Source organism: Trichomycterus rosablanca, chromosome 20 (assembly GCF_030014385.1).
Source record: "Trichomycterus rosablanca isolate fTriRos1 chromosome 20, fTriRos1.hap1, whole genome shotgun sequence".
NCBI lineage: Eukaryota > Metazoa > Chordata > Actinopteri > Siluriformes > Trichomycteridae > Trichomycterus > Trichomycterus rosablanca.
Window position 1 is genome coordinate 17,559,887 of NC_086007.1, and position 144,179 is coordinate 17,704,065.

Consider the following 144,179-nt stretch of genomic DNA (forward strand, 5'->3'; position numbering starts at 1 on the left):
ACTGTGTATTAAACGTTTAACAGAGCTTAACTGCTGCTTTTCTGAGTTTGACTGATGATGACAAAAGCATTGTAAATTTCATCATCATTAAAGTCATTGGAAAGTACAAAAACTATTAACCTGTCCAGAACTGTGCATGAATCGCTTTTTTGAGGTTGTCTGATTCTGAAAATGCATGTTGTAATGTTTTATTGAACAAAGTAATAAAATTAAACAAAGACACTAAAACCACTCAGGAACTGTGCTAAACACACTTTTTTGGGCTTGGCTGACGCTATTCAATGTCACTATCAACAAATTATAAGAAATGTTCATAAACACTGAAACATTCCAGCACTGTGCCAATCGGTTTGTCTGACGCTGAAACTGCTCTTTTTAATGTCACTATCATCAATGTAAAAGAAATAATTAAGGAAACAGTGAAAAACTACAGAACTAAATTTTATAAGCTTGTGCCATACTGAAATGCATTTAATTACAACATCATCAACGTAATAGGAAGGGGAACAGATTCTGAAACACTACAGAACTGGGCAAATCGAAATTTGTTGAGCTTTTTGTGAAGTCACTTTTAACAAAGTATTAGACATGTAGAACAACCACTAACTCCGAAACGTTGTTTTCAAGCACTTGTTTGAGCTTGTCTGATACTGAAATGCATTTTGATATATCCCAATGAACGACAAACTCAAAATGTTCAAAAACAGTAAAACACACCAGAACCATGCTAAACGGCTTTTCTGAGCTTGTCTGATGATGGTAAAAAGCATTGTAATAGTCATCATATCAGTAAAGTCATTGGAAAGTACAAAAACTATTAACCTGTCCAGAACTGTGCATGAAACGCTTTTTTGAGGTTGTCTGATTCTGAAAATGCATGTTGTAATGTTTCATTGAACAAAGTAATAAAAATATACAAAAACACTAAACCACAACAGAACTGTGCAATAAACGGTATTTAAAGCTTGTTTCATGCTTTTCTGAATTTGTCTGATGATGAAAAAAGCATTGTAAATGACATTTTTAATAATTGTACAAAAGCAATTAAAACTCTCCAGAACTGTGCTTGAAACGCTTTTTTGAGGTGGTATGATTTTGAAAATGAACGTTGTAATGTTACAATGAACAAAGTAATAAAATTAAACAAAAACACTGAAACCACTCAGGAACTGTGTATTAAACTTTTAAAGAGCTTGTTTGATGATATTCTGAGTTTGTCTAATAATGAAAAAAGCATTGTAAATGACATTTTTATTAATTGAAATGGATTGTACATAAACAATTAAAACTCTCCAGAACTGTGCATGAAACGCTTTTTTGAGGTTGTATGCTTCTGAAAATGAACGTTGTAATGTTTCAGTGAACAAAGTAATACAATTATACAAAAACACTTATACCACTCAGGAATTGTGTATTAAACGTTTTAAAGAACTTGTCTACTGCTTTTCTGAGTTTGACTGATGATGAAAAAAGCCATGGTAATTTCATCATCAGTAAAGTTATTGGAATGTACTTTTTGTATTAACCTCTCCAGAAACGTGCTTGAATCGCGATTTTGAGGATGTCTGACTCTTAAAATGCATGTTGTAATGTTTCAATGGACAAAGTAATAAAAATATACAAATACACTAAACCACGACAGAACTGTGCAATAAACAGTATTTAAAGCTTGTTTCATGCTTTTCTGAATTTGTCTGATGATGAAAAAAGCATTGTAAATGACATTTTTAATAATTGAAATGGATTGTACAAAAACAATTAAAACTCTCCAGAACTGTGCATGAAACGCTTTATTCAGGTGGTATGATTCTAAAAAAAGAACGTTGTAATGTTACAATGAACAAAGTAATAAAAACATACAAATACACTAAACCTAGACAGAACTGTGTATTAAACGTTTAAAAGCGCTTAACTGCTTCTTTTCTAAATTTGACTGATGCTGACAAAAGCATTGTAGATTTCATCATATCAGTAAAGTCATTGGAAAGTACAAAAACTATTAACCTGTCCAAAACTGTGCATGAAACGCTTTTTTGAGGTTGTCTGATTCTGAAAATGCATGTTGTAATGTTTCATTGAACAAAGTAATAAAAATATACAAAAACACTAAACCACGTCAGAACTGTGCATTAAACGCTATTTAAAGCTTGTCTGATGCTTTTCTGAGTTTGTCTAATGATGAAAAAAGCATTGTAAATGACATTTTTAATAATTGAAATGGATTGGACAAGAACAATTAAAACTCTCCAGAACTGTGCATGAAACGCTTTTTTGAGGTTGTCTGATTCTGAAAATGAACGTTGTAATGTTACAATGAACAAAGTAAAAAAAGGTTGTCTGATTCTTAAAATGCATGTTGTAATTTTTCAATGAACAAAGTAATAAAAATATACAAATACACAAAACCTGGACAGAACTGTGTATTAAACGTTTAACAGAGCTTAACTGCTGCTTTTCTGAGTTTGACTGATGATGACAAAAGCATTGTAAATTTCATCACCATTAAAGTCATTGGAAAGTACAAAAACTATTAACATGTCCAGAACTGTGCATGAATCGATTTTTTGAGGTTGTCTGATTCTGAAAATGCATGTTGTAATGTTTTATTGAACAAAGTAATAAAATTAAACAAAGACACTAAAACCACTCAGGAACTGTGCTAAACACACTTTTTTGGGCTTGGCTGACGCTATTCAATGTCACTATCAACAAATTATAAGAAATGTTCATAAACACTGAAGCATTCCAGCACTGTGCCAATCGGTTTGTCTGACGCTGAAACTGCTCTTTTTAATGTCACTATCATCAAAGTAAAAGGAATAATTAAGGAAACAGTGAAATACCACAGAACTAAATTTTATAAACTTGTGTGATACTGAAACGCATTCAGTTACAATATCATCAACGTAATAGGAATAGATTCTGAAACACTACAGAACTGGGCTAAACGAGATTCGTTGAGCTTTTTGTGAAGTCACTTTTAACAAAGTATTAGACATGTAGAACAACCACTAACTCCAAAACTTTGTTTTCAAGCACTTCTTTGAGCTTGTCTGATACTGAAATGAATTTTGATATGTCCCAATGAACGACAAACTCAGAATGTTCAAAAACAGTAAAACACACCAGAACCATGCTGAAACGGCTTTTCTGAGCTTGTCTGATGATGAAAAAAGCATTGTAATAGTCATCATCAGTAAAGTCATTGGAAAGTACATAAACTATTAACCTGTCCAGAACTGTGCATGAAACGCTTTTTTGAGGTTGTCTGATTCTGAAAATGCATGTTGTAATGTTTCATTGAACAAAGTAATAAAAATATACAAAAACACTAAACCACAACAGTGCAATAAACGGTATTTAAAGCTTGTTTCATGCTTTTCTGAATTTGTCTGATGATGAAAAAAGCATTGTAAATGACATTTTTAATAATTGAAATGGATTGTACAAAAACAATTAAAACTCTCCAGAACTGTGCATGAAACGCTTTATTTAGGTGGTATGATTCTAAAAAAAGAACGTTGTAATGTTACAATGAACAAAGTAATAAAAACATACAAATACACTAAACCACGACAGAACTTTTAAACGTTTAAAAGAGCTTAACTGCTGCTTTTCTGAGTTTGACTGATGATGACAAAAGCATTGTAGATTTCATCAACAGTAAAGTCATTGGAAAGTACAAAAACAATTAACCTCTCCAGAACTGTGCGTAAAACGCATTTTTGAGGTTGTCTGATTCTGAAAATGCACGTTGTAATGTTTCAATGAACAAAGTGATAAAATTAAACCAAGACACTAAAACCACTCAGGAACTGTGCTAAACACACTGATTTGGGCTTGGCTTACGCTATTCAATGTCACTATCAACAAATTATAAGAAATGTTCATAAACACTGAAACATTCCAGCACTGTGCCAATCGGTTTGTCTGACGCTGAAACTGCTCTTTTTAATGTCACTATCATCAATGTAAAAGAAATATTTAAGGAAACAGTGAAAAACTACAGAACTAAATTTTATAAGCTTGTGCCATACTGAAATGCATTTAATTACAACATCATCAACGTAATAGGAAGGGGAACAGATTCTGAAACACTACAGAACTGGGCAAATCGAAATTTGTTGAGCTTTTTGTGAAGTCACTTTTAACAAAGTATTAGACATGTAGAACAACCACTAACTCCGAAACGTTGTTTTCAAGCACTTGTTTGAGCTTGTCTGATACTGAAATGCATTTTGATATATCCCAATGAACGACAAACTCAAAATTTTCAAAAACAGTAAAACACACCAGAACCATGCTAAACGGCTTTTCTGAGCTTGTCTGATGATGGTAAAAAGCATTGTAATAGTCATCATATCAGTAAAGTCATTGGAAAGTACAAAAACTATTAACCTGTCCAGAACTGTGCATGAAACGCTTTTTTGAGGTTGTCTGATTCTGAAAATGCATGTTGTAATGTTTCATTGAACAAAGTAATAAAAATATACAAAAACACTAAACCACAATAGAACTGTGCAATAAACGGTATTTAAAGCTTGTTTCATGCTTTTCTGAATTTGTCTTATGATGAAAAAAGCATTGTAAATGACATTTTTAATAATTGTACAAAAGCAATTAAAACTCTCCAGAACTGTGCTTGAAACGCTTTTTTGAGGTGGTATGATTTTGAAAATGAACGTTGTAATGTTACAATGAACAAAGTAATAAAATTAAACAAAAACACTGAAACCACTCAGGAACTGTGTATTAAACGTTTTAAAGAGCTTGTTTGATGATATTCTGAGTTTGTCTAATAATGAAAAAAGCATTGTAAATGACATTTTTATTAATTGAAATGGATTGTACATAAACAATTAAAACTCTCCAGAAATGTGCATGAAACGCTTTTTTGAGGTTGTATGCTTCTGAAAATGAACGTTGTAATGTTTCAGTGAACAAAGTAATACAATTATACAAAAACACTTATACCACTCAGGAATTGTGTATTAAACGTTTTAAAGAACTTGTCTACTGCTTTTCTGAGTTTGACTGATGATGAAAAAAGCCATGGTAATTTCATCATCAGTAAAGTTATTGGAATGTACTTTTTGTATTAACCTCTCCAGAAACGTGCTTGAATCGCGATTTTGAGGATGTCTGACTCTTAAAATGCATGTTGTAATGTTTCAATGGACAAAGTAATAAAAATATACAAATACACTAAACCACGACAGAACTGTGCATTAAACAGTATTTAAAGCTTGTTTCATGCTTTTCTGAATTTGTCTGATGATGAAAAAAGCATTGTAAATGACATTTTTAATAATTGAAATGGATTGTACAAAAACAATTAAAACTCTCCAGAACTGTGTATGAAACGCTTTATTCAGGTGGTATGATTCTAAAAAAAGAACGTTGTAATGTTACAATGAACAAAGTAATAAAAACATACAAATACACTAAACCTAGACAGAACTGTGTATTAAACGTTTAAAAGCGCTTAACTGCTTCTGTTCTAAATTTGACTGATGATGACAAAAGCATTGTAGATTTCATCATCAGTAAAGTCCTTGGAAAGTACAAAAACTATTAACCTGTCCAGAACTGTGCATGAAACGCTTTTTTGAGGTTGTCTGATTCTGAAAATGCATGTTGTAATGTTTCATTGAACAAAGTAATAAAAATATACAAAAACACTAAACCACGTCAGAACTGTGCATTAAACGCTATTTAAAGCTTGTCTGATGCTTTTCTGAGTTTGTCTAATGATGAAAAAAGCATTGTAAATGACATTTTTAATAATTGAAATGGATTGGACAAGAACAATTAAAACTCTCCAGAACTGTGCATGAAACGCTTTTTTGAGGTGGTAAGATTCTAAAAAAATGAACGTTGTAATGTTACAATGAACAATGTAAAAAAAGGTTGTCTGATTCTTAAAATGCATGTTGTAATGTTTCAATGAACAAAGTAATACAAATAAACAAATACACTAAACCACGACAGAACTGTGAATTAAACGTTTAAAAGAACTTAACTGCTCCTTTTCTGAGTTTGACTAATGATGACAAAAGCATTGTAGATTTCATCATCGGTAAAGTCATTGGAAAGTACAAAAACAATTACCCTCTCCAGAAACTGTGCGTAAAACGCATTTTTGAGGTTGTCTGATTCTGAAAATGCACGTTGTAATGTTTCAATGAACAAAGTAATAAAATTAAACCAAGACACTAAAACCACTCAGGAACTGTGCTAAACACACTGATTTGGGCTTGGCTTACGCTATTCAATGTCACTATCAACAAATTATAAGAAATGTTCATAAACACTGAAAGATTCCAGCACTGTGCCAATCGGTTTGTCTGACGCTGAAACTGCTCTTTTTAATGTCACTATCATCAATGTAAAAGGAATAATTAAGGAAACAGTGAAAAACTACAGAACTAATTTTTATAAGCTTGTGCCATACTGAAATGCATTCAATTACAATATCATCAACGTAATAGGAAGGGGAACAGATTCTGAAACACTACAGAACTGGGCAAATCGAAATTTGTTGAGCTTTTTGTGAAGTCACTTTTAACAAAGTATTAGACATGTAGAACAACCACTAACTCCGAAACGTTGTTTTCAAGCACTTGTTTGAGCTTGTCTGATACTGAAATGCATTTTGATATATCCCAATGAACGACAAACTCAAAATTTTCAAAAACAGTAAAACACACCAGAACCATGCTAAACGGCTTTTCTGAGCTTGTCTGATGATGGTAAAAAGCATTGTAATAGTCATCATATCAGTAAAGTCATTGGAAAGTACAAAAACTATTAATCTGTCCAGAACTGTGCATGAAACGCTTTTTTGAGGTTGTCTGATTCTGAAAATGCATGTTGTAATGTTTCATTGAACAAAGTAATAAAAATATACAAAAACACTAAACCACAACAGAACTGTGCAATAAACGGTATTTAAAGCTTGTTTCATGCTTTTCTGAATTTGTCTGATGATGAAAAAAGCATTGTAAATGACATTTTTAATAATTGAAATGGATTGTACAAAAAGAATTAAAACTCTCCAAAACTGTGCATGAAACGCTTTATTCAGGTGGTATGATTCTAAAAAAAGAACGTTGTAATGTTACAATGAACAAAGTAATAAAATTAAACAAAAACACTTAAATCACTCCGGAACTGTTTATTAAACGTTTTAAAAAGCTTGTCTACTGCTTTTCTGAGTCTGACTGATGGTGAATAAAGCATTGTTAATTTCATCATCAGTAAAGTCATTGGAAAGTACAAAAACTATTAATCTCTCCAGAACTGTGCATGAAACGCTTTTTTGAGGTTGTCTGATTCTGAAAATGCATGTTGTAATGTTTCATTGAACAAAGTAATAAAAATATACAATAACACTAAACCACGTCAGAACTGTGCATTAAACGGTATTTAAAGCTTGTTTCATGCTTTTCTGAATTTGTCTGATGATGAAAAAAGCATTGTAAATGACATTTTTAATAATTGTACAAAAGCAATTAAAACTCTCCAGAACTGTGCTTGAAACGCTTTTTTGAGGTGGTATGATTTTGAAAATGAACGTTGTAATGTTACAATGAACAAAGTAATAAAATTAAACAAAAACACTTAAACCACTCAGGAACTGTGTATTAAACGTTTTAAAGAGCTTGTTTGATGCTATTCTGAGTTTGTCTAATAATGAAAAAAGCATTGTAAATGACATTTTTATTAATTGAAATGGATTGTACATAAACAATTAAAACTCTCCAGAACTGTGCATGAAACGCTTTTTTGAGGTTGTATGCTTCTGAAAATGAACGTTGTAATGTTTCAGTGAACAAAGTAATACAATTATACAAAAACACTTATACCACTCAGGAATTGTGTATTAAACGTTTTAAAGAACTTGTCTACTGCTTTTCTGAGTTTGACTGATGATGAAAAAAGCCATGGTAATTTCATCATCAGTAAAGTTATTGGAATGTACTTTTTGTATTAACCTCTCCAGAAACGTGCATGAATCGCGTTTTTGAGGATGTCTGACTCTTAAAATGCATGTTGTAATGTTCCAATGGACAAAGTAATAAAAATATACAAATACACTAAACCACGACAGAACTGTGCATTAAACGGTATTTAAAGCTTGTTTCATGCTTTTCTGAATTTGATGATGAAAAAAGCATTGTAAATGTCATCATCAGTAAAATCATTGGAAAGTACAAAAACTATTAACCTGTCCAGAACTGTGCATGAAACGCTTTTTTGAGGTTGTCTGATTCTGAAAATGCATGTTGTAATGTTTCAGTGAACAAAGTAATAAAAATACACAAAAACACTAAACGACGTCAGAACTGTGCATTAAACGCTATTTAAAGCTTGTCTGATGCTTTTCTAAGTTTGTCTAATGATGAAAAAACCATTGTAAATGACATTTTTAATAATTGAAATGGATTGGACAAAAACAATTAAAACGCTCCAGAACTGTGCATGAAACGCTTTTTTGAGGTGGTATGATTCTGAAAATGAACGTTGTAATGTTACAATAAACAAAGTAATAAAATTAAACAAAGACACTAAAACCACTCAGGAACTGTGCTAAACACTTGGCTGGCTAACTTATTTGGGCTTGGCTGACGCTATTCAATGTCACTATCAACAAATTATAAGAAATGTTCATAAACACTGAAACATTCCAGCACTGTGCCAATCGGTTTGTCTGACGCTTAAACTGCTCTTTTTAATGTCACTATCATCAAAGTAAAAGGAATAACTAAGGAAACAGTGAAATACCACAGATTTAAATTGTATAAACTTGTGTGATACTGAAACGCATTCAATTACAATATCATCAACGTAATAGGACGGGGAATAGATTCTGAAACACTACAGAACTGAGCTAAAGGAGATTCGTTAAGCTTTTTGTGAAGTCACTTTTAACAAAGTATTAGACATGTAGAACAAACACTAACTCCAAAACTTTGTTTTCAAGCACTTCTTTGAGCTTGTCTGATACTGAAATGCATTTTGATATGTCCCAATGAACGACAAACTCAGAATGTTCAAAAACAGTAAAACACACCAGAACCATGCTGAAACGGCTTTTCTAAGACAACTATTATATGTTGTCTGATGATGAAAAAAGCATTGTAATAGTCATCATCAGTAAAGTCATTGGAAAGTACAAAAACTATTAACCTGTCCAGAACTGTGCCTGAAACGCTTTTTTGAGGTTGTCTGATTCTGAAAATGCATGTTGTAATGTTTCATTGAACAAAGTAATAAAAATATACAAAAACACTAAACCACAACAGAACTGTGCAATAAACGGTATTTAAAGCTTGTTTCATGCTTTTCTGAATTTGTCTGATGATGAAAAAAGCATTGTAAATGACATTTTTAATAATTGAAATGGATTGTACAAAAACAATTAAAACTCTCCAAAACTGTGCATGAAACGCTTTATTCAGGTGGTATGATTCTAAAAAAAGAACGTTGTAATGTTACAATGAACAAAGTAATAAAATTAAACAAAAACACTTAAATCACTCCGGAACTGTTTATTAAACGTTTTAAAAAGCTTGTCTACTGCTTTTCTGAGTTTGACTGATGGTGAAAAAAGCATTGTTAATTTCATCATCAGTAAAGTCATTGGAATGTACAAAAAGTATTAACCTCTCCAGAACCGTGCATAAAGCGCTTTAATTGAGGATGTCTGATTCTTAAAAAGCATGTTGTAATGTTTCAATGAACAAAGTAATAAAAATATACAATAACACTAAACCACGTCAGAACTGTGCATTAAACGGTATTTAAAGCTTGTTTCATGCTTTTCTGAATTTGTCTGATGATGAAAAAAGCATTGTAAATGACATTTTTAATAATTGTACAAAAGCAATTAAAACTCTCCAGAACTGTGCTTGAAACGCTTTTTTGAGGTGGTATGATTTTGAAAATGAACGATGTAATGTTACAATGAACAAAGTAATAAAATTAAACAAAAACACTTAAACCACTCAGGAACTGTGTATTAAACGTTTTAAAGAGCTTGTTTGATGCTATTCTGAGTTTGTCTAATAATGAAAAAAGCATTGTAAATGACATTTTTATTAATTGAAATGGATTGTACATAAACAATTAAAACTCTCCAGAACTGTGCATGAAACGCTTTTTTGAGGTTGTATGCTTCTGAAAATGAACGTTGTAATGTTTCAGTGAACAAAGTAATACAATTATACAAAAACACTAAACCACAACAGAACTGTGCAATAAACGGTATTTAAAGCTTGTTTCATGCTTTTCTGAGTTTGACTAATGATGAAAAAAGCCATGGTAATTTCATCATCAGTAAGGTTATTGGAATGTACTTTTTGTATTAACCTCTCCAGAAACGTGCATGAATCGCGTTTTTGAGGATGTCTGACTCTTAAAATGCATGTTGTAATGTTCCAATGGACCAAGTAATAAAAATATACAAATACACTAAACCACGACAGAACTGTGCATTAAACGGTATTTAAAGCTTGTTTCATGCTTTTCTGAATTTGATGATGAAAAAAGCATTGTAAATGTCATCATCAGTAAAATCATTGGAAAGTACAAAAACTATTAACCTGTCCAGAACTGTGCATGAAACGCTTTTTTGAGGTTGTCTGATTCTGAAAATGCATGTTGTAATGTTTCAGTGAACAAAGTAATAAAAATACACAAAAACACTAAACGACGTCAGAACTGTGCATTAAACGCTATTTAAAGCTTGTCTGATGCTTTTCTAAGTTTGTCTAATGATGAAAAAACCATTGTAAATGACATTTTTAATAATTGAAATGGATTGGACAAAAACAATTAAAACGCTCCAGAACTGTGCATGAAACGCTTTTTTGAGGTGGTATGATTCTGAAAATGAACGTTGTAATGTTACAATAAACAAAGTAATAAAATTAAACAAAGACACTAAAACCACTCAGGAACTGTGCTAAACACTTGGCTGGCTAACTTATTTGGGCTTGGCTGACGCTATTCAATGTCACTATCAACAAATTATAAGAAATGTTCATAAACACTGAAACATTCCAGCACTGTGCCAATCGGTTTGTCTGACGCTTAAACTGCTCTTTTTAATGTCACTATCATCAAAGTAAAAGGAATAACTAAGGAAACAGTGAAATACCACAGATTTAAATTGTATAAACTTGTGTGATACTGAAACGCATTCAATTACAATATCATCAACGTAATAGGACGGGGAATAGATTCTGAAACACTACAGAACTGAGCTAAAGGAGATTCGTTAAGCTTTTTGTGAAGTCACTTTTAAAAAAGTATTAGACATGTAGAACAAACACTAACTCCAAAACTTTGTTTTCAAGCACTTCTTTGAGCTTGTCTGATACTGAAATGCATTTTGATATGTCCCAATGAACGACAAACTCAGAATGTTCAAAAACAGTAAAACACACCAGAACCATGCTGAAACGGCTTTTCTAAGCTTGTCTGATGATGAAAAAAGCATTGTAATAGTCATCATCAGTAAAGTCATTGGAAAGTACATAAACTATTAACCTGTCCAGAACTGTGCATGAAACGCTTTTTTGAGGTTGTCTGATTCTGAAAATGCATGTTGTAATGTTTCATTGAACAAAGTAATAAAAATATACAAAAACACTAAACCACAACAGAACTGTGCAATAAACGGTATTTAAAGCTTGTTTCATGCTTTTCTGAATTTGTCTGATGATGGAAAAAAGCATTGTAAATGACATTTTTAATAATTTAAATGGATTGTACAAAAACAATTAAAACTCTCCAGAACTGTGCATGAAACGCTTTATTCAGGTGGTATGATTCTAAAAAAAGAACGTTGTAATGTTACAATGAACAAAGTAATAAAAACATACAAATACACTAAACCTAGACAGAACTGTGTATTAAACGTTTAAAAGCGCTTAACTGCTTCTTTTCTAAATTTGACTGATGCTGGCAAAAGCATTGTAGATTTCATCATCAGTAAAGTCCTTGGAAAGTACAAAAACTATTAACCTGTCCAGAACTGTGCATGAAACGCTTTTTTGAGGTTGTCTGATTCTGAAAATGCATGTTGTAATGTTTCATTGAACAAAGTAATAAAAATATACAAAAACACTAAACCACGTCAGAACTGTGCATTAAACGGTATTTAAAGCTTGTCTGATGCTTTTCTGAGTTTGTCTAATGATGAAAAAAGCATTGTAAATGACATTTTTAATAATTGAAATGGATTGGACAAGAACAATTAAAACTCTCCAGAACTGTGCATGAAACGCTTTTTTGAGGTTGTCTGATTCTGAAAATGCATGTTGTAATGTTTCAGTGAACAAAGTAATAAAAATACACAAAAACACTAAACGACGTCAGAACTGTGCATTAAACGCTATTTAAAGCTTGTCTGATGCTTTTCTAAGTTTGTCTAATGATGAAAAAACCATTGTAAATGACATTTTTAATAATTGAAATGGATTGGACAAAAACAATTAAAACGCTCCAGAACTGTGCATGAAACGCTTTTTTGAGGTGGTATGATTCTGAAAATGAACGTTGTAATGTTACAATAAACAAAGTAATAAAATTAAACAAAGACACTAAAACCACTCAGGAACTGTGCTAAACACTTGGCTGGCTAACTTATTTGGGCTTGGCTGACGCTATTCAATGTCACTATCAACAAATTATAAGAAATGTTCATAAACACTGAAACATTCCAGCACTGTGCCAATCGGTTTGTCTGACGCTTAAACTGCTCTTTTTAATGTCACTATCATCAAAGTAAAAGGAATAACTAAGGAAACAGTGAAATACCACAGATTTAAATTGTATAAACTTGTGTGATACTGAAACGCATTCAATTACAATATCATCAACGTAATAGGACGGGGAATAGATTCTGAAACACTACAGAACTGAGCTAAAGGAGATTCGTTAAGCTTTTTGTGAAGTCACTTTTAACAAAGTATTAGACATGTAGAACAAACACTAACTCCAAAACTTTGTTTTCAAGCACTTCTTTGAGCTTGTCTGATACTGAAATGCATTTTGATATGTCCCAATGAACGACAAACTCAGAATGTTCAAAAACAGTAAAACACACCAGAACCATGCTGAAACGGCTTTTCTAAGACAACTATTATATGTTGTCTGATGATGAAAAAAGCATTGTAATAGTCATCATCAGTAAAGTCATTGGAAAGTACAAAAACTATTAACCTGTCCAGAACTGTGCCTGAAACGCTTTTTTGAGGTTGTCTGATTCTGAAAATGCATGTTGTAATGTTTCATTGAACAAAGTAATAAAAATATACAAAAACACTAAACCACAACAGAACTGTGCAATAAACGGTATTTAAAGCTTGTTTCATGCTTTTCTGAATTTGTCTGATGATGAAAAAAGCATTGTAAATGACATTTTTAATAATTGAAATGGATTGTACAAAAACAATTAAAACTCTCCAAAGCTGTGCATGAAACGCTTTATTCAGGTGGTATGATTCTAAAAAAAGAACGTTGTAATGTTACAATGAACAAAGTAATAAAATTAAACAAAAACACTTAAATCACTCCGGAACTGTTTATTAAACGTTTTAAAAAGCTTGTCTACTGCTTTTCTGAGTTTGACTGATGGTGAAAAAAGCATTGTTAATTTCATCATCAGTAAAGTCATTGGAATGTACAAAAAGTATTAACCTCTCCAGAACCGTGCATAAAGCGCTTTAATTGAGGATGTCTGATTCTTAAAAAGCATGTTGTAATGTTTCAATGAACAAAGTAATAAAAATATACAATAACACTAAACCACGTCAGAACTGTGCATTAAACGGTATTTAAAGCTTGTTTCATGCTTTTCTGAATTTGTCTGATGATGAAAAAAGCATTGTAAATGACATTTTTAATAATTGTACAAAAGCAATTAAAACTCTCCAGAACTGTGCTTGAAACGCTTTTTTGAGGTGGTATGATTTTGAAAATGAACGATGTAATGTTACAATGAACAAAGTAATAAAATTAAACAAAAACACTTAAACCACTCAGGAACTGTGTATTAAACGTTTTAAAGAGCTTGTTTGATGCTATTCTGAGTTTGTCTAATAATGAAAAAAGCATTGTAAATGACATTTTTATTAATTGAAATGGATTGTACATAAACAATTAAAACTCTCCAGAACTGTGCATGAAACGCTTTTTTGAGGTTGTATGCTTCTGAAAATGAACGTTGTAATGTTTCAGTGAACAAAGTAATACAATTATACAAAAACACTAAACCACAACAGAACTGTGCAATAAACGGTATTTAAAGCTTGTTTCATGCTTTTCTGAGTTTGACTAATGATGAAAAAAGCCATGGTAATTTCATCATCAGTAAGGTTATTGGAATGTACTTTTTGTATTAACCTCTCCAGAAACGTGCATGAATCGCGTTTTTGAGGATGTCTGACTCTTAAAATGCATGTTGTAATGTTCCAATGGACCAAGTAATAAAAATATACAAATACACTAAACCACGACAGAACTGTGCATTAAACGGTATTTAAAGCTTGTTTCATGCTTTTCTGAATTTGATGATGAAAAAAGCATTGTAAATGTCATCATCAGTAAAATCATTGGAAAGTACAAAAACTATTAACCTGTCCAGAACTGTGCATGAAACGCTTTTTTGAGGTTGTCTGATTCTGAAAATGCATGTTGTAATGTTTCAGTGAACAAAGTAATAAAAATACACAAAAACACTAAACGACGTCAGAACTGTGCATTAAACGCTATTTAAAGCTTGTCTGATGCTTTTCTAAGTTTGTCTAATGATGAAAAAACCATTGTAAATGACATTTTTAATAATTGAAATGGATTGGACAAAAACAATTAAAACGCTCCAGAACTGTGCATGAAACGCTTTTTTGAGGTGGTATGATTCTGAAAATGAACGTTGTAATGTTACAATAAACAAAGTAATAAAATTAAACAAAGACACTAAAACCACTCAGGAACTGTGCTAAACACTTGGCTGGCTAACTTATTTGGGCTTGGCTGACGCTATTCAATGTCACTATCAACAAATTATAAGAAATGTTCATAAACACTGAAACATTCCAGCACTGTGCCAATCGGTTTGTCTGACGCTTAAACTGCTCTTTTTAATGTCACTATCATCAAAGTAAAAGGAATAACTAAGGAAACAGTGAAATACCACAGATTTAAATTGTATAAACTTGTGTGATACTGAAACGCATTCAATTACAATATCATCAACGTAATAGGACGGGGAATAGATTCTGAAACACTACAGAACTGAGCTAAAGGAGATTCGTTAAGCTTTTTGTGAAGTCACTTTTAAAAAAGTATTAGACATGTAGAACAAACACTAACTCCAAAACTTTGTTTTCAAGCACTTCTTTGAGCTTGTCTGATACTGAAATGCATTTTGATATGTCCCAATGAACGACAAACTCAGAATGTTCAAAAACAGTAAAACACACCAGAACCATGCTGAAACGGCTTTTCTAAGCTTGTCTGATGATGAAAAAAGCATTGTAATAGTCATCATCAGTAAAGTCATTGGAAAGTACATAAACTATTAACCTGTCCAGAACTGTGCATGAAACGCTTTTTTGAGGTTGTCTGATTCTGAAAATGCATGTTGTAATGTTTCATTGAACAAAGTAATAAAAATATACAAAAACACTAAACCACAACAGAACTGTGCAATAAACGGTATTTAAAGCTTGTTTCATGCTTTTCTGAATTTGTCTGATGATGGAAAAAAGCATTGTAAATGACATTTTTAATAATTTAAATGGATTGTACAAAAACAATTAAAACTCTCCAGAACTGTGCATGAAACGCTTTATTCAGGTGGTATGATTCTAAAAAAAGAACGTTGTAATGTTACAATGAACAAAGTAATAAAAACATACAAATACACTAAACCTAGACAGAACTGTGTATTAAACGTTTAAAAGCGCTTAACTGCTTCTTTTCTAAATTTGACTGATGCTGACAAAAGCATTGTAGATTTCATCATCAGTAAAGTCCTTGGAAAGTACAAAAACTATTAACCTGTCCAGAACTGTGCATGAAACGCTTTTTTGAGGTTGTCTGATTCTGAAAATGCATGTTGTAATGTTTCATTGAACAAAGTAATAAAAATATACAAAAACACTAAACCACGTCAGAACTGTGCATTAAACGGTATTTAAAGCTTGTCTGATGCTTTTCTGAGTTTGTCTAATGATGAAAAAAGCATTGTAAATGACATTTTTAATAATTGAAATGGATTGGACAAGAACAATTAAAACTCTCCAGAACTGTGCATGAAACGCTTTTTTGAGGTTGTCTGATTCTGAAAATGCATGTTGTAATGTTTCAGTGAACAAAGTAATAAAAATACACAAAAACACTAAACGACGTCAGAACTGTGCATTAAACGCTATTTAAAGCTTGTCTGATGCTTTTCTAAGTTTGTCTAATGATGAAAAAACCATTGTAAATGACATTTTTAATAATTGAAATGGATTGGACAAAAACAATTAAAACGCTCCAGAACTGTGCATGAAACGCTTTTTTGAGGTGGTATGATTCTGAAAATGAACGTTGTAATGTTACAATAAACAAAGTAATAAAATTAAACAAAGACACTAAAACCACTCAGGAACTGTGCTAAACACTTGGCTGGCTAACTTATTTGGGCTTGGCTGACGCTATTCAATGTCACTATCAACAAATTATAAGAAATGTTCATAAACACTGAAACATTCCAGCACTGTGCCAATCGGTTTGTCTGACGCTTAAACTGCTCTTTTTAATGTCACTATCATCAAAGTAAAAGGAATAACTAAGGAAACAGTGAAATACCACAGATTTAAATTGTATAAACTTGTGTGATACTGAAACGCATTCAATTACAATATCATCAACGTAATAGGACGGGGAATAGATTCTGAAACACTACAGAACTGAGCTAAAGGAGATTCGTTAAGCTTTTTGTGAAGTCACTTTTAACAAAGTATTAGACATGTAGAACAAACACTAACTCCAAAACTTTGTTTTCAAGCACTTCTTTGAGCTTGTCTGATACTGAAATGCATTTTGATATGTCCCAATGAACGACAAACTCAGAATGTTCAAAAACAGTAAAACACACCAGAACCATGCTGAAACGGCTTTTCTAAGCTTGTCTGATGATGAAAAAAGCATTGTAATAGTCATCATCAGTAAAGTCATTGGAAAGTACAAAAACTATTAACCTGTCCAGAACTGTGCATGAAACGCTTTTTTGAGGTTGTCTGATTCTGAAAATGCATGTTGTAATGTTTCATTGAACAAAGTAATAAAAATATACAAAAACACTAAACCACAACAGAACTGTGCAATAAACGGTATTTAAAGCTTGTTTCATGCTTTTCTGAATTTGTCTGATGATGAAAAAAGCATTGTAAATGACATTTTTAATAATTGAAATGGATTGTATAAAAAGAATTAAAACTCTCCAAAACTGTGCATGAAACGCTTTATTCAGGTGGTATGATTCTAAAAAAAGAACGTTGTAATGTTACAATGAACAAAGTAATAAAATTAAACAAAAACACTTAAATCACTCCGGAACTGTTTATTAAACGTTTTAAAAAGCTTGTCTACTGCTTTTCTGAGTTTGACTGATGGTGAAAAAAGCATTGTTAATTTCATCATCAGTAAAGTCATTGGAATGTACAAAAAGTATTAACCTCTCCAGAACCGTGCATAAAGCGCTTTAATTGAGGATGTCTGATTCTTAAAAAGCATGTTGTAATGTTTCAATGAACAAAGTAATAAAAATATACAATAACACTAAACCACGTCAGAACTGTGCATTAAACGGTATTTAAAGCTTGTTTCATGCTTTTCTGAATTTGTCTGATGATGAAAAAAGCATTGTAAATGACATTTTTAATAATTGTACAAAAGCAATTAAAACTCTCCAGAACTGTGCTTGAAACGCTTTTTTGAGGTGGTATGATTTTGAAAATGAACGTTGTAATGTTACAATGAACAAAGTAATAAAATTAAACAAAAACACTTAAACCACTCAGGAACTGTGTATTAAACGTTTTAAAGAGCTTGTTTGATGCTATTCTGAGTTTGTCTAATAATGAAAAAAGCATTGTAAATGACATTTTTATTAATTGAAATGGATTGGACAAGAACAATTAAAACTCTCCAGAACTGTGCATGAAACGCTTTTTTGAGGTTGTCTGATTCTGAAAATGAACGTTGTAATGTTTCAGTGAACAAAGTAATACAATTATACAAAAACACTTATACCACTCAGGAATTGTGTATTAAACGTTTTAAAGAACTTGTCTACTGCTTTTCTGAGTTTGACTAATGATGAAAAAAGCCATGGTAATTTCATCATCAGTAAAGTTATTGGAATGTACTTTTTGTATTAACCTCTCCAGAAACGTGCATGAATCGCGTTTTTGAGGATGTCTGACTCTTAAAATGCATGTTGTAATGTTCCAATGGACCAAGTAATAAAAATATACAAATACACTAAACCACGACAGAACTGTGCATTAAACGGTATTTAAAGCTTGTTTCATGCTTTTCTGAATTTGTCTGATGATGAAAAAAGCATTGTAAATGTCATCATCAGTAAAATCATTGGAAAGTACAAAAACTATTAACCTGTCCAGAACTGTGCATGAAACGCTTTTTTGAGGTTGTCTGATTCTGAAAATGCATGTTGTAATGTTTCATTAAACAAAGTAATAAAAATATACAAAAGCACTAAACCACAACAGAACTGTGCAATAAACGGTATTTAAAGCTTGTTTCATGCTTTTCTGAATTTGTCTGATGATGAAAAAAGCATTGTAAATGACATTTTTAATAATTGAAATGGATTGTACAAAAACAATTAAAACTCTCCAAAACTGTGCATGAAACGCTTTATTCAGGTGGTATGATTCTAAAAAAAGAACGTTGTAATGTTACAATGAACAAAGTAATAAAATTAAACAAAAACACTTAAATCACTCCGGAACTGTTTATTAAACGTTTTAAAAAGCTTGTCTACTGCTTTTCTGAGTCTGACTGATGGTGAATAAAGCATTGTTAATTTCATCATCAGTAAAGTCATTGAAATGTACAAAAAGTATTAACCTCTCCAGAACCGTGCATAAAGCGCTTTTTTGAGGATGTCTGATTCTTAAAAAGCATGTTGTAATGTTTCAATGAACAAAGTATTAAAAATATACAATAACACTAAACCACGTCAGAACTGTGCATTAAACGGTATTTAAAGCTTGTTTCATGCTTTTCTGAATTTGTCTGATGATGAAAAAAGCATTGTAAATGACATTTTTAATAATTGTACAAAAGCAATTAAAACTCTCCAGAACTGTGCTTGAAACGCTTTTTTGAGGTGGTATGATTTTGAAAATGAACGTTGTAATGTTACAATGAACAAAGTAATAAAATTAAACAAAAACACTTAAACCACTGTGTATTAAACGTTTTAAAGAGCTTGTTTGATGCTATTCTGAGTTTGTCTAATAATGAAAAAAGCATTGTAAATGACATTTTTATTAATTGAAATGGATTGTACATAAACAATTAAAACTCTCCAGAACTGTGCATGAAACGCTTTTTTGAGGTTGTATGCTTCTGAAAATGAACGTTGTAATGTTTCAGTGAACAAAGTAATACAATTATACAAAAACACTTATACCACTCAGGAATTGTGTATTAAACGTTTTAAAGAACTTGTCTACTGCTTTTCTGAGTTTGACTGATGATGAAAAAAGCCATGGTAATTTCATCATCAGTAAAGTTATTGGAATGTACTTTTTGTATTAACCTCTCCAGAAACGTGCATGAATCGCGTTTTTGAGGATGTCTGACTCTTAAAATGCATGTTGTAATGTTCCAATGGACCAAGTAATAAAAATATACAAATACACTAAACCACGACAGAACTGTGCATTAAACGGTATTTAAAGCTTGTTTCATGCTTTTCTGAATTTGATGATGAAAAAAGCATTGTAAATGTCATCATCAGTAAAATCATTGGAAAGTACAAAAACTATTAACCTGTCCAGAACTGTGCATGAAACGCTTTTTTGAGGTTGTCTGATTCTGAAAATGCATGTTGTAATGTTTCAGTGAACAAAGTAATAAAAATACACAAAAACACTAAACGACGTCAGAACTGTGCATTAAACGCTATTTAAAGCTTGTCTGATGCTTTTCTAAGTTTGTCTAATGATGAAAAAACCATTGTAAATGACATTTTTAATAATTGAAATGGATTGGACAAAAACAATTAAAACGCTCCAGAACTGTGCATGAAACGCTTTTTTGAGGTGGTATGATTCTGAAAATGAACGTTGTAATGTTACAATAAACAAAGTAATAAAATTAAACAAAGACACTAAAACCACTCAGGAACTGTGCTAAACACTTGGCTGGCTAACTTATTTGGGCTTGGCTGACGCTATTCAATGTCACTATCAACAAATTATAAGAAATGTTCATAAACACTGAAACATTCCAGCACTGTGCCAATCGGTTTGTCTGACGCTTAAACTGCTCTTTTTAATGTCACTATCATCAAAGTAAAAGGAATAACTAAGGAAACAGTGAAATACCACAGATTTAAATTGTATAAACTTGTGTGATACTGAAACGCATTCAATTACAATATCATCAACGTAATAGGACGGGGAATAGATTCTGAAACACTACAGAACTGAGCTAAAGGAGATTCGTTAAGCTTTTTGTGAAGTCACTTTTAACAAAGTATTAGACATGTAGAACAAACACTAACTCCAAAACTTTGTTTTCAAGCACTTCTTTGAGCTTGTCTGATACTGAAATGCATTTTGATATGTCCCAATGAACGACAAACTCAGAATGTTCAAAAACAGTAAAACACACCAGAACCATGCTGAAACGGCTTTTCTAAGACAACTATTATATGTTGTCTGATGATGAAAAAAGCATTGTAATAGTCATCATCAGTAAAGTCATTGGAAAGTACAAAAACTATTAACCTGTCCAGAACTGTGCCTGAAACGCTTTTTTGAGGTTGTCTGATTCTGAAAATGCATGTTGTAATGTTTCATTGAACAAAGTAATAAAAATATACAAAAACACTAAACCACAACAGAACTGTGCAATAAACGGTATTTAAAGCTTGTTTCATGCTTTTCTGAATTTGTCTGATGATGAAAAAAGCATTGTAAATGACATTTTTAATAATTGAAATGGATTGTACAAAAACAATTAAAACTCTCCAAAACTGTGCATGAAACGCTTTATTCAGGTGGTATGATTCTAAAAAAAGAACGTTGTAATGTTACAATGAACAAAGTAATAAAATTAAACAAAAACACTTAAATCACTCCGGAACTGTTTATTAAACGTTTTAAAAAGCTTGTCTACTGCTTTTCTGAGTTTGACTGATGGTGAAAAAAGCATTGTTAATTTCATCATCAGTAAAGTCATTGGAATGTACAAAAAGTATTAACCTCTCCAGAACCGTGCATAAAGCGCTTTAATTGAGGATGTCTGATTCTTAAAAAGCATGTTGTAATGTTTCAATGAACAAAGTAATAAAAATATACAATAACACTAAACCACGTCAGAACTGTGCATTAAACGGTATTTAAAGCTTGTTTCATGCTTTTCTGAATTTGTCTGATGATGAAAAAAGCATTGTAAATGACATTTTTAATAATTGTACAAAAGCAATTAAAACTCTCCAGAACTGTGCTTGAAACGCTTTTTTGAGGTGGTATGATTTTGAAAATGAACGATGTAATGTTACAATGAACAAAGTAATAAAATTAAACAAAAACACTTAAACCACTCAGGAACTGTGTATTAAACGTTTTAAAGAGCTTGTTTGATGCTATTCTGAGTTTGTCTAATAATGAAAAAAGCATTGTAAATGACATTTTTATTAATTGAAATGGATTGTACATAAACAATTAAAACTCTCCAGAACTGTGCATGAAACGCTTTTTTGAGGTTGTATGCTTCTGAAAATGAACGTTGTAATGTTTCAGTGAACAAAGTAATACAATTATACAAAAACACTAAACCACAACAGAACTGTGCAATAAACGGTATTTAAAGCTTGTTTCATGCTTTTCTGAGTTTGACTAATGATGAAAAAAGCCATGGTAATTTCATCATCAGTAAGGTTATTGGAATGTACTTTTTGTATTAACCTCTCCAGAAACGTGCATGAATCGCGTTTTTGAGGATGTCTGACTCTTAAAATGCATGTTGTAATGTTCCAATGGACCAAGTAATAAAAATATACAAATACACTAAACCACGACAGAACTGTGCATTAAACGGTATTTAAAGCTTGTTTCATGCTTTTCTGAATTTGATGATGAAAAAAGCATTGTAAATGTCATCATCAGTAAAATCATTGGAAAGTACAAAAACTATTAACCTGTCCAGAACTGTGCATGAAACGCTTTTTTGAGGTTGTCTGATTCTGAAAATGCATGTTGTAATGTTTCAGTGAACAAAGTAATAAAAATACACAAAAACACTAAACGACGTCAGAACTGTGCATTAAACGCTATTTAAAGCTTGTCTGATGCTTTTCTAAGTTTGTCTAATGATGAAAAAACCATTGTAAATGACATTTTTAATAATTGAAATGGATTGGACAAGAACAATTAAAACTCTCCAGAACTGTGCATGAAACGCTTTTTTGAGGTTGTCTGATTCTGAAAATGAACGTTGTAATGTTACAATGAACAAAGTAAAAAAAGGTTGTCTGATTCTTAAAATGCATGTTGTAATGTTTCAATGAACAAAGTAATAAAAATATACAAATACACAAAACCTGGACAGAACTGTGTATTAAACGTTTAACAGAGCTTAACTGCAGCTTTTCTGAGTTTGACTGATGATGACAAAAGCATTGTAAATTTCATCATCATTAAAGTCATTGGAAAGTACAAAAACTATTAACCTGTCCAGAACTGTGCATAAATCGCTTTTTTGAGGTTGTCTGATTCTGAAAATGCATGTTGTAATGTTTTATTGAACAAAGTAATAAAATTAAACAAAGACACTAAAACCACTCAGGAACTGTGCTAAACACACTTTTTTGGGCTTGGCTGACGCTATTCAATGTCACTATCAACAAATTATAAGAAATGTTCATAAACACTGAAGCATTCCAGCACTGTGCCAATCGGTTTGTCTGACGCTGAAACTGCTCTTTTTAATGTCACTATCATCAAAGTAAAAGGAATAATTAAGGAAACAGTGAAATACCACAGAACTAAATTTTATAAACTTGTGTGATACTGAAACGCATTCAGTTACAATATCATCAACGTAATAGGAATAGATTCTGAAACACTACAGAACTGGGCTAAACGAGATTCGTTGAGCTTTTTGTGAAGTCACTTTTAACAAAGTATTAGACATGTAGAACAACCACTAACTCCAAAACTTTGTTTTCAAGCACTTCTTTGAGCTTGTCTGATACTGAAATGAATTTTGATATGTCCCAATGAACGACAAACTCAGAATGTTCAAAAACAGTAAAACACACCAGAACCATGCTAAACGGCTTTTCTGAGCTTGTCTGATGATGGTAAAAAGCATTGTAATAGTCATCATATCAGTAAAGTCATTGGAAAGTACATAAACTATTAACCTGTCCAGAACTGTGCATGAAACGCTTTTTTGAGGTTGTCTGATTCTGAAAATGCATGTTGTAATGTTTCATTGAACAAAGTAATAAAAATATACAAAAACACTAAACCACAACAGAACTGTGCAATAAACGGTATTTAAAGCTTGTTTCATGCTTTTCTGAATTTGTCTTATGATGAAAAAAGCATTGTAAATGACATTTTTAATAATTGTACAAAAGCAATTAAAACTCTCCAGAACTGTGCTTGAAACGCTTTTTTGAGGTGGTATGATTTTGAAAATGAACGTTGTAATGTTACAATGAACAAAGTAATAAAATTAAACAAAAACACTTAAACCACTCAGGAACTGTGTATTAAACGTTTTAAAGAGCTTGTTTGATGCTATTCTGAGTTTGTCTAATAATGAAAAAAGCATTGTAAATGACATTTTTATTAATTGAAATGGATTGTACATAAACAATTAAAACTCTCCAGAACTGTGCATGAAACGCTTTTTTGAGGTTGTATGCTTCTGAAAATGAACGTTGTAATGTTTCAGTGAACAAAGTAATACAATTATACAAAAACACTTATACCACTCAGGAATTGTGTATTAAACGTTTTAAAGAACTTGTCCACTGCTTTTCTGAGTTTGACTGATGAAAAAAGCATTGTAAATGACATTTTTAATAATTGAAATGGATTGTACAAAAACAATTAAAACTCTCCAGAACTGTGCATGAAACGCTTTATTCAGGTGGTATGATTCTAAAAAAAGAACGTTGTAATGTTACAATGAACAAAGTAATAAAAACATACAAATACACTAAACCTAGACAGAACTGTGTATTAAACGTTTAAAAGCGCTTAACTGCTTCTTTGCTAAATTTGACTGATGCTGACAAAAGCATTGTAGATTTCATCATCAGTAAAGTCCTTGGAAAGTACAAAAACTATTAACCTGTCCAGAACTGTGCATGAAACGCTTTTTTGAGGTTGTCTGATTCTGAAAATGCATGTTGTAATGTTTCATTGAACAAAGTAATAAAAATATACAAAAACACTAAACCACGTCAGAACTGTGCATTAAACGGTATTTAAAGCTTGTCTGATGCTTTTCTGAGTTTGTCTAATGATGAAAAAAACATTGTAAATGACATTTTTAATATTTGAAATGGATTGGACAAGAACAATTAAAACTCTCCAGAACTGTGCATGAAACGCTTTTTTGAGGTTGTCTGATTCTGAAAATGAACGTTGTAATGTTACAATGAACAAAGTAAAAAAAGGTTGTCTGATTCTTAAAATGCATGTTGTAATGTTTCAATGAACAAAGTAATAAAAATTTACAAATACACAAAACCTGGACAGAACTGTGTATTAAACGTTTAACAGAGCTTAACTGCTGCTTTTCTGAGTTTGACTGATGATGACAAAAGCATTGTAAATTTCATCATCATTAAAGTCATTGGAAAGTACAAAAACTATTAACCTGTCCAGAACTGTGCATGAATCGCTTTTTTGAGGTTGTCTGATTCTGAAAATGCATGTTGTAATGTTTTATTGAACAAAGTAATAAAATTAAACAAAGACACTAAAACCACTCAGGAACTGTGCTAAACACACTTTTTTGGGCTTGGCTGACGCTATTCAATGTCACTATCAACAAATTATAAGAAATGTTCATAAACACTGAAACATTCCAGCACTGTGCCAATCGGTTTGTCTGACGCTGAAACTGCTCTTTTTAATGTCACTATCATCAATGTAAAAGAAATAATTAAGGAAACAGTGAAAAACTACAGAACTAAATTTTATAAGCTTGTGCCATACTGAAATGCATTTAATTACAACATCATCAACGTAATAGGAAGGGGAACAGATTCTGAAACACTACAGAACTGGGCAAATCGAAATTTGTTGAGCTTTTTGTGAAGTCACTTTTAACAAAGTATTAGACATGTAGAACAACCACTAACTCCGAAACGTTGTTTTCAAGCACTTGTTTGAGCTTGTCTGATACTGAAATGCATTTTGATATATCCCAATGAACGACAAACTCAAAATGTTCAAAAACAGTAAAACACACCAGAACCATGCTAAACGGCTTTTCTGAGCTTGTCTGATGATGGTAAAAAGCATTGTAATAGTCATCATATCAGTAAAGTCATTGGAAAGTACAAAAACTATTAACCTGTCCAGAACTGTGCATGAAACGCTTTTTTGAGGTTGTCTGATTCTGAAAATGCATGTTGTAATGTTTCATTGAACAAAGTAATAAAAATATACAAAAACACTAAACCACAACAGAACTGTGCAATAAACGGTATTTAAAGCTTGTTTCATGCTTTTCTGAATTTGTCTGATGATGAAAAAAGCATTGTAAATGACATTTTTAATAATTGTACAAAAGCAATTAAAACTCTCCAGAACTGTGCTTGAAACGCTTTTTTGAGGTGGTATGATTTTGAAAATGAACGTTGTAATGTTACAATGAACAAAGTAATAAAATTAAACAAAAACACTGAAACCACTCAGGAACTGTGTATTAAACTTTTAAAGAGCTTGTTTGATGATATTCTGAGTTTGTCTAATAATGAAAAAAGCATTGTAAATGACATTTTTATTAATTGAAATGGATTGTACATAAACAATTAAAACTCTCCAGAACTGTGCATGAAACGCTTTTTTGAGGTTGTATGCTTCTGAAAATGAACGTTGTAATGTTTCAGTGAACAAAGTAATACAATTATACAAAAACACTTATACCACTCAGGAATTGTGTATTAAACGTTTTAAAGAACTTGTCTACTGCTTTTCTGAGTTTGACTGATGATGAAAAAAGCCATGGTAATTTCATCATCAGTAAAGTTATTGGAATGTACTTTTTGTATTAACCTCTCCAGAAACGTGCATGAATCGCGTTTTTGAGGATGTCTGACTCTTAAAATGCATGTTGTAATGTTCCAATGGACCAAGTAATAAAAATATACAAATACACTAAACCACGACAGAACTGTGCATTAAACGGTATTTAAAGCTTGTTTCATGCTTTTCTGAATTTGATGATGAAAAAAGCATTGTAATAGTCATCATCAGTAAAGTCATTGGAAAGTACAAAAACTATTAACCTGTCCAGAACTGTGCCTGAAACGCTTTTTTGAGGTTGTCTGATTCTGAAAATGCATGTTGTAATGTTTCATTGAACAAAGTAATAAAAATATACAAAAACACTAAACCACAACAGAACTGTGCAATAAACGGTATTTAAAGCTTGTTTCATGCTTTTCTGAATTTGTCTGATGATGAAAAAAGCATTGTAAATGACATTTTTAATAATTGAAATGGATTGAACAAAAAAAATTAAAACTCTCCAAAACTGTGCATGAAACGCTTTATTCAGGTGGTATGATTCTAAAAAAAGAACGTTGTAATGTTACAATGAACAAAGTAATAAAATTAAACAAAAACACTTAAATCACTCCGGAACTGTTTATTAAACGTTTTAAAAAGCTTGTCTACTGCTTTTCTGAGTTTGACTGATGGTGAAAAAAGCATTGTTAATTTCATCATCAGTAAAGTCATTGGAATGTACAAAAAGTATTAACCTCTCCAGAACCGTGCATAAAGCGCTTTAATTGAGGATGTCTGATTCTTAAAAAGCATGTTGTAATGTTTCAATGAACAAAGTAATAAAAATATACAATAACACTAAACCACGTCAGAACTGTGCATTAAACGGTATTTAAAGCTTGTTTCATGCTTTTCTGAATTTGTCTGATGATGAAAAAAGCATTGTAAATGACATTTTTAATAATTGTACAAAAGCAATTAAAACTCTCCAGAACTGTGCTTGAAACGCTTTTTTGAGGTGGTATGATTTTGAAAATGAACGATGTAATGTTACAATGAACAAAGTAATAAAATTAAACAAAAACACTTAAACCACTCAGGAACTGTGTATTAAACGTTTTAAAGAGCTTGTTTGATGCTATTCTGAGTTTGTCTAATAATGAAAAAAGCATTGTAAATGACATTTTTATTAATTGAAATGGATTGTACATAAACAATTAAAACTCTCCAGAACTGTGCATGAAACGCTTTTTTGAGGTTGTATGCTTCTGAAAATGAACGTTGTAATGTTTCAGTGAACAAAGTAATACAATTATACAAAAACACTAAACCACAACAGAACTGTGCAATAAACGGTATTTAAAGCTTGTTTCATGCTTTTCTGAGTTTGACTAATGATGAAAAAAGCCATGGTAATTTCATCATCAGTAAGGTTATTGGAATGTACTTTTTGTATTAACCTCTCCAGAAACGTGCATGAATCGCGTTTTTGAGGATGTCTGACTCTTAAAATGCATGTTGTAATGTTCCAATGGACCAAGTAATAAAAATATACAAATACACTAAACCACGACAGAACTGTGCATTAAACGGTATTTAAAGCTTGTTTCATGCTTTTCTGAATTTGATGATGAAAAAAGCATTGTAAATGTCATCATCAGTAAAATCATTGGAAAGTACAAAAACTATTAACCTGTCCAGAACTGTGCATGAAACGCTTTTTTGAGGTTGTCTGATTCTGAAAATGCATGTTGTAATGTTTCAGTGAACAAAGTAATAAAAATACACAAAAACACTAAACGACGTCAGAACTGTGCATTAAACGCTATTTAAAGCTTGTCTGATGCTTTTCTAAGTTTGTCTAATGATGAAAAAACCATTGTAAATGACATTTTTAATAATTGAAATGGATTGGACAAGAACAATTAAAACTCTCCAGAACTGTGCATGAAACGCTTTTTTGAGGTTGTCTGATTCTGAAAATGAACGTTGTAATGTTACAATGAACAAAGTAAAAAAAGGTTGTCTGATTCTTAAAATGCATGTTGTAATGTTTCAATGAACAAAGTAATAAAAATATACAAATACACAAAACCTGGACAGAACTGTGTATTAAACGTTTAACAGAGCTTAACTGCAGCTTTTCTGAGTTTGACTGATGATGACAAAAGCATTGTAAATTTCATCATCATTAAAGTCATTGGAAAGTACAAAAACTATTAACCTGTCCAGAACTGTGCATAAATCGCTTTTTTGAGGTTGTCTGATTCTGAAAATGCATGTTGTAATGTTTTATTGAACAAAGTAATAAAATTAAACAAAGACACTAAAACCACTCAGGAACTGTGCTAAACACACTTTTTTGGGCTTGGCTGACGCTATTCAATGTCACTATCAACAAATTATAAGAAATGTTCATAAACACTGAAGCATTCCAGCACTGTGCCAATCGGTTTGTCTGACGCTGAAACTGCTCTTTTTAATGTCACTATCATCAAAGTAAAAGGAATAATTAAGGAAACAGTGAAATACCACAGAACTAAATTTTATAAACTTGTGTGATACTGAAACGCATTCAGTTACAATATCATCAACGTAATAGGAATAGATTCTGAAACACTACAGAACTGGGCTAAACGAGATTCGTTGAGCTTTTTGTGAAGTCACTTTTAACAAAGTATTAGACATGTAGAACAACCACTAACTCCAAAACTTTGTTTTCAAGCACTTCTTTGAGCTTGTCTGATACTGAAATGAATTTTGATATGTCCCAATGAACGACAAACTCAGAATGTTCAAAAACAGTAAAACACACCAGAACCATGCTAAACGGCTTTTCTGAGCTTGTCTGATGATGGTAAAAAGCATTGTAATAGTCATCATATCAGTAAAGTCATTGGAAAGTACATAAACTATTAACCTGTCCAGAACTGTGCATGAAACGCTTTTTTGAGGTTGTCTGATTCTGAAAATGCATGTTGTAATGTTTCATTGAACAAAGTAATAAAAATATACAAAAACACTAAACCACAACAGAACTGTGCAATAAACGGTATTTAAAGCTTGTTTCATGCTTTTCTGAATTTGTCTTATGATGAAAAAAGCATTGTAAATGACATTTTTAATAATTGTACAAAAGCAATTAAAACTCTCCAGAACTGTGCTTGAAACGCTTTTTTGAGGTGGTATGATTTTGAAAATGAACGTTGTAATGTTACAATGAACAAAGTAATAAAATTAAACAAAAACACTTAAACCACTCAGGAACTGTGTATTAAACGTTTTAAAGAGCTTGTTTGATGCTATTCTGAGTTTGTCTAATAATGAAAAAAGCATTGTAAATGACATTTTTATTAATTGAAATGGATTGTACATAAACAATTAAAACTCTCCAGAACTGTGCATGAAACGCTTTTTTGAGGTTGTATGCTTCTGAAAATGAACGTTGTAATGTTTCAGTGAACAAAGTAATACAATTATACAAAAACACTTATACCACTCAGGAATTGTGTATTAAACGTTTTAAAGAACTTGTCCACTGCTTTTCTGAGTTTGACTGATGAAAAAAGCATTGTAAATGACATTTTTAATAATTGAAATGGATTGTACAAAAACAATTAAAACTCTCCAGAACTGTGCATGAAACGCTTTATTCAGGTGGTATGATTCTAAAAAAAGAACGTTGTAATGTTACAATGAACAAAGTAATAAAAACATACAAATACACTAAACCTAGACAGAACTGTGTATTAAACGTTTAAAAGCGCTTAACTGCTTCTTTGCTAAATTTGACTGATGCTGACAAAAGCATTGTAGATTTCATCATCAGTAAAGTCCTTGGAAAGTACAAAAACTATTAACCTGTCCAGAACTGTGCATGAAACGCTTTTTTGAGGTTGTCTGATTCTGAAAATGCATGTTGTAATGTTTCATTGAACAAAGTAATAAAAATATACAAAAACACTAAACCACGTCAGAACTGTGCATTAAACGGTATTTAAAGCTTGTCTGATGCTTTTCTGAGTTTGTCTAATGATGAAAAAAACATTGTAAATGACATTTTTAATATTTGAAATGGATTGGACAAGAACAATTAAAACTCTCCAGAACTGTGCATGAAACGCTTTTTTGAGGTTGTCTGATTCTGAAAATGAACGTTGTAATGTTACAATGAACAAAGTAAAAAAAGGTTGTCTGATTCTTAAAATGCATGTTGTAATGTTTCAATGAACAAAGTAATAAAAATTTACAAATACACAAAACCTGGACAGAACTGTGTATTAAACGTTTAACAGAGCTTAACTGCTGCTTTTCTGAGTTTGACTGATGATGACAAAAGCATTGTAAATTTCATCATCATTAAAGTCATTGGAAAGTACAAAAACTATTAACCTGTCCAGAACTGTGCATGAATCGCTTTTTTGAGGTTGTCTGATTCTGAAAATGCATGTTGTAATGTTTTATTGAACAAAGTAATAAAATTAAACAAAGACACTAAAACCACTCAGGAACTGTGCTAAACACACTTTTTTGGGCTTGGCTGACGCTATTCAATGTCACTATCAACAAATTATAAGAAATGTTCATAAACACTGAAGCATTCCAGCACTGTGCCAATCGGTTTGTCTGACGCTGAAACTGCTCTTTTTAATGTCATTATCATCAAAGTAAAAGGAATAATTAAGGAAACAGTGAAATACCACAGAACTAAATTTTATAAACTTGTGTGATACTGAAACGCATTCAGTTACAATATCATCAACGTAATAGGAATAGATTCTGAAACACTACAGAACTGGGCTAAACGAGATTCGTTGAGCTTTTTGTGAAGTCACTTTTAACAAAGTATTAGACATGTAGAACAACCACTAACTCCAAAACTTTGTTTTCAAGCACTTCTTTGAGCTTGTCTGATACTGAAATGAATTTTGATATGTCCCAATGAACGACAAACTCAGAATGTTCAAAAACAGTAAAACACACCAGAACCATGCTAAACGGCTTTTCTGAGCTTGTCTGATGATGGTAAAAAGCATTGTAATAGTCATCATATCAGTAAAGTCATTGGAAAGTACATAAACTATTAACCTGTCCAGAACTGTGCATGAAACGCTTTTTTGAGGTTGTCTGATTCTGAAAATGCATGTTGTAATGTTTCATTGAACAAAGTAATAAAAATATACAAAAACACTAAACCACAACAGAACTGTGCAATAAACGGTATTTAAAGCTTGTTTCATGCTTTTCTGAATTTGTCTGATGATGAAAAAAGCATTGTAAATGACATTTTTAATAATTGTACAAAAGCAATTAAAACTCTCCAGAACTGTGCTTGAAACGCTTTTTTGAGGTGGTATGATTTTGAAAATGAACGTTGTAATGTTACAATGAACAAAGTAATAAAATTAAACAAAAACACTGAAACCACTCAGGAACTGTGTATTAAACTTTTAAAGAGCTTGTTTGATGATATTCTGAGTTTGTCTAATAATGAAAAAAGCATTGTAAATGACATTTTTATTAATTGAAATGGATTGTACATAAACAATTAAAACTCTCCAGAACTGTGCATGAAACGCTTTTTTGAGGTTGTATGCTTCTGAAAATGAACGTTGTAATGTTTCAGTGAACAAAGTAATACAATTATACAAAAACACTTATACCACTCAGGAATTGTGTATTAAACGTTTTAAAGAACTTGTCTACTGCTTTTCTGAGTTTGACTGATGATGAAAAAAGCCATGGTAATTTCATCATCAGTAAAGTTATTGGAATGTACTTTTTGTATTAACCTCTCCAGAAACGTGCTTGAATCGCGATTTTGAGGATGTCTGATTCTGAAAATGCATGTTGTAATGTTTCATTGAACAAAGTAATAAAAATATACAAAAACACTAAACCACAACAGAACTGTGCAATAAACGGTATTTAAAGCTTGTTTCATGCTTTTCTGAATTTGTCTGATGATGAAAAAAGCATTGTAAATGACATTTTTAATAATTGAAATGGATTGTACAAAAAGAATTAAAACTCTCCAAAACTGTGCATGAAACGCTTTATTCAGGTGGTATGATTCTAAAAAAAGAACGTTGTAATGTTACAATGAACAAAGTAATAAAATTAAACAAAAACACTTAAATCACTCCGGAACTGTTTATTAAACGTTTTAAAAAGCTTGTCTACTGCTTTTCTGAGTCTGACTGATGGTGAATAAAGCATTGTTAATTTCATCATCAGTAAAGTCATTGAAATGTACAAAAAGTATTAACCTCTCCAGAACCGTGCATAAAGCGCTTTTTTGAGGATGTCTGATTCTTAAAAAGCATGTTGTAATGTTTCAATGAACAAAGTATTAAAAATATACAATAACACTAAACCACGTCAGAACTGTGCATTAAACGGTATTTAAAGCTTGTTTCATGCTTTTCTGAATTTGTCTGATGATGAAAAAAGCATTGTAAATGACATTTTTAATAATTGAAATGGATTGGACAAAAACAATTAAAACGCTCCAGAACTGTGCATGAAACGCTTTTTTGAGGTGGTATGATTCTGAAAATGAACGTTGTAATGTTACAATAAACAAAGTAATAAAATTAAACAAAGACACTAAAACCACTCAGGAACTGTGCTAAACACTTGGCTGGCTAACTTATTTGGGCTTGGCTGACGCTATTCAATGTCACTATCAACAAATTATAAGAAATGTTCATAAACACTGAAACATTCCAGCACTGTGCCAATCGGTTTGTCTGACGCTTAAACTGCTCTTTTTAATGTCACTATCATCAAAGTAAAAGGAATAACTAAGGAAACAGTGAAATACCACAGATTTAAATTGTATAAACTTGTGTGATACTGAAACGCATTCAATTACAATATCATCAACGTAATAGGACGGGGAATAGATTCTGAAACACTACAGAACTGAGCTAAAGGAGATTCGTTAAGCTTTTTGTGAAGTCACTTTTAACAAAGTATTAGACATGTAGAACAAACACTAACTCCAAAACTTTGTTTTCAAGCACTTCTTTGAGCTTGTCTGATACTGAAATGCATTTTGATATGTCCCAATGAACGACAAACTCAGAATGTTCAAAAACAGTAAAACACACCAGAACCATGCTGAAACGGCTTTTCTGAGCTTGTCTGATGATGAAAAAAGCATTGTAATAGTCATCATCAGTAAAGTCATTGGAAAGTACAAAAACTATTAACCTGTCCAGAACTGTGCATGAAACGCTTTTTTGAGGTTGTCTGATTCTGAAAATGCATGTTGTAATGTTTCATTGAACAAAGTAATAAAAATATACAAAAACACTAAACCACAACAGAACTGTGCAATAAACGGTATTTAAAGCTTGTTTCATGCTTTTCTGAATTTGTCTGATGATGAAAAAAGCATTGTAAATGACATTTTTAATAATTGAAATGGATTGTACAAAAACAATTAAAACTCTCCAAAACTGTGCATGAAACGCTTTATTCAGGTGGTATGATTCTAAAAAAAGAACGTTGTAATGTTACAATGAACAAAGTAATAAAATTAAACAAAAACACTTAAATCACTCCGGAACTGTTTATTAAACGTTTTAAAAAGCTTGTCTACTGCTTTTCTGAGTTTGACTGATGGTGAAAAAAGCATTGTTAATTTCATCATCAGTAAAGTCATTGGAATGTACAAAAAGTATTAACCTCTCCAGAACCGTGCATAAAGCGCTTTAATTGAGGATGTCTGATTCTTAAAAAGCATGTTGTAATGTTTCAATGAACAAAGTAATAAAAATATACAATAACACTAAACCACGTCAGAACTGTGCATTAAACGGTATTTAAAGCTTGTTTCATGCTTTTCTGAATTTGTCTGATGATGAAAAAAGCATTGTAAATGACATTTTTAATAATTGTACAAAAGCAATTAAAACTCTCCAGAACTGTGCTTGAAACGCTTTTTTGAGGTGGTATGATTTTGAAAATGAACGTTGTAATGTTACAATGAACAAAGTAATAAAATTAAACAAAAACACTTAAACCACTCAGGAACTGTGTATTAAACGTTTTAAAGAGCTTGTTTGATGCTATTCTGAGTTTGTCTAATAATGAAAAAAGCATTGTAAATGACATTTTTATTAATTGAAATGGATTGTACATAAACAATTAAAACTCTCCAGAACTGTGCATGAAACGCTTTTTTGAGGTTGTATGCTTCTGAAAATGAACGTTGTAATGTTTCAGTGAACAAAGTAATACAATTATACAAAAACACTAAACCACAACAGAACTGTGCAATAAACGGTATTTAAAGCTTGTTTCATGCTTTTCTGAGTTTGACTAATGATGAAAAAAGCCATGGTAATTTCATCATCAGTAAGGTTATTGGAATGTACAAAAACTATTAACCTCTCCAGAAACGTGCATGAATCGCGTTTTTGAGGATGTCTGACTCTTAAAATGCATGTTGTAATGTTCCAATGGACCAAGTAATAAAAATATACAAATACACTAAACCACGACAGAACTGTGCATTAAACGGTATTTAAAGCTTGTTTCATGCTTTTCTGAATTTGATGATGAAAAAAGCATTGTAAATGTCATCATCAGTAAAATCATTGGAAAGTACAAAAACTATTAACCTGTCCAGAACTGTGCATGAAACGCTTTTTTGAGGTTGTCTGATTCTGAAAATGCATGTTGTAATGTTTCAGTGAACAAAGTAATAAAAATACACAAAAACACTAAACGACGTCAGAACTGTGCATTAAACGCTATTTAAAGCTTGTCTGATGCTTTTCTAAGTTTGTCTAATGATGAAAAAACCATTGTAAATGACATTTTTAATAATTGAAATGGATTGGACAAGAACAATTAAAACTCTCCAGAACTGTGCATGAAACGCTTTTTTGAGGTTGTCTGATTCTGAAAATGAACGTTGTAATGTTACAATGAACAAAGTAAAAAAAGGTTGTCTGATTCTTAAAATGCATGTTGTAATGTTTCAATGAACAAAGTAATAAAAATATACAAATACACAAAACCTGGACAGAACTGTGTATTAAACGTTTAACAGAGCTTAACTGCAGCTTTTCTGAGTTTGACTGATGATGACAAAAGCATTGTAAATTTCATCATCATTAAAGTCATTGGAAAGTACAAAAACTATTAACCTGTCCAGAACTGTGCATAAATCGCTTTTTTGAGGTTGTCTGATTCTGAAAATGCATGTTGTAATGTTTTATTGAACAAAGTAATAAAATTAAACAAAGACACTAAAACCACTCAGGAACTGTGCTAAACACACTTTTTTGGGCTTGGCTGACGCTATTCAATGTCACTATCAACAAATTATAAGAAATGTTCATAAACACTGAAGCATTCCAGCACTGTGCCAATCGGTTTGTCTGACGCTGAAACTGCTCTTTTTAATGTCACTATCATCAAAGTAAAAGGAATAATTAAGGAAACAGTGAAATACCACAGAACTAAATTTTATAAACTTGTGTGATACTGAAACGCATTCAGTTACAATATCATCAACGTAATAGGAATAGATTCTGAAACACTACAGAACTGGGCTAAACGAGATTCGTTGAGCTTTTTGTGAAGTCACTTTTAACAAAGTATTAGACATGTAGAACAACCACTAACTCCAAAACTTTGTTTTCAAGCACTTCTTTGAGCTTGTCTGATACTGAAATGAATTTTGATATGTCCCAATGAACGACAAACTCAGAATGTTCAAAAACAGTAAAACACACCAGAACCATGCTAAACGGCTTTTCTGAGCTTGTCTGATGATGGTAAAAAGCATTGTAATAGTCATCATATCAGTAAAGTCATTGGAAAGTACATAAACTATTAACCTGTCCAGAACTGTGCATGAAACGCTTTTTTGAGGTTGTCTGATTCTGAAAATGCATGTTGTAATGTTTCATTGAACAAAGTAATAAAAATATACAAAAACACTAAACCACAACAGAACTGTGCAATAAACGGTATTTAAAGCTTGTTTCATGCTTTTCTGAATTTGTCTGATGATGAAAAAAGCATTGTAAATGACATTTTTAATAATTGTACAAAAGCAATTAAAACTCTCCAGAACTGTGCTTGAAACGCTTTTTTGAGGTGGTATGATTTTGAAAATGAACGTTGTAATGTTACAATGAACAAAGTAATAAAATTAAACAAAAACACTTAAACCACTCAGGAACTGTGTATTAAACGTTTTAAAGAGCTTGTTTGATGCTATTCTGAGTTTGTCTAATAATGAAAAAAGCATTGTAAATGACATTTTTATTAATTGAAATGGATTGGACAAGAACAATTAAAACTCTCCAGAACTGTGCATGAAACGCTTTTTTGAGGTTGTCTGATTCTGAAAATGAACGTTGTAATGTTACAATGAACAAAGTAAAAAAAGGTTGTCTGATTCTTAAAATGCATGTTGTAATGTTTCAATGAACAAAGTAATAAAAATTTACAAATACACAAAACCTGGACAGAACTGTGTATTAAACGTTTAACAGAGCTTAACTGCTGCTTTTCTGAGTTTGACTGATGATGACAAAAGCATTGTAAATTTCATCATCATTAAAGTCATTGGAAAGTACAAAAACTATTAACCTGTCCAGAACTGTGCATGAATCGCTTTTTTGAGGTTGTCTGATTCTGAAAATGCATGTTGTAATGTTTTATTGAACAAAGTAATAAAATTAAACCAAGACACTAAAACCACTCAGGAACTGTGCTAAACACACTGATTTGGGCTTGGCTTACGCTATTCAATGTCACTATCAACAAATTATAAGAAATGTTCATAAACACTGAAAGATTCCAGCACTGTGCCAATCGGTTTGTCTGACGCTGAAACTGCTCTTTTTAATGTCACTATCATCAATGTAAAAGGAATAATTAAGGAAACAGTGAAAAACTACAGAACTAATTTTTATAAGCTTGTGCCATACTGAAATGCATTCAATTACAATATCATCAACGTAATAGGAAGGGGAACAGATTCTGAAACACTACAGAACTGGGCAAATCGAAATTTGTTGAGCTTTTTGTGAAGTCACTTTTAACAAAGTATTAGACATGTAGAACAACCACTAACTCCGAAACGTTGTTTTCAAGCACTTGTTTGAGCTTGTCTGATACTGAAATGCATTTTGATATATCCCAATGAACGACAAACTCAAAATGTTCAAAAACAGTAAAACACACCAGAACCATGCTAAACGGCTTTTCTGAGCTTGTCTGATGATGGTAAAAAGCATTGTAATAGTCATCATATCAGTAAAGTCATTGGAAAGTACAAAAACTATTAACCTGTCCAGAACTGTGCATGAAACGCTTTTTTGAGGTTGTCTGATTCTGAAAATGCATGTTGTAATGTTTCATTGAACAAAGTAATAAAAATATACAAAAACACTAAACCACGTCGGAACTGTGCATTAAACGGTATTTAAAGCTTGTTTCATGCTTTTCTGAATTTGATGATGAAAAAAGCATTGTAAATGTCATCATCAGTAAAATCATTGGAAAGTACAAAAACTATTAACCTGTCCAGAACTGTGCATGAAACGCTTTTTTGAGGTTGTCTGATTCTGAAAATGCATGTTGTAATGTTTCAGTGAACAAAGTAATAAAAATACACAAAAACACTAAACGACGTCAGAACTGTGCATTAAACGCTATTTAAAGCTTGTCTGATGCTTTTCTAAGTTTGTCTAATGATGAAAAAACCATTGTAAATGACATTTTTAATAATTGAAATGGATTGGACAAAAACAATTAAAACGCTCCAGAACTGTGCATGAAACGCTTTTTTGAGGTGGTATGATTCTGAAAATGAACGTTGTAATGTTACAATAAACAAAGTAATAAAATTAAACAAAGACACTAAAACCACTCAGGAACTGTGCTAAACACTTGGCTGGCTAACTTATTTGGGCTTGGCTGACGCTATTCAATGTCACTATCAACAAATTATAAGAAATGTTCATAAACACTGAAACATTCCAGCACTGTGCCAATCGGTTTGTCTGACGCTTAAACTGCTCTTTTTAATGTCACTATCATCAAAGTAAAAGGAATAACTAAGGAAACAGTGAAATACCACAGATTTAAATTGTATAAACTTGTGTGATACTGAAACGCATTCAATTACAATATCATCAACGTAATAGGACGGGGAATAGATTCTGAAACACTACAGAACTGAGCTAAAGGAGATTCGTTAAGCTTTTTGTGAAGTCACTTTTAACAAAGTATTAGACATGTAGAACAAACACTAACTCCAAAACTTTGTTTTCAAGCACTTCTTTGAGCTTGTCTGATACTGAAATGCATTTTGATATGTCCCAATGAACGACAAACTCAGAATGTTCAAAAACAGTAAAACACACCAGAACCATGCTGAAACGGCTTTTCTAAGACAACTATTATATGTTGTCTGATGATGAAAAAAGCATTGTAATAGTCATCATCAGTAAAGTCATTGGAAAGTACAAAAACTATTAACCTGTCCAGAACTGTGCATGAAACGCTTTTTTGAGGTTGTCTGATTCTGAAAATGCATGTTGTAATGTTTCATTGAACAAAGTAATAAAAATATACAAAAACACTAAACCACAACAGAACTGTGCAATAAACGGTATTTAAAGCTTGTTTCATGCTTTTCTGAATTTGTCTGATGATGAAAAAAGCATTGTAAATGACATTTTTAATAATTGAAATGGATTGTACAAAAACAATTAAAACTCTCCAAAACTGTGCATGAAACGCTTTATTCAGGTGGTATGATTCTAAAAAAAGAACGTTGTAATGTTACAATGAACAAAGTAATAAAATTAAACAAAAACACTTAAATCACTCCGGAACTGTTTATTAAACGTTTTAAAAAGCTTGTCTACTGCTTTTCTGAGTTTGACTGATGGTGAAAAAAGCATTGTTAATTTCATCATCAGTAAAGTCATTGGAATGTACAAAAAGTATTAACCTCTCCAGAACCGTGCATAAAGCGCTTTAATTGAGGATGTCTGATTCTTAAAAAGCATGTTGTAATGTTTCAATGAACAAAGTAATAAAAATATACAATAACACTAAACCACGTCAGAACTGTGCATTAAACGGTATTTAAAGCTTGTTTCATGCTTTTCTGAATTTGTCTGATGATGAAAAAAGCATTGTAAATGACATTTTTAATAATTGTACAAAAGCAATTAAAACTCTCCAGAACTGTGCTTGAAACGCTTTTTTGAGGTGGTATGATTTTGAAAATGAACGTTGTAATGTTACAATGAACAAAGTAATAAAATTAAACAAAAACACTTAAACCACTCAGGAACTGTGTATTAAACGTTTTAAAGAGCTTGTTTGATGCTATTCTGAGTTTGTCTAATAATGAAAAAAGCATTGTAAATGACATTTTTATTAATTGAAATGGATTGTACATAAACAATTAAAACTCTCCAGAACTGTGCATGAAACGCTTTTTTGAGGTTGTATGCTTCTGAAAATGAACGTTGTAATGTTTCAGTGAACAAAGTAATACAATTATACAAAAACACTTATACCACTCAGGAATTGTGTATTAAACGTTTTAAAGAACTTGTCTACTGCTTTTCTGAGTTTGACTGATGATGAAAAAAGCCATGGTAATTTCATCATCAGTAAAGTTATTGGAATGTACTTTTTGTATTAACCTCTCCAGAAACGTGCATAAATCGCGTTTTTGAGGATGTCTGACTCTTAAAATGCATGTTGTAATGTTCCAATGGACAAAGTAATACAAATATACAAATACACTAAACCACGACAGAACTGTGCATTAAACGGTATTTAAAGCTTGTTTCATGCTTTTCTGAATTTGATGATGAAAAAAGCATTGTAAATGTCATCATCAGTAAAATCATTGGAAAGTACAAAAACTATTAACCTGTCCAGAACTGTGCATGAAACGCTTTTTTGAGGTTGACTGATTCTGAAAATGCATGTTGTAATGTTTCAGTGAACAAAGTAATAAAAATATACAAAAACACTAAACCACGTCAGAACTGTGCATTAAACGCTATTTAAAGCTTGTCTGATGCTTTTCTAAGTTTGTCTAATGATGAAAAAACCATTGTAAATGACATTTTTAATAATTGAAATGGATTGGACAAAAACAATTAAAACGCTCCAGAACTGTGCATGAAACGCTTTTTTGAGGTGGTATGATTCTGAAAATGAACGTTGTAATGTTACAATAAACAAACTAATAAAATTAAACAAAGACACTAAAAACACTCAGGAACTGTGCTAAACACACTTATTTGGGCTTGGCTGACGATATTCAATGTCACTATCAACAAATTATAAGAAATGTTCATAAACACTGAAACATTCCAGCACTGTGCCAATCGGTTTGTCTGACGCTTAAACTGCTCTTTTTAATGTCACTTTCATCAAAGTAAAAGGAATAACTAAGGAAACAGTGAAATACCACAGATTTAAATTGTATAAACTTGTGTGATACTGAAACGCATTCAATTACAATATCATCAACGTAATAGGACGGGGAATAGATTCTGAAACACTACAGAACTGAGCTAAACGAGATTCGTTAAGCTTTTTGTGAAGTCACTTTTAACAAAGTATTAGACATGTAAAACAAACACTAACTCCAAAACTTTGTTTTCAAGCACTTCTTTAAGCTTGTCTGATACTGAAATGCATTTTGATATGTCCCAATGAACGACAAACTCAGAATGTTCAAAAACAGTAAAACACACCAGAACCATGCTGAAACGGCTTTTCTGAGCTTGTCTGATGATGAAAAAAGCATTGTAATAGTCATCATCAGTAAAGTCATTGGAAAGTACAAAAACTATTAACCTGTCCAGAACTGTGCATGAAACGCTTTTTTGAGGTTGTCTGATTCTGAAAATGCATGTTGTAATGTTTCATTGAACAAAGTAATAAAAATATACAAAAACACTAAACCACAACAGAACTGTGCATTAAACGGTATTTAAAGCTTGTTTCATGCTTTTCTGAATTTGTCTGATGATGAAAAAAGCATTGTAAATGACATTTTTAATAATTGAAATGGATTGTACAAAAAGAATTAAAACTCTCCAAAACTGTGCATGAAACGCTTTATTCAGGTGGTATGATTCTAAAAAAAGAACGTTGTAATGTTACAATGAACAAAGTAATAAAATTAAACAAAAACACTTAAATCACTCCGGAACTGTTTATTAAACGTTTTAAAAAGCTTGTCTACTGCTTTTCTGAGTTTGACTGATGGTGAAAAAAGCATTGTTAATTTCATCATCAGTAAAGTCATTGGAATGTACAAAAAGTATTAACCTCTCCAGAACCGTGCATAAAGCGATTTAATTGAGGATGTCTGATTCTTAAAAAGCATGTTGTAATGTTTCAATGAACAAAGTAATAAAAATATACAATAACACTAAACCACGTCAGAACTGTGCATTAAACGGTATTTAAAGCTTGTTTCATGCTTTTCTGAATTTGTCTGATGATGAAAAAAGCATTGTAAATGACATTTTTAATAATTGTACAAAAGCAATTAAAACTCTCCAGAACTGTGCTTGAAACGCTTTTTTGAGGTGGTATGATTTTGAAAATGAACGTTGTAATGTTACAATGAACAAAGTAATAAAATTAAACAAAAACACTTAAACCACTCAGGAACTGTGTATTAAACGTTTTAAAGAGCTTGTTTGATGCTATTCTGAGTTTGTCTAATAATGAAAAAAGCATTGTAAATGACATTTTTATTAATTGAAATGGATTGTACATAAACAATTAAAACTCTCCAGAACTGTGCATGAAACGCTTTTTTGAGGTTGTATGCTTCTGAAAATGAACGTTGTAATGTTTCAGTGAACAAAGTAATACAATTATACAAAAACACTTATACCACTCAGGAATTGTGTATTAAACGTTTTAAAGAACTTGTCTACTGCTTTTCTGAGTTTGACTGATGATGAAAAAAGCCATGGTAATTTCATCATCAGTAAAGTTATTGGAATGTACTTTTTGTATTAACCTCTCCAGAAACGTGCATGAATCGCGTTTTTGAGGATGTCTGACTCTTAAAATGCATGTTGTAATGTTCCAATGGACAAAGTAATAAAAATATACAAATACACTAAACCACGACAGAACTGTGCATTAAACGGTATTTAAAGCTTGTTTCATGCTTTTCTGAATTTGATGATGAAAAAAGCATTGTAATAGTCATCATCAGTAAAATCATTGGAAAGTACAAAAACTATTAACCTGTCCAGAACTGTGCATGAAACGCTTTTTTGAGGTTGTCTGATTCTGAAAATGCATGTTGTAATGTTTCATTGAACAAAGTAATAAAAATATACAAAAACACTAAACCACAACAGAACTGTGCAATAAACGGTATTTAAAGCTTGTTTCATGCTTTTCTGAATTTGTCTGATGATGAAAAAAGCATTGTAAATGACATTTTTAATAATTGAAATGGATTGTACAAAAAGAATTAAAACTCTCCAAAACTGTGCATGAAACGCTTTATTCAGGTGGTATGATTCTAAAAAAAGAACGTTGTAATGTTACAATGAACAAAGTAATAAAATTAAACAAAAACACTTAAATCACTCCGGAACTGTTTATTAAACGTTTTAAAAAGCTTGTCTACTGCTTTTCTGAGTTTGACTGATGGTGAAAAAAGCATTGTTAATTTCATCATCAGTAAAGTCATTGGAATGTACAAAAAGTATTAACCTCTCCAGAACCGTGCATAAAGCGATTTAATTGAGGATGTCTGATTCTTAAAAAGCATGTTGTAATGTTTCAATGAACAAAGTAATAAAAATATACAATAACACTAAACCACGTCAGAACTGTGCATTAAACGGTATTTAAAGCTTGTTTCATGCTTTTCTGAATTTGTCTGATGATGAAAAAAGCATTGTAAATGACATTTTTAATAATTGTACAAAAGCAATTAAAACTCTCCAGAACTGTGCTTGAAACGCTTTTTTGAGGTGGTATGATTTTGAAAATGAACGTTGTAATGTTACAATGAACAAAGTAATAAAATTAAACAAAAACACTTAAACCACTCAGGAACTGTGTATTAAACGTTTTAAAGAGCTTGTTTGATGCTATTCTGAGTTTGTCTAATAATGAAAAAAGCATTGTAAATGACATTTTTATTAATTGAAATGGATTGTACATAAACAATTAAAACTCTCCAGAACTGTGCATGAAACGCTTTTTTGAGGTTGTATGCTTCTGAAAATGAACGTTGTAATGTTTCAGTGAACAAAGTAATACAATTATACAAAAACACTTATACCACTCAGGAATTGTGTATTAAACGTTTTAAAGAACTTGTCTACTGCTTTTCTGAGTTTGACTGATGATGAAAAAAGCCATGGTAATTTCATCATCAGTAAAGTTATTGGAATGTACTTTTTGTATTAACCTCTCCAGAAACGTGCATAAATCGCGTTTTTGAGGATGTCTGACTCTTAAAATGCATGTTGTAATGTTCCAATGGACAAAGTAATAAAAATATACAAATACACTAAACCACGACAGAACTGTGCATTAAACGGTATTTAAAGCTTGTCTGATGCTTTTCTAAGTTTGTCTAATGATGAAAAAACCATTGTAAATGACATTTTTAATAATTGAAATGGATTGGACAAAAACAATTAAAACGCTCCAGAACTGTGCATGAAACGCTTTTTTGAGGTGGTATGATTCTGAAAATGAACGTTGTAATGTTACAATAAACAAACTAATAAAATTAAACAAAGACACTAAAAACACTCAGGAACTGTGCTAAACACACTTATTTGGGCTTGGCTGACGATATTCAATGTCACTATCAACAAATTATAAGAAATGTTCATAAACACTGAAACATTCCAGCACTGTGCCAATCGGTTTGTCTGACGCTTAAACTGCTCTTTTTAATGTCACTTTCATCAAAGTAAAAGGAATAACTAAGGAAACAGTGAAATACCACAGATTTAAATTGTATAAACTTGTGTGATACTGAAACGCATTCAATTACAATATCATCAACGTAATAGGACGGGGAATAGATTCTGAAACACTACAGAACTGAGCTAAACGAGATTCGTTAAGCTTTTTGTGAAGTCACTTTTAACAAAGTATTAGACATGTAAAACAAACACTAACTCCAAAACTTTGTTTTCAAGCACTTCTTTAAGCTTGTCTGATACTGAAATGCATTTTGATATGTCCCAATGAACGACAAACTCAGAATGTTCAAAAACAGTAAAACACACCAGAACCATGCTGAAACGGCTTTTCTGAGCTTGTCTGATGATGAAAAAAGCATTGTAATAGTCATCATCAGTAAAGTCATTGGAAAGTACAAAAACTATTAACCTGTCCAGAACTGTGCATGAAACGCTTTTTTGAGGTTGTCTGATTCTGAAAATGCATGTTGTAATGTTTCATTGAACAAAGTAATAAAAATATACAAAAACACTAAACCACAACAGAACTGTGCATTAAACGGTATTTAAAGCTTGTTTCATGCTTTTCTGAATTTGTCTGATGATGAAAAAAGCATTGTAAATGTCATCATCAGTAAAGTCATTGGAAAGTATAAAAACTATTAACCTGTCCAGAACTGTGCATGAAACGCTTTTTTGAGGTTCTCTGATTCTGAAAATGCATGTTGTAATGTTTCATGTAACAAAATAATAAAAATATACAAAAACGCTAAACCACAACAGAACTGTGCATTAAACGGTATTTAAAGCTTGTTTCATGCTTTTCTGAATTTGATGATGAAAAAAGCATTGTAATAGTCATCATCAGTAAAATCATTGGAAAGTACAAAAACTATTAACCTGTCCAGAACTGTGCATGAAACGCTTTTTTGAGGTTGTCTGATTCTGAAAATGCATGTTGTAATGTTTCATTGAACAAAGTAATAAAAATATACAAAAACACTAAACCACAACAGAACTGTGCAATAAACGGTATTTAAAGCTTGTTTCATGCTTTTCTGAATTTGTCTGATGATGAAAAAAGCATTGTAAATGACATTTTTAATAATTGAAATGGATTGTACAAAAAGAATTAAAACTCTCCAAAACTGTGCATGAAACGCTTTATTCAGGTGGTATGATTCTAAAAAAAGAACGTTGTAATGTTACAATGAACAAAGTAATAAAATTAAACAAAAACACTTAAATCACTCCGGAACTGTTTATTAAACGTTTTAAAAAGCTTGTCTACTGCTTTTCTGAGTTTGACTGATGGTGAAAAAAGCATTGTTAATTTCATCATCAGTAAAGTCATTGGAATGTACAAAAAGTATTAACCTCTCCAGAACCGTGCATAAAGCGATTTAATTGAGGATGTCTGATTCTTAAAAAGCATGTTGTAATGTTTCAATGAACAAAGTAATAAAAATATACAATAACACTAAACCACGTCAGAACTGTGCATTAAACGGTATTTAAAGCTTGTTTCATGCTTTTCTGAATTTGTCTGATGATGAAAAAAGCATTGTAAATGACATTTTTAATAATTGTACAAAAGCAATTAAAACTCTCCAGAACTGTGCTTGAAACGCTTTTTTGAGGTGGTATGATTTTGAAAATGAACGTTGTAATGTTACAATGAACAAAGTAATAAAATTAAACAAAAACACTTAAACCACTCAGGAACTGTGTATTAAACGTTTTAAAGAGCTTGTTTGATGCTATTCTGAGTTTGTCTAATAATGAAAAAAGCATTGTAAATGACATTTTTATTAATTGAAATGGATTGTACATAAACAATTAAAACTCTCCAGAACTGTGCATGAAACGCTTTTTTGAGGTTGTATGCTTCTGAAAATGAACGTTGTAATGTTTCAGTGAACAAAGTAATACAATTATACAAAAACACTTATACCACTCAGGAATTGTGTATTAAACGTTTTAAAGAACTTGTCTACTGCTTTTCTGAGTTTGACTGATGATGAAAAAAGCCATGGTAATTTCATCATCAGTAAAGTTATTGGAATGTACTTTTTGTATTAACCTCTCCAGAAACGTGCATAAATCGCGTTTTTGAGGATGTCTGACTCTTAAAATGCATGTTGTAATGTTCCAATGGACAAAGTAATACAAATATACAAATACACTAAACCACGACAGAACTGTGCATTAAACGGTATTTAAAGCTTGTTTCATGCTTTTCTGAATTTGATGATGAAAAAAGCATTGTAAATGTCATCATCAGTAAAATCATTGGAAAGTACAAAAACTATTAACCTGTCCAGAACTGTGCATGAAACGCTTTTTTGAGGTTGACTGATTCTGAAAATGCATGTTGTAATGTTTCAGTGAACAAAGTAATAAAAATATACAAAAACACTAAACCACGTCAGAACTGTGCATTAAACGCTATTTAAAGCTTGTCTGATGCTTTTCTGAGTTTGTCTAATAATGAAAAAAGCATTGTAAATGACATTTTTATTAATTGAAATGGATTGTACATAAACAATTAAAACTCTCCAGAACTGTGCATGAAACGCTTTTTTGAGGTTGTATGCTTCTGAAAATGAACGTTGTAATGTTTCAGTGAACAAAGTAATACAATTATACAAAAACACTTATACCACTCAGGAATTGTGTATTAAACGTTTTAAAGAACTTGTCTACTGCTTTTCTGAGTTTGACTGATGATGAAAAAAGCCATGGTAATTTCATCATCAGTAAAGTTATTGGAATGTACTTTTTGTATTAACCTCTCCAGAAACGTGCATAAATCGCGTTTTTGAGGATGTCTGACTCTTAAAATGCATGTTGTAATGTTCCAATGGACAAAGTAATAAAAATATACAAATACACTAAACCACGACAGAACTGTGCATTAAACGGTATTTAAAGCTTGTTTCATGCTTTTCTGAATTTGATGATGAAAAAAGCATTGTAAATGTCATCATCAGTAAAATCATTGGAAAGTACAAAAACTATTAACCTGTCCAGAACTGTGCATGAAACGCTTTTTTGAGGTTGACTGATTCTGAAAATGCATGTTGTAATGTTTCAGTGAACAAAGTAATAAAAATATACAAAAACACTAAACCACGTCAGAACTGTGCATTAAACGCTATTTAAAGCTTGTCTGATGCTTTTCTAAGTTTGTCTAATGATGAAAAAACCATTGTAAATGACATTTTTAATAATTGAAATGGATTGGACAAAAACAATTAAAACGCTCCAGAACTGTGCATGAAACGCTTTTTTGAGGTGGTATGATTCTGAAAATGAACGTTGTAATGTTACAATAAACAAACTAATAAAATTAAACAAAGACACTAAAAACACTCAGGAACTGTGCTAAACACACTTATTTGGGCTTGGCTGACGCTATTCAATGTCACTATCAACAAATTATAAGAAATGTTCATAAACACTGAAACATTCCAGCACTGTGCCAATCGGTTTGTCTGACGCTTAAACTGCTCTTTTTAATGTCACTTTCATCAAAGTAAAAGGAATAACTAAGGAAACAGTGAAATACCACAGATTTAAATTGTATAAACTTGTGTGATACTGAAACGCATTCAATTACAATATCATCAACGTAATAGGACGGGGAATAGATTCTGAAACACTACAGAACTGAGCTAAACGAGATTCGTTAAGCTTTTTGTGAAGTCACTTTTAACAAAGTATTAGACATGTAGAACAAACACTAACTCCAAAACTTTGTTTTCAAGCACTTCTTTAAGCTTGTCTGATACTGAAATGCATTTTGATATGTCCCAATGAACGACAAACTCAGAATGTTCAAAAACAGTAAAACACACCAGAACCATGCTGAAACGGCTTTTCTGAGCTTGTCTGATGATGAAAAAAGCATTGTAATAGTCATCATCAGTAAAGTCATTGGAAAGTACAAAAACTATTAACCTGTCCAGAACTGTGCATGAAACGCTTTTTTGAGGTTGTCTGATTCTGAAAATGCATGTTGTAATGTTTCATTGAACAAAGTAATAAAAATATACAAAAACACTAAACCACAACAGAACTGTGCATTAAACGGTATTTAAAGCTTGTTTCATGCTTTTCTGAATTTGTCTGATGATGAAAAAAGCATTGTAAATGTCATCATCAGTAAAGTCATTGGAAAGTATAAAAACTATTAACCTGTCCAGAACTGTGCATGAAACGCTTTTTTGAGGTTCTCTGATTCTGAAAATGCATGTTGTAATGTTTCATGTAACAAAATAATAAAAATATACAAAAACGCTAAACCACAACAGAACTGTGCATTAAACGGTATTAAACGCTTGTCTGATGCTTTTCTAAATTTGTCTAATGATGAAAAAAGCACTGTAAATGACATTTTTAATAATTGAAATGGATTGAACAAAAACAATTAAAACGCTCCAGAACTGTGCATGAAACGCTTTTTTGAGGTGGTATGATTCTGAAAATGAACGTTGTAATGTTACAATAAACAAAGTAATAAAATTAAACAAAGACACTAAAACCACTCAGGAACTGTGCTAAACACACTGATTTGGGCTTGGCTTACGCTATTCAATTTCACTATCACATTGTCTGACACTTAAACTGCTCTTTTTAATGTCACTATCATCAAAGTAAAAGGAATAACTAAGGAAACAGTTAAATACCACAGACTTAAATTGTATAAACTTGTGTGATACTGAAACGCATTCAATTACAATATCATCAACGTAATAGGACGGGGAATAGATTCTGAAACACTACCGAACTGAGCTAAACGAGATTCGTTAAGCTTTTTGTGAAGTCACTTTTAACAAAGTATTAGACATGTAGAACAAACACTAACTCCAAAACTTTGTTTTCAAGCACTTCTTTGAGCTTGTCTGATACTGAAATGCATTTTGATATGTCCCAATGAACGACAAACTCAGAATGTTCAAAAACAGTAAAACACACCAGAACCATGCTGAAACGGCTTTTCTAAGCTTGTCTGATGATGAAAAAAGCATTGTAATAGTCATCATCAGTAAAGTCATTGGAAAGTACAAAAACTATTAACCTGTCCAGAACTGTGCATGAAACGCTTTTTTGAGGTTGTCTGATTCTGAAAATGCATGTTGTAATGTTTCATTGAACAAAGTAATAAAAATATACAAAAACACTAAACCACAACAGAACTGTGCAATAAACGGCATTTAAAGCTTGTTTCATGCTTTTCTGAATTTGTCTGATGATGAAAAAAGCATTGTAAATGACATTTTTAATAATTGAAATGGATTGTACAAAAAGAATTAAAACTCTCCAAAACTGTGCATGAAACGCTTTATTCAGGTGGTATGATTCTAAAAAAAGAACGTTGTAATGTTACAATGAACAAAGTAATAAAATTAAACAAAAACACTTAAATCACTCCGGAACTGTTTATTAAACGTTTTAAAAAGCTTGTCTACTGCTTTTCTGAGTTTGACTGATGGTGAAAAAAGCATTGTTAATTTCATCATCAGTAAAGTCATTGGAATGTACAAAAAGTATTAACCTCTACAGAACCGTGCATAAAGCGATTTAATTGAGGATGTCTGATTCTTAAAAAGCATGTTGTAATGTTTCAATGAACAAAGTAATAAAAATATACAATAACACTAAACCACGTCAGAACTGTGCATTAAACGGTATTTAAAGCTTGTTTCATGCTTTTCTGAATTTGTCTGATGATGAAAAAAGCATTGTAAATGACATTTTTAATAATTGTACAAAAGCAATTAAAACTCTCCAGAACTGTGCTTGAAACGCTTTTTTGAGGTGGTATGATTTTGAAAATGAACGTTGTAATGTTACAATGAACAAAGTAATAAAATTAAACAAAAACACTTAAACCACTCAGGAACTGTGTATTAAACGTTTTAAAGAGCTTGTTTGATGCTATTCTGAGTTTGTCTAATAATGAAAAAAGCATTGTAAATGACATTTTTATTAATTGAAATGGATTGTACATAAACAATTAAAACTCTCCAGAACTGTGCATGAAACGCTTTTTTGAGGTTGTATGCTTCTGAAAATGAACGTTGTAATGTTTCAGTGAACAAAGTAATACAATTATACAAAAACACTTATACCACTCAGGAATTGTGTATTAAACGTTTTAAAGAACTTGTCTACTGCTTTTCTGAGTTTGACTGATGATGAAAAAAGCCATGGTAATTTCATCATCAGTAAAGTTATTGGAATGTACTTTTTGTATTAACCTCTCCAGAAACGTGCATGAATCGCGTTTTTGAGGATGTCTGACTCTTAAAATGCATGTTGTAATGTTCCAATGGACAAAGTAATAAAAATATACAAATACACTAAACCACGACAGAACTGTGCATTAAACGGTATTTAAAGCTTGTTTCATGCTTTTCTGAATTTGATGATGAAAAAAGCATTGTAATAGTCATCATCAGTAAAATCATTGGAAAGTACAAAAACTATTAACCTGTCCAGAACTGTGCATGAAACGCTTTTTTGAGGTTGTCTGATTCTGAAAATGCATGTTGTAATGTTTCATTGAACAAAGTAATAAAAATATACAAAAACACTAAACCACAACAGAACTGTGCAATAAACGGTATTTAAAGCTTGTTTCATGCTTTTCTGAATTTGTCTGATGATGAAAAAAGCATTGTAAATGACATTTTTAATAATTGAAATGGATTGTACAAAAAGAATTAAAACTCTCCAAAACTGTGCATGAAACGCTTTATTCAGGTGGTATGATTCTAAAAAAAGAACGTTGTAATGTTACAATGAACAAAGTAATAAAATTAAACAAAAACACTTAAATCACTCCGGAACTGTTTATTAAACGTTTTAAAAAGCTTGTCTACTGCTTTTCTGAGTTTGACTGATGGTGAAAAAAGCATTGTTAATTTCATCATCAGTAAAGTCATTGGAATGTACAAAAAGTATTAACCTCTCCAGAACCGTGCATAAAGCGATTTAATTGAGGATGTCTGATTCTTAAAAAGCATGTTGTAATGTTTCAATGAACAAAGTAATAAAAATATACAATAACACTAAACCACGTCAGAACTGTGCATTAAACGGTATTTAAAGCTTGTTTCATGCTTTTCTGAATTTGTCTGATGATGAAAAAAGCATTGTAAATGACATTTTTAATAATTGTACAAAAGCAATTAAAACTCTCCAGAACTGTGCTTGAAACGCTTTTTTGAGGTGGTATGATTTTGAAAATGAACGTTGTAATGTTACAATGAACAAAGTAATAAAATTAAACAAAAACACTTAAACCACTCAGGAACTGTGTATTAAACGTTTTAAAGAGCTTGTTTGATGCTATTCTGAGTTTGTCTAATAATGAAAAAAGCATTGTAAATGACATTTTTATTAATTGAAATGGATTGTACATAAACAATTAAAACTCTCCAGAACTGTGCATGAAACGCTTTTTTGAGGTTGTATGCTTCTGAAAATGAACGTTGTAATGTTTCAGTGAACAAAGTAATACAATTATACAAAAACACTTATACCACTCAGGAATTGTGTATTAAACGTTTTAAAGAACTTGTCTACTGCTTTTCTGAGTTTGACTGATGATGAAAAAAGCCATGGTAATTTCATCATCAGTAAAGTTATTGGAATGTACTTTTTGTATTAACCTCTCCAGAAACGTGCATAAATCGCGTTTTTGAGGATGTCTGACTCTTAAAATGCATGTTGTAATGTTCCAATGGACAAAGTAATAAAAATATACAAATACACTAAACCACGACAGAACTGTGCATTAAACGGTATTTAAAGCTTGTTTCATGCTTTTCTGAATTTGATGATGAAAAAAGCATTGTAAATGTCATCATCAGTAAAATCATTGGAAAGTACAAAAACTATTAACCTGTCCAGAACTGTGCATGAAACGCTTTTTTGAGGTTGACTGATTCTGAAAATGCATGTTGTAATGTTTCAGTGAACAAAGTAATAAAAATATACAAAAACACTAAACCACGTCAGAACTGTGCATTAAACGCTATTTAAAGCTTGTCTGATGCTTTTCTAAGTTTGTCTAATGATGAAAAAACCATTGTAAATGACATTTTTAATAATTGAAATGGATTGGACAAAAACAATTAAAACGCTCCAGAACTGTGCATGAAACGCTTTTTTGAGGTGGTATGATTCTGAAAATGAACGTTGTAATGTTACAATAAACAAACTAATAAAATTAAACAAAGACACTAAAAACACTCAGGAACTGTGCTAAACACACTTATTTGGGCTTGGCTGACGCTATTCAATGTCACTATCAACAAATTATAAGAAATGTTCATAAACACTGAAACATTCCAGCACTGTGCCAATCGGTTTGTCTGACGCTTAAACTGCTCTTTTTAATGTCACTTTCATCAAAGTAAAAGGAATAACTAAGGAAACAGTGAAATACCACAGATTTAAATTGTATAAACTTGTGTGATACTGAAACGCATTCAATTACAATATCATCAACGTAATAGGACGGGGAATAGATTCTGAAACACTACAGAACTGAGCTAAACGAGATTCGTTAAGCTTTTTGTGAAGTCACTTTTAACAAAGTATTAGACATGTAGAACAAACACTAACTCCAAAACTTTGTTTTCAAGCACTTCTTTAAGCTTGTCTGATACTGAAATGCATTTTGATATGTCCCAATGAACGACAAACTCAGAATGTTCAAAAACAGTAAAACACACCAGAACCATGCTGAAACGGCTTTTCTGAGCTTGTCTGATGATGAAAAAAGCATTGTAATAGTCATCATCAGTAAAGTCATTGGAAAGTACAAAAACTATTAACCTGTCCAGAACTGTGCATGAAACGCTTTTTTGAGGTTGTCTGATTCTGAAAATGCATGTTGTAATGTTTCATTGAACAAAGTAATAAAAATATACAAAAACACTAAACCACAACAGAACTGTGCATTAAACGGTATTTAAAGCTTGTTTCATGCTTTTCTGAATTTGTCTGATGATGAAAAAAGCATTGTAAATGTCATCATCAGTAAAGTCATTGGAAAGTATAAAAACTATTAACCTGTCCAGAACTGTGCATGAAACGCTTTTTTGAGGTTCTCTGATTCTGAAAATGCATGTTGTAATGTTTCATGTAACAAAATAATAAAAATATACAAAAACGCTAAACCACAACAGAACTGTGCATTAAACGGTATTAAACGCTTGTCTGATGCTTTTCTAAATTTGTCTAATGATGAAAAAAGCACTGTAAATGACATTTTTAATAATTGAAATGGATTGAACAAAAACAATTAAAACGCTCCAGAACTGTGCATGAAACGCTTTTTTGAGGTGGTATGATTCTGAAAATGAACGTTGTAATGTTACAATAAACAAAGTAATAAAATTAAACAAAGACACTAAAACCACTCAGGAACTGTGCTAAACACACTGATTTGGGCTTGGCTTACGCTATTCAATTTCACTATCACATTGTCTGACACTTAAACTGCTCTTTTTAATGTCACTATCATCAAAGTAAAAGGAATAACTAAGGAAACAGTTAAATACCACAGACTTAAATTGTATAAACTTGTGTGATACTGAAACGCATTCAATTACAATATCATCAACGTAATAGGACGGGGAATAGATTCTGAAACACTACCGAACTGAGCTAAACGAGATTCGTTAAGCTTTTTGTGAAGTCACTTTTAACAAAGTATTAGACATGTAGAACAAACACTAACTCCAAAACTTTGTTTTCAAGCACTTCTTTGAGCTTGTCTGATACTGAAATGCATTTTGATATGTCCCAATGAACGACAAACTCAGAATGTTCAAAAACAGTAAAACACACCAGAACCATGCTAAACGGCTTTTCTGAGCTTGTCTGATGATGAAAAAAGCATTGTAATAGTCATCATCAGTAAAGTCATTGGAAAGTACAAAAACTATTAACCTGTCCAGAACTGTGCATGAAACGCTTTTTTGAGGTTGTTTGATTCTGAAAATGCATGTTGTAATGTTTCAATGAACAAAGTAATACAAATAAACAAATACACTAAACCACGACAGAACTGTGAATTAAACGTTTAAAAGAGCTTAACTGCTGCTTTTCTGAGTTTGACTGATGATGACAAAAGCATTGTAGATTTCATCATCAGTAAAGTCATTGGAAAGTACAAAAACAATTAACCTCTCCAGAACTGTGCGTAAAACGCATTTTTGAGGTTGTCTGATTCTGAAAATGCACGTTGTAATGTTTCAATGAACAAAGTGATAAAATTAAACCAAGACACTAAAACCACTCAGGAACTGTGCTAAACACACTGATTTGGGCTTGGCTTACGCTATTCAATGTCACTATCAACAAATTATAAGAAATGTTCATAAACACTGAAAGATTCCAGCACTGTGCCAATCGGTTTGTCTGACGCTGAAACTGCTCTTTATAATGTCACTATCATTAAAGTAAAAGGAATAATTAAGGAAACAGTGAAATACCACAGAACTAATTTTTATAAGCTTGTGCCATACTGAAATGCATTCAATTACAATATCATCAACGTAATAGGAAGGGGAACAGATTCTGAAACACTACAGAACTGAGCTAAAGGAGATTCGTTAAGCTTTTTGTGAAGTCCCTTTTAACAAAGTATTAGACATGTAGAACAAACACTAACTCCAAAACTTTGTTTTCAAGCACTTCTTTAAGCTTGTCTGATACTGAAATGCATTTTGATATGTCCCAATGAACGACAAACTCAGAATGTTCAAAAACAGTAAAACACACCAGAACCATGCTGAAACGGCTTTTCTGAGCTTGTCTGATGATGAAAAAAGCATTGTAATAGTCATCATCAGTAAAGTCATTGGAAAGTACAAAAACTATTAACCTGTCCAGAACTGTGCATGAAACGCTTTTTTGAGGTTCTCTGATTCTGAAAATGCATGTTGTAATGTTTCATGTAACAAAATAATAAAAATATACAAAAACGCTAAACCACAACAGAACTGTGCATTAAACGGTATTAAACGCTTGTCTGATGCTTTTCTAAATTTGTCTAATGATGAAAAAAGCATTGTAAATGACATTTTTAATAATTGAAATGGATTGAACAAAAACAATTAAAACGCTCCAGAACTGTGCATGAAACGCTTTTTTGAGGTGGTATGATTCTGAAAATGAACGTTGTAATGTTACAATAAACAAAGTAATAAAATTAAACAAAGACACTAAAACCACTCAGGAACTGTGCTAAACACACTGATTTGGGCTTGGCTTACGCTATTCAATTTCACTATCACATTGTCTGACACTTAAACTGCTCTTTTTAATGTCACTATCATCAAAGTAAAAGGAATAACTAAGGAAACAGTTAAATACCACAGACTTAAATTGTATAAACTTGTGTGATACTGAAACGCATTCAATTACAATATCATCAACGTAATAGGACGGGGAATAGATTCTGAAACACTACCGAACTGAGCTAAACGAGATTCGTTAAGCTTTTTGTGAAGTCACTTTTAACAAAGTATTAGACATGTAGAACAAACACTAACTCCAAAACTTTGTTTTCAAGCACTTCTTTGAGCTTGTCTGATACTGAAATGCATTTTGATATGTCCCAATGAACGACAAACTCAGAATGTTCAAAAACAGTAAAACACACCAGAACCATGCTGAAACGGCTTTTCTGAGCTTGTCTGATGATGAAAAAAGCATTGTAATAGTCATCATCAGTAAAGTCATTGGAAAGTACAAAAACTATTAACCTGTCCAGAACTGTGCATGAAACGCTTTTTTGAGGTTGTTTGATTCTGAAAATGCATGTTGTAATGTTTCAATGAACAAAGTAATACAAATAAACAAATACACTAAACCACGACAGAACTGTGAATTAAACGTTTAAAAGAGCTTAACTGCTGCTTTTCTGAGTTTGACTGATGATGACAAAAGCATTGTAGATTTCATCATCAGTAAAGTCATTGGAAAGTACAAAAACAATTAACCTCTCCAGAACTGTGCGTAAAACGCATTTTTGAGGTTGTCTGATTCTGAAAATGCACGTTGTAATGTTTCAATGAACAAAGTGATAAAATTAAACCAAGACACTAAAACCACTCAGGAACTGTGCTAAACACACTGATTTGGGCTTGGCTTACGCTATTCAATGTCACTATCAACAAATTATAAGAAATGTTCATAAACACTGAAAGATTCCAGCACTGTGCCAATCGGTTTGTCTGACGCTGAAACTGCTCTTTATAATGTCACTATCATTAAAGTAAAAGGAATAATTAAGGAAACAGTGAAATACCACAGAACTAATTTTTATAAGCTTGTGCCATACTGAAATGCATTCAATTACAATATCATCAACGTAATAGGAAGGGGAACAGATTCTGAAACACTACAGAACTGGGCAAAACGAAATTTGTTGAGCTTTTTGTGAAGTCACTTTTAACAAAGTATTAGACATGTAGAACAACCACTAACTCCGAAACGTTGTTTTCAAGCACTTGTTTGAGCTTGTCTGATACTGAAATGCATTTTGATATATCCCAATGAACGACAAACTCAAAATTTTCAAAAACAGTAAAACACACCAGTACCATGCTAAACGGCTTTTCTGAGCTTGTCTGATGATGGTAAAAAGCATTGTAATAGTCATCATATCAGTAAAGTCATTGGAAAGTACAAAAACTATTAACCTGTCCAGAACTGTGCATGAAACGCTTTTTTAAGATTGCCTGATTCTAAAAATGCATGTTGTAATGTTTCAGTGAACAAAGTAATAAAATATACAAAAACACTAAACCAAGTCAGAACTGTGCATTATATGGTATTTAAAGCTTGTTTTATGCTATTCTGAATTCGTCTGATGATGAAAAAAGCATTGTAAATGTCATCATCAGTAAAATCATTGGAAAGTACAAAAACTATTAACCTGTCCAGAACTGTGCATGAAACGCTTTTTTGAGGTTGTCTGATTCTGAAAATGCATGTTGTAATGTTTCATTTAACAAAGTAATAAAAATATACAAAAACAATAAACCACGTCAGAACTGTGCATTAAACGGTATTTAAAGCTTGTCTGATGCTTTTCTGAGTTTGTCTAATAATGACAAAAGCATTGTAAATGACATTTTTAATAATTGAAAGGGATTGGACAAAAACAATTAAAACGCTCCAGAACTATGCATGAAAGGCTTTTTTGAGGTGGTATGATTCTGAAAATGAACGTTGTAATGTTACAATAAACAAACTAATAAAATTAAACAAAGACACTAAAACCACTCAGGAACTGTGCTAAACACACTTATTTGGGCTTGGCTGACGCTATTCAATGTCACTATCAACAAATTATAAGAAATGTTCATAAACACTGAAACATTCCAGCACTTGTGCCAATCGGTTTGTCTGACGCTTAAACTGCTCTTTTTAATGTCACTATCATCAAAGTAAAAGGAATAACTAAGGAAACAGTTAAATACCACAGATTTAAATTTTATAAACTTGTGTGATACTGAAACGCATTCAATTACAATATCATCAACGTAATAGGACGGGGAATAGATTCTGAAACACTACAGAACTGAGCTAAAGGAGATTCGTTAAGCTTTTTGTGAAGTCCCTTTTAACAAAGTATTAGACATGTAGAACAAACACTAACTCCAAAACTTTGTTTTCAAGCACTTCTTTAAGCTTGTCTGATACTGAAATGCATTTTGATATGTCCCAATGAACGACAAACTCAGAATGTTCAAAAACAGTAAAACACACCAGAACCATGCTGAAACGGCTTTTCTGAGCTTGTCTGATGATGAAAAAAGCATTGTAATAGTCATCATCAGTAAAGTCATTGGAAAGTACAAAAACTATTAACCTGTCCAGAACTGTGCATGAATCGCTTTTTTGAGGTTGTCTGATTCTGAAAATGCATGTTGTAATGTTTCATTGAACAAAGTAATAAAAATATACAAAAACACTAAACCACAACAGAACTGTGCATTAAACGGTATTTAAAGCTTGTTTCATGCTTTTCTGAATTTGTCTGATGATGAAAAAAGCATTGTAAATGTCATCATCAGTAAAGTCATTGGAAAGTATAAAAACTATTAACCTGTCCAGAACTGTGCATGAAACGCTTTTTTGAGGTTCTCTGATTCTGAAAATGCATGTTGTAATGTTTCATGTAACAAAATAATAAAAATATACAAAAACGCTAAACCACAACAGAACTGTGCATTAAACGGTATTAAACGCTTGTCTGATGCTTTTCTAAATTTGTCTAATGATGAAAAAAGCATTGTAAATGACATTTTTAATAATTGAAATGGATTGTACAAAAACAATTAAAACGCTCCAGAACTGTGCATGAAACGCTTTTTTGAGGTGGTATGATTCTGAAAATGAACGTTGTAATGTTACAATAAACAAAGTAATAAAATTAAACAAAGACACTAAAACCACTCAGGAACTGTGCTAAACACACTGATTTGGGCTTGGCTTACGCTATTCAATTTCACTATCACATTGTCTGACACTTAAACTGCTCTTTTTAATGTCACTATCATCAAAGTAAAAGGAATAACTAAGGAAACAGTTAAATACCACAGACTTAAATTGTATAAACTTGTGTGATACTGAAACGCATTCAATTACAATATCATCAACGTAATAGGACGGGGAATAGATTCTGAAACACTACCGAACTGAGCTAAACGAGATTCGTTAAGCTTTTTGTGAAGTCACTTTTAACAAAGTATTAGACATGTAGAACAAACACTAACTCCAAAACTTTGTTTTCAAGCACTTCTTTGAGCTTGTCTGATACTGAAATGCATTTTGATATGTCCCAATGAACGACAAACTCAGAATGTTCAAAAACAGTAAAACACACCAGAACCATGCTGAAACGGCTTTTCTGAGCTTGTCTGATGATGAAAAAAGCATTGTAATAGTCATCATCAGTAAAGTCATTGGAAAGTACAAAAACTATTAACCTGTCCAGAACTGTGCATGAAACGCTTTTTTGAGGTTGTCTGATTCTGAAAATGCATGTTGTAATGTTTCAATGAACAAAGTAATACAAATAAACAAATACACTAAACCACGACAGAACTGTGAATTAAACGTTTAAAAGAGCTTAACTGCTGCTTTTCTGAGTTTGACTGATGATGACAAAAGCATTGTAGATTTCATCATCAGTAAAGTCATTGGAAAGTACAAAAACAATTAACCTCTCCAGAACTGTGCGTAAAACGCATTTTTGAGGTTGTCTGATTCTGAAAATGCACGTTGTAATGTTTCAATGAACAAAGTGATAAAATTAAACCAAGACACTAAACCACAACAGAACTGTGCAATAAACGGTATTTAAAGCTTGTTTCATGCTTTTCTGAATTTGTCTGATGATGAAAAAAGCATTTTAAATGACATTTTTAATAATTGAAATGGATTGTACAAAAACAATTAAAACTCTCCAAAACTGTGCATGAAACGCTTTATTCATTTGGTATGATTCTAAAAAAAGAACGTAATGTTACAATGAACAAAGTAATAAAATTAAACAAAAACACTTAAATCACTCCGGAACTGTTTATTAAACGTTTTAAAAAGCTTGTCTACTGCTTTTCTGAGTCTGACTGATGGTGAATAAAGCATTGTTAATTTCATCATCAGTAAAGTCATTGAAATGTACAAAAAGTATTAACCTCTCCAGAACCGTGCAGAAATCGCTTTTTTGAGGATGTCTGATTCTTAAAATGCATATTGTACTGTTTCAATGAACAAAGTAATAAAAATATACAAAGACACTACACCACGACAGAACTGTGCATTAAACGCTATTTTAAGCTTGTCTGATGCTTTTCTGAGTTTGGCTTATGATGAAAAAAGCATTGTAAATGACATTTTTAATAATTGAAATGGATTGTACAAAAACAATTAAAACTCTCCAGAACTGTGCATGAAACGCTTTATTCAGGTGGTATGATTCTAAAAAAAGAACGTTGTAATGTTACAATGAACAAAGTAATAAAATTAAACAAAAACACTTAAATCACTCCGGAACTGTTTATTAAACGTTTTAAAAAGCTTGTCTACTGCTTTTCTGAGTCTGACTGATGGTGAATAAAGCATTGTTAATTTCATCATCAGTAAAGTCATTGAAATGTACAAAAAGTATTAACCTCTCCAGAACCGTGCAGAAATCGCTTTTTTGAGGATGTCTGATTCTTAAAATGCATGTTGTAATGTTTCAATGAACAAAGTAATAAAAATATACAAATACACTACACCACGACAGAACTGTGCATTAAACGCAATTTTAAGCTTGTCTGATGCTTTTCTGAGTTTGTCTTATGATGAAAAAAGCATTGTAAATGACATTTTTAATAATTGAATTGGATTGTACAAAAACAATTAAAACTCACCAGAACTGTGCATGAAACGCTTTTTTGAGGATGTCTGATTCTGAAAATGCATGTTGTAATGTTTCAGTGAACAAAGTAATAAAAATATACAAAAACACTAAACAACGTCAGAACTGTGCATTAAACGGTATTTAAAGCTTGTTTCATGCTTTTCTGAATTTGTCTAATGATGAAAAAAGCATTGTAAATGTCATCATCAGTAAAATAATTGGAAAGTTCAAAAAGTATTAACCTCTCCAGAACCGTGCAGAAATCGCTTTTTTGAGGATGTCTGATTCTTAAAATGCATGTTGTAATGTTTCAATGAACAAAGTAATAAAAATATACAAATACACTACACCACGACAGAACTGTGCATTAAACGCTATTTTAAGCTTGTCTGATGCTTTTCTGAGTTTGTCTTATGATGAAAAAAGCATTGTAAATGACATTTTTAATAATTGAAATGGATTGTACAAAAACAATTAAAACGCTCCAGAACTGTGCATGAAACGCTTTTTTGAGGTGGTATGATTCTGAAAATGAACGTTGTAATGTTACAATAAACAAACTAATAAAATTAAACAAAGACACTTAAACCACTCAGGAACTGTGCTAAACACACTTATTTGGGCTTGGCTGACGCTATTCAATGTCACTATCAACAAATTATAAGAAATGTTCATAAACACTGAAACATTCCAGCACTGTGCCAATCGGTTTGTCTGACGCTGAAACTGCTCTTTTTAATGTCACTATCATCAATGTAAAAGGAATAATTAAGGAAACAGTGAAAAACTACAGAACTAATTTTTACAAGCTTGTGCCATACTGAAATGAATTCAATTACAATATCATCAACGTAATAGGAAGGGGAATAGATTCTGAAACACTACAGAACTGGGCAAAACGAAATTTGTTGAGCTTTTTGTGAAGTCACTTTTAACAAAGTATTAGACATGTAGAACAAACACTAACTCCAAAACTTTGTTTTCAAGCACTTCTTTGAGCTTGTCTGATACTGAAATGCATTTTGATATGTCCCAATGAACGACAAACTCAGAATGTTCAAAAACAGTCAAACACACCAGAAACCATGCTGAAACGGCTTTTCTGAGCTTGTCTGATGATGAAAAAAGCTTTGTAATAGTCATCATCAGAAAAGTCATTGGAAAGTACAAAAACAATTAAAACTCTCCAGAACTGTGCATGAAACGCTTTTTTGAGGTTGTCTGATTCTGAAAATGAACGTTGTAATGTTACAATGAACAAAGTAAAAAAAGGTTGTCTGATTCTTAAAATGCATGTTGTAATGTTTCAATGAACAAAGTAATACAAATATACAAATACACAAAACCTGGACAGAACTGTGTATTAAACGTTTAACAGAGCTTAACTGCTGCTTTTCTGAGTTTGACTGATGATGACAAAAGCATTGTAAATGTCATCATTAGTAAAGTCACTGGAAAGTACAAAAACTATTAACCTGTCCAGAACTGTGCATGAATCGCTTTTTTGAGGTTGTCTGATTCTGAAAATGCATGTTGTAATGTTTCATTGAACAAAGTAATAAAAATATACAAAAACACTAAACCACAACAGAACTGTGCAATAAACGGTATTTAAAGCTTGTTTCATGCTTTTCTGAATTTGTCTGATGATGAAAAAAGCATTGTAAATGACATTTTTAATAATTGAAATGGATTGTACAAAAACAATTAAAACTCTCCAGAACTGTGCATGAAACGCTTTATTCAGGTGGTATGATTCTAAAAAAAGAACGTTGTAATGTTACAATGAACAAAGTAATAAAATTAAACAAAAACACTTAAATCACTCCGGAACTGTTTATTAAACGTTTTAAAAAGCTTGTCTACTGCTTTTCTGAGTCTGACTGATGGTGAATAAAGCATTGTTAATTTCATCATCAGTAAAGTCATTGAAATGTACAAAAAGTATTAACCTCTCCAGAACCGTGCAGAAATCGCTTTTTTGAGGATGTCTGATTCTTAAAATGCATGTTGTAATGTTTCAATGAACAAAGTAATAAAAATATACAAATACACTACACCACGACAGAACTGTGCATTAAACGCAATTTTAAGCTTGTCTGATGCTTTTCTGAGTTTGTCTTATGATGAAAAAAGCATTGTAAATGACATTTTTAATAATTGAATTGGATTGTACAAAAACAATTAAAACTCACCAGAACTGTGCATGAAACGCTTTTTTGAGGATGTCTGATTCTGAAAATGCATGTTGTAATGTTTCAGTGAACAAAGTAATAAAAATATACAAAAACACTAAACAACGTCAGAACTGTGCATTAAACGGTATTTAAAGCTTGTTTCATGCTTTTCTGAATTTGTCTAATGATGAAAAAAGCATTGTAAATGTCATCATCAGTAAAATAATTGGAAAGTTCAAAAAGTATTAACCTCTCCAGAACCGTGCAGAAATCGCTTTTTTGAGGATGTCTGATTCTTAAAATGCATGTTGTAATGTTTCAATGAACAAAGTAATAAAAATATACAAATACACTACACCACGACAGAACTGTGCATTAAACGCTATTTTAAGCTTGTCTGATGCTTTTCTGAGTTTGTCTTATGATGAAAAAAGCATTGTAAATGACATTTTTAATAATTGAAATGGATTGTACAAAAACAATTAAAACGCTCCAGAACTGTGCATGAAACGCTTTTTTGAGGTGGTATGATTCTGAAAATGAACGTTGTAATGTTACAATAAACAAACTAATAAAATTAAACAAAGACACTTAAACCACTCAGGAACTGTGCTAAACACACTTATTTGGGCTTGGCTGACGCTATTCAATGTCACTATCAACAAATTATAAGAAATGTTCATAAACACTGAAACATTCCAGCACTGTGCCAATCGGTTTGTCTGACGCTGAAACTGCTCTTTTTAATGTCACTATCATCAATGTAAAAGGAATAATTAAGGAAACAGTGAAAAACTACAGAACTAATTTTTACAAGCTTGTGCCATACTGAAATGAATTCAATTACAATATCATCAACGTAATAGGAAGGGGAACAGATTCTGAAACACTACAGAACTGGGCAAAACGAAATTTGTTGAGCTTTTTGTGAAGTCACTTTTAACAAAGTATTAGACATGTAGAACAAACACTAACTCCAAAACTTTGTTTTCAAGCACTTCTTTGAGCTTGTCTGATACTGAAATGCATTTTGATATGTCCCAATGAACGACAAACTCAGAATGTTCAAAAACAGTCAAACACACCAGAACCATGCTGAAACGGCTTTTCTGAGCTTGTCTGATGATGAAAAAAGCTTTGTAATAGTCATCATCAGAAAAGTCATTGGAAAGTACAAAAACCATTAAAACTCTCCAGAACTGTGCATGAAACGCTTTTTTGAGGTTGTCTGATTCTGAAAATGAACGTTGTAATGTTACAATGAACAAAGTAAAAAAGGTTGTCTGATTCTTAAAATGCATGTTGTAATGTTTCAATGAACAAAGTAATAAAAATATACAAATACACAAAACCTGGACAGAACTGTGTATTAAACGTTTAACAGAGCTTAACTGCTGCTTTTCTGAGTTTGACTGATGATGACAAAAGCATTGTAAATTTCATCATCAGTAAAGTCATTGGAAAGTACAAAAACTATTAACCTGTCCAGAACTGTGCATGAAACGCTTTTTTGAGGTTGTCTGATTCTGAAAATGCATGTTGTAATGTTTCATTGAACAAAGTAATAAAAATATACAAAAACACTAAACCACAACAGAACTGTGCAATAAACGGTATTTAAAGCTTGTTTCATGCTTTTCTGAATTTGTCTGATGATGAAAAAAGCATTGTAAATGACATTTTTAATAATTGTACAAAAGCAATTAAAACTCTCCAGAACTGTGCTTGAAACGCTTTTTTGAGGTGGTATGATTTTGAAAATGAACGTTGTAATGTTACAATGAACAAAGTAATAAAATTAAACAAAAACACTGAAACCACTCAGGAACTGTGTATTAAACTTTTAAAGAGCTTGTTTGATGATATTCTGAGTTTGTCTAATAATGAAAAAAGCATTGTAAATGACATTTTTATTAATTGAAATGGATTGTACATAAACAATTAAAACTCTCCAGAACTGTGCATGAAACGCTTTTTTGAGGTTGTATGCTTCTGAAAATGAACGTTGTAATGTTTCAGTGAACAAAGTAATACAATTATACAAAAACACTTATACCACTCAGGAATTGTGTATTAAACGTTTTAAAGAACTTGTCTACTGCTTTTCTGAGTTTGACTGATGATGAAAAAAGCCATGGTAATTTCATCATCAGTAAAGTTATTGGAATGTACTTTTTGTATTAACCTCTCCAGAAACGTGCTTGAATCGCGATTTTGAGGATGTCTGACTCTTAAAATGCATGTTGTAATGTTTCAATGGACAAAGTAATAAAAATATACAAATACACTAAACCACGACAGAACTGTGCAATAAACAGTATTTAAAGCTTGTTTCATGCTTTTCTGAATTTGTCTGATGATGAAAAAAGCATTGTAAATGACATTTTTAATAATTGAAATGGATTGTACAAAAACAATTAAAACTCTCCAGAACTGTGCATGAAACGCTTTATTCAGGTGGTATGATTCTAAAAAAAGAACGTTGTAATGTTACAATGAACAAAGTAATAAAAACATACAAATACACTAAACCTAGACAGAACTGTGTATTAAACGTTTAAAAGCGCTTAACTGCTTCTTTTCTAAATTTGACTGATGCTGACAAAAGCATTGTAGATTTCATCATATCAGTAAAGTCATTGGAAAGTACAAAAACTATTAACCTGTCCAAAACTGTGCATGAAACGCTTTTTTGAGGTTGTCTGATTCTGAAAATGCATGTTGTAATGTTTCATTGAACAAAGTAATAAAAATATACAAAAACACTAAACCACGTCAGAACTGTGCATTAAACGCTATTTAAAGCTTGTCTGATGCTTTTCTGAGTTTGTCTAATGATGAAAAAAGCATTGTAAATGACATTTTTAATAATTGAAATGGATTGGACAAGAACAATTAAAACTCTCCAGAACTGTGCATGAAACGCTTTTTTGAGGTTGTCTGATTCTGAAAATGAACGTTGTAATGTTACAATGAACAAAGTAAAAAAAGGTTGTCTGATTCTTAAAATGCATGTTGTAATGTTTCAATGAACAAAGTAATAAAAATTTACAAATACACAAAACCTGGACAGAACTGTGTATTAAACGTTTAACAGAGCTTAACTGCTGCTTTTCTGAGTTTGACTGATGATGACAAAAGCATTGTAGATTTCATCAACAGTAAAGTCATTGGAAAGTACAAAAACAATTAACCTCTCCAGAACTGTGCGTAAAACGCATTTTTGAGGTTGTCTGTTTCTGAAAATGCACGTTGTAATGTTTCAATGAACAAAGTGATAAAATTAAACCAAGACACTAAAACCACTCAGGAACTGTGCTAAACACACTGATTTGGGCTTGGCTTACGCTATTCAATGTCACTATCAACAAATTATAAGAAATGTTCATAAACACTGAAAGATTCCAGCACTGTGCCAATCGGTTTGTCTGACGCTGAAACTGCTCTTTTTAATGTCACTATCATCAATGTAAAAGGAATAATTAAGGAAACAGTGAAAAACTACAGAACTAATTTTTATAAGCTTGTGCCATACTGAAATGCATTCAATTACAATATCATCAACGTAATAGGAAGATGAACAGATTCTGAAACACTACAGAACTGGGCAAATCGAAATTTGTTGAGCTTTTTGTGAAGTCACTTTTAACAAAGTATTAGACATGTAGAACAACCACTAACTCCGAAACGTTGTTTTCAAGCACTTGTTTGAGCTTGTCTGACACTGAAATGCATTTTGATATATCCCAATGAACGACAAACTCAAAATTTTCAAAAACAGTAAAACACACCAGAACCATGCTAAACGGCTTTTCTGAGCTTGTCTGATGATGGTAAAAAGCATTGTAATAGTCATCATATCAGTAAAGTCATTGGAAAGTACAAAAACTATTAACCTGTCCAGAACTGTGCATGAAACGCTTTTTTGAGGTTGTCTGATTCTGAAAATGCATGTTGTAATGTTTCATTGAACAAAGTAATAAAAATATACAAATACACTAAACCACGACAGAACTGTGCATTAAACGGTATTTAAAGCTTGTTTCATGCTTTTCTGAATTTGATGATGAAAAAAGCATTGTAAATGTCATCATCAGTAAAATCATTGGAAAGTACAAAAACTATTAACCTGTCCAGAACTGTGCATGAAACGCTTTTTTGAGGTTGTCTGATTCTGAAAATGCATGTTGTAATGTTTCAGTGAACAAAGTAATAAAAATACACAAAAACACTAAACGACGTCAGAACTGTGCATTAAACGCTATTTAAAGCTTGTCTGATGCTTTTCTAAGTTTGTCTAATGATGAAAAAACCATTGTAAATGACATTTTTAATAATTGAAATGGATTGGACAATAACAATTAAAACGCTCCAGAACTGTGCATGAAACGCTTTTTTGAGGTGGTATGAATCTGAAAATGAACGTTGTAATGTTACAATAAAGAAACTAATAAAATTAAACAAAGACACTAAAACCACTCAGGAACTGTGCTAAACACACTTATTTGGGCTTGGCTGACGCTATTCAATGTCACTATCAACAAATTATAAGAAATGTTCATAAACACTGAAACATTCCAGCACTGTGCCAATCGGTTTGTCTGACGCTTAAACTGCTCTTTTTAATGTCAATATCATCAAAGTAAAAGGAATAACTAAGGAAACAGTGAAATACCACAGATTTAAATTGTATAAACTTGTGTGATACTGAAACGCATTCAATTACAATATCATCAACGTAATAGGACGGGGAATAGATTCTGAAACACTACAGAACTGGGCTAAACGAGATTCGTTGAGCTTTTTGTGAAGTCACTTTTAACAAAGTATTAGACATGTAGAACAAACACTAACTCCAAAACTTTGTTTTCAAGCACTTCTTTAAGCTTGTCTGATACTGAAATGCATTTTGATATGTCCCAATGAACGACAAACTCAGAATGTTCAAAAACAGTAAAACACACCAGAACCATGCTGAAACGGCTTTTCTGAGCTTGTCTGATGATGAAAAAAGCATTGCAATAGTCATCATCAGTAAAGTCATTGGAAAGTACAAAAACTATTAACCTGTCCAGAACTGTGCATGAAACGCTTTTTTGAGGTTATCTGATTCTGAAAATGCATGTTGTAATGTTTCATTGAACAAAGTAATAAAAATATACAAAAACACTAAACCACAACAGAACTGTGCAATAAACGGTATTTAAAGCTTGTTTCATGCTTTTCTGAATTTGTCTGATGATGAAAAAAGCATTGTAAATGACATTTTTAATAATTGAAATGGATTGTACAAAAACAATTAAAACTCTCCAGAACTGTGCATGAAACGCTTTATTCAGGTGGTATGATTCTAAAAAAAGAACGTTGTAATGTTACAATGAACAAAGTAATAAAAACATACAAATACACTAAACCTAGACAGAACTGTGTATTAAACGTTTAAAAGCGCTTAACTGCTTCTTTTCTAAATTTGACTGATGCTGACAAAAGCATTGTAGATTTCATCATCAGTAAAGTCCTTGGAAAGTACAAAAACTATTAACCTGTCCAGAACTGTGCATGAAACGCTTTTTTGAGGTTGTCTGATTCTGAAAATGCATGTTGTAATGTTTCATTGAACAAAGTAATAAAAATATACAAAAACACTAAACAACGTCAGAACTGTGCATTAAACGGTATTTAAAGCTTGTCTGATGCTTTTCTGAGTTTGTCTAATGATGAAAAAAGCATTGTAAATGACATTTTTAATAATTGAAATGGATTGGACAAGAACAATTAAAACTCTCCAGAACTGTGCATGAAACGCTTTTTTGAGGTTGTCTGATTCTGAAAATGAACGTTGTAATGTTACAATGAACAAAGTAAAAAAAGGTTGTCTGATTCTTAAAATGCATGTTGTAATGTTTCAATGAACAAAGTAATAAAAATATACAAATACACAAAACCTGGACAGAACTGTGTATTAAACGTTTAACAGAGCTTAACTGCAGCTTTTCTGAGTTTGACTGATGATGACAAAAGCATTGTAAATTTCATCATCATTAAAGTCATTGGAAAGTACAAAAACTATTAACCTGTCCAGAACTGTGCATAAATCGCTTTTTTGAGGTTGTCTGATTCTGAAAATGCATGTTGTAATGTTTTATTGAACAAAGTAATAAAATTAAACAAAGACACTAAAACCACTCAGGAACTGTGCTAAACACACTTTTTTGGGCTTGGCTGACGCTATTCAATGTCACTATCAACAAATTATAAGAAATGTTCATAAACACTGAAGCATTCCAGCACTGTGCCAATCGGTTTGTCTGACGCTGAAACTGCTCTTTTTAATGTCACTATCATCAAAGTAAAAGGAATAATTAAGGAAACAGTGAAATACCACAGAACTAAATTTTATAAACTTGTGTGATACTGAAACGCATTCAGTTACAATATCATCAACGTAATAGGAATAGATTCTGAAACACTACAGAACTGGGCTAAACGAGATTCGTTGAGCTTTTTGTGAAGTCACTTTTAACAAAGTATTAGACATGTAGAACAACCACTAACTCCAAAACTTTGTTTTCAAGCACTTCTTTGAGCTTGTCTGATACTGAAATGAATTTTGATATGTCCCAATGAACGACAAACTCAGAATGTTCAAAAACAGTAAAACACACCAGAACCATGCTAAACGGCCTTTCTGAGCTTGTCTGATGATGGTAAAAAGCATTGTAATAGTCATCATATCAGTAAAGTCATTGGAAAGTACATAAACTATTAACCTGTCCAGAACTGTGCATGAAACGCTTTTTTGAGGTTGTCTGATTCTGAAAATGCATGTTGTAATGTTTCATTGAACAAAGTAATAAAAATATACAAAAACACTAAACCACAACAGAACTGTGCAATAAACGGTATTTAAAGCTTGTTTCATGCTTTTCTGAATTTGTCTTATGATGAAAAAAGCATTGTAAATGACATTTTTAATAATTGTACAAAAGCAATTAAAACTCTCCAGAACTGTGCTTGAAACGCTTTTTTGAGGTGGTATGATTTTGAAAATGAACGTTGTAATGTTACAATGAACAAAGTAATAAAATTAAACAAAAACACTTAAACCACTCAGGAACTGTGTATTAAACGTTTTAAAGAGCTTGTTTGATGCTATTCTGAGTTTGTCTAATAATGAAAAAAGCATTGTAAATGACATTTTTATTAATTGAAATGGATTGTACATAAACAATTAAAACTCTCCAGAACTGTGCATGAAACGCTTTTTTGAGGTTGTATGCTTCTGAAAATGAACGTTGTAATGTTTCAGTGAACAAAGTAATACAATTATACAAAAACACTTATACCACTCAGGAATTGTGTATTAAACGTTTTAAAGAACTTGTCCACTGCTTTTCTGAGTTTGACTGATGAAAAAAGCATTGTAAATGACATTTTTAATAATTGTACAAAAGCAATTAAAACTCTCCAGAACTGTGCTTGAAACGCTTTTTTGAGGTGGTATGATTTTGAAAATGAACGTTGTAATGTTACAATGAACAAAGTAATAAAATTAAACAAAAACACTTAAACCACTCAGGAACTGTGTATTAAACGTTTTAAAGAGCTTGTTTGATGCTATTCTGAGTTTGTCTAATAATGAAAAAAGCATTGTAAATGACATTTTTATTAATTGAAATGGATTGGACAAGAACAATTAAAACTCTCCAGAACTGTGCATGAAACGCTTTTTTGAGGTTGTCTGATTCTGAAAATGAACGTTGTAATGTTACAATGAACAAAGTAAAAAAAGGTTGTCTGATTCTTAAAATGCATGTTGTAATGTTTCAATGAACAAAGTAATAAAAATTTACAAATACACAAAACCTGGACAGAACTGTGTATTAAACGTTTAACAGAGCTTAACTGCTGCTTTTCTGAGTTTGACTGATGATGACAAAAGCATTGTAAATTTCATCATCATTAAAGTCATTGGAAAGTACAAAAACTATTAACCTGTCCAGAACTGTGCATGAATCGCTTTTTTGAGGTTGTCTGATTCTGAAAATGCATGTTGTAATGTTTTATTGAACAAAGTAATAAAATTAAACAAAGACACTAAAACCACTCAGGAACTGTGCTAAACACACTTTTTTGGGCTTGGCTGACGCTATTCAATGTCACTATCAACAAATTATAAGAAATGTTCATAAACACTGAAACATTCCAGCACTGTGCCAATCGGTTTGTCTGACGCTGAAACTGCTCTTTTTAATGTCACTATCATCAATGTAAAAGAAATAATTAAGGAAACAGTGAAAAACTACAGAACTAAATTTTATAAGCTTGTGCCATACTGAAATGCATTTAATTACAACATCATCAACGTAATAGGAAGGGGAACAGATTCTGAAACACTACAGAACTGGGCAAATCGAAATTTGTTGAGCTTTTTGTGAAGTCACTTTTAACAAAGTATTAGACATGTAGAACAACCACTAACTCCGAAACGTTGTTTTCAAGCACTTGTTTGAGCTTGTCTGATACTGAAATGCATTTTGATTTATCCCAATGAACGACAAACTCAAAATGTTCAAAAACAGTAAAACACACCAGAACCATGCTAAACGGCTTTTCTGAGCTTGTCTGATGATGGTAAAAAGCATTGTAATAGTCATCATATCAGTAAAGTCATTGGAAAGTACAAAAACTATTAACCTGTCCAGAACTGTGCATGAAACGCTTTTTTGAGGTTGTCTGATTCTGAAAATGCATGTTGTAATGTTTCATTGAACAAAGTAATAAAAATATACAAAAACACTAAACCACAACAGAACTGTGCAATAAACGGTATTTAAAGCTTGTTTCATGCTTTTCTGAATTTGTCTGATGATGAAAAAAGCATTGTAAATGACATTTTTAATAATTGTACAAAAGCAATTAAAACTCTCCAGAACTGTGCTTGAAACGCTTTTTTGAGGTGGTATGATTTTGAAAATGAACGTTGTAATGTTACAATGAACAAAGTAATAAAATTAAACAAAAACACTGAAACCACTCAGGAACTGTGTATTAAACTTTTAAAGAGCTTGTTTGATGATATTCTGAGTTTGTCTAATAATGAAAAAAGCATTGTAAATGACATTTGTATTAATTGAAATGGATTGTACATAAACAATTAAAACTCTCCAGAACTGTGCATGAAACGCTTTTTTGAGGTTGTATGCTTCTGAAAATGAACGTTGTAATGTTTCAGTGAACAAAGTAATACAATTATACAAAAACACTTATACCACTCAGGAATTGTGTATTAAACGTTTTAAAGAACTTGTCTACTGCTTTTCTGAGTTTGACTGATGATGAAAAAAGCCATGGTAATTTCATCATCAGTAAAGTTATTGGAATGTACTTTTTGTATTAACCTCTCCAGAAACGTGCTTGAATCGCGATTTTGAGGATGTCTGACTCTTAAAATGCATGTTGTAATGTTTCAATGGACAAAGTAATAAAAATATACAAATACACTAAACCACGACAGAACTGTGCAATAAACAGTATTTAAAGCTTGTTTCATGCTTTTCTGAATTTGTCTGATGATGAAAAAAGCATTGTAAATGACATTTTTAATAATTGAAATGGATTGTACAAAAACAATTAAAACTCTCCAGAACTGTGCATGAAACGCTTTATTCAGGTGGTATGATTCTAAAAAAAGAACGTTATAATGTTACAATGAACAAAGTAATAAAAACATACAAATACACTAAACCTAGACAGAACTGTGTATTAAACGTTTAAAAGCGCTTAACTGCTTCTTTTCTAAATTTGACTGATGCTGACAAAAGCATTGTAGATTTCATCATCAGTAAAGTCCTTGGAAAGTACAAAAACTATTAACCTGTCCAGAACTGTGCATGAAACGCTTTTTTGAGGTTGTCTGATTCTGAAAATGCATGTTGTAATGTTTCATTGAACAAAGTAATAAAAATATACAAAAACACTAAACCACGTCAGAACTGTGCATTAAACGCTATTTAAAGCTTGTCTGATGCTTTTCTGAGTTTGTCTAATGATGAAAAAAGCATTGTAAATGACATTTTTAATAATTGAAATGGATTGGACAAGAACAATTAAAACTCTCCAGAACTGTGCATGAAACGCTTTTTTGAGGTTGTCTGATTCTGAAAATGAACGTTGTAATGTTACAATGAACAAAGTAAAAAAAGGTTGTCTGATTCTTAAAATGCATGTTGTAATTTTTCAATGAACAAAGTAATAAAAATATACAAATACACAAAACCTGGACAGAACTGTGTATTAAACGTTTAACAGAGCTTAACTGCAGCTTTTCTGAGTTTGACTGATGATGACAAAAGCATTGTAAATTTCATCATCGGTAAAGTCATTGGAAAGTACAAAAACAATTACCCTCTCCAGAAACTGTGCGTAAAACGCATTTTTGAGGTTGTCTGATTCTGAAAATGCACGTTGTAATGTTTCAATGAACAAAGTAATAAAATTAAACCAAGACACTAAAACCACTCAGGAACTGTGCTAAACACACTGATTTGGGCTTGGCTTACGCTATTCAATGTCACTATCAACAAATTATAAGAAATGTTCATAAACACTGAAAGATTCCAGCACTGTGCCAATCGGTTTGTCTGACGCTGAAACTGCTCTTTTTAATGTCACTATCATCAATGTAAAAGGAATAATTAAGGAAACAGTGAAAAACTACAGAACTAATTTTTATAAGCTTGTGCCATACTGAAATGCATTCAATTACAATATCATCAACGTAATAGGAAGGGGAACAGATTCTGAAACACTACAGAACTGGGCAAATCGAAATTTGTTGAGCTTTTTGTGAAGTCACTTTTAACAAAGTATTAGACATGTAGAACAACCACTAACTCCGAAACGTTGTTTTCAAGCACTTGTTTGAGCTTGTCTGATACTGAAATGCATTTTGATATATCCCAATGAACGACAAACTCAAAATGTTCAAAAACAGTAAAACACACCAGAACCATGCTAAACGGCTTTTCTGAGCTTGTCTGATGATGGTAAAAAGCATTGTAATAGTCATCATATCAGTAAAGTCATTGGAAAGTACAAAAACTATTAACCTGTCCAGAACTGTGCATGAAACGCTTTTTTGAGGTTGTCTGATTCTGAAAATGCATGTTGTAATGTTTCATTGAACAAAGTAATAAAAATATACAAAAACACTAAACCACAACAGAACTGTGCAATAAACGGTATTTAAAGCTTGTTTCATGCTTTTCTGAATTTGTCTGATGATGAAAAAAGCATTGTAAATGACATTTTTAATAATTGAAATGGATTGTACAAAAAGAATTAAAACTCTCCAAAACTGTGCATGAAACGCTTTATTCAGGTGGTATGATTCTAAAAAAAGAACGTTGTAATGTTACAATGAACAAAGTAATAAAATTAAACAAAAACACTTAAATCACTCCGGAACTGTTTATTAAACGTTTTAAAAAGCTTGTCTACTGCTTTTCTGAGTCTGACTGATGGTGAATAAAGCATTGTTAATTTCATCATCAGTAAAGTCATTGAAATGTACAAAAAGTATTAACCTCTCCAGAACCGTGCATAAAGCGCTTTTTTGAGGATGTCTGATTCTTAAAAAGCATGTTGTAATGTTTCAATGAACAAAGTATTAAAAATATACAATAACACTAAACCACGTCAGAACTGTGCATTAAACGGTATTTAAAGCTTGTTTCATGCTTTTCTGAATTTGTCTGATGATGAAAAAAGCATTGTAAATGACATTTTTAATAATTGTACAAAAGCAATTAAAACTCTCCAGAACTGTGCTTGAAACGCTTTTTTGAGGTGGTATGATTTTGAAAATGAACGTTGTAATGTTACAATGAACAAAGTAATAAAATTAAACAAAAACACTTAAACCACTCAGGAACTGTGTATTAAACGTTTTAAAGAGCTTGTTTGATGCTATTCTGAGTTTGTCTAATAATGAAAAAAGCATTGTAAATGACATTTTTATTAATTGAAATGGATTGTACATAAACAATTAAAACTCTCCAGAACTGTGCATGAAACGCTTTTTTGAGGTTGTATGCTTCTGAAAATGAACGTTGTAATGTTTCAGTGAACAAAGTAATACAATTATACAAAAACACTTATACCACTCAGGAATTGTGTATTAAACGTTTTAAAGAACTTGTCTACTGCTTTTCTGAGTTTGACTGATGATGAAAAAAGCCATGGTAATTTCATCATCAGTAAAGTTATTGGAATGTACTTTTTGTATTAACCTCTCCAGAAACGTGCATGAATCGCGTTTTTGAGGATGTCTGACTCTTAAAATGCATGTTGTAATGTTCCAATGGACCAAGTAATAAAAATATACAAATACACTAAACCACGACAGAACTGTGCATTAAACGGTATTTAAAGCTTGTTTCATGCTTTTCTGAATTTGATGATGAAAAAAGCATTGTAAATGTCATCATCAGTAAAATCATTGGAAAGTACAAAAACTATTAACCTGTCCAGAACTGTGCATGAAACGCTTTTTTGAGGTTGTCTGATTCTGAAAATGCATGTTGTAATGTTTCAGTGAACAAAGTAATAAAAATACACAAAAACACTAAACGACGTCAGAACTGTGCATTAAACGCTATTTAAAGCTTGTCTGATGCTTTTCTAAGTTTGTCTAATGATGAAAAAACCATTGTAAATGACATTTTTAATAATTGAAATGGATTGGACAAAAACAATTAAAACGCTCCAGAACTGTGCATGAAACGCTTTTTTGAGGTGGTATGATTCTGAAAATGAACGTTGTAATGTTACAATAAACAAAGTAATAAAATTAAACAAAGACACTAAAACCACTCAGGAACTGTGCTAAACACTTGGCTGGCTAACTTATTTGGGCTTGGCTGACGCTATTCAATGTCACTATCAACAAATTATAAGAAATGTTCATAAACACTGAAACATTCCAGCACTGTGCCAATCGGTTTGTCTGACGCTTAAACTGCTCTTTTTAATGTCACTATCATCAAAGTAAAAGGAATAACTAAGGAAACAGTGAAATACCACAGATTTAAATTGTATAAACTTGTGTGATACTGAAACGCATTCAATTACAATATCATCAACGTAATAGGACGGGGAATAGATTCTGAAACACTACAGAACTGAGCTAAAGGAGATTCGTTAAGCTTTTTGTGAAGTCACTTTTAACAAAGTATTAGACATGTAGAACAAACACTAACTCCAAAACTTTGTTTTCAAGCACTTCTTTGAGCTTGTCTGATACTGAAATGCATTTTGATATGTCCCAATGAACGACAAACTCAGAATGTTCAAAAACAGTAAAACACACCAGAACCATGCTGAAACGGCTTTTCTGAGCTTGTCTGATGATGAAAAAAGCATTGTAATAGTCATCATCAGTAAAGTCATTGGAAAGTACAAAAACTATTAACCTGTCCAGAACTGTGCATGAAACGCTTTTTTGAGGTTGTCTGATTCTGAAAATGCATGTTGTAATGTTTCATTGAACAAAGTAATAAAAATATACAAAAACACTAAACCACAACAGAACTGTGCAATAAACGGTATTTAAAGCTTGTTTCATGCTTTTCTGAATTTGTCTGATGATGAAAAAAGCATTGTAAATGACATTTTTAATAATTGAAATGGATTGTACAAAAACAATTAAAACTCTCCAAAACTGTGCATGAAACGCTTTATTCAGGTGGTATGATTCTAAAAAAAGAACGTTGTAATGTTACAATGAACAAAGTAATAAAATTAAACAAAAACACTTAAATCACTCCGGAACTGTTTATTAAACGTTTTAAAAAGCTTGTCTACTGCTTTTCTGAGTTTGACTGATGGTGAAAAAAGCATTGTTAATTTCATCATCAGTAAAGTCATTGGAATGTACAAAAAGTATTAACCTCTCCAGAACCGTGCATAAAGCGCTTTAATTGAGGATGTCTGATTCTTAAAAAGCATGTTGTAATGTTTCAATGAACAAAGTAATAAAAATATACAATAACACTAAACCACGTCAGAACTGTGCATTAAACGGTATTTAAAGCTTGTTTCATGCTTTTCTGAATTTGTCTGATGATGAAAAAAGCATTGTAAATGACATTTTTAATAATTGTACAAAAGCAATTAAAACTCTCCAGAACTGTGCTTGAAACGCTTTTTTGAGGTGGTATGATTTTGAAAATGAACGTTGTAATGTTACAATGAACAAAGTAATAAAATTAAACAAAAACACTTAAACCACTCAGGAACTGTGTATTAAACGTTTTAAAGAGCTTGTTTGATGCTATTCTGAGTTTGTCTAATAATGAAAAAAGCATTGTAAATGACATTTTTATTAATTGAAATGGATTGTACATAAACAATTAAAACTCTCCAGAACTGTGCATGAAACGCTTTTTTGAGGTTGTATGCTTCTGAAAATGAACGTTGTAATGTTTCAGTGAACAAAGTAATACAATTATACAAAAACACTAAACCACAACAGAACTGTGCAATAAACGGTATTTAAAGCTTGTTTCATGCTTTTCTGAGTTTGACTAATGATGAAAAAAGCCATGGTAATTTCATCATCAGTAAGGTTATTGGAATGTACTTTTTGTATTAACCTCTCCAGAAACGTGCATGAATCGCGTTTTTGAGGATGTCTGACTCTTAAAATGCATGTTGTAATGTTCCAATGGACCAAGTAATAAAAATATACAAATACACTAAACCACGACAGAACTGTGCATTAAACGGTATTTAAAGCTTGTTTCATGCTTTTCTGAATTTGATGATGAAAAAAGCATTGTAAATGTCATCATCAGTAAAATCATTGGAAAGTACAAAAACTATTAACCTGTCCAGAACTGTGCATGAAACGCTTTTTTGAGGTTGTCTGATTCTGAAATGCATGTTGTAATGTTTCAGTGAACAAAGTAATAAAAATACACAAAAACACTAAACGACGTCAGAACTGTGCATTAAACGCTATTTAAAGCTTGTCTGATGCTTTTCTAAGTTTGTCTAATGATGAAAAAACCATTGTAAATGACATTTTTAATAATTGAAATGGATTGGACAAAAACAATTAAAACGCTCCAGAACTGTGCATGAAACGCTTTTTTGAGGTGGTATGATTCTGAAAATGAACGTTGTAATGTTACAATAAACAAAGTAATAAAATTAAACAAAGACACTAAAACCACTCAGGAACTGTGCTAAACACTTGGCTGGCTAACTTATTTGGGCTTGGCTGACGCTATTCAATGTCACTATCAACAAATTATAAGAAATGTTCATAAACACTGAAACATTCCAGCACTGTGCCAATCGATTTGTCTGACGCTTAAACTGCTCTTTTTAATGTCACTATCATCAAAGTAAAAGGAATAACTAAGGAAACAGTGAAATACCACAGATTTAAATTGTATAAACTTGTGTGATACTGAAACGCATTCAATTACAATATCATCAACGTAATAGGACGGGGAATAGATTCTGAAACACTACAGAACTGAGCTAAAGGAGATTCGTTAAGCTTTTTGTGAAGTCACTTTTAACAAAGTATTAGACATGTAGAACAAACACTAACTCCAAAACTTTGTTTTCAAGCACTTCTTTGAGCTTGTCTGATACTGAAATGCATTTTGATATGTCCCAATGAACGACAAACTCAGAATGTTCAAAAACAGTAAAACACACCAGAACCATGCTGAAACGGCTTTTCTAAGACAACTATTATATGTTGTCTGATGATGAAAAAAGCATTGTAATAGTCATCATCAGTAAAGTCATTGGAAAGTACAAAAACTATTAACCTGTCCAGAACTGTGCATGAAACGCTTTTTTGAGGTTGTCTGATTCTGAAAATGCATGTTGTAATGTTTCATTGAACAAAGTAATAAAAATATACAAAAACACTAAACCACAACAGAACTGTGCAATAAACGGTATTTAAAGCTTGTTTCATGCTTTTCTGAATTTGTCTGATGATGAAAAAAGCATTGTAAATGACATTTTTAATAATTGAAATGGATTGTACAAAAACAATTAAAACTCTCCAAAACTGTGCATGAAACGCTTTATTCAGGTGGTATGATTCTAAAAAAAGAACGTTGTAATGTTACAATGAACAAAGTAATAAAATTAAACAAAAACACTTAAATCACTCCGGAACTGTTTATTAAACGTTTTAAAAAGCTTGTCTACTGCTTTTCTGAGTTTGACTGATGGTGAAAAAAGCATTGTTAATTTCATCATCAGTAAAGTCATTGGAATGTACAAAAAGTATTAACCTCTCCAGAACCGTGCATAAAGCGCTTTAATTGAGGATGTCTGATTCTTAAAAAGCATGTTGTAATGTTTCAATGAACAAAGTAATAAAAATATACAATAACACTAAACCACGTCAGAACTGTGCATTAAACGGTATTTAAAGCTTGTTTCATGCTTTTCTGAATTTGTCTGATGATGAAAAAAGCATTGTAAATGACATTTTTAATAATTGTACAAAAGCAATTAAAACTCTCCAGAACTGTGCTTGAAACGCTTTTTTGAGGTGGTATGATTTTGAAAATGAACGTTGTAATGTTACAATGAACAAAGTAATAAAATTAAACAAAAACACTTAAACCACTCAGGAACTGTGTATTAAACGTTTTAAAGAGCTTGTTTGATGCTATTCTGAGTTTGTCTAATAATGAAAAAAGCATTGTAAATGACATTTTTATTAATTGAAATGGATTGTACATAAACAATTAAAACTCTCCAGAACTGTGCATGAAACGCTTTTTTGAGGTTGTATGCTTCTGAAAATGAACGTTGTAATGTTTCAGTGAACAAAGTAATACAATTATACAAAAACACTAAACCACAACAGAACTGTGCAATAAACGGTATTTAAAGCTTGTTTCATGCTTTTCTGAGTTTGACTAATGATGAAAAAAGCCATGGTAATTTCATCATCAGTAAGGTTATTGGAATGTACTTTTTGTATTAACCTCTCCAGAAACGTGCATGAATCGCGTTTTTGAGGATGTCTGACTCTTAAAATGCATGTTGTAATGTTCCAATGGACCAAGTAATAAAAATATACAAATACACTAAACCACGACAGAACTGTGCATTAAACGGTATTTAAAGCTTGTTTCATGCTTTTCTGAATTTGATGATGAAAAAAGCATTGTAAATGTCATCATCAGTAAAATCATTGGAAAGTACAAAAACTATTAACCTGTCCAGAACTGTGCATGAAACGCTTTTTTGAGGTGCATGTTGTAATGTTTCAGTGAACAAAGTAATAAAAATACACAAAAACACTAAACGACGTCAGAACTGTGCATTAAATGCTATTTAAAGCTTGTCTGATGCTTTTCTAAGTTTGTCTAATGATGAAAAAACCATTGTAAATGACATTTTTAATAATTGAAATGGATTGGACAAAAACAATTAAAACGCTCCAGAACTGTGCATGAAACGCTTTTTTGAGGTGGTATGATTCTGAAAATGAACGTTGTAATGTTACAATAAACAAACTAATAAAATTAAACAAAGACACTAAAACCACTCAGGAACTGTGCTAAACACTTGGCTGGCTAACTTATTTGGGCTTGGCTGACGCTATTCAATGTCACTATCAACAAATTATAAGAAATGTTCATAAACACTGAAACATTCCAGCACTGTGCCAATCGGTTTGTCTGACGCTTAAACTGCTCTTTTTAATGTCACTATCATCAAAGTAAAAGGAATAACTAAGGAAACAGTGAAATACCACAGATTTAAATTGTATAAACTTGTGTGATACTGAAACGCATTCAATTACAATATCATCAACGTAATAGGACGGGGAATAGATTCTGAAACACTACAGAACTGAGCTAAAGCTTCGTTAAGCTTTTTGTGAAGTCACTTTTAACAAAGTATTAGACATGTAGAACAAACACTAACTCCAAAACTTTGTTTTCAAGCACTTCTTTGAGCTTGTCTGATACTGAAATGCATTTTGATATGTCCCAATGAACGACAAACTCAGAATGTTCAAAAACAGTAAAACACACCAGAACCATGCTGAAACGGCTTTTCTAAGCTTGTCTGATGATGAAAAAAGCATTGTAATAGTCATCATCAGTAAAGTCATTGGAAAGTACAAAAACTATTAACCTGTCCAGAACTGTGCATGAAACGCTTTTTTGAGGTTGTCTGATTCTGAAAATGCATGTTGTAATGTTTCATTGAACAAAGTAATAAAAATATACAAAAACACTAAACCACGTCAGAACTGTGCATTAAACGGTATTTAAAGCTTGTTTCATGCTTTTCTGAATTTGTCTGATGATGAAAAAAGCATTGTAAATGACATTTTTAATAATTGTACAAAAGCAATTAAAACTCTCCAGAACTGTGCTTGAAACGCTTTTTTGAGGTGGTATGATTTTGAAAATGAACGTTGTAATGTTACAATGAACAAAGTAATAAAATTAAACAAAAACACTTAAACCACTCAGGAACTGTGTATTAAACGTTTTAAAGAGCTTGTTTGATGCTATTCTGAGTTTGTCTAATAATGAAAAAAGCATTGTAAATGACATTTTTATTAATTGAAATGGATTGTACATAAACAATTAAAACTCTCCAGAACTGTGCATGAAACGCTTTTTTGAGGTTGTATGCTTCTGAAAATGAACGTTGTAATGTTTCAGTGAACAAAGTAATACAATTATACAAAAACACTTATACCACTCAGGAATTGTGTATTAAACGTTTTAAAGAACTTGTCTACTGCTTTTCTGAGTTTGACTGATGATGAAAAAAGCCATGGTAATTTCATCATCAGTAAAGTTATTGGAATGTACTTTTTGTATTAACCTCTCCAGAAACGTGCATGAATCGCGTTTTTGAGGATGTCTGACTCTTAAAATGCATGTTGTAATGTTCCAATGGACAAAGTAATAAAAATATACAAATACACTAAACCACGACAGAACTGTGCATTAAACGGTATTTAAAGCTTGTTTCATGCTTTTCTGAATTTGATGATGAAAAAAGCATTGTAAATGTCATCATCAGTAAAATCATTGGAAAGTACAAAAACTATTAACCTGTCCAGAACTGTGCATGAAACGCTTTTTTGAGGTTGTCTGATTCTGAAAATGCATGTTGTAATGTTTCAGTGAACAAAGTAATAAAAATACACAAAAACACTAAACGACGTCAGAACTGTGCATTAAACGCTATTTAAAGCTTGTCTGTTGCTTTTCTCAGTTTGTCTAATGATGAAAAAACCATTGTAAATGACATTTTTAATAATTGAAATGGATTGGACAAAAACAATTAAAACGCTCCAGAACTGTGCATGAAACGCTTTTTTGAGGTGGTATGATTCTGAAAATGAACGTTGTAATGTTACAATAAACAAACTAATAAAATTAAACAAAGACACTAAAACCACTCAGGAACTGTGCTAAACACTTGGCTGGCTAACTTATTTGGGCTTGGCTGACGCTATTCAATGTCACTATCAACAAATTATAAGAAATGTTCATAAACACTGAAACATTCCAGCACTGTGCCAATCGGTTTGTCTGACGCTTAAACTGCTCTTTTTAATGTCACTATCATCAAAGTAAAAGGAATAACTAAGGAAACAGTGAAATACCACAGATTTAAATTGTATAAACTTGTGTGATACTGAAACGCATTCAATTACAATATCATCAACGTAATAGGACGGGGAATAGATTCTGAAACACTACAGAACTGAGCTAAAGGAGATTCGTTAAGCTTTTTGTGAAGTCACTTTTAACAAAGTATTAGACATGTAGAACAAACACTAACTCCAAAACTTTGTTTTCAAGCACTTCTTTGAGCTTGTCTGATACTGAAATGCATTTTGATATGTCCCAATGAACGACAAACTCAGAATGTTCAAAAACAGTAAAACACACCAGAACCATGCTGAAACGGCTTTTCTAAGCTTGTCTGATGATGAAAAAAGCATTGTAATAGTCATCATCAGTAAAGTCATTGGAAAGTACAAAAACTATTAACCTGTCCAGAACTGTGCATGAAACGCTTTTTTGAGGTTGTCTGATTCTGAAAATGCATGTTGTAATGTTTCATTGAACAAAGTAATAAAAATATACAAAAACACTAAACCACAACAGAACTGTGCAATAAACGGTATTTAAAGCTTGTTTCATGCTTTTCTGAATTTGTCTGATGATGAAAAAAGCATTGTAAATGACATTTTTAATAATTGAAATGGATTGTACAAAAAGAATTAAAACTCTCCAAAACTGTGCATGAAACGCTTTATTCAGGTGGTATGATTCTAAAAAAAGAACGTTGTAATGTTACAATGAACAAAGTAATAAAATTAAACAAAAACACTTAAATCACTCCGGAACTGTTTATTAAACGTTTTAAAAAGCTTGTCTACTGCTTTTCTGAGTTTGACTGATGGTGAAAAAAGCATTGTTAATTTCATCATCAGTAAAGTCATTGGAATGTACAAAAAGTATTAACCTCTCCAGAACCGTGCATAAAGCGATTTAATTGAGGATGTCTGATTCTTAAAAAGCATGTTGTAATGTTTCAATGAACAAAGTAATAAAAATATACAATAACACTAAACCACGTCAGAACTGTGCATTAAACGGTATTTAAAGCTTGTTTCATGCTTTTCTGAATTTGTCTGATGATGAAAAAAGCATTGTAAATGACATTTTTAATAATTGTACAAAAGCAATTAAAACTCTCCAGAACTGTGCTTGAAACGCTTTTTTGAGGTGGTATGATTTTGAAAATGAACGTTGTAATGTTACAATGAACAAAGTAATAAAATTAAACAAAAACACTTAAACCACTCAGGAACTGTGTATTAAACGTTTTAAAGAGCTTGTTTGATGCTATTCTGAGTTTGTCTAATAATGAAAAAAGCATTGTAAATGACATTTTTATTAATTGAAATGGATTGTACATAAACAATTAAAACTCTCCAGAACTGTGCATGAAACGCTTTTTTGAGGTTGTATGCTTCTGAAAATGAACGTTGTAATGTTTCAGTGAACAAAGTAATACAATTATACAAAAACACTTATACCACTCAGGAATTGTGTATTAAACGTTTTAAAGAACTTGTCTACTGCTTTTCTGAGTTTGACTGATGATGAAAAAAGCCATGGTAATTTCATCATCAGTAAAGTTATTGGAATGTACTTTTTGTATTAACCTCTCCAGAAACGTGCATAAATCGCGTTTTTGAGGATGTCTGACTCTTAAAATGCATGTTGTAATGTTCCAATGGACAAAGTAATAAAAATATACAAATACACTAAACCACGACAGAACTGTGCATTAAACGGTATTTAAAGCTTGTTTCATGCTTTTCTGAATTTGATGATGAAAAAAGCATTGTAAATGTCATCATCAGTAAAATCATTGGAAAGTACAAAAACTATTAACCTGTCCAGAACTGTGCATGAAACGCTTTTTTGAGGTTGACTGATTCTGAAAATGCATGTTGTAATGTTTCAGTGAACAAAGTAATAAAAATATACAAAAACACTAAACCACGTCAGAACTGTGCATTAAACGCTATTTAAAGCTTGTCTGATGCTTTTCTAAGTTTGTCTAATGATGAAAAAACCATTGTAAATGACATTTTTAATAATTGAAATGGATTGGACAAAAACAATTAAAACGCTCCAGAACTGTGCATGAAACGCTTTTTTGAGGTGGTATGATTCTGAAAATGAACGTTGTAATGTTACAATAAACAAACTAATAAAATTAAACAAAGACACTAAAAACACTCAGGAACTGTGCTAAACACACTTATTTGGGCTTGGCTGACGCTATTCAATGTCACTATCAACAAATTATAAGAAATGTTCATAAACACTGAAACATTCCAGCACTGTGCCAATCGGTTTGTCTGACGCTTAAACTGCTCTTTTTAATGTCACTTTCATCAAAGTAAAAGGAATAACTAAGGAAACAGTGAAATACCACAGATTTAAATTGTATAAACTTGTGTGATACTGAAACGCATTCAATTACAATATCATCAACGTAATAGGACGGGGAATAGATTCTGAAACACTACAGAACTGAGCTAAACGAGATTCGTTAAGCTTTTTGTGAAGTCACTTTTAACAAAGTATTAGACATGTAGAACAAACACTAACTCCAAAACTTTGTTTTCAAGCACTTCTTTAAGCTTGTCTGATACTGAAATGCATTTTGATATGTCCCAATGAACGACAAACTCAGAATGTTCAAAAACAGTAAAACACACCAGAACCATGCTGAAACGGCTTTTCTGAGCTTGTCTGATGATGAAAAAAGCATTGTAATAGTCATCATCAGTAAAGTCATTGGAAAGTACAAAAACTATTAACCTGTCCAGAACTGTGCATGAAACGCTTTTTTGAGGTTGTCTGATTCTGAAAATGCATGTTGTAATGTTTCATTGAACAAAGTAATAAAAATATACAAAAACACTAAACCACAACAGAACTGTGCATTAAACGGTATTTAAAGCTTGTTTCATGCTTTTCTGAATTTGTCTGATGATGAAAAAAGCATTGTAAATGTCATCATCAGTAAAGTCATTGGAAAGTATAAAAACTATTAACCTGTCCAGAACTGTGCATGAAACGCTTTTTTGAGGTTCTCTGATTCTGAAAATGCATGTTGTAATGTTTCATGTAACAAAATAATAAAAATATACAAAAACGCTAAACCACAACAGAACTGTGCATTAAACGGTATTAAACGCTTGTCTGATGCTTTTCTAAATTTGTCTAATGATGAAAAAAGCACTGTAAATGACATTTTTAATAATTGAAATGGATTGAACAAAAACAATTAAAACGCTCCAGAACTGTGCATGAAACGCTTTTTTGAGGTGGTATGATTCTGAAAATGAACGTTGTAATGTTACAATAAACAAAGTAATAAAATTAAACAAAGACACTAAAACCACTCAGGAACTGTGCTAAACACACTGATTTGGGCTTGGCTTACGCTATTCAATTTCACTATCACATTGTCTGACACTTAAACTGCTCTTTTTAATGTCACTATCATCAAAGTAAAAGGAATAACTAAGGAAACAGTTAAATACCACAGACTTAAATTGTATAAACTTGTGTGATACTGAAACGCATTCAATTACAATATCATCAACGTAATAGGACGGGGAATAGATTCTGAAACACTACCGAACTGAGCTAAACGAGATTCGTTAAGCTTTTTGTGAAGTCACTTTTAACAAAGTATTAGACATGTAGAACAAACACTAACTCCAAAACTTTGTTTTCAAGCACTTCTTTGAGCTTGTCTGATACTGAAATGCATTTTGATATGTCCCAATGAACGACAAACTCAGAATGTTCAAAAACAGTAAAACACACCAGAACCATGCTGAAACGGCTTTTCTGAGCTTGTCTGATGATGAAAAAAGCATTGTAATAGTCATCATCAGTAAAGTCATTGGAAAGTACAAAAACTATTAACCTGTCCAGAACTGTGCATGAAACGCTTTTTTGAGGTTGTTTGATTCTGAAAATGCATGTTGTAATGTTTCAATGAACAAAGTAATACAAATAAACAAATACACTAAACCACGACAGAACTGTGAATTAAACGTTTAAAAGAGCTTAACTGCTGCTTTTCTGAGTTTGACTGATGATGACAAAAGCATTGTAGATTTCATCATCAGTAAAGTCATTGGAAAGTACAAAAACAATTAACCTCTCCAGAACTGTGCGTAAAACGCATTTTTGAGGTTGTCTGATTCTGAAAATGCACGTTGTAATGTTTCAATGAACAAAGTGATAAAATTAAACCAAGACACTAAAACCACTCAGGAACTGTGCTAAACACACTGATTTGGGCTTGGCTTACGCTATTCAATGTCACTATCAACAAATTATAAGAAATGTTCATAAACACTGAAAGATTCCAGCACTGTGCCAATCGGTTTGTCTGACGCTGAAACTGCTCTTTATAATGTCACTATCATTAAAGTAAAAGGAATAATTAAGGAAACAGTGAAATACCACAGAACTAATTTTTATAAGCTTGTGCCATACTGAAATGCATTCAATTACAATATCATCAACGTAATAGGAAGGGGAACAGATTCTGAAACACTACAGAACTGAGCTAAAGGAGATTCGTTAAGCTTTTTGTGAAGTCCCTTTTAACAAAGTATTAGACATGTAGAACAAACACTAACTCCAAAACTTTGTTTTCAAGCACTTCTTTAAGCTTGTCTGATACTGAAATGCATTTTGATATGTCCCAATGAACGACAAACTCAGAATGTTCAAAAACAGTAAAACACACCAGAACCATGCTGAAACGGCTTTTCTGAGCTTGTCTGATGATGAAAAAAGCATTGTAATAGTCATCATCAGTAAAGTCATTGGAAAGTACAAAAACTATTAACCTGTCCAGAACTGTGCATGAAACGCTTTTTTGAGGTTCTCTGATTCTGAAAATGCATGTTGTAATGTTTCATGTAACAAAATAATAAAAATATACAAAAACGCTAAACCACAACAGAACTGTGCATTAAACGGTATTAAACGCTTGTCTGATGCTTTTCTAAATTTGTCTAATGATGAAAAAAGCATTGTAAATGACATTTTTAATAATTGAAATGGATTGAACAAAAACAATTAAAACGCTCCAGAACTGTGCATGAAACGCTTTTTTGAGGTGGTATGATTCTGAAAATGAACGTTGTAATGTTACAATAAACAAAGTAATAAAATTAAACAAAGACACTAAAACCACTCAGGAACTGTGCTAAACACACTGATTTGGGCTTGGCTTACGCTATTCAATTTCACTATCACATTGTCTGACACTTAAACTGCTCTTTTTAATGTCACTATCATCAAAGTAAAAGGAATAACTAAGGAAACAGTTAAATACCACAGACTTAAATTGTATAAACTTGTGTGATACTGAAACGCATTCAATTACAATATCATCAACGTAATAGGACGGGGAATAGATTCTGAAACACTACCGAACTGAGCTAAACGAGATTCGTTAAGCTTTTTGTGAAGTCACTTTTAACAAAGTATTAGACATGTAGAACAAACACTAACTCCAAAACTTTGTTTTCAAGCACTTCTTTGAGCTTGTCTGATACTGAAATGCATTTTGATATGTCCCAATGAACGACAAACTCAGAATGTTCAAAAACAGTAAAACACACCAGAACCATGCTGAAACGGCTTTTCTGAGCTTGTCTGATGATGAAAAAAGCATTGTAATAGTCATCATCAGTAAAGTCATTGGAAAGTACAAAAACTATTAACCTGTCCAGAACTGTGCATGAAACGCTTTTTTGAGGTTGTTTGATTCTGAAAATGCATGTTGTAATGTTTCAATGAACAAAGTAATACAAATAAACAAATACACTAAACCACGACAGAACTGTGAATTAAACGTTTAAAAGAGCTTAACTGCTGCTTTTCTGAGTTTGACTGATGATGACAAAAGCATTGTAGATTTCATCATCAGTAAAGTCATTGGAAAGTACAAAAACAATTAACCTCTCCAGAACTGTGCGTAAAACGCATTTTTGAGGTTGTCTGATTCTGAAAATGCACGTTGTAATGTTTCAATGAACAAAGTGATAAAATTAAACCAAGACACTAAAACCACTCAGGAACTGTGCTAAACACACTGATTTGGGCTTGGCTTACGCTATTCAATGTCACTATCAACAAATTATAAGAAATGTTCATAAACACTGAAAGATTCCAGCACTGTGCCAATCGGTTTGTCTGACGCTGAAACTGCTCTTTATAATGTCACTATCATTAAAGTAAAAGGAATAATTAAGGAAACAGTGAAATACCACAGAACTAATTTTTATAAGCTTGTGCCATACTGAAATGCATTCAATTACAATATCATCAACGTAATAGGAAGGGGAACAGATTCTGAAACACTACAGAACTGGGCAAAACGAAATTTGTTGAGCTTTTTGTGAAGTCACTTTTAACAAAGTATTAGACATGTAGAACAACCACTAACTCCGAAACGTTGTTTTCAAGCACTTGTTTGAGCTTGTCTGATACTGAAATGCATTTTGATATATCCCAATGAACGACAAACTCAAAATTTTCAAAAACAGTAAAACACACCAGTACCATGCTAAACGGCTTTTCTGAGCTTGTCTGATGATGGTAAAAAGCATTGTAATAGTCATCATATCAGTAAAGTCATTGGAAAGTACAAAAACTATTAACCTGTCCAGAACTGTGCATGAAACGCTTTTTTAAGATTGCCTGATTCTAAAAATGCATGTTGTAATGTTTCAGTGAACAAAGTAATAAAATATACAAAAACACTAAACCAAGTCAGAACTGTGCATTATATGGTATTTAAAGCTTGTTTTATGCTATTCTGAATTCGTCTGATGATGAAAAAAGCATTGTAAATGTCATCATCAGTAAAATCATTGGAAAGTACAAAAACTATTAACCTGTCCAGAACTGTGCATGAAACGCTTTTTTGAGGTTGTTTGATTCTGAAAATGCATGTTGTAATGTTTCATTTAACAAAGTAATAAAAATATACAAAAACAATAAACCACGTCAGAACTGTGCATTAAACGGTATTTAAAGCTTGTCTGATGCTTTTCTGAGTTTGTCTAATAATGACAAAAGCATTGTAAATGACATTTTTAATAATTGAAAGGGATTGGACAAAAACAATTAAAACGCTCCAGAACTATGCATGAAAGGCTTTTTTGAGGTGGTATGATTCTGAAAATGAACGTTGTAATGTTACAATAAACAAACTAATAAAATTAAACAAAGACACTAAAACCACTCAGGAACTGTGCTAAACACACTTATTTGGGCTTGGCTGACGCTATTCAATGTCACTATCAACAAATTATAAGAAATGTTCATAAACACTGAAACATTCCAGCACTTGTGCCAATCGGTTTGTCTGACGCTTAAACTGCTCTTTTTAATGTCACTATCATCAAAGTAAAAGGAATAACTAAGGAAACAGTTAAATACCACAGATTTAAATTTTATAAACTTGTGTGATACTGAAACGCATTCAATTACAATATCATCAACGTAATAGGACGGGGAATAGATTCTGAAACACTACAGAACTGAGCTAAAGGAGATTCGTTAAGCTTTTTGTGAAGTCCCTTTTAACAAAGTATTAGACATGTAGAACAAACACTAACTCCAAAACTTTGTTTTCAAGCACTTCTTTAAGCTTGTCTGATACTGAAATGCATTTTGATATGTCCCAATGAACGACAAACTCAGAATGTTCAAAAACAGTAAAACACACCAGAACCATGCTGAAACGGCTTTTCTGAGCTTGTCTGATGATGAAAAAAGCATTGTAATAGTCATCATCAGTAAAGTCATTGGAAAGTACAAAAACTATTAACCTGTCCAGAACTGTGCATGAATCGCTTTTTTGAGGTTGTCTGATTCTGAAAATGCATGTTGTAATGTTTCATTGAACAAAGTAATAAAAATATACAAAAACACTAAACCACAACAGAACTGTGCATTAAACGGTATTTAAAGCTTGTTTCATGCTTTTCTGAATTTGTCTGATGATGAAAAAAGCATTGTAAATGTCATCATCAGTAAAGTCATTGGAAAGTATAAAAACTATTAACCTGTCCAGAACTGTGCATGAAACGCTTTTTTGAGGTTCTCTGATTCTGAAAATGCATGTTGTAATGTTTCATGTAACAAAATAATAAAAATATACAAAAACGCTAAACCACAACAGAACTGTGCATTAAACGGTATTAAACGCTTGTCTGATGCTTTTCTAAATTTGTCTAATGATGAAAAAAGCATTGTAAATGACATTTTTAATAATTGAAATGGATTGTACAAAAACAATTAAAACGCTCCAGAACTGTGCATGAAACGCTTTTTTGAGGTGGTATGATTCTGAAAATGAACGTTGTAATGTTACAATAAACAAAGTAATAAAATTAAACAAAGACACTAAAACCACTCAGGAACTGTGCTAAACACACTGATTTGGGCTTGGCTTACGCTATTCAATTTCACTATCACATTGTCTGACACTTAAACTGCTCTTTTTAATGTCACTATCATCAAAGTAAAAGGAATAACTAAGGAAACAGTTAAATACCACAGACTTAAATTGTATAAACTTGTGTGATACTGAAACGCATTCAATTACAATATCATCAACGTAATAGGACGGGGAATAGATTCTGAAACACTACCGAACTGAGCTAAACGAGATTCGTTAAGCTTTTTGTGAAGTCACTTTTAACAAAGTATTAGACATGTAGAACAAACACTAACTCCAAAACTTTGTTTTCAAGCACTTCTTTGAGCTTGTCTGATACTGAAATGCATTTTGATATGTCCCAATGAACGACAAACTCAGAATGTTCAAAAACAGTAAAACACACCAGAACCATGCTGAAACGGCTTTTCTGAGCTTGTCTGATGATGAAAAAAGCATTGTAATAGTCATCATCAGTAAAGTCATTGGAAAGTACAAAAACTATTAACCTGTCCAGAACTGTGCATGAAACGCTTTTTTGAGGTTGTCTGATTCTGAAAATGCATGTTGTAATGTTTCAATGAACAAAGTAATACAAATAAACAAATACACTAAACCACGACAGAACTGTGAATTAAACGTTTAAAAGAGCTTAACTGCTGCTTTTCTGAGTTTGACTGATGATGACAAAAGCATTGTAGATTTCATCATCAGTAAAGTCATTGGAAAGTACAAAAACAATTAACCTCTCCAGAACTGTGCGTAAAACGCATTTTTGAGGTTGTCTGATTCTGAAAATGCACGTTGTAATGTTTCAATGAACAAAGTGATAAAATTAAACCAAGACACTAAACCACAACAGAACTGTGCAATAAACGGTATTTAAAGCTTGTTTCATGCTTTTCTGAATTTGTCTGATGATGAAAAAAGCATTTTAAATGACATTTTTAATAATTGAAATGGATTGTACAAAAACAATTAAAACTCTCCAAAACTGTGCATGAAACGCTTTATTCATTTGGTATGATTCTAAAAAAAGAACGTAATGTTACAATGAACAAAGTAATAAAATTAAACAAAAACACTTAAATCACTCCGGAACTGTTTATTAAACGTTTTAAAAAGCTTGTCTACTGCTTTTCTGAGTCTGACTGATGGTGAATAAAGCATTGTTAATTTCATCATCAGTAAAGTCATTGAAATGTACAAAAAGTATTAACCTCTCCAGAACCGTGCAGAAATCGCTTTTTTGAGGATGTCTGATTCTTAAAATGCATATTGTACTGTTTCAATGAACAAAGTAATAAAAATATACAAAGACACTACACCACGACAGAACTGTGCATTAAACGCTATTTTAAGCTTGTCTGATGCTTTTCTGAGTTTGGCTTATGATGAAAAAAGCATTGTAAATGACATTTTTAATAATTGAAATGGATTGTACAAAAACAATTAAAACGCTCCAGAACTGTGCATGAAGCGCTTTTTTGAGGTGGTATGATTCTGAAAATGAACGTTGTAATGTTACAATAAACAAACTAATAAAATTAAACAAAGACACTAAAAACACTCAGGAACTGTGCTAAACACACTTATTTGGGCTTGGCTGACGCTATTCAATATCACTATCAACAAATTATAAGAAATGTTCATAAACACTGAAACATTCCAGCACTGTGCCAATCGGTTTGTCTGACGCTGAAACTGCTCTTTTTAATGTCACTATCATCAATGTAAAAGGAATAATTAAGGAAACAGTGAAAAACTACAGAACTAATTTTTATAAGCTTGTGCCATACTAAAATGCATTCAATTACAATATCATCAACGTAATAGGAAGGGGAATAGATTCTGAAACACTACAGAACTGGGCAAAACGAAATTTGTTGAGCTTTTTGTGAAGTCACTTTTAACAAAGTATTAGACATGTAGAACAAACACTAACTCCAAAACTTTGTTTTCAAGCACTTCTTTGAGCTTGTCTGATACTGAAATGCATTTTGATATGTCCCAATGAACGACAAACTCAGAATGTTCAAAAACAGTCAAACACACCAGAAACCATGCTGAAACGGCTTTTCTGAGCTTGTCTGATGATGAAAAAAGCTTTGTAATAGTCATCATCAGAAAAGTCATTGGAAAGTACAAAAACAATTAAAACTCTCCAGAACTGTGCATGAAACGCTTTTTTGAGGTTGTCTGATTCTGAAAATGAACGTTGTAATGTTACAATGAACAAAGTAAAAAAAGGTTGTCTGATTCTTAAAATGCATGTTGTAATGTTTCAATGAACAAAGTAATACAAATATACAAATACACAAAACCTGGACAGAACTGTGTATTAAACGTTTAACAGAGCTTAACTGCTGCTTTTCTGAGTTTGACTGATGATGACAAAAGCATTGTAAATGTCATCATTAGTAAAGTCACTGGAAAGTACAAAAACTATTAACCTGTCCAGAACTGTGCATGAATCGCTTTTTTGAGGTTGTCTGATTCTGAAAATGCATGTTGTAATGTTTCATTGAACAAAGTAATAAAAATATACAAAAACACTAAACCACAACAGAACTGTGCAATAAACGGTATTTAAAGCTTGTTTCATGCTTTTCTGAATTTGTCTGATGATGAAAAAAGCATTGTAAATGACATTTTTAATAATTGAAATGGATTGTACAAAAACAATTAAAACTCTCCAGAACTGTGCATGAAACGCTTTATTCAGGTGGTATGATTCTAAAAAAAGAACGTTGTAATGTTACAATGAACAAAGTAATAAAATTAAACAAAAACACTTAAATCACTCCGGAACTGTTTATTAAACGTTTTAAAAAGCTTGTCTACTGCTTTTCTGAGTCTGACTGATGGTGAATAAAGCATTGTTAATTTCATCATCAGTAAAGTCATTGAAATGTACAAAAAGTATTAACCTCTCCAGAACCGTGCAGAAATCGCTTTTTTGAGGATGTCTGATTCTTAAAATGCATGTTGTAATGTTTCAATGAACAAAGTAATAAAAATATACAAATACACTACACCACGACAGAACTGTGCATTAAACGCAATTTTAAGCTTGTCTGATGCTTTTCTGAGTTTGTCTTATGATGAAAAAAGCATTGTAAATGACATTTTTAATAATTGAATTGGATTGTACAAAAACAATTAAAACTCACCAGAACTGTGCATGAAACGCTTTTTTGAGGATGTCTGATTCTGAAAATGCATGTTGTAATGTTTCAGTGAACAAAGTAATAAAAATATACAAAAACACTAAACAACGTCAGAACTGTGCATTAAACGGTATTTAAAGCTTGTTTCATGCTTTTCTGAATTTGTCTAATGATGAAAAAAGCATTGTAAATGTCATCATCAGTAAAATAATTGGAAAGTTCAAAAAGTATTAACCTCTCCAGAACCGTGCAGAAATCGCTTTTTTGAGGATGTCTGATTCTTAAAATGCATGTTGTAATGTTTCAATGAACAAAGTAATAAAAATATACAAATACACTACACCACGACAGAACTGTGCATTAAACGCTATTTTAAGCTTGTCTGATGCTTTTCTGAGTTTGTCTTATGATGAAAAAAGCATTGTAAATGACATTTTTAATAATTGAAATGGATTGTACAAAAACAATTAAAACGCTCCAGAACTGTGCATGAAACGCTTTTTTGAGGTGGTATGATTCTGAAAATGAACGTTGTAATGTTACAATAAACAAACTAATAAAATTAAACAAAGACACTTAAACCACTCAGGAACTGTGCTAAACACACTTATTTGGGCTTGGCTGACGCTATTCAATGTCACTATCAACAAATTATAAGAAATGTTCATAAACACTGAAACATTCCAGCACTGTGCCAATCGGTTTGTCTGACGCTGAAACTGCTCTTTTTAATGTCACTATCATCAATGTAAAAGGAATAATTAAGGAAACAGTGAAAAACTACAGAACTAATTTTTACAAGCTTGTGCCATACTGAAATGAATTCAATTACAATATCATCAACGTAATAGGAAGGGGAACAGATTCTGAAACACTACAGAACTGGGCAAAACGAAATTTGTTGAGCTTTTTGTGAAGTCACTTTTAACAAAGTATTAGACATGTAGAACAAACACTAACTCCAAAACTTTGTTTTCAAGCACTTCTTTGAGCTTGTCTGATACTGAAATGCATTTTGATATGTCCCAATGAACGACAAACTCAGAATGTTCAAAAACAGTCAAACACACCAGAACCATGCTGAAACGGCTTTTCTGAGCTTGTCTGATGATGAAAAAAGCTTTGTAATAGTCATCATCAGAAAAGTCATTGGAAAGTACAAAAACCATTAAAACTCTCCAGAACTGTGCATGAAACGCTTTTTTGAGGTTGTCTGATTCTGAAAATGAACGTTGTAATGTTACAATGAACAAAGTAAAAAAGGTTGTCTGATTCTTAAAATGCATGTTGTAATGTTTCAATGAACAAAGTAATAAAAATATACAAATACACAAAACCTGGACAGAACTGTGTATTAAACGTTTAACAGAGCTTAACTGCTGCTTTTCTGAGTTTGACTGATGATGACAAAAGCATTGTAAATTTCATCATCAGTAAAGTCATTGGAAAGTACAAAAACTATTAACCTGTCCAGAACTGTGCATGAAACGCTTTTTTGAGGTTGTCTGATTCTGAAAATGCATGTTGTAATGTTTCATTGAACAAAGTAATAAAAATATACAAAAACACTAAACCACAACAGAACTGTGCAATAAACGGTATTTAAAGCTTGTTTCATGCTTTTCTGAATTTGTCTGATGATGAAAAAAGCATTGTAAATGACATTTTTAATAATTGTACAAAAGCAATTAAAACTCTCCAGAACTGTGCTTGAAACGCTTTTTTGAGGTGGTATGATTTTGAAAATGAACGTTGTAATGTTACAATGAACAAAGTAATAAAATTAAACAAAAACACTGAAACCACTCAGGAACTGTGTATTAAACTTTTAAAGAGCTTGTTTGATGATATTCTGAGTTTGTCTAATAATGAAAAAAGCATTGTAAATGACATTTTTATTAATTGAAATGGATTGTACATAAACAATTAAAACTCTCCAGAACTGTGCATGAAACGCTTTTTTGAGGTTGTATGCTTCTGAAAATGAACGTTGTAATGTTTCAGTGAACAAAGTAATACAATTATACAAAAACACTTATACCACTCAGGAATTGTGTATTAAACGTTTTAAAGAACTTGTCTACTGCTTTTCTGAGTTTGACTGATGATGAAAAAAGCCATGGTAATTTCATCATCAGTAAAGTTATTGGAATGTACTTTTTGTATTAACCTCTCCAGAAACGTGCTTGAATCGCGATTTTGAGGATGTCTGACTCTTAAAATGCATGTTGTAATGTTTCAATGGACAAAGTAATAAAAATATACAAATACACTAAACCACGACAGAACTGTGCAATAAACAGTATTTAAAGCTTGTTTCATGCTTTTCTGAATTTGTCTGATGATGAAAAAAGCATTGTAAATGACATTTTTAATAATTGAAATGGATTGTACAAAAACAATTAAAACTCTCCAGAACTGTGCATGAAACGCTTTATTCAGGTGGTATGATTCTAAAAAAAGAACGTTGTAATGTTACAATGAACAAAGTAATAAAAACATACAAATACACTAAACCTAGACAGAACTGTGTATTAAACGTTTAAAAGCGCTTAACTGCTTCTTTTCTAAATTTGACTGATGCTGACAAAAGCATTGTAGATTTCATCATATCAGTAAAGTCATTGGAAAGTACAAAAACTATTAACCTGTCCAAAACTGTGCATGAAACGCTTTTTTGAGGTTGTCTGATTCTGAAAATGCATGTTGTAATGTTTCATTGAACAAAGTAATAAAAATATACAAAAACACTAAACCACGTCAGAACTGTGCATTAAACGCTATTTAAAGCTTGTCTGATGCTTTTCTGAGTTTGTCTAATGATGAAAAAAGCATTGTAAATGACATTTTTAATAATTGAAATGGATTGGACAAGAACAATTAAAACTCTCCAGAACTGTGCATGAAACGCTTTTTTGAGGTTGTCTGATTCTGAAAATGAACGTTGTAATGTTACAATGAACAAAGTAAAAAAAGGTTGTCTGATTCTTAAAATGCATGTTGTAATGTTTCAATGAACAAAGTAATAAAAATTTACAAATACACAAAACCTGGACAGAACTGTGTATTAAACGTTTAACAGAGCTTAACTGCTGCTTTTCTGAGTTTGACTGATGATGACAAAAGCATTGTAGATTTCATCAACAGTAAAGTCATTGGAAAGTACAAAAACAATTAACCTCTCCAGAACTGTGCGTAAAACGCATTTTTGAGGTTGTCTGTTTCTGAAAATGCACGTTGTAATGTTTCAATGAACAAAGTGATAAAATTAAACCAAGACACTAAAACCACTCAGGAACTGTGCTAAACACACTGATTTGGGCTTGGCTTACGCTATTCAATGTCACTATCAACAAATTATAAGAAATGTTCATAAACACTGAAAGATTCCAGCACTGTGCCAATCGGTTTGTCTGACGCTGAAACTGCTCTTTTTAATGTCACTATCATCAATGTAAAAGGAATAATTAAGGAAACAGTGAAAAACTACAGAACTAATTTTTATAAGCTTGTGCCATACTGAAATGCATTCAATTACAATATCATCAACGTAATAGGAAGATGAACAGATTCTGAAACACTACAGAACTGGGCAAATCGAAATTTGTTGAGCTTTTTGTGAAGTCACTTTTAACAAAGTATTAGACATGTAGAACAACCACTAACTCCGAAACGTTGTTTTCAAGCACTTGTTTGAGCTTGTCTGACACTGAAATGCATTTTGATATATCCCAATGAACGACAAACTCAAAATTTTCAAAAACAGTAAAACACACCAGAACCATGCTAAACGGCTTTTCTGAGCTTGTCTGATGATGGTAAAAAGCATTGTAATAGTCATCATATCAGTAAAGTCATTGGAAAGTACAAAAACTATTAACCTGTCCAGAACTGTGCATGAAACGCTTTTTTGAGGTTGTCTGATTCTGAAAATGCATGTTGTAATGTTTCATTGAACAAAGTAATAAAAATATACAAATACACTAAACCACGACAGAACTGTGCATTAAACGGTATTTAAAGCTTGTTTCATGCTTTTCTGAATTTGATGATGAAAAAAGCATTGTAAATGTCATCATCAGTAAAATCATTGGAAAGTACAAAAACTATTAACCTGTCCAGAACTGTGCATGAAACGCTTTTTTGAGGTTGTCTGATTCTGAAAATGCATGTTGTAATGTTTCAGTGAACAAAGTAATAAAAATACACAAAAACACTAAACGACGTCAGAACTGTGCATTAAACGCTATTTAAAGCTTGTCTGATGCTTTTCTAAGTTTGTCTAATGATGAAAAAACCATTGTAAATGACATTTTTAATAATTGAAATGGATTGGACAATAACAATTAAAACGCTCCAGAACTGTGCATGAAACGCTTTTTTGAGGTGGTATGAATCTGAAAATGAACGTTGTAATGTTACAATAAAGAAACTAATAAAATTAAACAAAGACACTAAAACCACTCAGGAACTGTGCTAAACACACTTATTTGGGCTTGGCTGACGCTATTCAATGTCACTATCAACAAATTATAAGAAATGTTCATAAACACTGAAACATTCCAGCACTGTGCCAATCGGTTTGTCTGACGCTTAAACTGCTCTTTTTAATGTCAATATCATCAAAGTAAAAGGAATAACTAAGGAAACAGTGAAATACCACAGATTTAAATTGTATAAACTTGTGTGATACTGAAACGCATTCAATTACAATATCATCAACGTAATAGGACGGGGAATAGATTCTGAAACACTACAGAACTGGGCTAAACGAGATTCGTTGAGCTTTTTGTGAAGTCACTTTTAACAAAGTATTAGACATGTAGAACAAACACTAACTCCAAAACTTTGTTTTCAAGCACTTCTTTAAGCTTGTCTGATACTGAAATGCATTTTGATATGTCCCAATGAACGACAAACTCAGAATGTTCAAAAACAGTAAAACACACCAGAACCATGCTGAAACGGCTTTTCTGAGCTTGTCTGATGATGAAAAAAGCATTGCAATAGTCATCATCAGTAAAGTCATTGGAAAGTACAAAAACTATTAACCTGTCCAGAACTGTGCATGAAACGCTTTTTTGAGGTTATCTGATTCTGAAAATGCATGTTGTAATGTTTCATTGAACAAAGTAATAAAAATATACAAAAACACTAAACCACAACAGAACTGTGCAATAAACGGTATTTAAAGCTTGTTTCATGCTTTTCTGAATTTGTCTGATGATGAAAAAAGCATTGTAAATGACATTTTTAATAATTGAAATGGATTGTACAAAAACAATTAAAACTCTCCAGAACTGTGCATGAAACGCTTTATTCAGGTGGTATGATTCTAAAAAAAGAACGTTGTAATGTTACAATGAACAAAGTAATAAAAACATACAAATACACTAAACCTAGACAGAACTGTGTATTAAACGTTTAAAAGCGCTTAACTGCTTCTTTTCTAAATTTGACTGATGCTGACAAAAGCATTGTAGATTTCATCATCAGTAAAGTCCTTGGAAAGTACAAAAACTATTAACCTGTCCAGAACTGTGCATGAAACGCTTTTTTGAGGTTGTCTGATTCTGAAAATGCATGTTGTAATGTTTCATTGAACAAAGTAATAAAAATATACAAAAACACTAAACCACGTCAGAACTGTGCATTAAACGGTATTTAAAGCTTGTCTGATGCTTTTCTGAGTTTGTCTAATGATGAAAAAAGCATTGTAAATGACATTTTTAATAATTGAAATGGATTGGACAAGAACAATTAAAACTCTCCAGAACTGTGCATGAAACGCTTTTTTGAGGTTGTCTGATTCTGAAAATGAACGTTGTAATGTTACAATGAACAAAGTAAAAAAAGGTTGTCTGATTCTTAAAATGCATGTTGTAATGTTTCAATGAACAAAGTAATAAAAATATACAAATACACAAAACCTGGACAGAACTGTGTATTAAACGTTTAACAGAGCTTAACTGCAGCTTTTCTGAGTTTGACTGATGATGACAAAAGCATTGTAAATTTCATCATCATTAAAGTCATTGGAAAGTACAAAAACTATTAACCTGTCCAGAACTGTGCATAAATCGCTTTTTTGAGGTTGTCTGATTCTGAAAATGCATGTTGTAATGTTTTATTGAACAAAGTAATAAAATTAAACAAAGACACTAAAACCACTCAGGAACTGTGCTAAACACACTTTTTTGGGCTTGGCTGACGCTATTCAATGTCACTATCAACAAATTATAAGAAATGTTCATAAACACTGAAGCATTCCAGCACTGTGCCAATCGGTTTGTCTGACGCTGAAACTGCTCTTTTTAATGTCACTATCATCAAAGTAAAAGGAATAATTAAGGAAACAGTGAAATACCACAGAACTAAATTTTATAAACTTGTGTGATACTGAAACGCATTCAGTTACAATATCATCAACGTAATAGGAATAGATTCTGAAACACTACAGAACTGGGCTAAACGAGATTCGTTGAGCTTTTTGTGAAGTCACTTTTAACAAAGTATTAGACATGTAGAACAACCACTAACTCCAAAACTTTGTTTTCAAGCACTTCTTTGAGCTTGTCTGATACTGAAATGAATTTTGATATGTCCCAATGAACGACAAACTCAGAATGTTCAAAAACAGTAAAACACACCAGAACCATGCTAAACGGCCTTTCTGAGCTTGTCTGATGATGGTAAAAAGCATTGTAATAGTCATCATATCAGTAAAGTCATTGGAAAGTACATAAACTATTAACCTGTCCAGAACTGTGCATGAAACGCTTTTTTGAGGTTGTCTGATTCTGAAAATGCATGTTGTAATGTTTCATTGAACAAAGTAATAAAAATATACAAAAACACTAAACCACAACAGAACTGTGCAATAAACGGTATTTAAAGCTTGTTTCATGCTTTTCTGAATTTGTCTTATGATGAAAAAAGCATTGTAAATGACATTTTTAATAATTGTACAAAAGCAATTAAAACTCTCCAGAACTGTGCTTGAAACGCTTTTTTGAGGTGGTATGATTTTGAAAATGAACGTTGTAATGTTACAATGAACAAAGTAATAAAATTAAACAAAAACACTTAAACCACTCAGGAACTGTGTATTAAACGTTTTAAAGAGCTTGTTTGATGCTATTCTGAGTTTGTCTAATAATGAAAAAAGCATTGTAAATGACATTTTTATTAATTGAAATGGATTGTACATAAACAATTAAAACTCTCCAGAACTGTGCATGAAACGCTTTTTTGAGGTTGTATGCTTCTGAAAATGAACGTTGTAATGTTTCAGTGAACAAAGTAATACAATTATACAAAAACACTTATACCACTCAGGAATTGTGTATTAAACGTTTTAAAGAACTTGTCCACTGCTTTTCTGAGTTTGACTGATGAAAAAAGCATTGTAAATGACATTTTTAATAATTGTACAAAAGCAATTAAAACTCTCCAGAACTGTGCTTGAAACGCTTTTTTGAGGTGGTATGATTTTGAAAATGAACGTTGTAATGTTACAATGAACAAAGTAATAAAATTAAACAAAAACACTTAAACCACTCAGGAACTGTGTATTAAACGTTTTAAAGAGCTTGTTTGATGCTATTCTGAGTTTGTCTAATAATGAAAAAAGCATTGTAAATGACATTTTTATTAATTGAAATGGATTGGACAAGAACAATTAAAACTCTCCAGAACTGTGCATGAAACGCTTTTTTGAGGTTGTCTGATTCTGAAAATGAACGTTGTAATGTTACAATGAACAAAGTAAAAAAAGGTTGTCTGATTCTTAAAATGCATGTTGTAATGTTTCAATGAACAAAGTAATAAAAATTTACAAATACACAAAACCTGGACAGAACTGTGTATTAAACGTTTAACAGAGCTTAACTGCTGCTTTTCTGAGTTTGACTGATGATGACAAAAGCATTGTAAATTTCATCATCATTAAAGTCATTGGAAAGTACAAAAACTATTAACCTGTCCAGAACTGTGCATGAATCGCTTTTTTGAGGTTGTCTGATTCTGAAAATGCATGTTGTAATGTTTTATTGAACAAAGTAATAAAATTAAACAAAGACACTAAAACCACTCAGGAACTGTGCTAAACACACTTTTTTGGGCTTGGCTGACGCTATTCAATGTCACTATCAACAAATTATAAGAAATGTTCATAAACACTGAAACATTCCAGCACTGTGCCAATCGGTTTGTCTGACGCTGAAACTGCTCTTTTTAATGTCACTATCATCAATGTAAAAGAAATAATTAAGGAAACAGTGAAAAACTACAGAACTAAATTTTATAAGCTTGTGCCATACTGAAATGCATTTAATTACAACATCATCAACGTAATAGGAAGGGGAACAGATTCTGAAACACTACAGAACTGGGCAAATCGAAATTTGTTGAGCTTTTTGTGAAGTCACTTTTAACAAAGTATTAGACATGTAGAACAACCACTAACTCCGAAACGTTGTTTTCAAGCACTTGTTTGAGCTTGTCTGATACTGAAATGCATTTTGATATATCCCAATGAACGACAAACTCAAAATGTTCAAAAACAGTAAAACACACCAGAACCATGCTAAACGGCTTTTCTGAGCTTGTCTGATGATGGTAAAAAGCATTGTAATAGTCATCATATCAGTAAAGTCATTGGAAAGTACAAAAACTATTAACCTGTCCAGAACTGTGCATGAAACGCTTTTTTGAGGTTGTCTGATTCTGAAAATGCATGTTGTAATGTTTCATTGAACAAAGTAATAAAAATATACAAAAACACTAAACCACAACAGAACTGTGCAATAAACGGTATTTAAAGCTTGTTTCATGCTTTTCTGAATTTGTCTGATGATGAAAAAAGCATTGTAAATGACATTTTTAATAATTGTACAAAAGCAATTAAAACTCTCCAGAACTGTGCTTGAAACGCTTTTTTGAGGTGGTATGATTTTGAAAATGAACGTTGTAATGTTACAATGAACAAAGTAATAAAATTAAACAAAAACACTGAAACCACTCAGGAACTGTGTATTAAACTTTTAAAGAGCTTGTTTGATGATATTCTGAGTTTGTCTAATAATGAAAAAAGCATTGTAAATGACATTTTTATTAATTGAAATGGATTGTACATAAACAATTAAAACTCTCCAGAACTGTGCATGAAACGCTTTTTTGAGGTTGTATGCTTCTGAAAATGAACGTTGTAATGTTTCAGTGAACAAAGTAATACAATTATACAAAAACACTTATACCACTCAGGAATTGTGTATTAAACGTTTTAAAGAACTTGTCTACTGCTTTTCTGAGTTTGACTGATGATGAAAAAAGCCATGGTAATTTCATCATCAGTAAAGTTATTGGAATGTACTTTTTGTATTAACCTCTCCAGAAACGTGCTTGAATCGCGATTTTGAGGATGTCTGACTCTTAAAATGCATGTTGTAATGTTTCAATGGACAAAGTAATAAAAATATACAAATACACTAAACCACGACAGAACTGTGCAATAAACAGTATTTAAAGCTTGTTTCATGCTTTTCTGAATTTGTCTGATGATGAAAAAAGCATTGTAAATGACATTTTTAATAATTGAAATGGATTGTACAAAAACAATTAAAACTCTCCAGAACTGTGCATGAAACGCTTTATTCAGGTGGTATGATTCTAAAAAAAGAACGTTGTAATGTTACAATGAACAAAGTAATAAAAACATACAAATACACTAAACCTAGACAGAACTGTGTATTAAACGTTTAAAAGCGCTTAACTGCTTCTTTTCTAAATTTGACTGATGCTGACAAAAGCATTGTAGATTTCATCATCAGTAAAGTCCTTGGAAAGTACAAAAACTATTAACCTGTCCAGAACTGTGCATGAAACGCTTTTTTGAGGTTGTCTGATTCTGAAAATGCATGTTGTAATGTTTCATTGAACAAAGTAATAAAAATATACAAAAACACTAAACCACGTCAGAACTGTGCATTAAACGCTATTTAAAGCTTGTCTGATGCTTTTCTGAGTTTGTCTAATGATGAAAAAAGCATTGTAAATGACATTTTTAATAATTGAAATGGATTGGACAAGAACAATTAAAACTCTCCAGAACTGTGCATGAAACGCTTTTTTGAGGTTGTCTGATTCTGAAAATGAACGTTGTAATGTTACAATGAACAAAGTAAAAAAAGGTTGTCTGATTCTTAAAATGCATGTTGTAATTTTTCAATGAACAAAGTAATAAAAATATACAAATACACAAAACCTGGACAGAACTGTGTATTAAACGTTTAACAGAGCTTAACTGCTGCTTTTCTGAGTTTGACTGATGATGACAAAAGCATTGTAAATTTCATCACCATTAAAGTCATTGGAAGGTACAAAAACTATTAACATGTCCAGAACTGTGCATGAATCGATTTTTTGAGGTTGTCTGATTCTGAAAATGCATGTTGTAATGTTTTATTGAACAAAGTAATAAAATTAAACAAAGACACTAAAACCACTCAGGAACTGTGCTAAACACACTTTTTTGGGCTTGGCTGACGCTATTCAATGTCACTATCAACAAATTATAAGAAATGTTCATAAACACTGAAGCATTCCAGCACTGTGCCAATCGGTTTGTCTGACGCTGAAACTGCTCTTTTTAATGTCACTATCATCAAAGTAAAAGGAATAATTAAGGAAACAGTGAAATACCACAGAACTAAATTTTATAAACTTGTGTGATACTGAAATGCATTTAATTACAACATCATCAACGTAATAGGAAGGGGAACAGATTCTGAAACACTACAGAACTGGGCAAATCGAAATTTGTTGAGCTTTTTGTGAAGTCACTTTTAACAAAGTATTAGACATGTAGAACAACCACTAACTCCGAAACGTTGTTTTCAAGCACTTGTTTGAGCTTGTCTGATACTGAAATGCATTTTGATATATCCCAATGAACGACAAACTCAAAATTTTCAAAAACAGTAAAACACACCAGAACCATGCTAAACGGCTTTTCTGAGCTTGTCTGATGATGGTAAAAAGCATTGTAATAGTCATCATATCAGTAAAGTCATTGGAAAGTACAAAAACTATTAACCTGTCCAGAACTGTGCATGAAACGCTTTTTTGAGGTTGTCTGATTCTGAAAATGCATGTTGTAATGTTTCATTGAACAAAGTAATAAAAATATACAAAAACACTAAACCACAATAGAACTGTGCAATAAACGGTATTTAAAGCTTGTTTCATGCTTTTCTGAATTTGTCTTATGATGAAAAAAGCATTGTAAATGACATTTTTAATAATTGTACAAAAGCAATTAAAACTCTCCAGAACTGTGCTTGAAACGCTTTTTTGAGGTGGTATGATTTTGAAAATGAACGTTGTAATGTTACAATGAACAAAGTAATAAAATTAAACAAAAACACTGAAACCACTCAGGAACTGTGTATTAAACGTTTTAAAGAGCTTGTTTGATGATATTCTGAGTTTGTCTAATAATGAAAAAAGCATTGTAAATGACATTTTTATTAATTGAAATGGATTGTACATAAACAATTAAAACTCTCCAGAAATGTGCATGAAACGCTTTTTTGAGGTTGTATGCTTCTGAAAATGAACGTTGTAATGTTTCAGTGAACAAAGTAATACAATTATACAAAAACACTTATACCACTCAGGAATTGTGTATTAAACGTTTTAAAGAACTTGTCTACTGCTTTTCTGAGTTTGACTGATGATGAAAAAAGCCATGGTAATTTCATCATCAGTAAAGTTATTGGAATGTACTTTTTGTATTAACCTCTCCAGAAACGTGCTTGAATCGCGATTTTGAGGATGTCTGACTCTTAAAATGCATGTTGTAATGTTTCAATGGACAAAGTAATAAAAATATACAAATACACTAAACCACGACAGAACTGTGCATTAAACAGTATTTAAAGCTTGTTTCATGCTTTTCTGAATTTGTCTGATGATGAAAAAAGCATTGTAAATGACATTTTTAATAATTGAAATGGATTGTACAAAAACAATTAAAACTCTCCAGAACTGTGCATGAAACGCTTTATTCAGGTGGTATGATTCTAAAAAAAGAACGTTGTAATGTTACAATGAACAAAGTAATAAAAACATACAAATACACTAAACCTAGACAGAACTGTGTATTAAACGTTTAAAAGCGCTTAACTGCTTCTGTTCTAAATTTGACTGATGATGACAAAAGCATTGTAGATTTCATCATCAGTAAAGTCCTTGGAAAGTACAAAAACTATTAACCTGTCCAGAACTGTGCATGAAACGCTTTTTTGAGGTTGTCTGATTCTGAAAATGCATGTTGTAATGTTTCATTGAACAAAGTAATAAAAATATACAAAAACACTAAACCACGTCAGAACTGTGCATTAAACGCTATTTAAAGCTTGTCTGATGCTTTTCTGAGTTTGTCTAATGATGAAAAAAGCATTGTAAATGACATTTTTAATAATTGAAATGGATTGGACAAGAACAATTAAAACTCTCCAGAACTGTGCATGAAACGCTTTTTTGAGGTGGTAAGATTCTAAAAAAATGAACGTTGTAATGTTACAATGAACAATGTAAAAAAAGGTTGTCTGATTCTTAAAATGCATGTTGTAATGTTTCAATGAACAAAGTAATACAAATAAACAAATACACTAAACCACGACAGAACTGTGAATTAAACGTTTAAAAGAACTTAACTGCTCCTTTTCTGAGTTTGACTAATGATGACAAAAGCATTGTAGATTTCATCATCGGTAAAGTCATTGGAAAGTACAAAAACAATTACCCTCTCCAGAAACTGTGCGTAAAACGCATTTTTGAGGTTGTCTGATTCTGAAAATGCACGTTGTAATGTTTCAATGAACAAAGTAATAAAATTAAACCAAGACACTAAAACCACTCAGGAACTGTGCTAAACACACTGATTTGGGCTTGGCTTACGCTATTCAATGTCACTATCAACAAATTATAAGAAATGTTCATAAACACTGAAAGATTCCAGCACTGTGCCAATCGGTTTGTCTGACGCTGAAACTGCTCTTTTTAATGTCACTATCATCAATGTAAAAGGAATAATTAAGGAAACAGTGAAAAACTACAGAACTAATTTTTATAAGCTTGTGCCATACTGAAATGCATTCAATTACAATATCATCAACGTAATAGGAAGGGGAACAGATTCTGAAACACTACAGAACTGGGCAAATCGAAATTTGTTGAGCTTTTTGTGAAGTCACTTTTAACAAAGTATTAGACATGTAGAACAACCACTAACTCCGAAACGTTGTTTTCAAGCACTTGTTTGAGCTTGTCTGATACTGAAATGCATTTTGATATATCCCAATGAACGACAAACTCAAAATGTTCAAAAACAGTAAAACACACCAGAACCATGCTAAACGGCTTTTCTGAGCTTGTCTGATGATGGTAAAAAGCATTGTAATAGTCATCATATCAGTAAAGTCATTGGAAAGTACAAAAACTATTAACCTGTCCAGAACTGTGCATGAAACGCTTTTTTGAGGTTGTCTGATTCTGAAAATGCATGTTGTAATGTTTCATTGAACAAAGTAATAAAAATATACAAAAACACTAAACCACAACAGAACTGTGCAATAAACGGTATTTAAAGCTTGTTTCATGCTTTTCTGAATTTGTCTGATGATGAAAAAAGCATTGTAAATGACATTTTTAATAATTGAAATGGATTGTACAAAAAGAATTAAAACTCTCCAAAACTGTGCATGAAACGCTTTATTCAGGTGGTATGATTCTAAAAAAAGAACGTTGTAATGTTACAATGAACAAAGTAATAAAATTAAACAAAAACACTTAAATCACTCCGGAACTGTTTATTAAACGTTTTAAAAAGCTTGTCTACTGCTTTTCTGAGTCTGACTGATGGTGAATAAAGCATTGTTAATTTCATCATCAGTAAAGTCATTGAAATGTACAAAAAGTATTAACCTCTCCAGAACCGTGCATAAAGCGCTTTTTTGAGGATGTCTGATTCTTAAAAAGCATGTTGTAATGTTTCAATGAACAAAGTATTAAAAATATACAATAACACTAAACCACGTCGGAACTGTGCATTAAACGGTATTTAAAGCTTGTTTCATGCTTTTCTGAATTTGTCTGATGATGAAAAAAGCATTGTAAATGACATTTTTAATAATTGTACAAAAGCAATTAAAACTCTCCAGAACTGTGCTTGAAACGCTTTTTTGAGGTGGTATGATTTTGAAAATGAACGTTGTAATGTTACAATGAACAAAGTAATAAAATTAAACAAAAACACTTAAACCACTCAGGAACTGTGTATTAAACGTTTTAAAGAGCTTGTTTGATGCTATTCTGAGTTTGTCTAATAATGAAAAAAGCATTGTAAATGACATTTTTATTAATTGAAATGGATTGTACATAAACAATTAAAACTCTCCAGAACTGTGCATGAAACGCTTTTTTGAGGTTGTATGCTTCTGAAAATGAACGTTGTAATGTTTCAGTGAACAAAGTAATACAATTATACAAAAACACTTATACCACTCAGGAATTGTGTATTAAACGTTTTAAAGAACTTGTCTACTGCTTTTCTGAGTTTGACTGATGATGAAAAAAGCCATGGTAATTTCATCATCAGTAAAGTTATTGGAATGTACTTTTTGTATTAACCTCTCCAGAAACGTGCATGAATCGCGTTTTTGAGGATGTCTGACTCTTAAAATGCATGTTGTAATGTTCCAATGGACCAAGTAATAAAAATATACAAATACACTAAACCACGACAGAACTGTGCATTAAACGGTATTTAAAGCTTGTTTCATGCTTTTCTGAATTTGATGATGAAAAAAGCATTGTAAATGTCATCATCAGTAAAATCATTGGAAAGTACAAAAACTATTAACCTGTCCAGAACTGTGCATGAAACGCTTTTTTGAGGTTGTCTGATTCTGAAAATGCATGTTGTAATGTTTCAGTGAACAAAGTAATAAAAATACACAAAAACACTAAACGACGTCAGAACTGTGCATTAAACGCTATTTAAAGCTTGTCTGATGCTTTTCTAAGTTTGTCTAATGATGAAAAAACCATTGTAAATGACATTTTTAATAATTGAAATGGATTGGACAAAAACAATTAAAACGCTCCAGAACTGTGCATGAAACGCTTTTTTGAGGTGGTATGATTCTGAAAATGAACGTTGTAATGTTACAATAAACAAAGTAATAAAATTAAACAAAGACACTAAAACCACTCAGGAACTGTGCTAAACACTTGGCTGGCTAACTTATTTGGGCTTGGCTGACGCTATTCAATGTCACTATCAACAAATTATAAGAAATGTTCATAAACACTGAAACATTCCAGCACTGTGCCAATCGGTTTGTCTGACGCTTAAACTGCTCTTTTTAATGTCACTATCATCAAAGTAAAAGGAATAACTAAGGAAACAGTGAAATACCACAGATTTAAATTGTATAAACTTGTGTGATACTGAAACGCATTCAATTACAATATCATCAACGTAATAGGACGGGGAATAGATTCTGAAACACTACAGAACTGAGCTAAAGGAGATTCGTTAAGCTTTTTGTGAAGTCACTTTTAACAAAGTATTAGACATGTAGAACAAACACTAACTCCAAAACTTTGTTTTCAAGCACTTCTTTGAGCTTGTCTGATACTGAAATGCATTTTGATATGTCCCAATGAACGACAAACTCAGAATGTTCAAAAACAGTAAAACACACCAGAACCATGCTGAAACGGCTTTTCTAAGACAACTATTATATGTTGTCTGATGATGAAAAAAGCATTGTAATAGTCATCATCAGTAAAGTCATTGGAAAGTACAAAAACTATTAACCTGTCCAGAACTGTGCCTGAAACGCTTTTTTGAGGTTGTCTGATTCTGAAAATGCATGTTGTAATGTTTCATTGAACAAAGTAATAAAAATATACAAAAACACTAAACCACAACAGAACTGTGCAATAAACGGTATTTAAAGCTTGTTTCATGCTTTTCTGAATTTGTCTGATGATGAAAAAAGCATTGTAAATGACATTTTTAATAATTGAAATGGATTGTACAAAAACAATTAAAACTCTCCAAAACTGTGCATGAAACGCTTTATTCAGGTGGTATGATTCTAAAAAAAGAACGTTGTAATGTTACAATGAACAAAGTAATAAAATTAAACAAAAACACTTAAATCACTCCGGAACTGTTTATTAAACGTTTTAAAAAGCTTGTCTACTGCTTTTCTGAGTTTGACTGATGGTGAAAAAAGCATTGTTAATTTCATCATCAGTAAAGTCATTGGAATGTACAAAAAGTATTAACCTCTCCAGAACCGTGCATAAAGCGCTTTAATTGAGGATGTCTGATTCTTAAAAAGCATGTTGTAATGTTTCAATGAACAAAGTAATAAAAATATACAATAACACTAAACCACGTCAGAACTGTGCATTAAACGGTATTTAAAGCTTGTTTCATGCTTTTCTGAATTTGTCTGATGATGAAAAAAGCATTGTAAATGACATTTTTAATAATTGTACAAAAGCAATTAAAACTCTCCAGAACTGTGCTTGAAACGCTTTTTTGAGGTGGTATGATTTTGAAAATGAACGATGTAATGTTACAATGAACAAAGTAATAAAATTAAACAAAAACACTTAAACCACTCAGGAACTGTGTATTAAACGTTTTAAAGAGCTTGTTTGATGCTATTCTGAGTTTGTCTAATAATGAAAAAAGCATTGTAAATGACATTTTTATTAATTGAAATGGATTGTACATAAACAATTAAAACTCTCCAGAACTGTGCATGAAACGCTTTTTTGAGGTTGTATGCTTCTGAAAATGAACGTTGTAATGTTTCAGTGAACAAAGTAATACAATTATACAAAAACACTAAACCACAACAGAACTGTGCAATAAACGGTATTTAAAGCTTGTTTCATGCTTTTCTGAGTTTGACTAATGATGAAAAAAGCCATGGTAATTTCATCATCAGTAAGGTTATTGGAATGTACTTTTTGTATTAACCTCTCCAGAAACGTGCATGAATCGCGTTTTTGAGGATGTCTGACTCTTAAAATGCATGTTGTAATGTTCCAATGGACCAAGTAATAAAAATATACAAATACACTAAACCACGACAGAACTGTGCATTAAACGGTATTTAAAGCTTGTTTCATGCTTTTCTGAATTTGATGATGAAAAAAGCATTGTAAATGTCATCATCAGTAAAATCATTGGAAAGTACAAAAACTATTAACCTGTCCAGAACTGTGCATGAAACGCTTTTTTGAGGTTGTCTGATTCTGAAAATGCATGTTGTAATGTTTCAGTGAACAAAGTAATAAAAATACACAAAAACACTAAACGACGTCAGAACTGTGCATTAAACGCTATTTAAAGCTTGTCTGATGCTTTTCTAAGTTTGTCTAATGATGAAAAAACCATTGTAAATGACATTTTTAATAATTGAAATGGATTGGACAAAAACAATTAAAACGCTCCAGAACTGTGCATGAAACGCTTTTTTGAGGTGGTATGATTCTGAAAATGAACGTTGTAATGTTACAATAAACAAAGTAATAAAATTAAACAAAGACACTAAAACCACTCAGGAACTGTGCTAAACACTTGGCTGGCTAACTTATTTGGGCTTGGCTGACGCTATTCAATGTCACTATCAACAAATTATAAGAAATGTTCATAAACACTGAAACATTCCAGCACTGTGCCAATCGGTTTGTCTGACGCTTAAACTGCTCTTTTTAATGTCACTATCATCAAAGTAAAAGGAATAACTAAGGAAACAGTGAAATACCACAGATTTAAATTGTATAAACTTGTGTGATACTGAAACGCATTCAATTACAATATCATCAACGTAATAGGACGGGGAATAGATTCTGAAACACTACAGAACTGAGCTAAAGGAGATTCGTTAAGCTTTTTGTGAAGTCACTTTTAAAAAAGTATTAGACATGTAGAACAAACACTAACTCCAAAACTTTGTTTTCAAGCACTTCTTTGAGCTTGTCTGATACTGAAATGCATTTTGATATGTCCCAATGAACGACAAACTCAGAATGTTCAAAAACAGTAAAACACACCAGAACCATGCTGAAACGGCTTTTCTAAGCTTGTCTGATGATGAAAAAAGCATTGTAATAGTCATCATCAGTAAAGTCATTGGAAAGTACATAAACTATTAACCTGTCCAGAACTGTGCATGAAACGCTTTTTTGAGGTTGTCTGATTCTGAAAATGCATGTTGTAATGTTTCATTGAACAAAGTAATAAAAATATACAAAAACACTAAACCACAACAGAACTGTGCAATAAACGGTATTTAAAGCTTGTTTCATGCTTTTCTGAATTTGTCTGATGATGGAAAAAAGCATTGTAAATGACATTTTTAATAATTTAAATGGATTGTACAAAAACAATTAAAACTCTCCAGAACTGTGCATGAAACGCTTTATTCAGGTGGTATGATTCTAAAAAAAGAACGTTGTAATGTTACAATGAACAAAGTAATAAAAACATACAAATACACTAAACCTAGACAGAACTGTGTATTAAACGTTTAAAAGCGCTTAACTGCTTCTTTTCTAAATTTGACTGATGCTGACAAAAGCATTGTAGATTTCATCATCAGTAAAGTCCTTGGAAAGTACAAAAACTATTAACCTGTCCAGAACTGTGCATGAAACGCTTTTTTGAGGTTGTCTGATTCTGAAAATGCATGTTGTAATGTTTCATTGAACAAAGTAATAAAAATATACAAAAACACTAAACCACGTCAGAACTGTGCATTAAACGGTATTTAAAGCTTGTCTGATGCTTTTCTGAGTTTGTCTAATGATGAAAAAAGCATTGTAAATGACATTTTTAATAATTGAAATGGATTGGACAAGAACAATTAAAACTCTCCAGAACTGTGCATGAAACGCTTTTTTGAGGTTGTCTGATTCTGAAAATGCATGTTGTAATGTTTCAGTGAACAAAGTAATAAAAATACACAAAAACACTAAACGACGTCAGAACTGTGCATTAAACGCTATTTAAAGCTTGTCTGATGCTTTTCTAAGTTTGTCTAATGATGAAAAAACCATTGTAAATGACATTTTTAATAATTGAAATGGATTGGACAAAAACAATTAAAACGCTCCAGAACTGTGCATGAAACGCTTTTTTGAGGTGGTATGATTCTGAAAATGAACGTTGTAATGTTACAATAAACAAAGTAATAAAATTAAACAAAGACACTAAAACCACTCAGGAACTGTGCTAAACACTTGGCTGGCTAACTTATTTGGGCTTGGCTGACGCTATTCAATGTCACTATCAACAAATTATAAGAAATGTTCATAAACACTGAAACATTCCAGCACTGTGCCAATCGGTTTGTCTGACGCTTAAACTGCTCTTTTTAATGTCACTATCATCAAAGTAAAAGGAATAACTAAGGAAACAGTGAAATACCACAGATTTAAATTGTATAAACTTGTGTGATACTGAAACGCATTCAATTACAATATCATCAACGTAATAGGACGGGGAATAGATTCTGAAACACTACAGAACTGAGCTAAAGGAGATTCGTTAAGCTTTTTGTGAAGTCACTTTTAACAAAGTATTAGACATGTAGAACAAACACTAACTCCAAAACTTTGTTTTCAAGCACTTCTTTGAGCTTGTCTGATACTGAAATGCATTTTGATATGTCCCAATGAACGACAAACTCAGAATGTTCAAAAACAGTAAAACACACCAGAACCATGCTGAAACGGCTTTTCTAAGCTTGTCTGATGATGAAAAAAGCATTGTAATAGTCATCATCAGTAAAGTCATTGGAAAGTACAAAAACTATTAACCTGTCCAGAACTGTGCATGAAACGCTTTTTTGAGGTTGTCTGATTCTGAAAATGCATGTTGTAATGTTTCATTGAACAAAGTAATAAAAATATACAAAAACACTAAACCACAACAGAACTGTGCAATAAACGGTATTTAAAGCTTGTTTCATGCTTTTCTGAATTTGTCTGATGATGAAAAAAGCATTGTAAATGACATTTTTAATAATTGAAATGGATTGTATAAAAAGAATTAAAACTCTCCAAAACTGTGCATGAAACGCTTTATTCAGGTGGTATGATTCTAAAAAAAGAACGTTGTAATGTTACAATGAACAAAGTAATAAAATTAAACAAAAACACTTAAATCACTCCGGAACTGTTTATTAAACGTTTTAAAAAGCTTGTCTACTGCTTTTCTGAGTTTGACTGATGGTGAAAAAAGCATTGTTAATTTCATCATCAGTAAAGTCATTGGAATGTACAAAAAGTATTAACCTCTCCAGAACCGTGCATAAAGCGCTTTAATTGAGGATGTCTGATTCTTAAAAAGCATGTTGTAATGTTTCAATGAACAAAGTAATAAAAATATACAATAACACTAAACCACGTCAGAACTGTGCATTAAACGGTATTTAAAGCTTGTTTCATGCTTTTCTGAATTTGTCTGATGATGAAAAAAGCATTGTAAATGACATTTTTAATAATTGTACAAAAGCAATTAAAACTCTCCAGAACTGTGCTTGAAACGCTTTTTTGAGGTGGTATGATTTTGAAAATGAACGTTGTAATGTTACAATGAACAAAGTAATAAAATTAAACAAAAACACTTAAACCACTCAGGAACTGTGTATTAAACGTTTTAAAGAGCTTGTTTGATGCTATTCTGAGTTTGTCTAATAATGAAAAAAGCATTGTAAATGACATTTTTATTAATTGAAATGGATTGGACAAGAACAATTAAAACTCTCCAGAACTGTGCATGAAACGCTTTTTTGAGGTTGTCTGATTCTGAAAATGAACGTTGTAATGTTTCAGTGAACAAAGTAATACAATTATACAAAAACACTTATACCACTCAGGAATTGTGTATTAAACGTTTTAAAGAACTTGTCTACTGCTTTTCTGAGTTTGACTAATGATGAAAAAAGCCATGGTAATTTCATCATCAGTAAAGTTATTGGAATGTACTTTTTGTATTAACCTCTCCAGAAACGTGCATGAATCGCGTTTTTGAGGATGTCTGACTCTTAAAATGCATGTTGTAATGTTCCAATGGACCAAGTAATAAAAATATACAAATACACTAAACCACGACAGAACTGTGCATTAAACGGTATTTAAAGCTTGTTTCATGCTTTTCTGAATTTGTCTGATGATGAAAAAAGCATTGTAAATGTCATCATCAGTAAAATCATTGGAAAGTACAAAAACTATTAACCTGTCCAGAACTGTGCATGAAACGCTTTTTTGAGGTTGTCTGATTCTGAAAATGCATGTTGTAATGTTTCATTAAACAAAGTAATAAAAATATACAAAAGCACTAAACCACAACAGAACTGTGCAATAAACGGTATTTAAAGCTTGTTTCATGCTTTTCTGAATTTGTCTGATGATGAAAAAAGCATTGTAAATGACATTTTTAATAATTGAAATGGATTGTACAAAAACAATTAAAACTCTCCAAAACTGTGCATGAAACGCTTTATTCAGGTGGTATGATTCTAAAAAAAGAACGTTGTAATGTTACAATGAACAAAGTAATAAAATTAAACAAAAACACTTAAATCACTCCGGAACTGTTTATTAAACGTTTTAAAAAGCTTGTCTACTGCTTTTCTGAGTCTGACTGATGGTGAATAAAGCATTGTTAATTTCATCATCAGTAAAGTCATTGAAATGTACAAAAAGTATTAACCTCTCCAGAACCGTGCATAAAGCGCTTTTTTGAGGATGTCTGATTCTTAAAAAGCATGTTGTAATGTTTCAATGAACAAAGTATTAAAAATATACAATAACACTAAACCACGTCAGAACTGTGCATTAAACGGTATTTAAAGCTTGTTTCATGCTTTTCTGAATTTGTCTGATGATGAAAAAAGCATTGTAAATGACATTTTTAATAATTGTACAAAAGCAATTAAAACTCTCCAGAACTGTGCTTGAAACGCTTTTTTGAGGTGGTATGATTTTGAAAATGAACGTTGTAATGTTACAATGAACAAAGTAATAAAATTAAACAAAAACACTTAAACCACTGTGTATTAAACGTTTTAAAGAGCTTGTTTGATGCTATTCTGAGTTTGTCTAATAATGAAAAAAGCATTGTAAATGACATTTTTAGTAATTGAAATGGATTGTACATAAACAATTAAAACTCTCCAGAACTGTGCATGAAACGCTTTTTTGAGGTTGTATGCTTCTGAAAATGAACGTTGTAATGTTTCAGTGAACAAAGTAATACAATTATACAAAAACACTTATACCACTCAGGAATTGTGTATTAAACGTTTTAAAGAACTTGTCTACTGCTTTTCTGAGTTTGACTGATGATGAAAAAAGCCATGGTAATTTCATCATCAGTAAAGTTATTGGAATGTACTTTTTGTATTAACCTCTCCAGAAACGTGCATGAATCGCGTTTTTGAGGATGTCTGACTCTTAAAATGCATGTTGTAATGTTCCAATGGACCAAGTAATAAAAATATACAAATACACTAAACCACGACAGAACTGTGCATTAAACGGTATTTAAAGCTTGTTTCATGCTTTTCTGAATTTGATGATGAAAAAAGCATTGTAAATGTCATCATCAGTAAAATCATTGGAAAGTACAAAAACTATTAACCTGTCCAGAACTGTGCATGAAACGCTTTTTTGAGGTTGTCTGATTCTGAAAATGCATGTTGTAATGTTTCAGTGAACAAAGTAATAAAAATACACAAAAACACTAAACGACGTCAGAACTGTGCATTAAACGCTATTTAAAGCTTGTCTGATGCTTTTCTAAGTTTGTCTAATGATGAAAAAACCATTGTAAATGACATTTTTAATAATTGAAATGGATTGGACAAAAACAATTAAAACGCTCCAGAACTGTGCATGAAACGCTTTTTTGAGGTGGTATGATTCTGAAAATGAACGTTGTAATGTTACAATAAACAAAGTAATAAAATTAAACAAAGACACTAAAACCACTCAGGAACTGTGCTAAACACTTGGCTGGCTAACTTATTTGGGCTTGGCTGACGCTATTCAATGTCACTATCAACAAATTATAAGAAATGTTCATAAACACTGAAACATTCCAGCACTGTGCCAATCGGTTTGTCTGACGCTTAAACTGCTCTTTTTAATGTCACTATCATCAAAGTAAAAGGAATAACTAAGGAAACAGTGAAATACCACAGATTTAAATTGTATAAACTTGTGTGATACTGAAACGCATTCAATTACAATATCATCAACGTAATAGGACGGGGAATAGATTCTGAAACACTACAGAACTGAGCTAAAGGAGATTCGTTAAGCTTTTTGTGAAGTCACTTTTAACAAAGTATTAGACATGTAGAACAAACACTAACTCCAAAACTTTGTTTTCAAGCACTTCTTTGAGCTTGTCTGATACTGAAATGCATTTTGATATGTCCCAATGAACGACAAACTCAGAATGTTCAAAAACAGTAAAACACACCAGAACCATGCTGAAACGGCTTTTCTACGACAACTATTATATGTTGTCTGATGATGAAAAAAGCATTGTAATAGTCATCATCAGTAAAGTCATTGGAAAGTACAAAAACTATTAACCTGTCCAGAACTGTGCCTGAAACGCTTTTTTGAGGTTGTCTGATTCTGAAAATGCATGTTGTAATGTTTCATTGAACAAAGTAATAAAAATATACAAAAACACTAAACCACAACAGAACTGTGCAATAAACGGTATTTAAAGCTTGTTTCATGCTTTTCTGAATTTGTCTGATGATGAAAAAAGCATTGTAAATGACATTTTTAATAATTGAAATGGATTGTACAAAAACAATTAAAACTCTCCAAAACTGTGCATGAAACGCTTTATTCAGGTGGTATGATTCTAAAAAAAGAACGTTGTAATGTTACAATGAACAAAGTAATAAAATTAAACAAAAACACTTAAATCACTCCGGAACTGTTTATTAAACGTTTTAAAAAGCTTGTCTACTGCTTTTCTGAGTTTGACTGATGGTGAAAAAAGCATTGTTAATTTCATCATCAGTAAAGTCATTGGAATGTACAAAAAGTATTAACCTCTCCAGAACCGTGCATAAAGCGCTTTAATTGAGGATGTCTGATTCTTAAAAAGCATGTTGTAATGTTTCAATGAACAAAGTAATAAAAATATACAATAACACTAAACCACGTCAGAACTGTGCATTAAACGGTATTTAAAGCTTGTTTCATGCTTTTCTGAATTTGTCTGATGATGAAAAAAGCATTGTAAATGACATTTTTAATAATTGTACAAAAGCAATTAAAACTCTCCAGAACTGTGCTTGAAACGCTTTTTTGAGGTGGTATGATTTTGAAAATGAACGTTGTAATGTTACAATGAACAAAGTAATAAAATTAAACAAAAACACTTAAACCACTCAGGAACTGTGTATTAAACGTTTTAAAGAGCTTGTTTGATGCTATTCTGAGTTTGTCTAATAATGAAAAAAGCATTGTAAATGACATTTTTATTAATTGAAATGGATTGTACATAAACAATTAAAACTCTCCAGAACTGTGCATGAAACGCTTTTTTGAGGTTGTATGCTTCTGAAAATGAACGTTGTAATGTTTCAGTGAACAAAGTAATACAATTATACAAAAACACTAAACCACAACAGAACTGTGCAATAAACGGTATTTAAAGCTTGTTTCATGCTTTTCTGAGTTTGACTAATGATGAAAAAAGCCATGGTAATTTCATCATCAGTAAGGTTATTGGAATGTACTTTTTGTATTAACCTCTCCAGAAACGTGCATGAATCGCGTTTTTGAGGATGTCTGACTCTTAAAATGCATGTTGTAATGTTCCAATGGACCAAGTAATAAAAATATACAAATACACTAAACCACGACAGAACTGTGCATTAAACGGTATTTAAAGCTTGTTTCATGCTTTTCTGAATTTGATGATGAAAAAAGCATTGTAAATGTCATCATCAGTAAAATCATTGGAAAGTACAAAAACTATTAACCTGTCCAGAACTGTGCATGAAACGCTTTTTTGAGGTTGTCTGATTCTGAAAATGCATGTTGTAATGTTTCAGTGAACAAAGTAATAAAAATACACAAAAACACTAAACGACGTCAGAACTGTGCATTAAACGCTATTTAAAGCTTGTCTGATGCTTTTCTAAGTTTGTCTAATGATGAAAAAACCATTGTAAATGACATTTTTAATAATTGAAATGGATTGGACAAGAACAATTAAAACTCTCCAGAACTGTGCATGAAACGCTTTTTTGAGGTTGTCTGATTCTGAAAATGAACGTTGTAATGTTACAATGAACAAAGTAAAAAAAGGTTGTCTGATTCTTAAAATGCATGTTGTAATGTTTCAATGAACAAAGTAATAAAAATATACAAATACACAAAACCTGGACAGAACTGTGTATTAAACGTTTAACAGAGCTTAACTGCAGCTTTTCTGAGTTTGACTGATGATGACAAAAGCATTGTAAATTTCATCATCATTAAAGTCATTGGAAAGTACAAAAACTATTAACCTGTCCAGAACTGTGCATAAATCGCTTTTTTGAGGTTGTCTGATTCTGAAAATGCATGTTGTAATGTTTTATTGAACAAAGTAATAAAATTAAACAAAGACACTAAAACCACTCAGGAACTGTGCTAAACACACTTTTTTGGGCTTGGCTGACGCTATTCAATGTCACTATCAACAAATTATAAGAAATGTTCATAAACACTGAAGCATTCCAGCACTGTGCCAATCGGTTTGTCTGACGCTGAAACTGCTCTTTTTAATGTCACTATCATCAAAGTAAAAGGAATAATTAAGGAAACAGTGAAATACCACAGAACTAAATTTTATAAACTTGTGTGATACTGAAACGCATTCAGTTACAATATCATCAACGTAATAGGAATAGATTCTGAAACACTACAGAACTGGGCTAAACGAGATTCGTTGAGCTTTTTGTGAAGTCACTTTTAACAAAGTATTAGACATGTAGAACAACCACTAACTCCAAAACTTTGTTTTCAAGCACTTCTTTGAGCTTGTCTGATACTGAAATGAATTTTGATATGTCCCAATGAACGACAAACTCAGAATGTTCAAAAACAGTAAAACACACCAGAACCATGCTAAACGGCTTTTCTGAGCTTGTCTGATGATGGTAAAAAGCATTGTAATAGTCATCATATCAGTAAAGTCATTGGAAAGTACATAAACTATTAACCTGTCCAGAACTGTGCATGAAACGCTTTTTTGAGGTTGTCTGATTCTGAAAATGCATGTTGTAATGTTTCATTGAACAAAGTAATAAAAATATACAAAAACACTAAACCACAAAAGAACTGTGCAATAAACGGTATTTAAAGCTTGTTTCATGCTTTTCTGAATTTGTCTTATGATGAAAAAAGCATTGTAAATGACATTTTTAATAATTGTACAAAAGCAATTAAAACTCTCCAGAACTGTGCTTGAAACGCTTTTTTGAGGTGGTATGATTTTGAAAATGAACGTTGTAATGTTACAATGAACAAAGTAATAAAATTAAACAAAAACACTTAAACCACTCAGGAACTGTGTATTAAACGTTTTAAAGAGCTTGTTTGATGCTATTCTGAGTTTGTCTAATAATGAAAAAAGCATTGTAAATGACATTTTTATTAATTGAAATGGATTGTACATAAACAATTAAAACTCTCCAGAACTGTGCATGAAACGCTTTTTTGAGGTTGTATGCTTCTGAAAATGAACGTTGTAATGTTTCAGTGAACAAAGTAATACAATTATACAAAAACACTTATACCACTCAGGAATTGTGTATTAAACGTTTTAAAGAACTTGTCCACTGCTTTTCTGAGTTTGACTGATGAAAAAAGCATTGTAAATGACATTTTTAATAATTGAAATGGATTGTACAAAAACAATTAAAACTCTCCAGAACTGTGCATGAAACGCTTTATTCAGGTGGTATGATTCTAAAAAAAGAACGTTGTAATGTTACAATGAACAAAGTAATAAAAACATACAAATACACTAAACCTAGACAGAACTGTGTATTAAACGTTTAAAAGCGCTTAACTGCTTCTTTGCTAAATTTGACTGATGCTGACAAAAGCATTGTAGATTTCATCATCAGTAAAGTCCTTGGAAAGTACAAAAACTATTAACCTGTCCAGAACTGTGCATGAAACGCTTTTTTGAGGTTGTCTGATTCTGAAAATGCATGTTGTAATGTTTCATTGAACAAAGTAATAAAAATATACAAAAACACTAAACCACGTCAGAACTGTGCATTAAACGCTATTTAAAGCTTGTCTGATGCTTTTCTGAGTTTGTCTAATGATGAAAAAAACATTGTAAATGACATTTTTAATATTTGAAATGGATTGGACAAGAACAATTAAAACTCTCCAGAACTGTGCATGAAACGCTTTTTTGAGGTTGTCTGATTCTGAAAATGAACGTTGTAATGTTACAATGAACAAAGTAAAAAAAGGTTGTCTGATTCTTAAAATGCATGTTGTAATGTTTCAATGAACAAAGTAATAAAAATTTACAAATACACAAAACCTGGACAGAACTGTGTATTAAACGTTTAACAGAGCTTAACTGCTGCTTTTCTGAGTTTGACTGATGATGACAAAAGCATTGTAAATTTCATCATCATTAAAGTCATTGGAAAGTACAAAAACTATTAACCTGTCCAGAACTGTGCATGAATCGCTTTTTTGAGGTTGTCTGATTCTGAAAATGCATGTTGTAATGTTTTATTGAACAAAGTAATAAAATTAAACAAAGACACTAAAACCACTCAGGAACTGTGCTAAACACACTTTTTTGGGCTTGGCTGACGCTATTCAATGTCACTATCAACAAATTATAAGAAATGTTCATAAACACTGAAGCATTCCAGCACTGTGCCAATCGGTTTGTCTGACGCTGAAACTGCTCTTTTTAATGTCATTATCATCAAAGTAAAAGGAATAATTAAGGAAACAGTGAAATACCACAGAACTAAATTTTATAAACTTGTGTGATACTGAAACGCATTCAGTTACAATATCATCAACGTAATAGGAATAGATTCTGAAACACTACAGAACTGGGCTAAACGAGATTCGTTGAGCTTTTTGTGAAGTCACTTTTAACAAAGTATTAGACATGTAGAACAACCACTAACTCCAAAACTTTGTTTTCAAGCACTTCTTTGAGCTTGTCTGATACTGAAATGAATTTTGATATGTCCCAATGAACGACAAACTCAGAATGTTCAAAAACAGTAAAACACACCAGAACCATGCTAAACGGCTTTTCTGAGCTTGTCTGATGATGGTAAAAAGCATTGTAATAGTCATCATATCAGTAAAGTCATTGGAAAGTACATAAACTATTAACCTGTCCAGAACTGTGCATGAAACGCTTTTTTGAGGTTGTCTGATTCTGAAAATGCATGTTGTAATGTTTCATTGAACAAAGTAATAAAAATATACAAAAACACTAAACCACAACAGAACTGTGCAATAAACGGTATTTAAAGCTTGTTTCATGCTTTTCTGAATTTGTCTGATGATGGAAAAAAGCATTGTAAATGACATTTTTAATAATTTAAATGGATTGTACAAAAACAATTAAAACTCTCCAGAACTGTGCATGAAACGCTTTATTCAGGTGGTATGATTCTAAAAAAAGAACGTTGTAATGTTACAATGAACAAAGTAATAAAAACATACAAATACACTAAACCTAGACAGAACTGTGTATTAAACGTTTAAAAGCGCTTAACTGCTTCTTTTCTAAATTTGACTGATGCTGACAAAAGCATTGTAGATTTCATCATCAGTAAAGTCCTTGGAAAGTACAAAAACTATTAACCTGTCCAGAACTGTGCATGAAACGCTTTTTTGAGGTTGTCTGATTCTGAAAATGCATGTTGTAATGTTTCATTGAACAAAGTAATAAAAATATACAAAAACACTAAACCACGTCAGAACTGTGCATTAAACGGTATTTAAAGCTTGTCTGATGCTTTTCTGAGTTTGTCTAATGATGAAAAAAGCATTGTAAATGACATTTTTAATAATTGAAATGGATTGGACAAGAACAATTAAAACTCTCCAGAACTGTGCATGAAACGCTTTTTTGAGGTTGTCTGATTCTGAAAATGCATGTTGTAATGTTTCAGTGAACAAAGTAATAAAAATACACAAAAACACTAAACGACGTCAGAACTGTGCATTAAACGCTATTTAAAGCTTGTCTGATGCTTTTCTAAGTTTGTCTAATGATGAAAAAACCATTGTAAATGACATTTTTAATAATTGAAATGGATTGGACAAAAACAATTAAAACGCTCCAGAACTGTGCATGAAACGCTTTTTTGAGGTGGTATGATTCTGAAAATGAACGTTGTAATGTTACAATAAACAAAGTAATAAAATTAAACAAAGACACTAAAACCACTCAGGAACTGTGCTAAACACTTGGCTGGCTAACTTATTTGGGCTTGGCTGACGCTATTCAATGTCACTATCAACAAATTATAAGAAATGTTCATAAACACTGAAACATTCCAGCACTGTGCCAATCGGTTTGTCTGACGCTTAAACTGCTCTTTTTAATGTCACTATCATCAAAGTAAAAGGAATAACTAAGGAAACAGTGAAATACCACAGATTTAAATTGTATAAACTTGTGTGATACTGAAACGCATTCAATTACAATATCATCAACGTAATAGGACGGGGAATAGATTCTGAAACACTACAGAACTGAGCTAAAGGAGATTCGTTAAGCTTTTTGTGAAGTCACTTTTAACAAAGTATTAGACATGTAGAACAAACACTAACTCCAAAACTTTGTTTTCAAGCACTTCTTTGAGCTTGTCTGATACTGAAATGCATTTTGATATGTCCCAATGAACGACAAACTCAGAATGTTCAAAAACAGTAAAACACACCAGAACCATGCTGAAACGGCTTTTCTAAGCTTGTCTGATGATGAAAAAAGCATTGTAATAGTCATCATCAGTAAAGTCATTGGAAAGTACAAAAACTATTAACCTGTCCAGAACTGTGCATGAAACGCTTTTTTGAGGTTGTCTGATTCTGAAAATGCATGTTGTAATGTTTCATTGAACAAAGTAATAAAAATATACAAAAACACTAAACCACAACAGAACTGTGCAATAAACGGTATTTAAAGCTTGTTTCATGCTTTTCTGAATTTGTCTGATGATGAAAAAAGCATTGTAAATGACATTTTTAATAATTGAAATGGATTGTACAAAAAGAATTAAAACTCTCCAAAACTGTGCATGAAACGCTTTATTCAGGTGGTATGATTCTAAAAAAAGAACGTTGTAATGTTACAATGAACAAAGTAATAAAATTAAACAAAAACACTTAAATCACTCCGGAACTGTTTATTAAACGTTTTAAAAAGCTTGTCTACTGCTTTTCTGAGTTTGACTGATGGTGAAAAAAGCATTGTTAATTTCATCATCAGTAAAGTCATTGGAATGTACAAAAAGTATTAACCTCTCCAGAACCGTGCATAAAGCGCTTTAATTGAGGATGTCTGATTCTTAAAAAGCATGTTGTAATGTTTCAATGAACAAAGTAATAAAAATATACAATAACACTAAACCACGTCAGAACTGTGCATTAAACGGTATTTAAAGCTTGTTTCATGCTTTTCTGAATTTGTCTGATGATGAAAAAAGCATTGTAAATGACATTTTTAATAATTGTACAAAAGCAATTAAAACTCTCCAGAACTGTGCTTGAAACGCTTTTTTGAGGTGGTATGATTTTGAAAATGAACGTTGTAATGTTACAATGAACAAAGTAATAAAATTAAACAAAAACACTTAAACCACTCAGGAACTGTGTATTAAACGTTTTAAAGAGCTTGTTTGATGCTATTCTGAGTTTGTCTAATAATGAAAAAAGCATTGTAAATGACATTTTTATTAATTGAAATGGATTGTACGTAAACAATTAAAACTCTCCAGAACTGTGCATGAAACGCTTTTTTGAGGTTGTATGCTTCTGAAAATGAACGTTGTAATGTTTCAGTGAACAAAGTAATACAATTATACAAAAACACTTATACCACTCAGGAATTGTGTATTAAACGTTTTAAAGAACTTGTCTACTGCTTTTCTGAGTTTGACTAATGATGAAAAAAGCCATGGTAATTTCATCATCAGTAAAGTTATTGGAATGTACTTTTTGTATTAACCTCTCCAGAAACGTGCATGAATCGCGTTTTTGAGGATGTCTGACTCTTAAAATGCATGTTGTAATGTTCCAATGGACCAAGTAATAAAAATATACAAATACACTAAACCACGACAGAACTGTGCATTAAACGGTATTTAAAGCTTGTTTCATGCTTTTCTGAATTTGTCTGATGATGAAAAAAGCATTGTAAATGTCATCATCAGTAAAATCATTGGAAAGTACAAAAACTATTAACCTGTCCAGAACTGTGCATGAAACGCTTTTTTGAGGTTGTCTGATTCTGAAAATGCATGTTGTAATGTTTCATTAAACAAAGTAATAAAAATATACAAAAGCACTAAACCACAACAGAACTGTGCAATAAACGGTATTTAAAGCTTGTTTCATGCTTTTCTGAATTTGTCTGATGATGAAAAAAGCATTGTAAATGACATTTTTAATAATTGAAATGGATTGTACAAAAACAATTAAAACTCTCCAAAACTGTGCATGAAACGCTTTATTCAGGTGGTATGATTCTAAAAAAAGAACGTTGTAATGTTACAATGAACAAAGTAATAAAATTAAACAAAAACACTTAAATCACTCCGGAACTGTTTATTAAACGTTTTAAAAAGCTTGTCTACTGCTTTTCTGAGTCTGACTGATGGTGAATAAAGCATTGTTAATTTCATCATCAGTAAAGTCATTGAAATGTACAAAAAGTATTAACCTCTCCAGAACCGTGCATAAAGCGCTTTTTTGAGGATGTCTGATTCTTAAAAAGCATGTTGTAATGTTTCAATGAACAAAGTATTAAAAATATACAATAACACTAAACCACGTCAGAACTGTGCATTAAACGGTATTTAAAGCTTGTTTCATGCTTTTCTGAATTTGTCTGATGATGAAAAAAGCATTGTAAATGACATTTTTAATAATTGTACAAAAGCAATTAAAACTCTCCAGAACTGTGCTTGAAACGCTTTTTTGAGGTGGTATGATTTTGAAAATGAACGTTGTAATGTTACAATGAACAAAGTAATAAAATTAAACAAAAACACTTAAACCACTGTGTATTAAACGTTTTAAAGAGCTTGTTTGATGCTATTCTGAGTTTGTCTAATAATGAAAAAAGCATTGTAAATGACATTTTTATTAATTGAAATGGATTGTACATAAACAATTAAAACTCTCCAGAACTGTGCATGAAACGCTTTTTTGAGGTTGTATGCTTCTGAAAATGAACGTTGTAATGTTTCAGTGAACAAAGTAATACAATTATACAAAAACACTTATACCACTCAGGAATTGTGTATTAAACGTTTTAAAGAACTTGTCTACTGCTTTTCTGAGTTTGACTGATGATGAAAAAAGCCATGGTAATTTCATCATCAGTAAAGTTATTGGAATGTACTTTTTGTATTAACCTCTCCAGAAACGTGCATGAATCGCGTTTTTGAGGATGTCTGACTCTTAAAATGCATGTTGTAATGTTCCAATGGACCAAGTAATAAAAATATACAAATACACTAAACCACGACAGAACTGTGCATTAAACGGTATTTAAAGCTTGTTTCATGCTTTTCTGAATTTGATGATGAAAAAAGCATTGTAAATGTCATCATCAGTAAAATCATTGGAAAGTACAAAAACTATTAACCTGTCCAGAACTGTGCATGAAACGCTTTTTTGAGGTTGTCTGATTCTGAAAATGCATGTTGTAATGTTTCAGTGAACAAAGTAATAAAAATACACAAAAACACTAAACGACGTCAGAACTGTGCATTAAACGCTATTTAAAGCTTGTCTGATGCTTTTCTAAGTTTGTCTAATGATGAAAAAACCATTGTAAATGACATTTTTAATAATTGAAATGGATTGGACAAAAACAATTAAAACGCTCCAGAACTGTGCATGAAACGCTTTTTTGAGGTGGTATGATTCTGAAAATGAACGTTGTAATGTTACAATAAACAAAGTAATAAAATTAAACAAAGACACTAAAACCACTCAGGAACTGTGCTAAACACTTGGCTGGCTAACTTATTTGGGCTTGGCTGACGCTATTCAATGTCACTATCAACAAATTATAAGAAATGTTCATAAACACTGAAACATTCCAGCACTGTGCCAATCGGTTTGTCTGACGCTTAAACTGCTCTTTTTAATGTCACTATCATCAAAGTAAAAGGAATAACTAAGGAAACAGTGAAATACCACAGATTTAAATTGTATAAACTTGTGTGATACTGAAACGCATTCAATTACAATATCATCAACGTAATAGGACGGGGAATAGATTCTGAAACACTACAGAACTGAGCTAAAGGAGATTCGTTAAGCTTTTTGTGAAGTCACTTTTAACAAAGTATTAGACATGTAGAACAAACACTAACTCCAAAACTTTGTTTTCAAGCACTTCTTTGAGCTTGTCTGATACTGAAATGCATTTTGATATGTCCCAATGAACGACAAACTCAGAATGTTCAAAAACAGTAAAACACACCAGAACCATGCTGAAACGGCTTTTCTAAGACAACTATTATATGTTGTCTGATGATGAAAAAAGCATTGTAATAGTCATCATCAGTAAAGTCATTGGAAAGTACAAAAACTATTAACCTGTCCAGAACTGTGCCTGAAACGCTTTTTTGAGGTTGTCTGATTCTGAAAATGCATGTTGTAATGTTTCATTGAACAAAGTAATAAAAATATACAAAAACACTAAACCACAACAGAACTGTGCAATAAACGGTATTTAAAGCTTGTTTCATGCTTTTCTGAATTTGTCTGATGATGAAAAAAGCATTGTAAATGACATTTTTAATAATTGAAATGGATTGTACAAAAACAATTAAAACTCTCCAAAACTGTGCATGAAACGCTTTATTCAGGTGGTATGATTCTAAAAAAAGAACGTTGTAATGTTACAATGAACAAAGTAATAAAATTAAACAAAAACACTTAAATCACTCCGGAACTGTTTATTAAACGTTTTAAAAAGCTTGTCTACTGCTTTTCTGAGTTTGACTGATGGTGAAAAAAGCATTGTTAATTTCATCATCAGTAAAGTCATTGGAATGTACAAAAAGTATTAACCTCTCCAGAACCGTGCATAAAGCGCTTTAATTGAGGATGTCTGATTCTTAAAAAGCATGTTGTAATGTTTCAATGAACAAAGTAATAAAAATATACAATAACACTAAACCACGTCAGAACTGTGCATTAAACGGTATTTAAAGCTTGTTTCATGCTTTTCTGAATTTGTCTGATGATGAAAAAAGCATTGTAAATGACATTTTTAATAATTGTACAAAAGCAATTAAAACTCTCCAGAACTGTGCTTGAAACGCTTTTTTGAGGTGGTATGATTTTGAAAATGAACGATGTAATGTTACAATGAACAAAGTAATAAAATTAAACAAAAACACTTAAACCACTCAGGAACTGTGTATTAAACGTTTTAAAGAGCTTGTTTGATGCTATTCTGAGTTTGTCTAATAATGAAAAAAGCATTGTAAATGACATTTTTATTAATTGAAATGGATTGTACATAAACAATTAAAACTCTCCAGAACTGTGCATGAAACGCTTTTTTGAGGTTGTATGCTTCTGAAAATGAACGTTGTAATGTTTCAGTGAACAAAGTAATACAATTATACAAAAACACTAAACCACAACAGAACTGTGCAATAAACGGTATTTAAAGCTTGTTTCATGCTTTTCTGAGTTTGACTAATGATGAAAAAAGCCATGGTAATTTCATCATCAGTAAGGTTATTGGAATGTACTTTTTGTATTAACCTCTCCAGAAACGTGCATGAATCGCGTTTTTGAGGATGTCTGACTCTTAAAATGCATGTTGTAATGTTCCAATGGACCAAGTAATAAAAATATACAAATACACTAAACCACGACAGAACTGTGCATTAAACGGTATTTAAAGCTTGTTTCATGCTTTTCTGAATTTGATGATGAAAAAAGCATTGTAAATGTCATCATCAGTAAAATCATTGGAAAGTACAAAAACTATTAACCTGTCCAGAACTGTGCATGAAACGCTTTTTTGAGGTTGTCTGATTCTGAAAATGCATGTTGTAATGTTTCAGTGAACAAAGTAATAAAAATACACAAAAACACTAAACGACGTCAGAACTGTGCATTAAACGCTATTTAAAGCTTGTCTGATGCTTTTCTAAGTTTGTCTAATGATGAAAAAACCATTGTAAATGACATTTTTAATAATTGAAATGGATTGGACAAGAACAATTAAAACTCTCCAGAACTGTGCATGAAACGCTTTTTTGAGGTTGTCTGATTCTGAAAATGAACGTTGTAATGTTACAATGAACAAAGTAAAAAAAGGTTGTCTGATTCTTAAAATGCATGTTGTAATGTTTCAATGAACAAAGTAATAAAAATATACAAATACACAAAACCTGGACAGAACTGTGTATTAAACGTTTAACAGAGCTTAACTGCAGCTTTTCTGAGTTTGACTGATGATGACAAAAGCATTGTAAATTTCATCATCATTAAAGTCATTGGAAAGTACAAAAACTATTAACCTGTCCAGAACTGTGCATAAATCGCTTTTTTGAGGTTGTCTGATTCTGAAAATGCATGTTGTAATGTTTTATTGAACAAAGTAATAAAATTAAACAAAGACACTAAAACCACTCAGGAACTGTGCTAAACACACTTTTTTGGGCTTGGCTGACGCTATTCAATGTCACTATCAACAAATTATAAGAAATGTTCATAAACACTGAAGCATTCCAGCACTGTGCCAATCGGTTTGTCTGACGCTGAAACTGCTCTTTTTAATGTCACTATCATCAAAGTAAAAGGAATAATTAAGGAAACAGTGAAATACCACAGAACTAAATTTTATAAACTTGTGTGATACTGAAACGCATTCAGTTACAATATCATCAACGTAATAGGAATAGATTCTGAAACACTACAGAACTGGGCTAAACGAGATTCGTTGAGCTTTTTGTGAAGTCACTTTTAACAAAGTATTAGACATGTAGAACAACCACTAACTCCAAAACTTTGTTTTCAAGCACTTCTTTGAGCTTGTCTGATACTGAAATGAATTTTGATATGTCCCAATGAACGACAAACTCAGAATGTTCAAAAACAGTAAAACACACCAGAACCATGCTAAACGGCTTTTCTGAGCTTGTCTGATGATGGTAAAAAGCATTGTAATAGTCATCATATCAGTAAAGTCATTGGAAAGTACATAAACTATTAACCTGTCCAGAACTGTGCATGAAACGCTTTTTTGAGGTTGTCTGATTCTGAAAATGCATGTTGTAATGTTTCATTGAACAAAGTAATAAAAATATACAAAAACACTAAACCACAACAGAACTGTGCAATAAACGGTATTTAAAGCTTGTTTCATGCTTTTCTGAATTTGTCTTATGATGAAAAAAGCATTGTAAATGACATTTTTAATAATTGTACAAAAGCAATTAAAACTCTCCAGAACTGTGCTTGAAACGCTTTTTTGAGGTGGTATGATTTTGAAAATGAACGTTGTAATGTTACAATGAACAAAGTAATAAAATTAAACAAAAACACTTAAACCACTCAGGAACTGTGTATTAAACGTTTTAAAGAGCTTGTTTGATGCTATTCTGAGTTTGTCTAATAATGAAAAAAGCATTGTAAATGACATTTTTATTAATTGAAATGGATTGTACATAAACAATTAAAACTCTCCAGAACTGTGCATGAAACGCTTTTTTGAGGTTGTATGCTTCTGAAAATGAACGTTGTAATGTTTCAGTGAACAAAGTAATACAATTATACAAAAACACTTATACCACTCAGGAATTGTGTATTAAACGTTTTAAAGAACTTGTCCACTGCTTTTCTGAGTTTGACTGATGAAAAAAGCATTGTAAATGACATTTTTAATAATTGAAATGGATTGTACAAAAACAATTAAAACTCTCCAGAACTGTGCATGAAACGCTTTATTCAGGTGGTATGATTCTAAAAAAAGAACGTTGTAATGTTACAATGAACAAAGTAATAAAAACATACAAATACACTAAACCTAGACAGAACTGTGTATTAAACGTTTAAAAGCGCTTAACTGCTTCTTTGCTAAATTTGACTGATGCTGACAAAAGCATTGTAGATTTCATCATCAGTAAAGTCCTTGGAAAGTACAAAAACTATTAACCTGTCCAGAACTGTGCATGAAACACTTTTTTGAGGTTGTCTGATTCTGAAAATGCATGTTGTAATGTTTCATTGAACAAAGTAATAAAAATATACAAAAACACTAAACCACGTCAGAACTGTGCATTAAACGGTATTTAAAGCTTGTCTGATGCTTTTCTGAGTTTGTCTAATGATGAAAAAAACATTGTAAATGACATTTTTAATATTTGAAATGGATTGGACAAGAACAATTAAAACTCTCCAGAACTGTGCATGAAACGCTTTTTTGAGGTTGTCTGATTCTGAAAATGAACGTTGTAATGTTACAATGAACAAAGTAAAAAAAGGTTGTCTGATTCTTAAAATGCATGTTGTAATGTTTCAATGAACAAAGTAATAAAAATTTACAAATACACAAAACCTGGACAGAACTGTGTATTAAACGTTTAACAGAGCTTAACTGCTGCTTTTCTGAGTTTGACTGATGATGACAAAAGCATTGTAAATTTCATCATCATTAAAGTCATTGGAAAGTACAAAAACTATTAACCTGTCCAGAACTGTGCATGAATCGCTTTTTTGAGGTTGTCTGATTCTGAAAATGCATGTTGTAATGTTTTATTGAACAAAGTAATAAAATTAAACAAAGACACTAAAACCACTCAGGAACTGTGCTAAACACACTTTTTTGGGCTTGGCTGACGCTATTCAATGTCACTATCAACAAATTATAAGAAATGTTCATAAACACTGAAGCATTCCAGCACTGTGCCAATCGGTTTGTCTGACGCTGAAACTGCTCTTTTTAATGTCATTATCATCAAAGTAAAAGGAATAATTAAGGAAACAGTGAAATACCACAGAACTAAATTTTATAAACTTGTGTGATACTGAAACGCATTCAGTTACAATATCATCAACGTAATAGGAATAGATTCTGAAACACTACAGAACTGGGCTAAACGAGATTCGTTGAGCTTTTTGTGAAGTCACTTTTAACAAAGTATTAGACATGTAGAACAACCACTAACTCCAAAACTTTGTTTTCAAGCACTTCTTTGAGCTTGTCTGATACTGAAATGAATTTTGATATGTCCCAATGAACGACAAACTCAGAATGTTCAAAAACAGTAAAACACACCAGAACCATGCTAAACGGCTTTTCTGAGCTTGTCTGATGATGGTAAAAAGCATTGTAATAGTCATCATATCAGTAAAGTCATTGGAAAGTACATAAACTATTAACCTGTCCAGAACTGTGCATGAAACGCTTTTTTGAGGTTGTCTGATTCTGAAAATGCATGTTGTAATGTTTCATTGAACAAAGTAATAAAAATATACAAAAACACTAAACCACAACAGAACTGTGCAATAAACGGTATTTAAAGCTTGTTTCATGCTTTTCTGAATTTGTCTGATGATGAAAAAAGCATTGTAAATGACATTTTTAATAATTGTACAAAAGCAATTAAAACTCTCCAGAACTGTGCTTGAAACGCTTTTTTGAGGTGGTATGATTTTGAAAATGAACGTTGTAATGTTACAATGAACAAAGTAATAAAATTAAACAAAAACACTTAAACCACTCAGGAACTGTGTATTAAACGTTTTAAAGAGCTTGTTTGATGCTATTCTGAGTTTGTCTAATAATGAAAAAAGCATTGTAAATGACATTTTTATTAATTGAAATGGATTGGACAAGAACAATTAAAACTCTCCAGAACTGTGCATGAAACGCTTTTTTGAGGTTGTCTGATTCTGAAAATGAACGTTGTAATGTTACAATGAACAAAGTAAAAAAAGGTTGTCTGATTCTTAAAATGCATGTTGTAATGTTTCAATGAACAAAGTAATAAAAATTTACAAATACACAAAACCTGGACAGAACTGTGTATTAAACGTTTAACAGAGCTTAACTGCTGCTTTTCTGAGTTTGACTGATGATGACAAAAGCATTGTAAATTTCATCATCATTAAAGTCATTGGAAAGTACAAAAACTATTAACCTGTCCAGAACTGTGCATGAATCGCTTTTTTGAGGTTGTCTGATTCTGAAAATGCATGTTGTAATGTTTTATTGAACAAAGTAATAAAATTAAACAAAGACACTAAAACCACTCAGGAACTGTGCTAAACACACTTTTTTGGGCTTGGCTGACGCTATTCAATGTCACTATCAACAAATTATAAGAAATGTTCATAAACACTGAAACATTCCAGCACTGTGCCAATCGGTTTGTCTGACGCTGAAACTGCTCTTTTTAATGTCACTATCATCAATGTAAAAGAAATAATTAAGGAAACAGTGAAAAACTACAGAACTAAATTTTATAAGCTTGTGCCATACTGAAATGCATTTAATTACAACATCATCAACGTAATAGGAAGGGGAACAGATTCTGAAACACTACAGAACTGGGCAAATCGAAATTTGTTGAGCTTTTTGTGAAGTCACTTTTAACAAAGTATTAGACATGTAGAACAACCACTAACTCCGAAACGTTGTTTTCAAGCACTTGTTTGAGCTTGTCTGATACTGAAATGCATTTTGATATATCCCAATGAACGACAAACTCAAAATGTTCAAAAACAGTAAAACACACCAGAACCATGCTAAACGGCTTTTCTGAGCTTGTCTGATGATGGTAAAAAGCATTGTAATAGTCATCATATCAGTAAAGTCATTGGAAAGTACAAAAACTATTAACCTGTCCAGAACTGTGCATGAAACGCTTTTTTGAGGTTGTCTGATTCTGAAAATGCATGTTGTAATGTTTCATTGAACAAAGTAATAAAAATATACAAAAACACTAAACCACAACAGAACTGTGCAATAAACGGTATTTAAAGCTTGTTTCATGCTTTTCTGAATTTGTCTGATGATGAAAAAAGCATTGTAAATGACATTTTTAATAATTGTACAAAAGCAATTAAAACTCTCCAGAACTGTGCTTGAAACGCTTTTTTGAGGTGGTATGATTTTGAAAATGAACGTTGTAATGTTACAATGAACAAAGTAATAAAATTAAACAAAAACACTGAAACCACTCAGGAACTGTGTATTAAACTTTTAAAGAGCTTGTTTGATGATATTCTGAGTTTGTCTAATAATGAAAAAAGCATTGTAAATGACATTTTTATTAATTGAAATGGATTGTACATAAACAATTAAAACTCTCCAGAACTGTGCATGAAACGCTTTTTTGAGGTTGTATGCTTCTGAAAATGAACGTTGTAATGTTTCAGTGAACAAAGTAATACAATTATACAAAAACACTTATACCACTCAGGAATTGTGTATTAAACGTTTTAAAGAACTTGTCTACTGCTTTTCTGAGTTTGACTGATGATGAAAAAAGCCATGGTAATTTCATCATCAGTAAAGTTATTGGAATGTACTTTTTGTATTAACCTCTCCAGAAACGTGCTTGAATCGCGATTTTGAGGATGTCTGACTCTTAAAATGCATGTTGTAATGTTTCAATGGACAAAGTAATAAAAATATACAAATACACTAAACCACGACAGAACTGTGCAATAAACAGTATTTAAAGCTTGTTTCATGCTTTTCTGAATTTGTCTGATGATGAAAAAAGCATTGTAAATGACATTTTTAATAATTGAAATGGATTGTACAAAAACAATTAAAACTCTCCAGAACTGTGCATGAAACGCTTTATTCAGGTGGTATGATTCTAAAAAAAGAACGTTGTAATGTTACAATGAACAAAGTAATAAAAACATACAAATACACTAAACCTAGACAGAACTGTGTATTAAACGTTTAAAAGCGCTTAACTGCTTCTTTTCTAAATTTGACTGATGCTGACAAAAGCATTGTAGATTTCATCATCAGTAAAGTCCTTGGAAAGTACAAAAACTATTAACCTGTCCAGAACTGTGCATGAAACGCTTTTTTGAGGTTGTCTGATTCTGAAAATGCATGTTGTAATGTTTCATTGAACAAAGTAATAAAAATATACAAAAACACTAAACCACGTCAGAACTGTGCATTAAACGCTATTTAAAGCTTGTCTGATGCTTTTCTGAGTTTGTCTAATGATGAAAAAAGCATTGTAAATGACATTTTTAATAATTGAAATGGATTGGACAAGAACAATTAAAACTCTCCAGAACTGTGCATGAAACGCTTTTTTGAGGTTGTCTGATTCTGAAAATGAACGTTGTAATGTTACAATGAACAAAGTAAAAAAAGGTTGTCTGATTCTTAAAATGCATGTTGTAATGTTTCAATGAACAAAGTAATAAAAATATACAAATACACAAAACCTGGACAGAACTGTGTATTAAACGTTTAACAGAGCTTAACTGCAGCTTTTCTGAGTTTGACTGATGATGACAAAAGCATTGTAAATTTCATCATCGGTAAAGTCATTGGAAAGTACAAAAACAATTACCCTCTCCAGAAACTGTGCGTAAAACGCATTTTTGAGGTTGTCTGATTCTGAAAATGCACGTTGTAATGTTTCAATGAACAAAGTAATAAAATTAAACCAAGACACTAAAACCACTCAGGAACTGTGCTAAACACACTGATTTGGGCTTGGCTTACGCTATTCAATGTCACTATCAACAAATTATAAGAAATGTTCATAAACACTGAAAGATTCCAGCACTGTGCCAATCGGTTTGTCTGACGCTGAAACTGCTCTTTTTAATGTCACTATCATCAATGTAAAAGGAATAATTAAGGAAACAGTGAAAAACTACAGAACTAATTTTTATAAGCTTGTGCCATACTGAAATGCATTCAATTACAATATCATCAACGTAATAGGAAGGGGAACAGATTCTGAAACACTACAGAACTGGGCAAATCGAAATTTGTTGAGCTTTTTGTGAAGTCACTTTTAACAAAGTATTAGACATGTAGAACAACCACTAACTCCGAAACGTTGTTTTCAAGCACTTGTTTGAGCTTGTCTGATACTGAAATGCATTTTGATATATCCCAATGAACGACAAACTCAAAATGTTCAAAAACAGTAAAACACACCAGAACCATGCTAAACGGCTTTTCTGAGCTTGTCTGATGATGGTAAAAAGCATTGTAATAGTCATCATATCAGTAAAGTCATTGGAAAGTACAAAAACTATTAACCTGTCCAGAACTGTGCATGAAACGCTTTTTTGAGGTTGTCTGATTCTGAAAATGCATGTTGTAATGTTTCATTGAACAAAGTAATAAAAATATACAAAAACACTAAACCACAACAGAACTGTGCAATAAACGGTATTTAAAGCTTGTTTCATGCTTTTCTGAATTTGTCTGATGATGAAAAAAGCATTGTAAATGACATTTTTAATAATTGAAATGGATTGTACAAAAAGAATTAAAACTCTCCAAAACTGTGCATGAAACGCTTTATTCAGGTGGTATGATTCTAAAAAAAGAACGTTGTAATGTTACAATGAACAAAGTAATAAAATTAAACAAAAACACTTAAATCACTCCGGAACTGTTTATTAAACGTTTTAAAAAGCTTGTCTACTGCTTTTCTGAGTCTGACTGATGGTGAATAAAGCATTGTTAATTTCATCATCAGTAAAGTCATTGAAATGTACAAAAAGTATTAACCTCTCCAGAACCGTGCATAAAGCGCTTTTTTGAGGATGTCTGATTCTTAAAAAGCATGTTGTAATGTTTCAATGAACAAAGTATTAAAAATATACAATAACACTAAACCACGTCAGAACTGTGCATTAAACGGTATTTAAAGCTTGTTTCATGCTTTTCTGAATTTGTCTGATGATGAAAAAAGCATTGTAAATGACATTTTTAATAATTGTACAAAAGCAATTAAAACTCTCCAGAACTGTGCTTGAAACGCTTTTTTGAGGTGGTATGATTTTGAAAATGAACGTTGTAATGTTACAATGAACAAAGTAATAAAATTAAACAAAAACACTTAAACCACTCAGGAACTGTGTATTAAACGTTTTAAAGAGCTTGTTTGATGCTATTCTGAGTTTGTCTAATAATGAAAAAAGCATTGTAAATGACATTTTTATTAATTGAAATGGATTGTACATAAACAATTAAAACTCTCCAGAACTGTGCATGAAACGCTTTTTTGAGGTTGTATGCTTCTGAAAATGAACGTTGTAATGTTTCAGTGAACAAAGTAATACAATTATACAAAAACACTTATACCACTCAGGAATTGTGTATTAAACGTTTTAAAGAACTTGTCTACTGCTTTTCTGAGTTTGACTGATGATGAAAAAAGCCATGGTAATTTCATCATCAGTAAAGTTATTGGAATGTACTTTTTGTATTAACCTCTCCAGAAACGTGCATGAATCGCGTTTTTGAGGATGTCTGACTCTTAAAATGCATGTTGTAATGTTCCAATGGACCAAGTAATAAAAATATACAAATACACTAAACCACGACAGAACTGTGCATTAAACGGTATTTAAAGCTTGTTTCATGCTTTTCTGAATTTGATGATGAAAAAAGCATTGTAAATGTCATCATCAGTAAAATCATTGGAAAGTACAAAAACTATTAACCTGTCCAGAACTGTGCATGAAACGCTTTTTTGAGGTTGTCTGATTCTGAAAATGCATGTTGTAATGTTTCAGTGAACAAAGTAATAAAAATACACAAAAACACTAAACGACGTCAGAACTGTGCATTAAACGCTATTTAAAGCTTGTCTGATGCTTTTCTAAGTTTGTCTAATGATGAAAAAACCATTGTAAATGACATTTTTAATAATTGAAATGGATTGGACAAAAACAATTAAAACGCTCCAGAACTGTGCATGAAACGCTTTTTTGAGGTGGTATGATTCTGAAAATGAACGTTGTAATGTTACAATAAACAAAGTAATAAAATTAAACAAAGACACTAAAACCACTCAGGAACTGTGCTAAACACTTGGCTGGCTAACTTATTTGGGCTTGGCTGACGCTATTCAATGTCACTATCAACAAATTATAAGAAATGTTCATAAACACTGAAACATTCCAGCACTGTGCCAATCGGTTTGTCTGACGCTTAAACTGCTCTTTTTAATGTCACTATCATCAAAGTAAAAGGAATAACTAAGGAAACAGTGAAATACCACAGATTTAAATTGTATAAACTTGTGTGATACTGAAACGCATTCAATTACAATATCATCAACGTAATAGGACGGGGAATAGATTCTGAAACACTACAGAACTGAGCTAAAGGAGATTCGTTAAGCTTTTTGTGAAGTCACTTTTAACAAAGTATTAGACATGTAGAACAAACACTAACTCCAAAACTTTGTTTTCAAGCACTTCTTTGAGCTTGTCTGATACTGAAATGCATTTTGATATGTCCCAATGAACGACAAACTCAGAATGTTCAAAAACAGTAAAACACACCAGAACCATGCTGAAACGGCTTTTCTAAGACAACTATTATATGTTGTCTGATGATGAAAAAAGCATTGTAATAGTCATCATCAGTAAAGTCATTGGAAAGTACAAAAACTATTAACCTGTCCAGAACTGTGCATGAAACGCTTTTTTGAGGTTGTCTGATTCTGAAAATGCATGTTGTAATGTTTCATTGAACAAAGTAATAAAAATATACAAAAACACTAAACCACAACAGAACTGTGCAATAAACGGTATTTAAAGCTTGTTTCATGCTTTTCTGAATTTGTCTGATGATGAAAAAAGCATTGTAAATGACATTTTTAATAATTGAAATGGATTGTACAAAAACAATTAAAACTCTCCAAAACTGTGCATGAAACGCTTTATTCAGGTGGTATGATTCTAAAAAAAGAACGTTGTAATGTTACAATGAACAAAGTAATAAAATTAAACAAAAACACTTAAATCACTCCGGAACTGTTTATTAAACGTTTTAAAAAGCTTGTCTACTGCTTTTCTGAGTTTGACTGATGGTGAAAAAAGCATTGTTAATTTCATCATCAGTAAAGTCATTGGAATGTACAAAAAGTATTAACCTCTCCAGAACCGTGCATAAAGCGCTTTAATTGAGGATGTCTGATTCTTAAAAAGCATGTTGTAATGTTTCAATGAACAAAGTAATAAAAATATACAATAACACTAAACCACGTCAGAACTGTGCATTAAACGGTATTTAAAGCTTGTTTCATGCTTTTCTGAATTTGTCTGATGATGAAAAAAGCATTGTAAATGACATTTTTAATAATTGTACAAAAGCAATTAAAACTCTCCAGAACTGTGCTTGAAACGCTTTTTTGAGGTGGTATGATTTTGAAAATGAACGTTGTAATGTTACAATGAACAAAGTAATAAAATTAAACAAAAACACTTAAACCACTCAGGAACTGTGTATTAAACGTTTTAAAGAGCTTGTTTGATGCTATTCTGAGTTTGTCTAATAATGAAAAAAGCATTGTAAATGACATTTTTATTAATTGAAATGGATTGTACATAAACAATTAAAACTCTCCAGAACTGTGCATGAAACGCTTTTTTGAGGTTGTATGCTTCTGAAAATGAACGTTGTAATGTTTCAGTGAACAAAGTAATACAATTATACAAAAACACTTATACCACTCAGGAATTGTGTATTAAACGTTTTAAAGAACTTGTCTACTGCTTTTCTGAGTTTGACTGATGATGAAAAAAGCCATGGTAATTTCATCATCAGTAAAGTTATTGGAATGTACTTTTTGTATTAACCTCTCCAGAAACGTGCATGAATCGCGTTTTTGAGGATGTCTGACTCTTAAAATGCATGTTGTAATGTTCCAATGGACCAAGTAATAAAAATATACAAATACACTAAACCACGACAGAACTGTGCATTAAACGGTATTTAAAGCTTGTTTCATGCTTTTCTGAATTTGATGATGAAAAAAGCATTGTAAATGTCATCATCAGTAAAATCATTGGAAAGTACAAAAACTATTAACCTGTCCAGAACTGTGCATGAAACGCTTTTTTGAGGTTGTCTGATTCTGAAAATGCATGTTGTAATGTTTCAGTGAACAAAGTAATAAAAATACACAAAAACACTAAACGACGTCAGAACTGTGCATTAAACGCTATTTAAAGCTTGTCTGATGCTTTTCTAAGTTTGTCTAATGATGAAAAAACCATTGTAAATGACATTTTTAATAATTGAAATGGATTGGACAAAAACAATTAAAACGCTCCAGAACTGTGCATGAAACGCTTTTTTGAGGTGGTATGATTCTGAAAATGAACGTTGTAATGTTACAATAAACAAAGTAATAAAATTAAACAAAGACACTAAAACCACTCAGGAACTGTGCTAAACACTTGGCTGGCTAACTTATTTGGGCTTGGCTGACGCTATTCAATGTCACTATCAACAAATTATAAGAAATGTTCATAAACACTGAAACATTCCAGCACTGTGCCAATCGGTTTGTCTGACGCTTAAACTGCTCTTTTTAATGTCACTATCATCAAAGTAAAAGGAATAACTAAGGAAACAGTGAAATACCACAGATTTAAATTGTATAAACTTGTGTGATACTGAAACGCATTCAATTACAATATCATCAACGTAATAGGACGGGGAATAGATTCTGAAACACTACAGAACTGAGCTAAAGGAGATTCGTTAAGCTTTTTGTGAAGTCACTTTTAACAAAGTATTAGACATGTAGAACAAACACTAACTCCAAAACTTTGTTTTCAAGCACTTCTTTGAGCTTGTCTGATACTGAAATGCATTTTGATATGTCCCAATGAACGACAAACTCAGAATGTTCAAAAACAGTAAAACACACCAGAACCATGCTGAAACGGCTTTTCTAAGACAACTATTATATGTTGTCTGATGATGAAAAAAGCATTGTAATAGTCATCATCAGTAAAGTCATTGGAAAGTACAAAAACTATTAACCTGTCCAGAACTGTGCATGAAACGCTTTTTTGAGGTTGTCTGATTCTGAAAATGCATGTTGTAATGTTTCATTGAACAAAGTAATAAAAATATACAAAAACACTAAACCACAACAGAACTGTGCAATAAACGGTATTTAAAGCTTGTTTCATGCTTTTCTGAATTTGTCTGATGATGAAAAAAGCATTGTAAATGACATTTTTAATAATTGAAATGGATTGTACAAAAACAATTAAAACTCTCCAAAACTGTGCATGAAACGCTTTATTCAGGTGGTATGATTCTAAAAAAAGAACGTTGTAATGTTACAATGAACAAAGTAATAAAATTAAACAAAAACACTTAAATCACTCCGGAACTGTTTATTAAACGTTTTAAAAAGCTTGTCTACTGCTTTTCTGAGTTTGACTGATGGTGAAAAAAGCATTGTTAATTTCATCATCAGTAAAGTCATTGGAATGTACAAAAAGTATTAACCTCTCCAGAACCGTGCATAAAGCGATTTAATTGAGGATGTCTGATTCTTAAAAAGCATGTTGTAATGTTTCAATGAACAAAGTAATAAAAATATACAATAACACTAAACCACGTCAGAACTGTGCATTAAACGGTATTTAAAGCTTGTTTCATGCTTTTCTGAATTTGTCTGATGATGAAAAAAGCATTGTAAATGACATTTTTAATAATTGTACAAAAGCAATTAAAACTCTCCAGAACTGTGCTTGAAACGCTTTTTTGAGGTGGTATGATTTTGAAAATGAACGTTGTAATGTTACAATGAACAAAGTAATAAAATTAAACAAAAACACTTAAACCACTCAGGAACTGTGTATTAAACGTTTTAAAGAGCTTGTTTGATGCTATTCTGAGTTTGTCTAATAATGAAAAAAGCATTGTAAATGACATTTTTATTAATTGAAATGGATTGTACATAAACAATTAAAACTCTCCAGAACTGTGCATGAAACGCTTTTTTGAGGTTGTATGCTTCTGAAAATGAACGTTGTAATGTTTCAGTGAACAAAGTAATACAATTATACAAAAACACTTATACCACTCAGGAATTGTGTATTAAACGTTTTAAAGAACTTGTCTACTGCTTTTCTGAGTTTGACTGATGATGAAAAAAGCCATGGTAATTTCATCATCAGTAAAGTTATTGGAATGTACTTTTTGTATTAACCTCTCCAGAAACGTGCATGAATCGCGTTTTTGAGGATGTCTGACTCTTAAAATGCATGTTGTAATGTTCCAATGGACCAAGTAATAAAAATATACAAATACACTAAACCACGACAGAACTGTGCATTAAACGGTATTTAAAGCTTGTTTCATGCTTTTCTGAATTTGATGATGAAAAAAGCATTGTAAATGTCATCATCAGTAAAATCATTGGAAAGTACAAAAACTATTAACCTGTCCAGAACTGTGCATGAAACGCTTTTTTGAGGTTGTCTGATTCTGAAAATGCATGTTGTAATGTTTCAGTGAACAAAGTAATAAAAATACACAAAAACACTAAACGACGTCAGAACTGTGCATTAAACGCTATTTAAAGCTTGTCTGATGCTTTTCTAAGTTTGTCTAATGATGAAAAAACCATTGTAAATGACATTTTTAATAATTGAAATGGATTGGACAAAAACAATTAAAACGCTCCAGAACTGTGCATGAAACGCTTTTTTGAGGTGGTATGATTCTGAAAATGAACGTTGTAATGTTACAATAAACAAAGTAATAAAATTAAACAAAGACACTAAAACCACTCAGGAACTGTGCTAAACACTTGGCTGGCTAACTTATTTGGGCTTGGCTGACGCTATTCAATGTCACTATCAACAAATTATAAGAAATGTTCATAAACACTGAAACATTCCAGCACTGTGCCAATCGGTTTGTCTGACGCTTAAACTGCTCTTTTTAATGTCACTATCATCAAAGTAAAAGGAATAACTAAGGAAACAGTGAAATACCACAGATTTAAATTGTATAAACTTGTGTGATACTGAAACGCATTCAATTACAATATCATCAACGTAATAGGACGGGGAATAGATTCTGAAACACTACAGAACTGAGCTAAAGGAGATTCGTTAAGCTTTTTGTGAAGTCACTTTTAACAAAGTATTAGACATGTAGAACAAACACTAACTCCAAAACTTTGTTTTCAAGCACTTCTTTGAGCTTGTCTGATACTGAAATGCATTTTGATATGTCCCAATGAACGACAAACTCAGAATGTTCAAAAACAGTAAAACACACCAGAACCATGCTGAAACGGCTTTTCTAAGACAACTATTATATGTTGTCTGATGATGAAAAAAGCATTGTAATAGTCATCATCAGTAAAGTCATTGGAAAGTACAAAAAC